This window comes from Mauremys reevesii, linkage group 3, assembly GCF_016161935.1.
Source record: "Mauremys reevesii isolate NIE-2019 linkage group 3, ASM1616193v1, whole genome shotgun sequence".
Classification (NCBI taxonomy): domain Eukaryota; kingdom Metazoa; phylum Chordata; order Testudines; family Geoemydidae; genus Mauremys; species Mauremys reevesii.
The window spans coordinates 151,513,553-151,657,731 of record NC_052625.1 but is presented as its reverse complement, the minus strand read 5'-3'; the positions used below and the strand labels follow the sequence as shown (position 1 = coordinate 151,657,731).

Here is a 144,179-nt window from a genome sequence, read left to right as displayed (position 1 = left end):
CATGCTCAGTTTCTCTGTGTTATACCAATAAAAACTAGCAGGATCTTATTAAGAGGGATAAGGCAAAGATGCCACATTTATTGTAAATAAAATAGTAAAGCAAAAGATAAAAGCAAACAACGTTGTTTTACTACTTATTTCTATTACTACTAATTTCTTATACACACACACACACATATATTCATTCACACAATCATTCATTCAGGTTCTGTATAGGTGTTATAGTTACCAGCCTAGACGTTGCTCATGCCAAGTTACTGGCCAGGTATCTTGGTCATGAGGATGGAGCCGAGTCTGTGTCAGATGCATCTGATGCTCCTGGAGGCTGGCAGCAGAACCATACACTCAAAGTCCTCAGTCTTTAGAGTCCAGTTTTATAGGAATTTATTCCTATGTCAGTCCATGAGAGTTGCTTCATTCTGCTGTTGCTAAATCAATCAGCAGGTGGCTGGCTCCATGTTATCAGATGTTTGTTTTTAATGCCTTTGAGGTGTGATGGGGTGAATTCCAGTTTGCCCTCCGGGGGTCATCTGGTTGATCCCACTTGACACCTTCTTCAGCCAACACTGAATTCTTCAGGTTGGTAACTCCCTAACCATTCATTCAATATTTAAACTAGGCACTCATTCACATACATTCTCTATCTTAATCACATCTATTTCACTGTCTCTTTACCTTTTGGGGTGTTACCAATTTATGTGAGACTCCCTTTCTTTTAACAATCAAAGATAAAGTGAGATGAAAACTTACAGAGCGTGGGGGTCTCTATTTATACACTGTAACAGCTACTGTTTTGGCTTACTTAGAGCTAATTAATGTTTAACAAGTTTTATACAAAGTATTTCTTTGAGCAGGCTTCACACAGACACAGCTGGTGGCTTGCAGTTTAGAATCACAAATTTACTTCTAACATAAACCTTTAGTTATAAGGCATCAATTAACAATAAGTCATTTTTCATATAAACCATGTCTAATATAAACCTTCTTTAATATCCCTTCATCTGTGGGACTGATTCATGTGCAATCTGGTAAGCACTAGGAGCTATGTGGGAATGCAGCATGCTCAGTGAGGACAGAATCTTCAGATATTTTAGATAATAAACTTAAGACATCTCTCCTGAGCATGTGCAAGCTGAGGTTTTTCAAAGACTATACCTTGGCAAATTTGAACACATCCTGTTCCACAGGAACAGCAAAAGGCTCATCCCTGACCCAAAGGCCATCCCCTCTGCCAAATTTAAAGTTCCTATTCCAAAGCCTGGTGGTGCTAGATAATATTTTTCTTATACAATCAAACAATATATTTTCCCTATTCCTGTTCTCAGAAAGAGCTAAAATATTTTGGCTGAAATTTTCAAAAAAAATATTCAGAACAAGGCAGACACCTAGCATGGAAAATTTCAGCCTGAATGGTTAAAGTTTTCAGCAATTGAACAAGGGGTTTCATAATGGGAAGTGTCAAGCAACCATAATAGTAGGTAGTGCTACCAGCCCTGCTTATATTATCATACTCTCCCTTGGCTCCTAGTTCACTTCACTTCTGATGTTAATTCAAGGCATTGATCCTAATGTTCAAAGATATCAAAAGATTGAAACCTTCTCTCCAGGCATGAGCCACCAGCCTAGCTACATTACTCTGGGGCAATGTAACTATTAAAGCCCAAGATGAAACACCTCTGGCAAAGATTGTCACTTATTTTTGTCACGGTCTAAATTTCTTGGTCAAGGTATAGTCAAGGTCCAGATTCCGGAGAAAATTATTATTATTATCTACATGTCAGGTATAATGGGAAATCTTCAGCAAATAGGTGGGACTTGCAACATGCTCTAAATTATTTTGGCTCACTCTAATATCTTCCGGTAGCCAATTGCACAGATAAACCACCCTTGACTGAGAACAGATTATCTCTATCCCTTAGGTCAGGGGTAGTCAATAGGTGGACTGTGGGCCAAATCTGGACTGCCAGATGTTTTTGAATGGACCCAGAAATCTTTTAATTTACTACTTCTTATTATTATTATTATTATTATTACTGCTAAGTATATATATCTATATAAGTAATAATAAGAAGAATAATGCCAAAATAATTTAGAGCATGTTGCAAGTCCACCTATTTGCTGAAGATTTCCCATTATACCTGACATGTAGATACACAATATAAACTTAAGGAAAATATAACTAAGCAAACCCCTTAAACCCAGAGAATGCAAAAGTAATGTCTTCTGTGGCAAGACATCAATATGCAGATCTAATGTACCTGATCAGCATTTAGACACTTTGATGATGGGTGCTATAGCAAAACCTTTGAGTGAAAGACAAATAAAGTAAATAGAGTAACTAGAAATGCACTTTGCTAATGTCATAGGACCAGGCTGTAATACTCTTACTAACACTGAGTAGTAACTTATACTTTATTGAGAATTGTTTAAGAACACTTTACCAGATGCCCAAAAAATCACAATCCCACTGTCAAGGAAGAAGGCCATATTGGTTAAAAAACTGACCTGGTTTAGTGGCGAAGTGACGACAGCTAGTATATATATATGAATTTATGAATTGAGGTCCGTATTAGCTGCTCCATTATCTTGCCCAGGATCGATGTCATTTACTCTTTTTAAACATTGGCACAACATTAGCTTTTCTCAAGTCTTCTTAAAATTCCCCGGTGTTCCAAGATTTATTGAAAATCAACATTAACTGTTCAGCTAGCTCCTCAGCCAATTCCTTTAAAACTCTTGGATATATATACACACGCACAAATGGAAGAAAGGGGAAATGAATAGTAAAGAATATAAATCAGAAGTTAAGGATTGTACAATGGAAGGAAATGGATACAAGGAGAAATCTATGGCCAACAGAGTTAAGGATAAAGGAGTTTTTGAAATATATTAGGAACAACAAAAAAATCCTAACAATGGTATTGGTCCATTTCTAGATGGAAATGGTAATATTATCAATAATAATGCAGAAAAGGCTAAGTGTTCAATACATCTTTCTGTTCTGTATTTTGGAAACAAAACCAGATAATGTAGTCATATCAGATGATAAGTCTTTCCATTCCACTAGTATCTCAGAAGGATGTTTTTTACACAGCAGATATTAAAGTTAAACATTTTAAAATCAATAGATCAGGATAACTTGCATCCAAGAGTTTTAAAGGAATTGGCTGAGGAGCTAGCTGAACAGTTAATGTTGATTTTCAATAAATCTTGGAACACCGGGAAATTTTAAGAAGACTTGAGAAAAGCTAATGTTGTGCCAATGTTTAAAAAGAGTAAATGACATCGATCCTGGGCAAGATAATGGAGCAGCTAATATGGACCTCAATTCATAAAGAATAAAAGGAGGGTAATATACTTAATGTACATTAATATGGGTTTATGGAAAACAGATCCTGACAAACAAACTCGATATCTTTTTTAAAATGAGATTACAAGTTTGGTTGATAAAGCTAGTAATGTTGATATAATATACTTGGACTTTTGTAAGGCCTTTGCCTTGATATCACATGATAGTTTGATTAAAAAGCTAGAAAGATATAATGTTACTATGACACACATTAAGTGGATTAAAAGCTCACTTATTGATAGTTCTCAAAGTGCAGTTGTAAATGAAGAAACATCATCAAATGGGTGTATTTTTAGTGGGATCCCACAGGAATCAGTTCTTGGCCTTACACTATTTAACATTTTTATCAAAGACCTGGAAGAAAACATAAAATCAACACTGATAAAGATTGCAGATGACACAAAAATTGGGGAAAGAGGTAAATGATGAACAGGATAGGTCACTAAAGTTAATCACATGTATGTTTGCAGAATGTGAGGCTTAGCACTGGAGACCAATACATTCTGCAGGAACATATACCTTCATTCTTTCACTCACCCAGGGTGTGAATCCTGTGTTTAGAAACTCTGCATTGAAGGTAAGCCATACTTTTGAAAATTTTGAATAAAATGAATTAATAAAATCACAAGACTAAGAAGGTCAAGATTCTCTGTTATTTAAATTATAGGTTGGTGAAGTTAAGAATGTCTAAATAGTGCAGACTAGATGTATTTTTACACGTTTCCACAAGCAGGAATTTTAGCTAATGTGCCTAACTGGCTTCATCTTTTGGTAGTTCGTGAAAAATGATATGTAGCTGGTTAAAAGTAAGTGCCAGAATCAACATTCCTTCTTTTCCTAGAAGCTGCAGTTTTAAAGATTTTTCCCATCAAAACGATTTATGCAAGGATTTATATATCCTGCAAAAATTGGCTTTGCCTATAATATTACTCTGTCTTTTTGGAAATTTTATTTTTAAATAAAACCTTTCATAGAAACAGAAAGCAAACTTTCCTTCATGAACTCTATGAAGCTCTGTTTTTATCCTGTACTTACCTTTTCCTATTAGGAGAGATTTTCTTTAGTACTATTTGCAGGCATGTCATAATTCTCATCACTAGAAAAGCTGATAATTCACACAAACAAAACTACCCAATATGTAGTGCCTATTAATCCCTTGGTCAATAAACTAGACCAAGTTAAAATAAATGTTTGTATTCACAGATCCAGGAAAGCTTATTTCAGTTATAATTGCTAATTTATTGTACTCGTTTCTCCTCTCACTTACATCAGTTTAACTTCATTGACTTAAGTGGTGTTACTCCTGATTTACATTAGTGTGAATGAGCTCAGACTCAGGCCCAATGCCTCTGTTTGTTTATTTGTCCGACGACCAAGTTCTTACATCTCTTTTGTAATATTCAAAGGGGGCATAAAGTCTAATGCACAGCGGCAGTAAGAGAAGCTGATCTTATGGAGTGGATTTTATATTCACATGTTTTTCAGGAGGAGTGAAAATAAGCACAGGCTGCTAAAAAACATCTGCAGTGGCCCTAGATTTTTCTGTGGGTGAGTGAGTGGGTCTGGGTGAGGGAGCGAGACAGACTCATATGAAGTAGGTAGTCTTTTCAATGCATAGTTCCAAAATATACCACTGTTCAAACTATGGAAAAGGGACCATAGAAAACATCTATAATGTTCCTAATATCTGCTATTTCTACTTGCAAAGAAAACAAACTGTTCTCAAACTAAAGAGCACAGAATGTAGTTTGGTTAGTCAACTTAGATGGTTCTTTTTCATTAAGATATCAAACACTTCCATTTAGTTGTGGCTACTTATAACTTGGGAGCCTTTATTAACCCTCAGTAACAGTACCACTGTGTCACTAATGTACTCCCCAGAACCACTGCCGCATCCAAGAGTTGGGAACCACTCTAAATTATGCGAAGCCATCTTCGTGGGAAGTCTCTGGCTCAATATACAGGTGATTTTTCTCTTTATACTTACCTCAAAAGTATTACTATATGCAACACAAATGTTAATATTTATTATACCCTCCCTTGTCTTAATATGGTTTTACTAAAGTCTACGGTGCAACATAGTACATCTGTTTACAGAATTCATTAGCTTCATGTCTCAGGCTCATTGGCACTGGTATTTCCATTTTGGCATGAACATATTAAGAACTGTACAAAGGAAATTTTAATTTCATATTTGATTAAATTAGCTTTTATATTAGAGTTTGGGTTTTTGTTCTTCACAGAAATAGGACACACCTCTTCCAGCTATTGTATAAGCATAATATTAGAGACAGTCTTGTTTAAAAAAGAAAAGGCAGGTCTCACACACACCAAATCTGCTCTAATAGGGCTTAGAGTATGTGAGAGCAGAAATGTCAACACATCCTGTGTTCTGTTGAAGGAATATACAAAATATGTGATCGCATAACAGGATCAGAAACAGGGTTAGCTGAACATATAGTGGAGCATGGATTTTAATGATTGTCACAGAGATTCCTTCCCTTTGACCATATAAGTAAAAAGATTTATCCTTAGCTCAGCCTATCTGTGTTACACAGTATTCAATAACAAAGAGGCAGTGTATTCCCTCCCATTGCATACAATCTTTATTTTAAGGACTCCATTTAAGAACTATGGACCTATCCAGAGCCCACAGAAATCAAGTGGAGTCTTTCCCTCAACTTGTGTCATTGGATTAGGACATATATCACCAACAACTATTAAATTAAGGTTCTGATAGAGGACTCTTTAATTGAGCAGACTAGGGCATAACAAAATTCTAGAGCTGGAAGCTGAAGCTAAACAAATTCAGATATGAAAGAAGACACAATTTTTTTATTTATGAGGGTAATTAACCATTGGAACAACTGACCTAAAGACATGGTGGATTCTCCATCACTTGAAGTCTCTACAAAGACATCCAGTCTTGATTTAAAAGATATGCTATGACTCAGCCAGAAGTTATAGGTTTGATCCAGGTATCACTGGGAGAAATTCTATGGCCTGAGTTGTGTAGGAAGTCAGACTAGATTATCATAATGGTCACTTCTGGCCTTAAAAGCTATGAAAATCATCATAAAGAGTCTTGTGATGATGAACTGTGGATGAGACTTTCCTCTGTGTCCCAGCCACTAATATCATTCTCATGATGACTTGGAGTTCCAAGTAAGTTCTTATATTAAATCCTCACAGGTTCTTGTGTTAATGTGTGTATTCCATCAGCAGAGATTGGTAAATCATCAGTAAGTCTGTGCCCTTCTGTTTCTATGTCATGTTCTATTCTGCTCTCAGCTTCTGGTAAAAAGTGTCCGGATTAGTGCATGTGGCACAACTAAGTATTTTCTATATATTGCTCAAGTTAAGGCAGTAGTGCTTTTATAATCTCAACAGGATTCTTTGCACTCTTTGGGTGCTTTTAAACAATGGCTTCTGTGAGTTAATGACAGGTTTCTGAGTAGCAGCTATGTTAGTCTGTATCCGCAAAAAGAACAGGAGTACTTGTGGCACCTTAGAGACTAACAAATGTATTTGAGCATAAGCTTTCATGGGCTACAGCCCACTTTGGATGCATGGTCATTTACTATCTCAAATTATTTACCATGCACATATTTGTGAAGTGTTTCACATCCAGTTACTATAGTAAGGTTCCATTTGGCTATAGGTTTAGGATTTTGTTCTATTTACCCTCCTCTCCCCCAGTTTGAGTCATTCCTCTGGAAGTAAAGCCAGTTAGAACACTACCATGTAATAAAGCAGAACCCAGTATATGTTGTGAGACACCAACATACAATTTAACTAATTTGTTTTGATCAAAGTAATGCAAAACAGGTGTGTTTGTGCACAGTTTCTTTAGCTCCTCCACTTTTACACAGTGTCTCATTTTTCATAACCATCCACAGTCTTCCTAGAGCAACTCATGGTTACTGAAGGATTTATGACTTGAATATGGCAAAGCATATAACCATTTCCAGGAATCTCTGTAACTTTGGTTTGTTTGAAGTACTGGTATTTCATGCAAGTGTTTACTTTAATATTATCTAGGTTAATGCCTTTTTCATTTAGTATATAGCACAGTATTTCCCAATATTTCAGATCTTGCATTTTCCTTACTTTGTTCCTTGCTTGTCATAGTCACAACTTAGTCTAATATCATGTTCCTCACTCCAGACCATGGCAGCAAAGTATAAGTTGTAGCAAAATATATTCCTGCTAACGCCCATATTACTTTCTTGTGGAACACTTCTGGTGTACTAGAGATACCACAGGAAACTATTTCCCAAGAGCATAACGAATGTCCTACCTAACAAATCCCTCATTTAAGATTATTTGCAAAAACGTACAATTAATGTGTCAAAAATACTGAGGGCTGGGTTCTGCCTCTGAAACAAAGCCCTAAACTGAGGGTAGCACAGAGCAGTACCACAATGAGGGGCTCATGGAACAACCTGGTGTATGTGAGAGGTGTATAGATTGCAATGTCTGAAAGGCATGCCCTGCCCCAGGAAGTGGGCCAACATAGGAAGTTGGAGCCATGGCCTGCTTCTTTTCTGCTACCTTTGAGTCATTATGACGCAGAAAATGAGCCTGTGTGGCAAAGGTACACTGGCATGTCTGTATATGTACAGATACCCCTCAGCAGAATTTGAAACAACAGACCAGGAAGTTACCTATGTGGTTGGGTGGAAGAACAGTCTGCAAATGCAGATGATCAGACAGATATATAACTTATCTACTGAATAGACTGCAAAAGATACTTTAAAAGAATTTGATGAGAAATCTAATAAACCGGGATGCATTATGGATACAATATAGGACATTCACATCAATGTTGGTTTGGGACCCTGCATTTAGGCATTTATTTTTAAAAATCTTGTCCTGATCCTATAGTTTCTGTGTGAACATTGCTGTCATTTCTAGTTTGTCCATCTGTAAAACCAGATCCATTTTAAATCAGTATCTCTCCATTGAAATATTCAGAGCTTCTCCATTTACACCAGTTTAGGATCTAACCCATAGTGTTCAAGCAGAATAAAACATTTTCTCCACATTCACATCCCAAGCATTTTCGTGGATTTCTATTACCAGTGAAGTCTCTATAGTTCTCCTTTCTTGCCCTTAGCAGTGGCTGTAAATTGTGTCCCTCAAAATGTATGTCTTCATTGCAGATTTAGCTTGGGCACCTGGTTTAGCCTAATTTGGATGTAAGCAGCCATATTACAAAGCCATACTCAAGTTCCTATGTCCCACTGGTGCTGCACTCAGCTGTGTGTGTCATTAGGACTTCTGGGGGCATAGTCCATGGTTCTTTTGTGCAGCAGTATGCTGAGCCACTGTCTGATTCTTCCCCAGTGAACTGTGGGAGAACTTGTCTGTCCTTCTGGGCATGTAGGGGAAATGTGGAAAGGCATTGCTCACCGCCCAGTAGGTGGGTTACCAGCCCAAGTGAAAGCAGTACCCAGGCTTTAACCCACACCCCCACCTGTGCCAGCTTGCGAAGACTGAAAGCACCATTTAATTCAGGTAAGAGACTTTGTATGTGTGTGGACTAGGGGGAGTGGAGGAATAAGGGGCAACATCCAAATAAGACTCCGGGCTATCTCTTCAGTGAAGACATACTCTAAGAGAAGAACTGTGAGAAGGCTGCAGAGGGTTAGGGAGAGCTTTTATCCAAACTCAAGGAAACTACATTCCAACACAGAAACCACAATGTTATGCCATCGCCACAGCTGTCTTGAATAAATGCTCAGTCTACAATATCCATGTGCATTTACAAGCAATGCGTCAGTAAGGTTCCTTCACACCTTTCCTTTGCCTGGTATTGGTGTGACATTATTTTTGGCAGCAATTTTTCAGCTGGGCTGAGGCTTTCAGAATTGCGTCACCCAGGGCTGGGTTAGAGGGGTGTTTTTGGTATTTTGTAATGCTGAACAAGAGGTACATATTTGGCTATATATATATATAGGCAGAAATAGAACAACATCCAAAAGATGACAAAATATATTTCATAGCAGTCTGAGATAGTTATGCAACCATCTAGGGAAATGGTAACTTCCAGTCGGTTGTAAATAAATGACCACAGTTCATTAACCGCTACATACAGTAGTGTGTACATATGTTCAATAGCCTCCTTTCTCTGTCTCCTTCTCACAGAAATCCAGACAGCCACAAAGTAACTGAAATACTTAAGAATTCTTCTGTTTGCATCATAACTGGCTGCCTAGCCCGACAGACCAACATTTTTCTACACATGCACATTTGCTGTTTAGAGGGAGAAGTTAAGTGACTTTAATGCTTGCAAATGGTTTCAAAATGGCACTTCTGATTAAGGCACCAGACCTTCTTCCCGGTACTGCTTCTGACTCACTGACTCAGTGATTTTAGGTAGGTCACTTCAGCTCTCCTTGCCTTAGTTTCCCCACTATTAAAACCAGGATAATAATGCATATCCACCATTGCATTTGAAGATCGACAGATGAAGAGTCTGTTTAATAGTTGCCAGTGTAAATAAAATTGTAAAAACACACTAAACCTTCCAGTAATTGGTGTCTGCCAGCTGGTGCCTTGCCTCTGCCTGGGACCAGCATTTCTAGATACATTTCCTTTTCTTGCTATTATGATGTAGAGTAGAGCAGGGAATACTACTGATGTATCTGTGAAAGGCAAATATATATCACAGAAGAAGATACATTAAACTTTAGAGAATGATCCTCTTTTAATGTTTGATGTACCTTGCTTTTACCAGAGGGTGCAAAACTGTTGCTAGACAAACATTTGGTTGGTATCATCTTGTGAACAATTAAATTTTAAAATACTCTGTAAAACACCTAGAAAACATCCTATCACAATTTAAACTCATTTCTTTAACTGAAAATATATATATATATATATATATATATATATATATATATATATATATATATATATATATTTAATAGGTTCTCTCAAAAAAATACTGCTTTATATTACAACCCTGGCTCAAAAGCATTATTATTAGATTTAATGTTTTTAACTATTACTGTAGTCTACTATAACATTTTTTTATAGTGGGTAGCTGTTCTATGTTAACTAAAGCAACTTCATGTAGTGTGCTAAGTTTAAAACATTTAGCTAATTTTCTATTTCAATTATACTAGTATAATCCAAGAGGAACTCTGTTGGCTTCATTTGTACCAATAGTAACTGAGATCAGAATCTACCCTGGAGTTTTAACAAATATGTAACGTACATATCTTTTAAAATAGTTTAAAATTCTTAAATGTTTCATAATCAGCATGTTACATATCTTTGTTTTATTACTATTAATTCCAAATGAAATATTTGTAACATTTAAGTGTTAGCAATAAAAGTTCATGGGTGAAATCTTGGCCCTGTTGAAACCAGTGTAAGTTTTACCATTGACTTCAACACGGTCAAGATTTCACCCATATTCTTGACATAGCTAGCTAGCTATACTCGATTGTAAGACAAAACACATAGCATTGTCATACAAGAAAAGAAATTGTGTTTATACTCTCCTAAACTAAAGCTATGGAAAACTATTTTTATTTTCTGAATTCACATGCACCACGTGTTTTGTGAATATTTACAAAATACATAAATTTGATTAATGGGAAAATTTGACCCTTTCTAAAATTCTACACTGATTTTAAAAGATTATTAAATATTTTTCTTATTTGGCACAGGCTGAAATTTCACCAGTAAATAGTAAGGTTTCAGTAACAGCAAATTTGTACAAAGCAGCCTGATGAATAGGTCATCAAAGAATGATTTTGTCAGTCATGATCACACAATAAAATTAAATGTGGCCAAAATTTTCAGAAGTATCTGCTAATTTGGGGGGCCCCGATTTGAGACTTCTTAAGGTCACAAATTCTAAAATGGAGGGCATCAAAAGTTAGTGAACATGTGAAAAGTTTTGCCTTTCTGACAAAGGAGAAAATTCAGATTGAAACCCAAAATTCCATTCTGTTGTACAGATACACGCACACAAAAATGCACACAGGTGCACAAAGTGATTCTTCCCTCTCTGCCACCCACCCCCGGTGAAAATGTATTTGTCCAGCTTTAGCTATAAGTATCCCCATTTTGCATGTGAATAAATGTTAACTGTTAGGACTCATATGTAATAATATTTTACGTGAGATGTTTTATTAATGATCTTAACCGATACTTAATTAGGAGCACATTATGTAAACAATAAATACAAATTTGGATCTCCTGTGACTAATGCATCAACACATACATATGTTATTAAGCACAAAATTTGTGACCACACATGGTCAGTGACTTCCTGAGTGATTTTTGCATGCAGCTGAGAAAAGAATTTGGCCTTGAGAGAATGCTGTATGTATCTGCAGACAGACTTTGGCCTCTAGTTCCATATGTAAGCAAAATATACTTTTGTTAACTGTACTCCTGACAGCTCCTTTCCTTTCTACCTCCCTCCTTTCTTCTCATTCCATGGATTATGGGCTCTTTCCTCAAGCCACTTCTGGCTGTGTCTTCTGGACAGAGTTCAGAGACTGGGAAAAGAACCAGCTATGCTGGTTGGTTAAAACTTTATTGTTCTATCTTTGAGTTTCATGTCCCCATTTTAGCGCCTTCAAATACATTGTAAGCATATGCACTGTGTGAATTAATGAAGTTGGGTGGGCACCCATCCAGTACTAATTTTGCCTAAGTATAATTGACCCTAACCCTTTTCCTACAATGTTGTAATAGAACTGCATCCTGTTGGCTATATGCCATGGCTTTCTTAAAAATATAAAGTCTGATTCGCAATCCCTACTAACCTTCAGTCACTAGAAGTCAGTTGTTTTTCTGCCATTACCCATATTAAACAAAATATTATGCTCATGCAGTTCAGCATTTGACAAGCATTTCTCACCTACTTTTGCTCCTTTGCAATAGCTGGAGTGTCTTGTGAAATATGTAACCATGGAGTTGAAGTAACTTTTTAATGTATTCATGTATGATATTTAAATTCCTGATCCTGCAGTGTTCCTAGTCCTAGTCCTAGTCCTAGTCCTAAATGTTGTGCTTACTACCATGAGTTGACTTCAGCGGGATTACTCAAGCTAGTAAATATTTTGCTTAGCAGTGCTTGTAGACCCTAGGTTGGTGCCTGAACTCTGATACTTGGTTGAGGACCACACAGTGCATCTTGAGGGATGTGGGAAAGTGGCTTTGGCCTCTATCGTTGGCTGTGCTGTGGCTGCCTTTCATCATGACACTGGTACAAAGCTGAACTAAAGTTGGCATAGCCAGCCATGAGCTAACCACCTTATTGTGGGAAGATCATCTGGTGCTATAGAGCCAGTATAGTGGCTCCTAAGCCCAACTGTGGCGGCTGCTGGGGACATGACCTGGCTACAGAAATGGCTCCTTAAGGAGATTAGCAAATGGCATACTTTAGCATACCTGTTAGGCTGCTCTACCAGGAGACCTGACTGGCACACAGGCTGTTCACTATGGACTCAAATCACCTTTTATCCCCTGAGGTGTAGACCTGTGCACTCGTAAGCCATGGTCAGGAACATTTAGCTCTTATTTGTGCTTCCCCAATCCTGGGCCAGCTGTGCACCAGGCCTGTCTCCCAGCTTCTCTTACTTATGTCAGCTGCCAATGGCCATCTGTTTTCTTCTTTGCATTTTGAGCAATGTTGATCTGATCCTTGAAAGATACAGAAAACTACTGTTCAAGTTGGATAACAGCTTTTCTGTACTTTAGGGTTTTCTAGAACCCCTTCCTACCATCCATTCAGAAGTGTAGCCCCTTCTGGGGCCTGCTGCCAATGATCTACCTAGGGTCATCACCTTACAGAAGCAAATGTATGCCACAGAGGATTTTAATGTTATTTGCACCTGGCTGTAAAATAAGTGGGTCTTAAATCTTCTTTTTAGAGAAGTGATTTGTCTGCTGTGTCTCTGAATTCAACTTTAACAAGAACTTGGAAAGTGAAGCATCTTTTCCCAGAAGTGTTGTCTCAGATAGTCAGCAAAGATAATATCCTAAAGAGATTAACAGTGGTGATTTATATTTATTTCCCTTTATTGCACTACTAATTATCTTTCATATTGGTAAATGATGCTGTGGGTAAAGTGACCATATGTCCTGATTTTGTAGGGACAGTCCTGATATTTGGAGCTTTTTCTTATATAGACTCCTATTACACACACACACACACACACACACACACCAGTCCCGATTTTTCACACTTGCTGTCTGGTCACCCTAGCTGTGGGTTTGAAAGGTGACAGACCTGAAGACATTAGAGACAGAAATATTCTTTTAAAAAGTTACAATATGGGCAGTAGCAACAGAAACTTCTTCTCAACACTGCACAAACATTCTCAAACTAAAACCTAGAGGTATTTATTGCCTCTAGGAGCGAGGGGGCAGTTTGGTTTCCATGCTCATTCATTCATTAGCCTAGCAATGCCCCATCACCAAGATGCCTGATTTTTGTGTGAGATATTTACATCTGACCTCAAGGAATTGGACTAAGACCACAAACTAATTTCACATAAGGTAAACAACTGATGTATGGATACTACTGATGAGGGCTGAACTGAAGCCAGTGATAGAGAGATTGTCATTCCTCTGAGTCACACAGTGCCAAAAAATCTTGCCATGAAATCTTCTTAATGTTGACCGTTTTCCTGAGATAAAAGTCTTCCATAGGACTAGTTATAGAAGAGGAGAAATAACAATAAAAAGGAGTAGTGTGGGTTCTAAACACAGAAACCAGAAACTCTGTAATAGACAGCGAAGTTAAAAAAAATCTTAGAAGTTTGGGACTGAAAAGTCAGCAACAGTGCCTTATGGGACTGTCATCACTATGGCTAGGTTTCCTTTCTCTCCCTAGCACATGTGGTCCTAATTGCCCTCTTGGCTAGACCTTTATGCTGGAATCTGCATGAACTGGCTGTAGCATTAGCAGACTTTTACTCATCCACTGCTAACAGTTTTTAACGGAAAAATCTGTATCCATTCATGCTAGAAAAATGCTTATGTTAAATCAGAATAAAATTTTAGGAGAGAAAAGGAGATACAGTAGCTTTTCCAGCTGCTAGTATCAGACGTTCTACTACTGCATTATTATATATTGTATGAAAATTGGGGACAAAATTATAACAGTGATCTGGTATCACCAGATAGTATCTAGATTTACACTCCATTATGAACATGTTGTGGAGTGAGATTATATAGCATATAATGGTGAGTTCAGAAGTTGTCCCAAATTGCCTAGCACTCATACCGGCTACATGGGCATTATCACACTGGTAATATATGTACCTATACAACACCCCTGAGAGACAGGGAAGTACTATCATCCCCATGTTAAAGAGATGAGGAACTGAGGCACAATGAGATAAAGTGACTTGTCCCAGTTCACACACAAAGTCTGTGGCAGAGCAATTAATTGAATCTGGGTCTAGAGATGGTTGGGAACTTTTTGACAAAAAATTTCTTGCCAAAATGCCAATCTGGGAAGGAAGGGCGGGAGGGAGAGACCAAAACCTGTAGGAGACCCAGCTTCAAGCTCTGCCTGTTTTGGAGCAGGGACTAAGGCTGGCTAGAAAACAAGAATTCTGTTTTGTGAACAATTTCAAACTTTCAACATTTGTTTTTGTTTTGATGCAGAATGAAAATGAAACCTCTTGATTTTTTTTCAGGCAACAAGGTGCTACCTGGGTTGCATACATCCCAGGTGAGAATCCTAACCACTGGGCTAGAAATTCTAGCTCTCTTGTTCTTGCACCTGTTAGAGCTGTTCCACCTTATATAAGCAATTCAGTATTCCAGGGCCTAGAAAGATTGACTGTCTACCTTAGTGGTGAGGACACTCACCTGAAATGTAGGAGAAACAGCTTGTAGAACCTTCTCTAAATCAGACAGAACAGGATCTTAAACCTGGACCTTCTACATCCCATATGCAGCTCTCCTAAGTCCCAGACTAGCACCTTAACCATTGGACCATACTTCCTCTCGTTGTGAGGTTAGGTGAAAAGAAGTAAATAGCAAAACTCAAAGAGGAATCTGTAGCTCAGAATTTCTATAGCTCCTTTGTCAATGTGACTAGTCCAAGGATCAGCAGTGGCCTGTAATTTACAATATTGGACAAGTGTTAATTTGGATGACAGAGCATGGGTCTTTATTGTAATTGAAATGGAGCATTTGGTACTGAGTAACTTTCACTTAGATTCAGCTGTACCTTTTTGCCATAATTGACTTTCCAAGCATCAAAAGTGGATGTAAATAGTTGAAACTATGATAGAAATCTTTACAGTACATAAAGCAGATAGACTTCCTACCTCTCTTTATGGAATTTCTGCTCTTTTGTCCATTTAATAATTCACTCTTCACCACCACCCTTTTGCACACAGCTGACTTTAAAGTGTCTCAGTTAAAAAAGGAATTCTGTTTAGACAGGAACCTTTAGGGTGGAAGAGATATTAAGTGCTCTCTTGATTTATGAATAAAAAAGCCCCTTTCCTGGAGAGCTGTGTATCTCCTAAGAAGTATCAAAGCACTATATAATCTTTACAGCAACATAGTTTACTAGACTTTTTTTAGTTATCTTAGCAATACATGCATCTGAAGAGAAACCTTCCTTATCTATACACTTTTTTGGGCTAAGGAAAAAATAAACAAATAAAAAGCCACTGCGCATACTCGGTGTGCATCTCTAATGAACATGGTGGCCCCTTTACAAGGAAAATATTTCAGCAATTTAAATTACATTCTTGAAAACACAAATTTGAAACTGACTTGCAAACGTCTGTTTAAGTTCAAGGCAGTGACATATTAGAAGGCAAAAATGTCATGAAAGTAGAACAGTTCATTTACGGAGCAGCACCATACTAGCCAACTGAGACCTCAGGAAAGAAGTGACATCAAGACTAGGAAAGGCACTCACATAATTAGCTAATCTCAACAAAGTGTAACTTTAGTGGCCTCGTAGCCATGATGGAGTCTGCTCTGCAGGCAGTTCCAGCCAAGAAAAGGCACATGCAGGAACACAGCAGGGAAACTCCCTTCCATCCCAGGGGTACCTGTTCCAGTTGCGCCAGAGTGATCATATACCAGAATAGTACAGTGAATATAGGAAAGGGAAATATTTATTCACAGAGGGATGAATGGAGAAAAAACAACAGGTGGGAAGATGGGGCAAGCGGTAAAACAGGATTACATTCAACATGAGGCCCCATAGGTCCATGGGTACCACAATACTAAAGGGCAGACGTGAAGCAATGCATTCAGAGTTCAGGAGTCCTGGGCAAAGTTCCAGTCTGGCAGTGAGTCTTGGGTGCTCCTGGTTGTCTTTGGCACCAGTAAACTTTCCCCAACAAACCCCTCCGGTGTCTCTTCTGCCGCTCTCTGCAAATCCACACAGAGCAACACTTAGCTAGCTACAGCCTCCCTCCTTATTCCCAATGCAAGGTCACAAGCCCCAGTATTCACAGCCCCATACAGCTCAGGGAAACAATGATACTGGGTCCAGCTCCGGGTTGTCTTTCTTGGGTGATTCCTCCCTGGCACAGTGCTCCTCCTGGCTCCTGTCCAGGGGCATCCCTGGTGGACTGCCCTGTCCCTCCAAGGTTTGGAGCAGGTTCTCGGCTGCTTCACTATGTGAGGGACAACTTGCTTTTGTGCATTTGTCTTGAGCTCCAGACACACACACCCCATCGCGCTCCCTTTATCCATGGCCCTGGAACAACCAAGACATTTTCCTTCTGGAACAATCAGCACTTCCTGTGCCTCAGGATTTACAAGCTTTTAAAGGGGCCATGCTCTCTATCCCCCAAGGGGGTTACAAAAGTATGGAAATCAACATAGACAGTAGCAAAACAAAACTCATAATTTTCTGCTCAAACACAATCTCAGTGCTAACATATGCAAGAGCTAGCGAGCTGTTCAAATGTTAGATAGAAAACTAGATGCCTTTGAAAATAAGTGCCTAGGAAAGATTCTTGGCATTTGATGGAGAGATCTTATCACCAACTAAGAGATCCAAGAAATTATCAATGAGCAGGTCATCTCCATTAGAATTAGAAGGAAGCACTGGACATATTTGAAGCATGTATGCCCATTGCCAAAACAGACTTCCACATGAAGATGTCAAGTGGATACCAACGGGTGTGAAGAAACCAGGGCACCCAAGAGAAACATTAAAAATAAAAAATAGCAGGGAGGACAGAACACTTGATCTCAACACCATAAAGCAGATGGAGGCAGCAGCTAATAAAAGATTCATTTCCCCCTGTGCACCAACATTGCATGAATGTTGCATCCTTTTGCACCAACCTGACACCGATATAATAATAAGTTTTCAGATTGTTTGCTGTGAAAAAAACTGTTTGTGAAACATAAGTTATAAATTTTACAATTCATAGCTACTTAATGTTTTTTGGAAAGATAAATTTAAAAAAAGAGATACCTAGGCTGAGTTCTTGTAAGCTAGCTTTCTGCCTACAGCAAAATTTTATGGCCAAATTTACTAACACTTTAATAATGGGATATATAATGGAAATGTTAAGCACAGCCCAGAAACTATGCTGAACTGACTGCCTACTTAAATTGTATACTTTAAAGTTATAAAATACAGTTATATCACAACTATTATCCAGACCAAGAAAACCGTTTATTGACTGAAACTGTTATACTTTTATACTTGAATCGCTGTAAAAAAGCAGGCAGTGATCCCACACTGCTCTAAATCACAGTATATTCACTAAATCTAGCCCCATGTATCTCCATCCCAGGAGATATCTTTATTAACTTAAGTATCAACAGCTACACGTAAACCTCATAAGCTTTCTTCCGAGCTTGGCTTCACCTATGAATTTTCTCTGAAGGACCCTCTCTGACCCTGCCCATATTTCCCTTTGCCTCAGAGAAATACTCATATTCTTTCATACTCCAGAACTAGAGCTAATAAGACTCACCTGTCCTGTATCAGAGTGACTCAGCCAAAATAGTCTGGCTTTGTTACACAGGGTTCCAAGACCAGACATCTAAGTAGAGAGCAAAAGAAAGCCGCACCCTGTGCAAGGCTCTAGAACCTGCCACACTGGTTTGGAGATGAAGGGTGTGAATTTTGGGTCTTTGTGATCTGTGCTTGACATAATGTCTGAGAAGGAGGCAAAGATGGCTGTAACTTTCTTTATCCCTCTACCCATCATAGAGCCAACCAGGGTCTAGTTTGGATTCTGGTGCAACTTAAAATAACATTAGGACTATTTTAATTTTCACCTGGCTTCAACAGGCCTAAACAGGACCATTTCAGCAGCTGGGGATTGCTGAAATGCATTAGCACTCCTGCCACATCCCCTCCCTCACCACCCACAGTCATTATGCCCTTATGCACCTGAGATGGCAAAATAAGCCAGCTTTCAATCTGCTTTGCGCTTCTGGAGTGGTGTAAGGCAGACTTAGTGGGGCAGAGGTCTGGCTTGATAAATCTCAGTTTTGAAACAATTGAAATTTGACTGGGTGGTACTAAAAATAACAGTGATAATGTTTTCTTCAGTAAAATTTCCTGTATTCCTTTGCCCTGTGAAACAGACAGACTTGTTTGGAGTACTAGGTACCCATTTGAACTCATGAGTAACAAGAGACAGAGCATGTATTTTTGAATTAATATAAAAATGTTTCCCATGTCAACAAGCACCTCAGTCACAACAATAATTAAAGATCAAACCCATTTAATGTGAAGTTTAGGCTAGTAGTAATCCAACATGTGTTCTTCATAGTGGCTTTGGTATTTCAGTTCTGCCTCAGATGCTTGATTTTTTTTCAAGTTTATATGCTGCTTTGAATGGTAAAGCCTTGTGAAGACCTTGGAGCTCAATTGTGCCTGTAAAGCATAGCCCTGCCCTGGGGGCAGCATGGAGCGGCACTGCCCCAGGAGGAAGCCAATCTGCATCAGCAAATCAGAATGCCTATATGAACTCCTGATGTGCGGGCCATTATGTAGGCAGCTCCGAGTAATGGCCCCATCCTCCCAGCCTTCCCCGGCCACTTTGGCAAAACTTAATCCTAAGAGCCATGCTTGTGCCTCTTGAGAAATAACGAGGTACCAGCCTGAACACAGGAACTGTAGCTCTGATTTGGGAAAGGACTTAAGTATGTGTAGTAAACAAGGTCTGGAGCCACACACTGAACAACGGAGATTAAAAAAAATATTGAATAATTGCTAATTAATTGAGCATCATGCCATGAATCCCGTGCACTGAATGTGGAAAACCATAATGTGATCATGTAATTAAAGACTGTCTCATAATGCATACACATAAGGGGGTTGAATTAAGATTACCTAGGTAACCTTAATTCTGGCATTTCTTACCTTTTGAGTACATGACTTTGCAACCTTAATAATGTTCTTTTAAAATAGCTTTTTGTGTGTAATTGTGTGTGTGTGTGTGTGTGTGTGTGTATACACCCCATGCATATTTACCATAAATAGGCAAAAACCTACATCTTTTAAAGTATTTTTTTAAAAAATTATAAAAGGAAATATAGGCAGCTGTTATTTTATATTATTATATAGCTCAATTGGTACCTCTGGTATTAAAATATTTATATGGATGACATAGCTCTCACATAAAGCGGTGATGCTCTCTGAAATGTGTTTTGCATACATTTCATTCATTTTGGGGTTCAACAAGGCTATTCTTAAGAAATAGCTTTATATTAAAACCATCTTTATGCACACTTAAACAGATTGAAAATATTTTAACAAAGGAGTACAATGGACCTGCTATATAGTTTATGAAGAACAAATGTTGCCAGCAGACATATTTGGCAGAAATATCCCAGCTACTCAGCTAAGGTTGAAATACCAATACCAACCACAGGTATGTGTTCATATTCTTTCAGACACATGCAGAGCAAATATTAAGAGGTTTCTTGGGTCATTCTTAGGCTGGGAGAGGAGGAAGCATGGGACTAATTGTATATAAATCTCACATTTATAAAAACAAATCAATATCAAGTCTAACTCCAGCATCATGACAAGCTGACTCAGTCAATTACTATGAAGCAATCCAGTATGCCCATGTGCTACTGTATCTTCTCAAATGGTAATGAGAAGCTGCAGCTCCATACTGCAAATCAATAATAGTGCTCCATAGTTTAGTCTAAAGTATAGTGGTCACCATTAAAATATTTAGTATTGTTTCTTTGCAAGTAGATATTTTTATAGGAAATACCAACAATACTGCATTAATATTACACATGTGGCTTGTGTTCTTAGATTCTGGGCTCTTTGAGGCATGGGCTGTCTCCTTTCTTGTATGTGGACATAGATTAGCATGCTATAGGTACAACAGGAATAATAATAATATAACCTAGATCATCTTCTCCCCCAGAGGGAGGGAATTCTGGGAGATAAAATCTTTGGAGGATACTTTTGTAGAGATGTCTTTCTGTCATCCAGTTGGAGGATGGGATTGCCTCCCGGAGAAAAGGCCATAATGGCCTGCATCCAAAATCAGCATATCCAGGGTTCAGTGAGAGGTTAGGGCCATCCGCAATTTATCCCTATTCCTCAACACTAGCTCCGGCTTCTAGTGTTCTAGCCAGCAACCTGACAATGCAGGTCCTTTGCAGTCAGGTTGTCAGTGACTCCTACTGGCCACAAGAGTTCCTGGAACCTATTTGCGGGGGAAGGGCTGTACATAAAAAATAGTGCAGCCGGAAGTAGTATTCCTTTTTCTCTTGAATCTCCACAGAACTGGAGTAGGGGGAAAGGGGGAATGGGAAGGAGGTACAGTAAATCTATCTCCACTGCCATATCTAGGCCCCAGGCCTATGAAGTCTCCACACCCTCTCCCCATGTAGACTCCTGACAACATGGAGAGGCCTCAAAATGCTCCAAACAGTGGGGTGACAATGCCACAGAGATGGGGAGATCATGCACAGAGGACAGGACTCCTCTGTGCATGTATCTCACCGGTCTTGGAAAAACAAACTGGGGCAGTAATATGAATAATTATAAATAATGATTTGCAAAGATTTTAACTTTAACCACTGTAGTGTGTATATGTGTCAGGGCTGGATATAATCTGCCCTTAGTGTGAAATAAAACTAATATCAATATATATTTCAGTCAGACAATGAAAACAAAGTCCTTGTTTCCATTTATAGTGTGAGTGGAATTGCTAACAGCCACATGATAGCTCAACTGAGGCATTTCATTCTCAGATGTGACACTGGGAATGTTCTGTATTCAAGGAAAGGTATTTCTTTTAGTTTCACTGATTATCTTAGACATGGGCAATAATGCTGCTCTGGCTTGACTGGCTTCCCAATATCGGAAGGCTAGTTCTTCTCTCAATCCTACTACATAGAAAATATATATTGTATACTTTTCCTTTTCTTTCTGAGCTGTAATTCACTTCAGTCCTCCCGGAGTGCCTAAAGCAAACTGTGCCAAAATTATGGCTTTTCCCATACAAATTAGTATGTTATTCCACAGAAGCACACAACTTCTGGTTAGGGACGCCCTATGGCAGAGCATCAGTATATTTCCACTACTATTCAATTTCAACTGGAAATTTAGTGTGCCAGGGCAGGATCTTGATCCTTCAAACAAAGGAACATTTATAAATGGTTTGTGACACTGAATATTCCAGAGTGGTAAGACTGATTTAAATGTAAACTTAGCAGTCTAACTTCCCATTGACTTTAAAAACTCCAGCATACAAACTTAAAAATCCAGCTCTTTAGAACAACGCATATTTTTAACAAAAAGACAAACCAGAATACCAATGTTTTGGTCAGATCTTTACAATAATATATTGATCCCAACGTGGTGCTATTATTTGTAATCTTTAGTAAATTGTTAGTTCAATAAGAAGTAGGTTTTGATTTTATGTTAGAGAGCAGATTTTCCTACCAGGATATGGTCTTTGGATGTTTACAGAACTCCACAGCCTCCTTTAGCAAGAGGCTCTTGTCATGTTTCAAATCCTCAAAATACTGAATAGGAGACTCAAGAGAATGAAATATATAGAATGAAACATAGTGGTTGTTTTTGTTGCTGGTTCTGTGTGTATGTAATGGAGGTGGAGACACTCTTACTGGAAGTACTGACATTTCCTTTCTTGAAAGAATACTTACATTCATGTCTGTCCCTTTGAGAAAATTGAGACATACATTTTATGGCTTTTGTTAATCAGGAAATAGTGAATAGTTACACTTACTTTGACATTTCAGGACTGTTTTGTTTCTAAATCTTTAATGTTTTATTGTGTTTGCATAGTTGGAATGTCTCAGAATTGCACCATTTTATGACATCAGGGTGCAAGTTTTTATTGAACTAAAATTCTCATTAAGGTCATAATGTCTGTAACTCTTTAGCAAATATGCAGCACCACCTTGAAAATACAATGCCTGGCTAACCTGACCTCAAGTATGTTATCAATAATTCACGTAGACCAAGCTATTAAGACTCCTCAAGGGAATATCCACCAGCCAGGGAGGTCTAGGGTCTGGGGTTGGTCCTGCTTTGAGCAGGGGGTTGGACTAGATGACCTCCTGAGGTCTCTTCCAGCTCAAATCTTCTATGATTCTATAGAGCATGCTGTATTATTGTCATTCCGCCTTCTGCACCTGGGCTTTAGCTAGATGAGATATAGTCAACTATGGCATCTCTTTGCCTACTGGAGAATCCTATATCCTGCCTGGGAAGATGAGAGAGGTTTCTGCTCCCTTTGTACTTCCTGAATGACACAAAGGTCTCAGCATAGGCAGCGAATCTGCCCCAGAGTCTAGTTGTGCTGCTTCTTCCCAGGCTTATCCACAGAGGTTCATATTTGTTTCTGATGGCCATTTAACATCTACGGTTTGTTATATTTGATGCACTCTTTTGATGTTATAACTATGAACTCTAAAATCGTTCAAGAGTGTTTTAAAGAAAACTGTACTGTGTCTTTAGAAAGTGATTTGAGATGCCTGAAGTTTTAAACTAAGATACTAGTGGCTTGATTCTGATCTCATGCCAGTATAAATCAGGAATGACTACAGTGAAATCAATTTGGTTACACTGGTGTAAAAGCTGGTGCTGTATAAATGATGTCAGGCTCAGACCTCGATAACAGAGTAACTGTAAGGGAAACATGATTATTAAAACCAACAACAAAACCTATGGACCAGAATCATTTGCATCAAAGCATTGTTCAAGTCTGAGGCCTTGTCAACACAGGGAAATTGACTGATTTAACTCTTCTGGACTACTTAGTCTGGTATAACTAATTTTCTGGAATAACTTCTTTGTGGACATAATATTCTGGATTAGAAGTGATATTAGTTCAGAATAATAACTCTTTGTTGCAATCTGAAGTAATTATTCTGGATTAAAGTCACTGTTATTCCATAAGGGAGTGCCCACACAGGGACATCAGAGTAGTTATTCCAGTCAATTTCCTCATGTAAACAAGCCCTTATACAATCCAAATTCTCCCCCCTTTCCATTAAGTGGGCCATTTTGCTTTTTTCTGGTTTTGTTTGTTCCTTCATTTGTAGGCAGGTCTTCACTCTCTCTCCTCTTTTTTTGGTCTCTCAGTTGTTTTAGATCACATCCGTATTACCAATCTTTTAATTTATTTTTAATATAGAAAGAAAAACCAAATACTTTCAATCTAAATTACTTTTATTGTCGAGTAAGAGAAGAAAATAAAACAACAGATAATAAAAGTCTCCATGAGAGACTACACTGTGAGCATTCTGTGTAACTTGATGCATCAAGTCTGCCTCAGATAAAAGGACAAACAGACAGGCAGATATCTAAGACATATAAAGCTTTGACCAAAAAAAGTCAGAAGAGTAAGAGCGCTATATACATCATGAAGGTTTCCACCTGTTACTGAACCTTCAAAAAAGGTAATTGGGTGGCGACATACAACTAATCTTGGCCTACAGAGACAAGATGCATAGACAAGCACCACAAGGTACATTAACTGTGCTTTTCTTGGAATTGTTTGATTTTGAGCAGAAGAACCAGCAAAGACTTTTCCTGTGGCCAACTTTCTCTTTAGTGAGTTTACCACCCATGGGAATGTAAAGGCACCAGCCTTATTGCCATCAGAAATTAAATCCTCCACAAAACATGAAGACTATGAGCAGCGGCAGTGCACATTTCTTCCCCCTTGTCAATATGTCTTAATCCCAGTCTGGCAGGTGTGGGAGTCTAGAGTAGTCCTAGTCATATATGTGTCAATGTAATCCTTGCCCTCTCTACTGAGAGTACCCACAAGGTTTCCATGTACAAATTGTAATTATATAGCATTTTATAAGCCATTTGTGTTTTCTTTAGGGTAGGCACTTGTCCATTGGGAACTCACTAAGACCATTTCTTCTTCTTCTTCTTCTTCTTCTTGATGACTGGGATGTGGTCAGTTGTTCCTAGTGTTTAGAACCAGAGTCAGGCCCAGCAGTCATAGCTGGAGTCAGTACCAGGAATCAGAGCCAAGGGTCAGAGCCGTAGTCAGAAGTCAGGAGCCAGAGTCAATTGTCAAGGCCAGGTTACCTGGAGTGAGGCAAGGCTGGGGTAAGGCTGTGGTCAAAAAGCAAGAGGGGCTGAGAACAAGCACATGCGAGCACTACCGTAGCCATGGGCGACTGTGTGAATAGCTGTTGAACTGCTGCTGCTGGGCTACAAAGGCAGTCTGCTGACTCACCCTCAATCAGGTGGGGTAGCCAATCAGTCACCCTACTACAGGCCAGCTGTACTCATTAGGTTGCCTGGACATGGGATCTGCTAGTGGCCCTGCTTCCAAACCAGCTCCACTGTAGGCTCTTATTCCTGATGTGTCATCTTCTTCTATTATTCATTTATTTAATTAATTAAATAATTATTGCTGTAGTGTCTAGAGGCCTCAACCCACCAAGAAGCCCCATTGTGCTGGGCACTGTCCATACATAGAGTAAATGACATTTTCTGCCCCAGACCAATTTAAAAGACAAGACATAACAGGTGGGTGAAACAAGCAAACAATCAGGATGGTGGGGAGCCAGATGGGGTAACAATAGTAATGGGATGTTTCAGTATAGCCTAGCTGTGAGCACCGTTCATTATAAGCTAATCACTAGGCGTAATCACAGTCACTGCAATGCTAATGTTTACTATTTAAATGTATGACATGTATTTTAGACTTTTTTAGTTTTGTGTAAGTAATTTACTGCTGTCATTATAGGAAGTCAGACATCACTGAGACAACATCAGCATCATGCAGTGAACATTTCCTGAGCTTTGTCTCTTGCTCTTGGGCTAGGAGTGCTTGAGAGATGCCTGGCATGGGGGAAGGAGTACTTGTTCAGAACCTCCCACTGTTCCCCTGTGATACTTTGGCTATTTTACACTTGGAGCAAGGAGTGTGATTCCCAGCTCAAGTAAGTACACCTCTGCTTGTAGCCAGTATTGTATATGTAGCAGTGGATGGGCTAGCCACACTGAGTACATACACGTGAGGTCCAGGTGGGTTTGTACTCAGGGTAGCTGGCCTGTAGCACTACTTCCCATGCTATCATGACTACACTACTCTTTTAGGAGGCTAGCTGATGAGAGCTAAGGTGAATATGTCTACCTGAACTGAGAATCAGACCCCTAACTCCAACTGTAGACATAGCCGTAAATAAGATAATAGAGGTAGGAGGGAGAATCATCAATCCTTTTTGGATGGAGCAGTGCTGCTCCTTTGAAATCATGGGACTGTGTAAGGGAGAGAAATGGGGAGTTCTAGAGAATTGTTCAGAGATGCTGAAAGGTCCAGATGGTTTATTTTAGAGAGAAGATTAGGTAAGAGAGGAGGTGATTAAAAAAATAATGAATGTTATATAGTAGGGGGATACAGATTTTGTCATAATACAGGAACAAGGAGATATACTTGGATTAAAAGCCACTTGGGGCAGAGACCACCTTTGTATTCTGTATTTTCTTCAGTAATACAAATAATAAATACTACTAATAACAATAATGCAATTGAGAGGATACCTTTAAAACAGATAAAAGACAGACCTTCTCATGCTACACTATCCTGGGGAACTCATTGCCACAAGATATCATGGAGGCCAAAAACTTAGCTGGATTCACAAAGGGACTGAATTGTATACAGATAAGAAGATCACACATATCCACAATAGTAATGTGTGTTGTTTTTTTTAAATGGAAGAGATATAAATCCTCATGCATCAGGGCATAAAACCCACACCTCTAAGTGACAAGATTAGGAAGATACTTAGGCCCAAATTTTTAAAGCTATTTAGGCATCACTGTGCTCAGTGTGAAAACCCCATACTGATTTAGGAGCCTACATCTCATTTTCAAAAGGGATTCTGGCACTTAGGAGTCTAAATTTCATCAAGAGTCTGGGCCTTAATTTATATGCAAATGATTCCATAAATGCCTATAACAGAGATTTTTGTACTTTCTTTTGAAGCACCTGATGCTGGACATTGTCCAAGACACAATACTAGACTAGGACATGAGACTAGAGGAATCATTGTTTTATTCCATTATGGCAATTCCTATGTTCCAATGTACCTAAAAAGATGCAAAAGGCATGAAGATTTAAAATGGTAGGGTTGTTTGATGGAGCTTTACCTTAGTTGTATGTTTGGGGAAAACTAAAACCATTTGAAGATATTTGTCTTAAGTTTCATAAAACAAAACAAAAGAGAAAATTATAGATGACTTGTTGCATGCATGGTCTAATCCAAGATAGTGATCTAAGAAAGGGACACAATTAGAAAAGCGTCCACCCTCCCCGCTAGCAAATACTAGGATAGCTCATCAGCTGGTGTAAATTAGCATAGCTCCATTAAGTTTAAGAAAGCTTTACTGATTTGCAGCTGACCATCTGGCCCAGTGCTTTTACCCAATATCTGGAAATCTAATTCATCTTGATCCATAGCACAGACTTTTCCAGAAATGTTAATTTTCTTGACAGTTTTCTAGCTCTTCAGTGTGACTAAAAATAGGGGGAAAGTCATGCATTTTATAAAGCTGAAGCATGATCATTGATTTGGCTTCATGATAATGTCTGCTCTTGTAATTTAAGAAAAACAAATACAGATGAATCTCTTCCCTAGGCTGCCAGCTTGAGATTTCATGAACAAACTGAAATATAAATATACCTGATTTAACCTCTCAATTGCCTGTTGTGAAGATTTATAGATACCATTTCTTGTGCTGCTGTTACAGTTGTTATTACATTGTTCTGAAATTTGTTTTTATACGCTGTCTGCATCCATGAGAGAGGGGTTAGATTTTGGAGTTTTCCCATAGTAACAGTCTGCAAAAGTCGCAGCAGAGAATCAGAGATGGAAAAACAGTTAAACACGTGCTTTGGTTTTCCACAGCCTGGGTAAACTAGACATTTTGTAAACCTTTAATTTTTCAATAAGAACTGCTTTCCCAGCAGACAGACTGTCTGTCTTCATAAAGGAAAAGAAAAAGAAAAGCTAAGTACTTTGACAATTTTAGTTTAACTTCAGCTAGAGGATGGAGTAATTTACTGAAAATCTTGTAAAACTTCTAGAGTTGATAAGGGCCAGTGTTCTTCTAATGAATGTCATCAATTTCTGTTTCTGACTGTCAGCATGCTCCTAGCAAAATTACCTCATGCTGAGAATAATAGTGTCCATTTGGGGGTGATGGTGTCCAGAAGCAACATAGTTTCAAGTCTATATGCAATTGACAAGTGAATATCAAATGCTCATTTTAAAGACTGTATTTATCATCTCTTTGCTCAGCAATCTGGAAATTCCTGTCATCATTCATCATAGTGACGTTAGTTAATCCAATTTATCCTCCACAGATCCACCAAGCTCTGATCAATTTGGTGGAGGCTTTCTTAAAGTGCTTTTTGAGGGGTTTTGGTGTGATTGTATGCATAACATGAATCCTTGGGTTGGTAATGTTGTAACAGTTGGCAGAAATTAATTGAATTGCCACATGAATTTCAGGAGGGTTTCCCGGTGATTTGAATCAAACCTTAAATGTCATGATACTCTGTGCTACATTCTGCTCATGTGAAATACTAATAGCATATTCCTAATGAATGTCAACAGGATAGTGTCTTACTATACAGAATGTGTATTACTTGAGTATTTTTCTATTGAGTCATGAATTGGAAGAGTGATGGATTTTTTTCTCTACGTTCATTTTGTTTTTCTGAAGTTAGTCACAGACTATTTCTGTTTGAACTTACTCTAGAGTTTACCAGATTTGGATTCCATGTTACTGCATCATGTTCACAGATGGGCTTTCCACTGAACACTTATTTTGAATTCCATTTATAAAGTTAGTGTTTGAGAGTTTACTAGAAGGTGCTGCTTTCCCTTACTGCCTGTCATTAATGATTAAATCATCATAATAGATCAGTGAATGTAAGTTACTATGGAGATTACGTTAATTTGCAAGAAATCAGAAGTTCTTCCTTCTTTCCTGTTTCTGCACTTCCATTTTTTGTATATTTGAGTGTTTTTATAATGATACCCTATTCTAGGCTGCCATATTGTTAATGTTGAATGGTTATTCATCTAAGCGAATATCCATCAATAATGTGCCTTGACAAATTAGAGAACTGGTCTGAAATCAACGAGATGAAATTCAATAAAAACAAGTGCAAAATACTTCACTTAGGAAGGAAATATCAAATGCACAAATACAAAATGGGGAATAACTGACTAGATGGTACTACTGCTGAAAAAGACCCGTGGATCACAAATTGAAAAGCCAGCAGTGTGATGTAGATGCAAAAAAGCATATAATTCTGGGGTGTATTAACAAGACTATTGTATGTAAGACACAGGAGGTAATTGTTCCACTCTCTGAGCACTGTAATTACAAGAGTAATTTAAATTCTGGAATAGGCTTCCAAGTGAGACTGTACTGTCATAGGAGATTTTCAAGAACAGGTTGGACAAATATTTGTCAGGGTGAACTTGGCTTATTGGGTCCTGCATTAGTGCAGGAGGCTAGACTTGATAACCTCTGAAGGTGCTTTCCAGTCCTACATTTTTCTGATTCTATGAGTCAATGAATATTGTGTGATTGTTCACCCTTGCCATGTGGTATTGCATCTGGTCCCTAATTGGCTAACTGAAGCTTTGTAAGGAGACTAATGAAATTCCAGTACGAATTTTGGGACAAATAAATATTTGTAGTAAAATTCATGAAACATCTGGGATTCACAAAACAGTGTAACTAACAGTGTAACTAACATCTGATAGTCACCTAAATAATCGCAAATAATGAAAGCTCTGACTCCATGAATCATAGTGAACAGAACTCAGCCCTTTCATTTATTAAAATATTTATACATGTTTGTTTGTTTTTTTACTCCTTTACTAACTGTATATAAAGGACTGGGACTCATCCAAGTGTGTCAATTTTAAAATCAGTGCACCTTCTATCACAATACCAGGCTTTATAAATATCACTTCTAGCCTGTATCACCATAATCTTCAATCCACCTCAATTAAATTATATGTGTATCCTCCCTATACCAATGAACATTTAATCATGAATCTATCCTGTCTATATAAGGAGTCTGTATCCAATGTTTATTGTAAATAGGTTTTACCATATAATCAACAATTTTAATGCAAATATTTGTTTGTGCCAAGTATCTAGTCTGAGGGGATGTGATATAAATATGACGTTGCATGACCTAGAGTCAGAAGTCATTCAGTCTGAATATTGACTATATGACTACATAGAGCCTATACATATTGGAGCTGACTTAGAGGCTAACAAGAAATTACTACACCGCAAACAGCTCACTTATTATATCAACAACTTAAAAACAGAAGGTCTTAAGACTCTTCTGACGGTCCACCATTCGGTAAATAAGATAAAATGAATCCTTAAGAGAGTAAGGATGAAACCACACCACTTCATTCGTGGGAAGGGATTTTTAACACCAATGCGGGTGAAGCTCATGCTGCTTGGATCATCATGCTCCATCCAATTATGGTACTCTTAATTATATAATTTCTTCTAATCATTTATGTAGTCATATTAAATGTTTATCTGTGCAAGTTCAGAAAGGTTAAGAAAAGATCTAAGCAAATCCCTTTTGACATCTCTGCCCTTAATACATGGCTATAATTATTTAGTTTAAATACTTGCCTGTTATATTATCTGTGGATCTTTATATGTACATTTTTATGTTGATACTTGCCCTTGTTATAATTCTATGCTGTACCAAGTTTTTTTGGGACCTTTGTACTTAGTTAAGTAAAAAGGCCCCAAGGAGGGGATATGTTGGGTGTGAACTGTTGTATTGTTCTCTGGTTCATTACACACAGTTTATTGTGTGGGTATCAGACCCAATGATCAGTGATTTTAAGGACACTGTGGCAATCCAAGATGGAGTCTGAAAACTGTCATCTTGTGACTCCAGCTTGTGACCTTCTGTACACTGTCAGCCTGGTCTGGATAAAACTGGACTGAATTGGTTTTCCCCGCCACTGGGCGATCCCCAAGGTTCCATCACCTCAGACTGTTTCCCGCCTTTCTAAGGACCATGCCATGTTTTCCCACCACAGATTCTATAAAAGAATTGTGATCACAGGCTGATGGAGCAGTCCATCACAGCGACTGTGTGTGCGGCACTCATGCATCAGCAAAGAACACCATTCGTTCCTGGAGTGAAAAGAAAAGAAGACGACACATTACCATCTTACCTGTCCTGCACCTGGAGAAAGTCACCATTCAGAGGGTTCCTGGTCTGCGTCTTCTGTCCTGACATCCATCGAGGGACTCTCCAGTGTTCCTCCTCCAAGGGTTTCAATTACCTCTGGAGTAGAAGTCCTGGACTTCACTGCCACCACTGAAGTGCTGGGAATTGAGTGAGAAAGCAATTAGGGTTTCTAAGTTTGGGGTCATATTTCCTGAATGCTAGGGTGGGTTTAGTTTCATTCTTGGCCTGAGCTTCACGCTTTCAGGGAAGAGCTGCTGCGTCACTGGGTTTGTTTGTTATATAGCTATTAGTAATTTACATTTACCTCTTCCCTATCTGTGTAATTCTATCCCCTAATACATTTACCTGTTTGTTTTGAACCTTATCTCTTGTCAATTATATTTATTGTGCACCACATAAGAGGAGAGGGGAGGAGATTTGCACCAGTCCACCAGTTACAGATACGGCAGAGGGCAAATCTGCTCTTGAGAAAAAGGTGCTTGTTTCTATTCCGATACCTACACCACTTTACACACTCAGAGATATCTTGGCTCCCCTTTGAAATAACATCTCTGTGTCCCTTTGGCTAGAGGTTTCTAGGACATGTCTTGTCTTTACCACAGACTCAGCTGGTTACATAGTCTTTGAGATAGATCATTCCCAGTGTGGTTGCCTGTTGAGTAGACTAAACTATCTCGGTCATCTGTCTCCAAGTCTAGCAAGCTATATCTCAGTGGAGTCTCCTCTCCCCCTGTGTGGCTGTCCTCTGGATGAGTCTCTGTCTCTCCATTTTGTGATGATCTCTGTAGGATCTCTCGGGTGTTGTACCCACTGACTTGTAAGTGCCTCTTGTTCCTTCAGATAACTTGTCCCTCTTGCATAGTCACCTCATAGGACCTGGATACCACTACACCCCCCACAAGTCCTTTAGTCCACTCATTCTGGTGTCTTTCTAGTGACTGAATCCTCACAGGAGAGCTTTTCTCCAGGGCTGGTAGATCCTTGGCTGACCTGTTGTACTCTAGTGCTGTTTTCTCTGATTGTTGGCCATCTCTTCTCGGTGATGTCCACAACCTTCTGGCAGCAACAGGCCTCCACTCATTGGTAATAGGTTTTGGTCCTTCATCCCATCAGTGCCTGCATAGGACTGTTTTGGCACCACAGTAGTGGAGTATTCCTGTGTGCCAAAAATACTAATCAAGGGCCTGAACTGGAAGAAACAGCCTTGGTCAAGCTCCCATTTGTGTGCAAATTCCTTGAATTCTTCCGAGGCAAATTGGGGTCTGTTAGTGAATACAGTGTCCAGAATGCCATATTTTACAAAGTGAGCCTTCCATTTGCCAGTCACTGTCCTGCCTCTTGTATCAGGCAGGGTATCAACATGCCAAAAATTTTAACAGTAGTCCACCATAATTAACTACTTGTTTTCATTGAAGGTATATAAATCGGCTCCCACCTTTTCCCATGGAGAGGTGAGCAGCTCATGTGGTGACAGAGTCTCTTTCTGCTGGTAGTTATCATATGACCAGCAAATTTCACACTCTTCTATCAAGGAGTGAAGTTGTTTGTTCATTCCCAACCAGTAAACACACACTCATGCTTGTCAGTGCTCAATATGAGGTGGGGACAACAGCTGTCTGTCCTTGAAATATGATTCCATACTGCACTCTCAGCTCATCTTTAATTTGAAAATATGGTTCTGCTCCTACCGGTACTTGGCTTTTGTCTTCTGGCCACCCTGCTAGTATTGCTCTCTTGACTGCCTGTAATTGGATGTCCTTTACCATAGCTTTTTTACTTTCCATAAGCTTTGCTGTTGAAACTGGGAGATAGATTTGATGTCCTGATCCTGTTTTTCCAATGCTAATGCTGGGTATATATATGCTGTGCTCAGGGTATCTGCTAACACCAGTAATTGTCCTGGACAATATCTCATCTCTACCTGTTAGTGCTATAGGTGCATCAACACAGAATCATAAAAATCGAGGGCTGGAAGGGACCTCAAGGAGTCATGTAATCCGTCCCCCTGCACTGAGGCAGGACCAAGTATTCATCCCTGACAGGAGTTTGTCCAACTTGTTCTTAAAAAACTCCAGTGATGGGGATTACATAACCTCTCTTGGAAGGCTATTCCAGAGCTTAACTATCCTGATTAATTGCAATCTCATACGAGCACCAAGAAGGGGCTTTGCCATGACTGTCTCTAGGAGTTTATGATCTGTTTGCACTATTGCTGGGTGATCCTATGTGCACTGATGGAATCACTCTATTCCAAAAACATCAGCCAGAAGCTTTTATTTCTATTTGGGCATACCCAAGTTCAGTTCTGACATGGCAGCATGGGCATAAATAACCAGCTGCTGCTGCTGCAAACAGCTATACCCATTCATTTTTCCAATGCATCACTGTGGAGTGCCAGTAGTTCTCCTGCCACTAGTTCTTCCTCTGCTCTTATACACACTTCTAAAATGATTCAGCTTGCCACATTCCTTGCAATGCTGTCCTAGTACAGGCAGAATGAGAGGCTAGCAAGGCAGGGGAAAGCTACCTCTATCTCCCCTTCGTGAACCTGGGTGTGCTGAGTGTTGCCTGGCACTTCTGAGAATCTGGCTTCATAGGGAATAACTTTCTTCATGGTCCTGTGCCTGGTCTGCTTTTAAGGTGCACAGTTCTCTCAGCAAGCATAGAGAGAATCACAATTAGACAGTGTTCTAAATTACACTATTTAATCAGTTGCTGTTGCTGCTAATTCAAAAGCCTGCAGGCTAACCAATCTTCTCCCTTTAGTAAATAGTTTTTAATCTTTTCCATACAAAAGAGCACTAGGGCTGGAGCATCATCTGTTAGTTAATTTTCTATTCTTAAATGCTACTTAACCAACCTTTATCTCCAGACACCATACTGACACAGCGGATGCAGTTTCCAGATCTGCCTTCTTTTGTCTGTTGTAGTTCTTCCTTATTGCTAGTTAAACATCCCTAAAAATCCCATAAAGTGTATCAGGTAAGGGTCTTGATCCAAAGAGCCCATCCAAACTGTGCACAAAGTTGTTGCATCTCAATACAACTGTGAATGGAGGCTACATGCAGCAAAAGTATAAGCATCAACATTGTCTTCCTTTACCTTCCAGTGGCTAGTGTTAAAAGGGGCAGGGTATAGGCAAGGGATGCACATGTTTAGGGAGACAAAGATTTAAATGCATTATTCTAGGCAAGGTCTAGCTGAGTGCCTATAAATTTACTCTTGTTACTAAGGAGGAGCAACTTGTCCCTCGTCCATTCTGATTTATATAGGCTTGGGTCCCTCTGTACTTCCTGCTTTCACTTTTTCACCTTGCAGTTACATAACATTGCACTGTCCTATGCAGTGTCAAACCCAAGGACAACACATCCTTTTAAAAGCTATGTTCTGTTTTAATATATATGAGCTAAGCAAGGGCAAACTGGTACAGATCAATAAGCACTAACTTAAACCTTTGCCCATAACTCAAACCTCGTGAGCTTTAGCACAGGTTCAGAAATACTTGGCTATCTTCTATTTTTAATTTCCACAACCTATGTACTTTCTTATATTGGCCAACACTATTAAAATCCTGCCGTTCATAGTATGTTTGACTTGGCTGGATCCAGGGAGCAACAGAAGCCTTGTATTTGAGATATTATCATAAGATTTTTCTAAACCAAAGTTTTAGATAAGCATCTGATATTTTGGAATCTTAGCCAAACTGTTTCTCAGCCTTTTGAAGATTGTGCCCATTGCTTGTTTAGACTGTAGCTATTCACACTGATCATCAAAAACAATATCACAGTGATTCTTATTAGATGGTTTTAGTTAAAACATGCAATAGATTTCAAAGGCTCTATTCTTCTCAAATGCCCCATACAGTGTAAGGAACTGTTGTCCAACCCTGTTTAATTGATCCCTGATAAATTTAGACAACAGACTGAAAGACCATCAGAACCCTAAGAAAATAGATACATCAAATAAATGACTATTCTGTACCCATGTAATACTCTAATTCCACAGGACCAACTAACAGACACAGAAACATTTCTTGACTTTCAGAGTTAATTCCTCATCAAAGACCCAGAGTAGCCATTACACATAAAGATATATAATTTCATCCATTTTAGGCTTTTATAAACTTGTGTGTTTGGCCCTGCACAAAGCTAAATTATGTTTCAGGGTACAAACACACAGCCGTCATTGAAGATCATGGGGTTTGTGCACATGTACCTGCCCCAGAATTTGGCACAGTTCTTTCAGATTGGGGGGAGGGGTGAAATGTGTATATACAAGCAGGAATGCATATTTGTTATATACCTACCCCTCACATTCCCTCCACTCTGTTTCTCTTACACACACACACACACACACACACTTTCTGTTATGCCATCAAATACATGCATGTGACCCTGACCGTTATGAGCCAATTAATTAGAGGTGGGTGTCATAGCCAACTTTTGTGGTCTTAAAGTAGACCTACTTCTTGGGCACTATCTGGTGAATAGATCTCTTAAGCTGATGAATTCTCAGTCCCCCAAAATGTTCCCCAGGGAACTCATGCCCAGAGTTGCCTACCTGACATCCATATATTTACATATTGCCCCGGTGATAGCAGATTTAGTTTCTGCTCTACCTGAGACAGAGTTTCCTACAATGTTCAAGCTGATAGCAGGGCAGGTTACATCCACATTCAACTATCTTTAAACAGGGATGGCAATATTGGTTTTAAAAATGTTCTTCAAACAATTAGAAAAGTCTGAAAATCTCTTCCAACTATTATTTTGGAAATGAGTACCTCATAGCTTCAGCGTCAGAATAGCATGAATCACGGTATAAGCAATCATGCAATTCCCACAAGTTTCCAGAATTACTGGAAATATAAACATGTAGTACCATACGCAGAAGGTCAGCTAGTTGTCAGCTTGGGTCACTCAATTTGGGTTCACTTGATTTGGATCCAATCCTATTCACACTGAGTTCAATAGAGATTTTACTGTTGACTCAGTTGTCAGTAGGATCAGGCTTTCAGTGAATTGTTAAAGCCGTTTGACTCATTCTTTGTACAACATGCTGTATATGTAACTCACTAAGGCCTCAACATTACAAATATTCCAGAAGAGTATGTGAGGTTAGCAGTTGGGCTATGCATGAGGCATAGCTATCCATATCTTAAAGGGCCAGAAAATCTTAGAACTGTAAGACATTCCAGGCTGTCTCATGATGCAAGCACACAACCAACAAATGGGAGAGCCAGTGCACATTATTTTTCGAGTGAATAAAAGCTAATCTTTTGGATGAAGTAAGAGATAGCCAATGTTTGGCAATATATCACTGGAACTCGCGATTGCTAATGCCAGCAGTTTGAGCAACCCAAAGTTAATTCCAGTTTGGGGTAATTCAGAGCTTTCCACTATATTGTTAGGATTATGTGATGTGAATTTAATTAGATAACTACCTATCCAAGAGCATACCTCACTCTGGGATATTTAATACACATTATGTAACTGTATGTAACCAGCAATGAGCAGTTACTGTTTTGTAGGAAAACAGCGTTGTTAAACACGCTGATATAAGATATTATGAATGTGGGGAGTTCTGCACTTTTAATCTGAATAACAATGAATGCCAATGTACCCCAGATTACTGATCCAATACTGCAGTAAAGTAGTAATTCTACCCTCTATCTTAATGTAGATTTACATCAATAAAGTTTATAGTTAACATGCATATTATATCTTTGTTATGTTTCTGTTATTAGATTATGATGTACCATTATTGCAGGTATCTTGTAAACCCATAAACCTGTCAAACAGCTACAGAGCCGACGGCACAGAGCCAGAGACCAAGCATCTAATAAACTTTCAAAAATAAAACTGTGTACAAGACCCAAAGCCTTTGCCTCCTTTTTCTCACCCAAAATGCTTATCAGCATTATGAGTATTATGATGAAAACAAAACCAAGTACAACAGCACAGGGGCATCTAGCACCTGCAAATGTTTAGGTAGGCTTTAATCTTGCCAGAGTCTAGGTTACCAGGACAACAATTCCCTCCCATTTAGTGATGCAGTTTCTCAATAGTCTATCTTTGCAATAGTCTCCATAGTTTCTCCACAGCTTAAGGAATATTCAGTACGAAAACATCCAGTCTGGACTTGCTCTCATCTTTTGGTCATAATGGAAGCTTGTAGTCAGAGGCTGGTAGATCCAACAGAGGAACCCCACAGAGGGCACAGTCTACATGGTTTGCTTAAAATGAGGGACAATCTGTGTAAGTCTATGCCTTTTGATACTCTCCTTTCCCCTAATACTTAATGTTATTAAAATGTTCAGAAAATGCATTTATTATATTTTGATTAGCTTCATGTTTTGTGGTTGTGGCAGGCTCATAGTGAAACTAGAATTTGGGGAAAAGATACATTCATAGAATTATAGAAATGTTGAGCTGGAGGGAACCTCAAGAAATCATTAAGTGTAGTACTCTGCTCTCAGCCAGAACCAAGTAAACCTAGACCATGCCTGATAAGTGTTTGTCCAATCTGTTTTTAAAAACCTCCAGTGATGGGGATTCTACAGTCTCCCTTGGAAGTCTATCCCAGAATTTAACTCACCTAATAGTTAGAGACTTGTTCCTAATATCTAACCTAAGTCTCACTTCCTGCAGATTAAGCCCATTACTTCTTGTCCTACCTTCAGTGGACATGGGAAACAATTGATCACAGTCCTCTTTATAACAGCCCATGACATATAGTCTTCTTCTCTCAAAACTAAACATGCTCAGTATTTTTTAGTCTTTCCTCTTGGTTTTCTAAACCTTTTATCATTTTTGTTGCTGTCCTCTGGACTTTTTCCAATTTATCAACATCTTTCCTAAAGTATGGCACCCAGAATTGGACACAGTACTCTAGCTGAGGCTTCATCAGTGCTGAGGAAAATGGGACAATAACCTACCATGTCTAACATACAACACTCCTGTTTATACACTCCAGAATGTTAGCCTTTTTTGCAACTGTTTCATATTGTTGACTCATATTCAATTTGTGATCCACTATAACCCCTAGATCTTTTTCAGCGGTACCATCACCTAGCAAATGATCCCCCATTTTGTAGTCATGCATTTAATATTTCCTTCCAAAGAGAAGTAGTTTGCACTTGTCTTTATTGAATTTCATCTTGTTGATTTCAGACCATTTCTCCAATTTGCCAAGGTCATTTTGAATTCTAATCCTGTCCTCCAAAGTGCTTGTAATTTCTCCCAGTGTGATGTCATCTGCAAATTTTATAAGCATACTCTCCATTCCAGTATCCAAGTCATTAATGAAGACATACCCAACCAGCCTCTTTATCTCTTTCACATTCAAATGTTTACGACATTTACCAAGGACTTGGCCCATATATGATTAAATCTATCATTAATATCACTGGGTTATTCCAGTCACAATAGTGTCTTGCTCAAATCTCATTCCATGACTCTAGCTACAAAAGGTGATGAGAAGACCCTCTGAGCTGCAGCTGTCTTGGAGGATAGTTTGGGGAGTATAGTTGAATGGCACTCTGAATTCTCTTTCTAAAATCCCTATGCTGTACGTGCATTATAAATCTGAGCACATCCAGAAAATGGACTCAATCAATAAGTGCAGAGGTGCATGATTTGGAAATTGTCAGATTTGGAAAAGACAGCAAAGAAGCCACCAGTTTTCCAGATCAGGTTCTAAACCTTCAATAAAGAAACATAAAAGCAGATCTATGTCGCAACCTGATACGCAGTTATGGCTCTGTATGGCCAATTGTTGGTCCACGGCCATCTTGTCCTGTTAAAAGGACAAGGCAGCCTCCATCTTGGACCAGGTTCTTGTTGCATAGGAAAGGGCAGAGACCTAATCCTGCCCAGCAACACTAAAGTGCTGTGTGTACTTTCCTGCTTTTTTTTCTGTTGGGCCGTCTAAAGGTCAGGCTAGTGCAGTGTGCAAAGACCTGATTCTGCCCAGCAACTCCGTAGTATGCATTTTCCCGCTCTTTTTGGGCCTGGTCGTCTGGAGGTCAGGCTAGTTCTGCCCAGCAACTCCAGAGTACTGTATACAGAGACCTAATTCTGCCCAGATACCCCAGTGTGCCGTGTGCAAATCCTGCCAGCGTGGGGGGCAACAGCTCGAAGCCTGGAGGGAGGGGGAACCAGGGACCAATCAGATGCTGACACGAGTGAGTGAGATCCTTGGAATAAAACTAGGTTTCCCCCCAAAATTTTTGTGGAGTGTCCGCGTGTCAGCTGAAGGGCCTGATCAACCTTTTGGCCAGGGTCTCCTCCCGGTCTAGCTCGTAGTGTGGAGTATCCGCGTGTCAGCTGAAGGACCTGATCAACCTTTCAGCCAGGGTCTCCTCCCGGTATAGCTAGCTCGTGTCGTGTCATTTGGATCCATTCTATCAGCTCGTCATGCTTCTGGTGTCTGCTCTGCTGGTCAGCTGCGCCTGGAGTGCGGTATTTGTTTTCTAATTTCTGGCAGTTTGCTTATCTAGCCTCCTATTTTTCCCCTCCCTAACCCAGTACCAAGTGTGTACACACTGTTAAGGATTAAAGTATTGAGCTCATAATTGCACAATTGCCTAGGTGTATAGTTGTTCTAAGGTTTTAGTAGATTGTTTATTGTAAACTGTTTTAAGTGTGTGAGTCACTGCTCTGTCTTTGTCCAGAGTGTTTGTGTCTGGGAGCTGTCTCCACCTGGGGATTAGCTGACCAAGGGGTTCCTGTCCCCGCGGTCTGTGTGAGTGGAATCTGCCCAACTGCAGCCACACCACACTCTGGGTTTACCCTTAGTGTGAAAGCAAGGGCGGTTGAGGCAGTGGCCTGTGGGTCTCTTTCCTGTGTTGCACCAGGCACCGCCCTGACGAACCCGATTCCCATCTTGTGTGATTGGTGTGTCTGCCTATCCAGTGTGGTGCAGTGAGCAGTATAGAATTGTACTGTTAATGATTTTTGGGTTGTTTATATTGCCTAACAACATCCCAGTTAAAAATTGCCTCTCTCCCTTGGCCCAAGTTGTAACTTTCCCCCAAATAAATGCAGCCACTTGGCTTTGCACCTTATTCTGGTCCTGCCTGATTTTCCTCTCCCAATATAAAGCTGATCGAACCGCAATCTATTTCGGACAATCTACATTCTAAAATTATCCCAGTTTCTTTAATATGCCATATGCATTCTTAGAATTTTAAAAAGTTGCACATCACAATGTCATCAAATAGTAATGGCAGTAAAAATCTCAAATATCTACAAATGTACATAGTCCTAAAGGAAGAGTTTGTTGAGTTCTGTGTGTGATCAATGTAGGAGATCTAACTTACACTTTACTTGGCTTACTGGATGTGGCACGTGGGTTTGACTGTTGTGGTGACAGCCTATTCTTTACTGTATAGCCTCACAAAGACTATGTCTGAAAGTGTGGTTTTTTGGAGTAGCAATGACCAACCGTACACTATAAAGGTCCACAAAGACTGTAAAACAATGTAAAGTATAAAATCTAGTTAAGTGTAGCGAGTAATTCAGGCTGGTAATTCAGACTGTTATATTGATCTAATACTAATGCAAAGCAAAAACGGTGGAAAAAACTTTCTGTGAATGGTAAGTAGTAATTCACGAATGCGCCATAATTCAAACCAGACATTTCCAAAAGTAGCACACTGCAAATCACATTTTTGTATAAATTCCATTGCTATCAAAGACTATCAGTAAGGTCTAGTTTTTCTGTAGGTACATTACAAATAACCAGAAGATTCAGACTTTCTTTTTTCATAGACCTGTGGAGATTTTCTTTTTTAACCTGCACTCAGGAAAATGGACAACTTTGTCAACAGACCAAAAATGTACCCACATCATTCATCACAAATTAAAGCTGAAGCTTTCATTGCCTCCTGAGTGATTGGGTTTGTCCATTAAATAGTGCTCAAATTTTAGAAGCTGATGCTTTCTGGTACATACAGGTTGTGCTCCATTGCAGCTGCTGGAGGAATTGCAGGTTTTTTCACTCAGATTTTCCAATGACAAATACAGGTGTAGAAACACATCACACACCATATCTGCCATTGCTTGCTCGACTATTAAAACTAAAATGCAAAGTTCCTTTAAAATCAGTATTTGCCATCGAGTCAAGATTTGTCCATTTATACAAACAGTGGATCTTGGCAAAAGTTGTTGGGGAAATAGGACAAAAGGTTGCCAGGACCCTGCTCCCCTTGCCGGACAGGAAGGGGTGGGGTGGGGGGATCACATGTTGCTACTATGGTAGCTGAGAAGGGCCCAGTGTCCCTGGGCAGAGCTGGGTCTGTGTGGCAGCTGCTCCCCTCTTTCCCCTGCTCACATTGAGTGTGGCAGGGAGGAGTGCTGGGTCCCTGGGTGGCCCTGCCAGAGCCAAGCTTGTTGCCACAGGACCCTCCCTCTCTCTCCTACCAGTTGCTGGGGGGAGTCCTGTGGTGCCATTGCAGCACTGGAGGGGGCCTGCGTCCCCCAGGCAGCTTTATCACAGCCAGGTATGTTGCCTCAGCCCCCACCCCTCCCCCTGTGAGAGGGAGGAGATGCTGGGGTCATGCCCTGGTTGCAACAGGAGCACATTGCTTCTTGTGTCTTGCTACACACCCTCCACACGTGGCTTCTGGTGGTGGGAGTGGAAGGGCTCATGGGGCTTTGTCCAGGATAAGAGTAGCAGGTGCCTGCTCCAGGAGCCACTCTGGGGGAGCCAGGCAAAACATCCACTCCCTTTCCTTCCTGCCCTCAGAGCCAGGCAGTAAGAGTCAGGGCATAGGTGGTAGTAGTAGGGTTGCCTTCCCACTGGCATTGGATGGACCCAGCCCTGCCCTAATGGAGAGACTGACAGTGATGGTCTTGCAGATGGGCGAGGGTTTCTTCGGGCAGCTTTTCAGGGGAATTGTGAGCTTGGGTTCACAGCCCCGTGGGGAAAGATATGTGCTCAGGCTCCACACGAATGGAGATTGGGCAAGGACCAGTGGCCTGCAACTGATGCAGAGAGAGAGTCAGAAAATGATGGGAGCATCTGGGCAGGAACCAGGATCTCAGTGGGGACAGTTCACTTTGTGGATGGTGGTGAGTCAGATAAGTGTGTTCCTCCAGGATGAGGTCTTGAACACTTTATACAGGAGATCTGTGGGATGGATTCAAAGTTTGATTTTGAACATAGTGAGGGTCCAAATCTCATTGAGGTGGACAAGAATGATGAGGAGATGAATGGCCCTGGGCCTACACCTCATTTCTATAACTCACCAAGAGCCCAAAAGGATACAATAGTAGGGTTCACCAACAGCTTGCAGATAAAGAAGAGGGGATTGCAAACCTCAGCACTCAGGGGCAAGGGTGGTGGCCCAGGTTGCACCTCCCTCTAATATCCTCTTTCACTGGATATGTGGTAACCTGAAAAAATTGTTGGCATTGGTAGCCTGTAGGTTGGGCAGCCTGCCTGACATGAGTGGCCCCACCCCCTCAGATGAGGAAGTAACATTGTCACTTTGAGATGGGACTGATATCCTGCAACAGAATACAAAGCAATTAGGGAGGAACACCCACCCCCGTAACCAGATGGCACCATTCCTAATGAAACACAGGCAGGAGACATGGAAGCCAATGCTCTTGGAGCTTATGGGGAGACCCAATTGCAGGAAGCATCTGTCTAAAGGCATTTAAGGAAAAGATTTGGAAGGGGGAATTTGTGGTTTTGTTTACTTTGCTGTTCAGGGAAGAGCAGATAGAGTATGGGTAAAAGCCCAAAACAAGAGGACAAATCCTGCAGACCTAAGGTGCCTCAAACTCTTGAGATCTGGTCTACAGCCTTTATAATTTAAGTGAGTATAATTTGTGTGAGGAAGCCTGAGAGGTGTTTTCCTTGTTCCAGTATGAAGATTTAATAGCAAGGGCTTATGCCACATACGGTGGGGTATAACATTGTTACGGTATGACTGAGAATTTAGACAGAGGTGGCAGAGGAGCCTGGTACTCTGGAGTAAAATAGACCAAGCACTTTGGCTGGAGTGTATGACTTTGTATAGCCCCACCAGGTCGTATTCACAGGCAGCAGGTTGCCAGTGCCAAAACCTCAGTTTCAAAATACAGATATAAATGTGTTCTTTCCATTTAAAATGGGAAATATTTTTGCTCCCAATGCAGGTACAAACATCGTTGTAGGAGGTGCAGGGGTTAGCATAGTATGCTTTCCTGTTTATAGGGTAAAAGGTGGCTCCAACAGGGCAGTAGGAAAGGGGATATACAAGATCCCAGTGTTTCAGGTAATGCTAAAGGGGAGGCAGGAACCATGGGAAAGGCTCCTTCTCCAATTAAGATACAGGTGTTGTGGAATGTGTTATTGGACCCTCCACCCCAGGAAAAAAGGTGCAGCTTATTTATAGAATGGATTTTTGGCAGAATTTCAAATCCCATGCAAGGGCATGAGGTATCACTCCTGGGCAGAGAATTTGAAGTCCATTAAAGGCTTTGAGCATCTGGTAAAGGGAAAGATCACCTTAGAGGTGGCAGCAGGAATAGTTGCAGGCCCCCTCACATGCCTTTCGGTTCTGCAATTGCACATATCTCCCCAGATGTGGTACCAAAAAAGGTAAAGGGGGAATGCAGGCTTATCTATCACCTGTCTTATGCTTGAAGCTCATCAACAAATGACTATACTGACCCACAGCTGTATACAGTGAGCTACTCACCATTTGATGCTGTGGTAGGCATGATGTGTGGCCCGGGGCAATGTTGGCAAAATTCAACATCAAGTCTGCATTCTGGTTGCTTCCAGAATGTCCCAGGAACTTTAACTACAGTTTACAGTTTGAAGGCCACTACTATTTTGAAAAATCCATGTCCATGAGGTGCTCCATGTCATGTGCTGCTTTTGAAAGATTCAGCTCCTTATTGGAGTGGGTGATTGTGTGTGAGACTGGCCTGTGTCATGCAGTGCACTATTTTGATGACTTCTTATTTTCAGGAAGTTTGGGGACAGACAACTGTGAGTGTATGTTTCATGCATTACAGAACCTAGCCAAATGTCTCCGGGTCCCCCTTGCCATGAATAAAAACAAAAGGCTCTGCCCAAATTTTAACATGTCTGAGCACTGAGCTGGACACAGCTTGGGATGTTTTGAGGTTACCTACAGAGAAATTGGAATTGGTCAAGGCACTGATATGGGCTCTCAAAAGGGGCAAAGAAAATTACACTGAGGGCTCTACAGGTAGTCTTGGGGCACCTAAACTGGGCAGGTGGTGGCTTCTGGCTGGACATTTTGTGCCTGTTTAGCGTCTTCCTCCTCTGGAGTGTGAAAACCCTACCACTTTGTTATAGTGACATGGGAAATGAAGGGAGACTTACAAATGTGGAGAGAATTTCTGGAAGAGTTTAATGGCATGTCAATATGGCATGTCAATTTGGACTGGCTGGTCAAAACTGAGCTGTAGGTACAATCTGATAATTCAGAAGGCATAGGTTTTGGGGTTCACTTTCAAAGAGAGTGGTGTGGTCAGAGGTGACCCAAAAACTGGGTGTGTCAGGGTATTACGAGGAATTTAACCTTCGTCAAGTTTTGTCCTATGTGGGCAGAACTCATTATTTGTGGAGAAAATTTTCAGAATAAAAGGGTCTGTTTTTGCTGTGACAGCCAATCCATGGTCCATATTGTGAAGCTAAGACTGCTTGGGTAATGAGGCTAGGCTTTGGTTTCATACTTCCTGTGGTTTAACATCCTTTTTCATGCAGTGTATGTCCCAGGAGTGGATAATGGTGTTACCAATGTTCTATCTCTATTTCAGGGCAACAGATTCTGGGAATTCACTCTTTTCGCCAGCAGGAATCCAAGCTTAACTGTGCATGGGCCATACCATAAACCAGGTGATGCAATATGTTGTGTCTTTGACCCACTGTAGGTTGACTCCCTCCACTATCTCTGGCCGGCTTATGGGCATAGCCTACTGGAGTAGGTTGGTGAGTTTCCCAGACCCACATGGACATTTTACAGTGCAGAATCTCTTAGATGGGTGGTCCACGAGGAGTGGGCACTGCAGGGACAACAGATTACCCATAACGCTGGAAATCCTAACAGGATTATTAAAAGAGCTACTGTGGGTCTACAGATGTGGGAGGGAGGCCATTTTGTTTAAGGTGACATTTGTTGTTGCCTTCTTTGACAAATTCAGAGTGAGTGAATGGCTGCAGACAGGTCCCAATGTGCATTAAATGTAACCAATGTGCAACTGTATGTAGGAGCAGTGTTCTGGCACTTTAGGTAGTCAAAAAGAGACCAGAAGGCAAAGGGGGTGTACATAGTGTTGAAGGAATGTGCAGACAAGCGCTTGTGCCCCGTAAAGGTGATAAGAGTCTTACTAAAAGTCTGGGGCCCAGAGCCAGGCCTACTGTTCATACACGGTGATGGCAGCTCCCTGACAAGGTACCAATTCAGCTTGCTACTGAGAAAAACCTTGAGCTACTCCAGTCTTGATCTGGGAAAATTTGGTATTCATTCTTTCAGGATCTGGGCAGCAACACCAGTGGCTGCAGTGGATTTTAGCCCACAGCAGGCTCAGGAAATAGGGCACTGGAAAGCCAGGTGTTTCAGGGCTTACATCCACAGCAAGGAAAAGATGACAGGGAACAGTGAAATGTGACTAACTCTAAGTGCTTGTTTGTTTCAAAATGCTACCCAGAATGCACACAATATTTGGATTTGCGGCACTCTATAGTGCATTGGGCCCACAAGAGTGGCCAGGATGGCAGCTAGATTTCATCTGGGCTTCAAGGCCAAAGCTGATGGCATCCTAGTGTTTGGCCAGCTCATGCCACTCCTTTACTCACCGATAAACAATGCAGACGCACCTCATGTCCTGGTTTTTCATCTTGGGGATAATAATGTTGGGGACTGTACAGGGGTCAATTTAAGGGACAGAATCCAGAGGGATGTTAGCTTGATTAGGCAATCATGGTCAGAGATGAGGTTAGTATGGAGCGGCAGATCCGGTCCGCATGGACCAGGCTAGAAAGAGGGCGGTCACCAAGATGTTCCTGGAGAGAGGGGATTCAGTGATACAGCATAGGGATACCCGTTTCAATTAACCTGAATTTTTCAGGGAAGATGGTGTGCATTTTTCAGATGGGAGGTGCTGACATATGGCTACAGAATGTGAGGGAATGGATTGGGCAAGAGTTGTGGCATGGTTGGTTGCAGGGAGTGACCAAGCTAGTAGCTGGCACCCCCTTTTGGCTAGTTTCCAATGCATAAAAAGGATAAAATGAACAGTTTCCAGAGGTAAAAGACCTGGGATTTGGTGATGGGCCTTGGCCTCATGGTCAGTGGGCAGTGGTCCCCAATCTTTTTTGTCTAGCGGGCACCAGACGACGAGCCACGGAGGACTGTGGCAGTGGACAAGCATCCGCCGAAATGCCGCCGACAAGTGGCAACGTCAATAGGCATTGCCGCCAAAATGCCACCAACAAGCGGCAACGTCAATAGGTGTCGCCACCGACAAGAAGCATCATCCACAGGAGTCGCTGTCGAAATGCTGCTGAAAATTGGTGGCATTTCGGCAGCGACACCTCTGGATGACGCTGCTTGTCGGCGGCATTTCGGTGGATGCCTGTCTGCTGGCCAGTATGTGGGCATAGTTAGAAGCCCCAGTGGGCGCCATGGTGCCTGCAGGCTGAGACAGGGGATAAGCTCAGACCTTGTGGCCATGGCAGGCTGAGGTCCAGCCTTCTGCATGTTCTGTCACCTTCACAGGGGGCAGGGTGCTAGGAGTCAGGGAGAGTTGTGCCCTATGGAATAGGAGAGTGCACCCCAAGTTACAGATTATATGGTAAGGAGCCTTGTAACTCCGCACTTGAACCAATTCAATGCCTGGTATTGGAGATTATAGGTGATGGGCGGGTAGGTCCCCTCTCCTGAGCTAACATTTAATAAAAGTTGTGGCTGCTGCTGAATTACATGCACATGTCTGTCCTCATTTTGCTGTTGTGACCACATCAATACACTATAATCCTAAAGCGCATTGATGTAATTTTACTGAGAATTGCACTCTTTTTAGACATAGTTTCCAAGGGCCTGTATCTTCTGGATTAACTGGCCTTTTCATATTAGGACAACATGTCTTTTGAGATAATTTTTATGCAATGTTATGTCTGCATGTTATATTACACAACCCTGTAACGTTGTGCAGACCTCCTAAATCATGACACCTCATTGACTGGAGCTGCCTGGAGGACAACAATGCTATTTCACATCAACTTTTGAGATTTTGAGACTTGTTTTTGTTCCGCACTGGAACGAAGCCAAAATCTGTTAAATGGTTTCGCAAAACAAGAATTGTGTCAATATGTCTCTGTTTGCATTGAAACCTGAGCTCTTCAAGTGAGGAAAAGAAATATGTCTGCGTGTGTCTGTAACCTGGTGGCTAAGGCACTAGCCTTGGAGGCTAGAGATTCAAGTTCCTGCTCTGTCTGATTTAACACAGCATTTTTCATCCTAGATCACTCTGAATCAGCCACATGTCAGACCAGTGCACTAACCACCAGGGTACAGAGTGCACAAGATCATTTTTCAAAAGAGGTCCCTGATTAAAGCTTCATCAAAACAGATACAGCACTGAAAAAAGTTTGATTTTAGCAACACAGCATATTTCAACTAAATGAAATTTTGTCTAAAATGTTCCAATCAGTTTAAATTGTAATTGTCGAATAATAGAATCATGGCAATGTAAGGCTGGAAGGGACCTTGAAAAATCTTCTAGTCCAACCCCCTTGCACTGAGAAAGGACCAAGTGTACCTGACAGGTGTTTGTCTAATCTGTTCTTCAAACTCTCCAATGACGGGGATTCCACAGCCTCCCATAGAAGACCATTCCGGTACTTAACGATCCTTATGGATAAAAAGTTTTTCCTAATATCTATCCTAAATCTCCCTGGCTGTAAATAAAGCCCATTACATCTTGTCTTGAATTTCACCTTCTTCATTTCAGACCAGTTATCTAATTTATCGAGGTAATTTTGAATTCTTATCCTGTCCTCCAAATTGCTAACAGCTCCTCCCAGTTTGGTATCTGCACATTTTATAAGCACACTCTCCACTCCATTATCCAAGTGCTTAATGACAATATTGAATAGTGATCATGTTAGGCCTAGAAATTCTAAAGTACAGTAACAGCTGTGTTATCCGGCCCTGTACCAACCAGAAGGTCTATAAATCACCATTTCTAATTTTCATAGAAAGTCTGGTTTATAGTCTGGTTGGTGCAGGACCAGCAGGCTCCCTACCTGGCTCCGCATGGCTTCCTGGAAGCGGCAACATGTCCCCACTGCTCTTAGGTGGAGGAATGGCCATGAGAGGTTTAGAGTGCAGGAGGGGTGTAGGGCTGAGAGTTGGGGCATGGGAGGGGTTTCTTGGCCAATGGGAGCTGTGGAGCCAGCGGTCAGACCAGGGTGGGGGCATCAGGGAGTCACCTGAGGTGAGCACCCCCCACCCCGGATCCAACACCCCACACACCTCCTGGGCCCCAACCAACTGCCCCAAGTCCCCTTCTGCACCTAAATTCCCTCCCAGAGCCCAAGCCCTGCACCTCCTTCCGTGCCCCAACTCCCAGCCCCATGCCCCCTCCTGCACCCAAACTCCTCTCTCTTAGTTAACCAGCATTTTTCACTTACTGGCACCTCCCATTCCCCCTACGTGCCAGCTAAACAAACTTTTACTGTATGTTTGGGTTTTTAAAAAATATTGTTTTGGTTTAGTTTTCGATCTCTCTTCTTTTTTTTAGTTGACATGTTGCCTACAAAAAAATTGGTATTGTATTTTTACAGACTGCAAGGTGAAGAAGGCAAAGCAAGTCATGAACTGTTGGGTGTTGCACCTCTGAATAAAGGTTGCAGAACATTAAGAACATAAGAATGGCCACACTGGGTCAGATCAGTGACCCATCTATCCCAGTATCCTGTTTTCCAAGAGTGGCCAATGCAAACAGCTGGATCTTTATTTACACATAATAATATAATATTCCATGTTCTTTGGCCAAATCAGAAATGTATGGTGAATTATTTTCTATTTCTTGCCTTTTATTTACAGTGACATAACAGCCCCTGTTGAGAAATGATTTACTCTTTGCATTAACTTATATATACAGGGTATCTAATATCTGAATAACAACAGACTCTTCATATTTCACTTACATGTCATTGATATTTATCAACATGAGTCTACGTACAAAAGACTTTTTGGAATACACAGAAAGTGTGCCTATGCCAAAGAGAGAAAAGGCAAGGAAAATGGAACTTAAAGGTGGTGTGAATTAGCTAAGAGGTTTGACTTATAAATAAAAAGCACTATTCTGATAAATCATGGACACAAATAAAATTAAATCTTACACGGCAAAGGAGCACTGCAGAAACTATTATATCTTCAGTAGGCTGAATAATAAGTAGATCACTAAACTGAAGTCCACTCCACTCACATGAAAGCCAAAGTGCTGGTGGAGTAAAAAAGGGCTGGTAAAGTGAAATCAAGCCCACCAGTGCACATCTAGTGACTGGGGAATTAAGCAACCTGGTCTTTGCTTCACAGCTAAAGCACTGTGTCTGATTTATTAGAAGATTGCAACAAGGCTGGGAGGAATGTGAGGCTGTCTTACTCTCTCAGCCTCATTGTGCTAGGTGCTGAGCAAGCACACATGAAGACACATCCCCTACCCTGAAGCATGTACAGACTGATTTAAGACAAGGCATAGCAAGTGGTCTTAACAAACACATGGAGGGAATGGGAAGGAAGGATCAGGGCAACAGTAATCAGACCACATGGCTACAACACTAGCCTAGTGCACAATTAACTGGCTTTGAGCCATTTAATTTCTTACAAGATAAACATTTTAAAAAATTACTGTTGGTCCCTGCCTATTTGTTTATATCCCACAATCCTTTGGATTAGACCATAGCACATTCATGAATGGCGAAGGGCTGCCACCAATGCCCAAGAATGTCTAATCATTGGCATGGTTATTTAAATAGCACATTTCTATTTCCAAAAAGGTTTGCTTATTATTTGAATTCTGTTCTTTGGCAAGCCTGCAGTTGAAGTAGATTTGGATTTAAAAAGTATTGATCTTCAGAATGTTACAAATATTGTGCTTGTTACAAAATGTTGGGTAAGAGCTGGTATAAAACATATATTCTAATAAAAAATGTTCCTCAGGAATGATAAAAAACTCTGAAACTATTAGCATAAGGTACCTCAGTCAATGTTGATCTGTATTTGAATTTTCATAAAATAACATGGCTTGAATGTGCCGTTGTACCCCAATGTTCCCAGATGTTAGGATCAGGTGTTCCCACTCTGTGCCTGATCCAAAGAATGAGTCTGTTGCCATTTTCAGCTAAAAGATGTTCTCCTTTACCTCAAATTGTAGGGACTTTTTGGAGGTCCCCAATTCAAGCCCTGTGCATAACCAGGATCCTCGCTGTTTTGTCAGCCAGGGCATAAAACATTTTTGCCCTCCTTCCCCAGACAGCCAGATGAACACCAAAGACAAACCAACCAAAACATAAAATAACAACTACAGCCACCCCCCACAACCAGCCAGTCAGTGGAGGGGGGGAAACGCCACCCGATCACAATGGGACAATGGTACCTTGCTTGCCCTCCCCTAGAACTGGCTCTCCTTATGACCAAGATGGTGGTTATTACACCATATTTAGGTGACTCTTTCAATGTAATTTCATCTTTATTTTGCAAAACAGAAGCTGAAGCTTACAAGGCATTGCAGACTTTAAAATATTTCAAATGCACTACCGATGTGTTGAAAACTGCCAGGCAAGGGAGACTATTAAACAGGATTAAGAGTTCATTAAAAAGCATCAGTGAAAGAGTAAAACAATTAGCAAGTGGTCTTTGACATAATACTGAATTAATGTCTGTGACTCATAAATAGTAAAAAATTCACCTTTCAAGAATCTGTTAATTAATATAAAAAATGTCAGGGACATGTTGTCATCGTCATATTATGTTAGTCTGATTCAGCAGCATGAATCTGCTCAGCTAACCAAATCATAGTCCATTAAAATCAGTGAGAGTTTTGCTATTAACTTCTTTCACATCAGGAGCTGACCCAGTATGCTCATGAGAAAATGCAAAATAAATATCTTTAGGTCCTGGTAAATGAAACTAGACCTGTAATGATAAAACCCATTCTAGAGCAGGATGTTTTTCATCACTATGAATGCTAATCTAAATATGTCATGCCCAAACCAACTTGTTTCCTGAAATGTTTTTACAATATTTCTAACAGTAGAAGGTTTACCCACAGTTAGGAATGTTCTTAAATACTTAGGATAATTGATGAAGCTTAAGGGTTACACTTTTCTGCCCAATGTATGTGGAGAATTAGTTGCAAGTAGCATTATTGTAGTGAGTTGAACCTAATTCTCATGGTCTGTATGAAAATTCTGGGTGGAAACCAAAATGTTTGCATTTATATAAATACCCACTGTATTTTGGTCTGTGATTTTCCTAGAACATAGACCACTCGTTTCCTTCTGCTTAGTTAGAACATAGAAGAGTTTAAAGATTAGATCTTTTAAACCTAGCCAAGTTGTTGTACCATGTTGCCAACCCGACCAGGCTAAGCCACATTCTAGTTTATCAATTTATTTGTTGCATAAGTCTTGGTCGGAGATGTTAAAATCTTAGAAACAGAATGGAAGAGTGTATATCTTCATGTGCCCAGAAGTCTTTCTTTCTTTCCCTAATATAGCTCTGTCACAACTTTTGTTGCATATGAATGTTAAGTACAAACTGAAAGGTCTGTTTTCATTTATTTACACAATGAGAGTCAAAATCTTCACTGTAGATAATGGGCAGAGGAGAGGTATGACACTGTCAGAATTTTACTTTGAAATTGTGCAGCATGCTCTACTCCCTGGACCTAGCCAGGTTTGCTGACCAATGTGAAGGTAGAGATGGGACCACGGCCCCACCCTCACTTCATGCCACCCATTCTGCACCACCGATGTTGATGACACCGGAATAGGAATGCCAGAATGGTGAAGGCTTCTTGACCCTCTCCACATTCCCATGTGCATGCAGGGTGTGATAGGGCATACTCCCCACACTGGCCTTCAGATGGCTGAATTAGGCCAAGTGGGCCCAATCAGCCAATTAGGCTGCAAATGGGGGAGACTTAGGCTTGAGGAATAACTAGAAGGAAGCTCACCTATGAGGGTGCAGGCGGGGCTTCCATGAAGCTAGGAGGCTAGAAATAGTGAGGAAAGGCAGTAGAGAAGAAGCCTGCAGTCCCACTTCTTGAGGTAAGGGAGAAGGAAGGGGAGAAGAAGCACAGTAGGAAGGAGTCCAGTGGTGAGAGCTGTAAGGTGGTGTAGATGAAGACCTTAACTGTTCAGTACACTACAGGACTGGAAACTGGAGTAGAGTAAAGCCTGGGTTCCCCTACAAACCACTGCAGAGTGATGTTGTTAAGGACAGTGAATACAAAGACTGCTGAAGTCACTGCTGTAGTGATGTAGTCATGCTGTGGGCGTGAGGACTGCACAACACCACTTGGACAAAAAAAACTTTGAAAAACTACCCCAGAAAGGGAACCCACTTGGTGACCTGTCCAGAGGGCTGAGTCACGAAGAGGCCACGGCAGCTCCTGGAGCAAGAGTGGGGCTGCAGACAAAGAGAGAAGGGAAGGGGCTTCTGGAAGGGGCTTCTGCCTCACAGATCTAATCCCCAGAATGGCCTGGTGGAAGTGCTGCTTAGAGGTGAGTAGAACACCCTGTCACACAGGGTCACATACAATGTCATGTTTTTTGAGATATGTCTTTGTCTTGTGGAAGGCCGTCACCATAGTAAATGTTTTCCTTCCACTTTCATTTTAGTCTAGTAGAAAATAACAAGAATGTAAAGGTTAATCCTAGATCAATGTATATTTCATATCATGTATCGTGCACAAATTGAATTTAAAGATAGACTAAGCTCATAAATCATCCATAGAAGCAAAACCATTTTGGTTATGTTCTTATTATGACTGAAGGACACATCAGATTTGCATTGCAAAAGAGAATTATGATGAACAGGTAAGGATGAAAAATTTAATTCTAAAGGCATTACCAGATATTCATTCTGATTTAGTGAATACACTATATTTCTAGCTACCAGAAATTGTTGGTGCTGTAAATGTTTAATCAACTAGACATCTGTGTAGATAAGCTGTCTCAGAAGAAGATAGGCTTTTCTTTCTAGTCATGTTGTGTTTTGGGGAAAAGAAATAGAACAGTTGTTCAGGGCAGTATTTCCAGTGTTGCCCCTTTTGACACAAGTGGCTAGTCAAATTTAAGGGCACTGGGGATGTAGAAATTGGATTCTAGTATTTTCTTTGATTCAGTTTTCTTTATTTACAAAGAATGTACAAAGTTCAGCAGTTTATTAATTTACAGCAGTGGTTCCCAAACTGGGGTTCATGAACCCCTGGGGGTTCGCGAAATGTTACAGGTGGTTCTCCGGAAAAAATTCCCTAATTGCGGACAGAGCTGTCCTTAGGGACCTTGGGCAGCATGGGGCCAGCAGCCCAGAGCCCCTGGACTTCCAAGAGCTAAGCAGATAAAAGCAAACCTATCTAGCACACTGAGGAGATTTAAACTTCAAGACTCCTTATAAGAAATGGAAAGGGAGGTGGATATTTTTTGCTATTTTTAAAATTAAATAGGCAGCTAGTCTTGTTTTTAAAATGATTATGAAGAACAAGTTTAAGCTTTGTTGTAACATGCTTTGTTTGTGTGGACTGCTCAAGATCTGAATGCTTGTGTAGGAGAAACTCTTTGAGTTGGCGTCTTAAATACCTTCATGCTGTTTCACATCTGATACTCCTTGATGAAATATACAAGCCTTGTCTTATAACAGGCTTATTCAAAGTGATTCAGGCTATGAAAGTGAGATCTTGCAAGAGTGTTGCCATTTTCATAATGTAATCAAAATACGGTAATGATAAATAATAGTTAATAATAGTGTGTAATAAGCATGTCATAAAAACAAATTGTGTATTTCCAAGATTACTGCTTTTATAATTTATACTCAGGTAAAGGAGAAAATCCCTGGAAATATTAATTTTAAGAGGGGATCTGTGAGATTTGACATTTTAGTGAAAGGGGTTCACAGGTGGTTAAAGTTTGGGAACTACTGGTTTACAGCCATAGCTTCTTTGGCCAGCAGACACAAAAGCTTTAAGAGCAAGTCTACGCTTAAAAACACTGCATCAGCACAGCTGCACCAGTGCAGCTGTGCTACTGTAGAACTTTAATGAAGATACTCTAAGACAACAGGAGAGAACTTCCGCACTGGAGTAGGTACTTAATCCACCTCCCCAAAGGCAGTAGCTATGCCGGCGGGAGAAGCTCTCCCACCAACATTGCGCTGTTTACACAGACCAATCCTAACCTCCTCCCAGCTCCATTCCTTCCTCTGGAACCATTTTTTCACTCTCTTGTGCCATCCAGATTTGTCCTTTTCTCATCTGCCTTGTCCTGCTACCAAGCATATCTCCACAGTTAATGGTAGACAGCTGTGGTCCTTCCTCTAAGAAGGTTTTTTATCCCATTCCCCCACAACACTAATGCACAGACATGCCATCGCTGGACTATTTTAAGAAAATAAATAACAATTTTTTCCAGTTAAAGAAACTAAAAAATAAAGATGTCTTTTCCCAAAAATCAAACTCAGAAAAAGGAGGACAGATAAAGCAGCAGCACACAGAGAAAACTGAAGCCAAACGTTTCCTTTGTTGGTTAATTTTGTCATCGCTGAATATAAACAGAGGTACTGGATTCCTGTCTATTTTCTCCAAAGAATATATGCATTTTTGAATACATTTGGAAGAGTCTCCAAACCAATACAACACTTCCAGCATTCCTCTTTCTTTGTGAAGGGAAGTCATGTCATTGAAAGCTCAGAAATGCCAGCTTAGAAAAGGTTAACACAAGGCACATTTTTGTAAGCCAGCAGAACATTTTCTTCATGAATACAGCACCTCCACAATTAAAGAGACTAGTGTTTGTCAGTGTTAAGAGCTAAAAGATCAGGCTTAAAACTAGAACTCCTACTGCAGCAAACTTAAGACTAATACTGACCTCGAAAAGATGTCTGATTTTTCACTTTATCCAAAGAATTTAATTGTGCAAAACCTATCCAATTTAAGATGTTTCAGTCAAGTGTTTTGGGCTGGGACCCAGGGGGAGGCTTAAATCTCAGTTCTTAAACCTATAGGATGATGACTTTAATTTCTTTCAGAAAATTCTCAGTCAGCAACATAGCTAATTCTCTATTAAATACTCTCCCATCACCCTGTAATTAATAAATAATTTTTCTGACATTTTTTATCTTTTTCCCTTCAGCTTCCCTCATCTGTTGTACATGTGGACAAACCATTTAAGCAGGTATTCTAAATGCCTGGTAAGAAATATCCTGGCAAGAATGAAATGGAGATATGTTGATATATATGTGTGCTGTTTTTAATTCTGGACTATAGTACCTTGGGATACTGTGTGTGTGTGTGTGTGTGTGTGTGTGTGTGTGTGTGTGTGTGTGTGTGTGTGTGTGTGTGTGACAGAGAGAGAGACTTTCATAGTGAGATCAGAGCATGGATAATATTCAGTCCAGATAAAACTGAGGTGATTATGTTGAGTTGCAGGAAGCAACTAAAGGATTTGGCTGAAATTATTTTGGCCCATCTGATTGAAGGATTATGTCAATCATTCGTAATTAAAGTTTGCAACTTGAGGGGCTGGCTAGATTCCCACCTGATTTTAGACAACCAGATAGATGTAGATAACTTTCCCTGTTTCGTGTCTTTCTGAATCCAGTCTGGAGGCTGTGACCTTTTCTTTCAGATGAGTACTTCACTCTTCTAAATCCCTGCCTTTGATATCTCAAAATTAGAATGGGAATGGGGCTACACTTCAAATCTATTTGGAGGGGGATTTGTGGTGCACTATCTCAAATTGCTGCACTTAGAATGTATTTTTAAGTTATATCAATGGTGTCTAGAGCATTTGAGTAGGTAACCATTTTAGCATTTCTATAAATGTAACAAATAAATGGTTTGAAACTTAGCTGCCTGAAGAATCTCCAGGTGATAATGCAGCAGTTTAAGTGATGGAGATGCTCAAATCAGGCTCCCTTGGTTTATAATGGGAACCAATGCCAGAGGATAGTCTGTGAAGACCTCTCGAATTTGGAATTAACTCCCCCTCCTTGGTTCAAAGGAGACTGCATTTGTTGATCTTCAGAACATTCTGCAAAGCTCATCTTCCATAACATGCCTTTGGGGAGGGCTGAAGTATGAGGTTTTGTTTGGGAACGTGATAGGTAGAAGGGAACATTTTTCTATGTTGTCTTCCTGACTCATTGCTTTTTGTTGGGTGGGATTTGCTGATGCTTTGTTTTGTTGTTGTTTGTATTGCTATGAATTGTAACATATCTACAGCCTCTTTTTTTATGTTTAGATCAAAATCAGCTACTCTCGGTGTCACTGAAGGAACTAAGACTGGTTGTTCTTGGTGACCACAGTGTTCATGCAGATAAAAATTACTATGGGTTGGCTTTAAAAAAACCTTCTGGTTACCAGGACAACCATACTTGTTCCCTTGTAACCCCTCCACCCCCAGTAACATAACATCTAATTCAGATCAAACTGTTGACCAAACCATGGGTCTTGTTTTGGACTAGGATATGAGGAAGAGGTGAAGATTATGCCCTTGTATGAACCAACCATTTATTCCTCCAGTTTGAGGTTGGCACACACCTCTCCTCTGGGGAAAAAGGACCTGTTTTGATAATCTCCTCTGACTTATTAATAGAATCTCATGAATTCCAAGGGGTGCTACAGAAGACCAGAATGCTGCCTTGCCAACTGATCACTCTACTGAGGGCCTGATAGAACTTTGCGATGATATTATGTCCTCACCTATTGAAACAGTAATTCCTAATATCCTCTTCCCAGTCTTCATCCTCAGGAGACCTGTTAGTGGTTAAATCGGATGACAGTGGCAGACTCTCTGTTAGAGACTGGGTTGTGGGCAGTCAGGCCTAATGGTTGACACAGGAGCCTGGAAGCGGATCTAATCCAAAGGTCAGTGCTAGAGTCAGGAACCAGTAGCCGCACCAGGTTTCAGAGCTGGGACCAGGAACTAACAGTCAATTAAAGGATCAGAACTGGGATCGGGAACCAGTAGCCATGCCACGCATCATAGCTGGAGTCAAGAACCAGGGTCAGAGAAAGAAAGCTGGAACCAGGAGCAAGCTGAAGCAACAAGAAGGAACAGAACTAGGAGCAGGGCTGGAGCAGGACAGGAACAAGGCAAGAAGCATCAGGCACAGTGAGGCTTGTAGCTGCATACATGAACACAATGAACAGGCAGAGAGCTGCTGATCTGCTGCTGGGCTAAAAGCCAGCCAGCTGCCCTTCCTGACCAGTCAGGTGGTATAGTCAATCAGATAGCCTAATGCAGGTCAGCTGTGCTTGCTGGGCTGCCAGGAGACTGAGACTATGTCTACACTACAAGAGTAGTTCGATTCAACTTAAGTCGAATTTGTGGAATCGACCTTACAAAGTCGAATTTGTGTATCCACACTAAGGACACTAATTCGACTTTGTGAGTCCACACTAACGGGGCAAGCGTCGACATTGGAAGCGGTGCACTGTGGGAAGCTATCCCACAGTTCCTGCAGTCCCCGCTGCCCATTGGAATGCTGGGTAGAGCTCCCAATGCCTGCTGGGGGAAAAAATGTGTCGAGGGTGGTTTTGGGTAACTGTCATCATTGAACCGTCAATCCCACCCTTCCTCCCTGAAAGCGCCTGCGGGCAATCTGTTCGTGCACTTTTCTGGTCAGTGACAGCGCGGACGCCACAGCACTGCGAGCATGGAGCCTGCTGCAGTTATGGCCGTTGTCAACTCCTCGCACCTTATCGTCCACCTCTTCCACAGTCAGCTGCTGAGAAATCGGGCTACTTTTCAATGGTGCTGCAAGCACTGGTGGACCATAGGGGACGTTTTACCAACATCAACGTCGGGTGGCCGGGCAAGGTTCCATGACGCGCGTGTTTTCAGGAACTCTGGTCTGTTTAGACGCCTGCAGGAAGGTAGTTTCTTCCCGGACCACAAAATAACTGTTGGGGATGTGCAGATGCCTATAGTGATCCTCGGGGACCCAGCCTACCCGCTAATGCCCTGGCTCATGAAGCCCTATACAGGGCCTTGGACACTGACAAGGAACTCTTCAACTACCGGCTGTGCAAGTGCAGAATGGTGGTGGAGTGTGCTTTCGGACGTCTCAAGGGGAGATGGCGAAGCTTACTGACTGGCTCGGATCTCAGTGAAACCAATATCCCCATTGTTATTGCAGCTTGCTGTGTGCTCCACAATCTCAGTGAGAGCAAGGGGGAGACCTTTATGGTGGGATGGGAGGTTGAGGCAAATCGCCTGGCTGCTGATTACACTCAGCCTGACACCCATGCGATTAGACGAGCCCAGCGGGAAGCGCTGTGCATCCGGGATGCTTTGAAACCTAGGTTCCTCAGCGAGCAGCGTGACCTGTGACTGTTCAGTTTCTTTACAGAGAAGCTGAACCTGCCCCTATTTCTTTACCCAGTTACTGTTGACTAGCCTCTGCAGTTACATACCCCGTTCACCCCGTTTCCCCACTTCCAACGCACGTGTAAAAATAAAATACATGTTCCATTGTTACTTAACAAAGGTTTCTTTATTAATGACTTTGCGTTAAAGGGTTGAAACTGAGACACAGACTGTGCTTGGTAGGGTGTGCGGTGATGTAAAGACCGCCTCTAAACTTGAGGAATGACAGGCTCCTGCTCGTAGGGCGGTCCGCAGTGCCGGACTGGTTGTTTCAACGGAGCCTGCCATCCCTCCTTTTTGGGACTCTGTGTGCGGGGGCTATGTGACCTTGTGGTGGAGGAGGACTGTGACAGGGCTGGTCGGTCCCGGAATGTCTCGGTCCGGCCCTGAGCGCCGCGGCAGGCTGGTGAGCCTCAGTAGTGGCCACTGTCAGTCATGGTCCCTGGGGCAGACTGCAGTATCAGCCCACTCATCACAGGCAATAGGTGGTTTGGACCTGCTGCCTTGTCCTACCCCTGGGCTGCCTCTGCAACCCCCATAGCCTGGGGCTTTCCAGGCTGGAGCTTCCTAGCTCCTCAGCCTTTCCCCAGCCCTGCTTCCTCAGGTATCTGCGCTCAAGCCCTAGCAGCCAGGCCCATCTCTCTCTGGAAGCAGAGAGAGACTCTCTCTTGCTCTGCTTCTCTCTGCTTTATAAGCCCCAGGGCTTCAGTTTGGGGCATGGCCTCCAGCTGCAGCCACTTTCCTAGTCAGCTCAGCTCTGTCAGCAGCTTTCTCCTCAGCTGGGGCTCTCCAGCGTTTGGAGCAGCCGCGCTTGCCTCTCTATTGTCTGGGTCCCCACCCATAGACTTCCTGGTCCTATGTGGGTTCCCCATCAGTTTGGGTTCCCACCTCGGCCCCCCCTGGTGTGGGTTCCTGTTCCTACAGTGGGGCCTCTCTCCCCCCCCCTTTCTCTTTTTGGGGTCTCGGTCTGGACTACCCCTTCATGGCGGCTAGTCCCAGCCTGCCACGGCCCCAGTCTTGGTTGTTTGGGCCCTAGCCCTTTCTTCTGGGCTGGCCCGGGCCTTGGAGAGCATGAGAGCACTCTCTCTTAGGTGTCCCAGTCTCATCTTCATTTTCTCCAGTCTCTGAAGTCTCAAAGTCCAGGCAATAGTCCACCGTCCTCTGGGCAACTGTCCCCCAGTTCTTGCCCAGGCCCTCACCGTCCTCTGGGCAACTGTCCCCCAGTTCTTGCCCCCCTTGTTATCACCTGGTCAGGTGCCACTGTGACATGCCTCAGTAGTGGCCACTGTCAGTCATGGTCTAGCCCCACACCCTGGGGCAGACTGCATCAGCCCCCCACTCATCACAGGCATAGGGGGTTTGGACTGCCTGCCTTGTCCCCTGCCTGGGCTGCCCTCTGCAACCCCAATACCTATTGGCCCAGCTGCAGCCACTTTCCTAGTCAGCTCAGCTCTGTCAGGCCACATTTTAAAAGGACGGATACAGATTCCTCTGCTGCGTGGCTCTGTGGTCCAGGACAAGGACCACTGCATAAGATCTGTAACCGCCCTCCCCTGCTACAAAGTCACGTACCCCCCCACCCACACAGAACCTGGAAACCACCTCCCATACCGACCAGGGTGCCTACTGACTGCACTGTGTGTGTGACCTGCTGCTGATCCTGCCCCCGTGTCTGTACCCTGGTAAAGGTGACCGTCCTATGCAATTACCAACCCCCTTCCCCACCCCCCCTTTCAAACACAGTCTTCTGTAAAAAAACATGACAGAAATAGTAATTAACAGCAAAGTATTTTTAATAATTAACTAGACAGTCAGGGGATGAAACTGGGATTGGGGCTTGGGTGAGTCAGGAAGGGAAGGACTTCTCAAAATTTAGGGTATGAGAGCTTTTGGGTACTTGAGCACTCTGCTGGGGTGCAGTGACAGTTTTCACGACCCCTGGTGCCCCTCCTTCTGGTTATTTTGGGTGAAGGGGGTATGCGACTTTGTGGCTGGGGAGGGCGGTTGCAGATACACTGCAGGGGGGCTCTGTCCTCCTGCCTGCGGTTCTGCAGAACATCCACAAGGCGCTGGAGCATGTCCGTTTGCTCCCTCATTAGTCCAAGCAGCGTTTGAGTCGCCTGCTTGTCTTCCTCACGCCATCTCTCCTCCCGTTCGCTGTGTGAGTGCTGGTACAGAGAGAGGGTCTCCCTCCACTGGCTCTGCTGGTCCGCCTCGGCTCAGGAGCAGCCCATAAGTTCAGTGAACATCTCGTCCTGTGTCTTTTTCTTTCGCCGCCTAATCTTTGCCAGCCTCTGTGAGGGGGATGCTGTGGCAGGTCTGGAGACAGTCGAAGCTGTGTGATGGGAAAAATGGAGTGAATTCCTTGCAAAGATACATTTTTGCGAACAATGAACACAGTCTAGTCTGTGTCTGTGAACAAGACCATGCACAGCACCTATCTCGTGCGCACTCCTGCTGAGGCAATCCGGAAAGTATAAACTCTGCCTCTGTTCCACCCCATCGCAGTGTCCCCCGACCCTTGGAATTCTGGGTTGAGATCCCAGTGCCTGATGGGGCAAATTTAATTGTCGTGGGTGGTTCTGGGTAAATGTCGTCAGTCATTCCTTCCTCCGGGAAAGCAACGGCAGACAATCATTTCGAGCCCGTTTTCCCTGGATTACCCTGGCAGATGCCATAGCGTGGCAACCATGGAGCCTGTTTTGCCTTTTGTCACTGTCACTGTATGTGTACTAGATGCCGCAGACAGAGGTGATTCAGCAGCGCTACACAGCAGCATTCATTTGCTTTTGCATGATAGCAGAGATGGTTATCAGCCATATTGCACCATCTACCATGCCATTGTAAATTGGCCAGGTGATGACGGTTAACGGTCCTACTGCACTATACCTTCTGCTGCTGTCATAGGTGCCCCTGGCCGAGATCAGCCGGGGGGCACAAAAGACAAAACTAGGAATGACTCCCCGAGTCAATCCCTCCTTTATGGTATCTAAAAATAGAATCAGTCCTGCCTAGAATATGGGGCAACTATACTAGGGTTGCAGTGTATCAGAGAACTAGAGAGCACAGCCGCTCTGTGTCAGATCCCGCAGGAATGACGAGCTGCATGCCATTCACAGGGGGTGCCCCTGCAACAACGCCACCTGTTGCTTCCCTCCTACCCCAGCCTTCCTGGGCTACCATTGTAGTGTCCCCCCATTTGTGTGATGAAGTAATAAAGAATGCAGGAATAAGAAACAGTGACTTGTTAGTGAAATGAAATGAGGGGAAGGCAGCCTCCAGCTGCTATGATAGTCCAGACAGGACATTAAGCAGTGTGGGGGAGAGGAGACCAGCATCCTGCTGCTATGATAGTCCAGGCAGTACAGAATCTTTTCTTTACACATGAAGGGCGGGGGCTGATGGAGCTCAGCCCCTTGTTGCTATGATGAAGACGGTTAGCAGGCCATCTACTTATGGGCTGATGACGAGGATGGATAGCAGTCCTACTGCACTACACCATCTGCCACAAGGCTGATGATGAGGATGGGAGCGCAGTCCTACTGCACTACACCATCTGCCACAAGGCTGATGATGAGGACGGGTACCAGTCGTATTGCACCATCAGCCACCCCTGCGGGGGGGGGGGGGGAGGAGGCTACAGTAGAGTGCCGCAGCATCGCATCTACCAGCAGCATTCGGTACACATAGGGTGACATTTAAAAGAGTCAAGAGATGATTTTTTTCCCTTTTCCTTCTGGGGGTGGGGGAGGGGGGTACATTGACAAGCTTTGCCCTGAACCGCCGCGGACAATGTGTTTGACCGTACAGGTATTGGGAGCTCAGCCAAGAATGCAAATGCTTTTCGGAGACTGCAGGAACTGTGGGATAGCTCAGTCCCCCCTCCCTCCCTCCATGAGCGTCCATTTGATTCTTTGGCTTTCCATTACGCTTGTCACACAGCAGAGTGCTGAGTCTCTGCTACGCCGTCTGTCTGGAGATTTTTTAAAAATACTTTGGACCAGGCATAACATTACAGTAATTCCCCTAATTAGATGCAGGAGTCGCCGAGCGAGATCGCCCTGAGGTGGGTCACTGAAGGAGATAGAGAGCGCATGCTGCGTGAAAGCCAGCACAAACCAGGGGCCTATGCTGCCATGCTTGTGGAGGCAATGCTCCCTGAATACCTCATGAAAGCCTGGCATGGAAAAGTGTGCTACCACGGAGCACCCAATAAGGCAGCTCTCCCCAGGAACCTCCTGCGGAGGCTTTTCGATTACCTCCAGGAGAGCTTCGTGGAGATCTCCCAGGAGGATTTCTGTTCTATCCCCATATATATAGACCTCCTTTTCACATAGTTCAGATTCCTGTTACATTAATGATAAAAGTTTACATGTTAAAGCACTTACCGACTGATCCTTCCCCTGATTCAGGGTCTGGGTTAACGGCCGGGGAGGATTGGTAGGGGATCTCCGTGAGGGTGATGAAGAGATCCTGGCTGTCGGGGAAACCAGCATTGTAAGCGCTGTCGCCTGCCTCATCCTCCAGAAACCCTTCCTCATCTTCCCCATCCGCGAACATTGCCGAGGAACTGGACGTCGACACTATCCCATCGTCGGAGTCCACGGTCACTGGTTGGGCAGTTGTGGCAGACCCACCGAGAATGGCATGCAGTGCCTCGTAGAAGCGGCATGTCTGGGGCTGGGCTCCGGAGCATCCGTTTGCTGCTTTGGTCTTGTGGTAGCCTTGTCTCAGGTCCTTGATTTTCACGCGGCACTGCGTTGCATCCCGGCTGTATCCTCTGTCTGTCATGGCTTTGGAGACCTTCTCGTAGGTCTTTGCATTCTGTTTTTTGGAGCACAGCTCCGAAAGCACAGACTCCTCGCCCCACACACCGATCAGATCCAAGACTTCCCGGTCAGTCCATGCTGGGGCCCTCTTTCTATTCAGAGATTGCATGGACTCCTCTCCTGGAGAGCTCTGCATCGTTGCCGGTGCTGCTGAGCTCGCCCCGATGTCCAACCAGGAAATGAGATTCAAACTGGCCAGACAGGAAAAGGAATTCAAATTTTCCCGGGGCTTTTCCTGTGTGGCTGGTCAGAACATCCAAGCTCGGACTGCTGTCCAGAGCATCAACAGAGTGGTGCACTGTGGGATAGCTCCCGGAGCTACTAAGGTCGATTTCCGTCCACACCTAGCCTAATTTGACATGGCCATGTCGAATTTAGCGCTACTCCCCTCGTCGGGGAAAAGTACAGAAATCGAACTAAAGAGCCCTCTAGGTCGAACTAATTAGCTTCCTGGTGTGGACGGGTGCACAGTTAAGTCGAATTAATGCTGCTAAATTCGACAAACTCCTAGTGTAGACCAGGCCTAACTCTGCTGCAGGCCCTGATCTATGACACTTATTCTGAGAATCAACTGAGACAGACAGAGCTTTTGCAAGCTTATACTGTGACTGTTGCACAGTCCTCAGAGTTCCAAACACCAGAGCTGTTCCATGATGTGAATCGGTGTTGCTTACATCTAGTGACAGAATTAAATACATCTTACTAGTGAGTAATTAGCAAGAGCAGAAGTGTGTTCAGTTTGATGATGACATTCAGCTCATATCTCTGTCTCATTTGACATATCTGGTGTCACTGTTGACTTTCCCAGTGTCTAACGGAAACAGGTGCAATTCAACCCAGACAAGTGGAAAAGAACAAAATGCTGTAGCATATAGTGATTACTGCTTCCTTGAATGAAGCCCTGCTCTCTCCCATAGCAAAACTGCTCTGATTCCTCTGCATCTAGCTGAAGAGGAAAAGAAAATATCAGGGATGGGAGACTTTAATGAGGATAAATTCCAAAATGTTATGGGTCTTTTTCACAAAGTATAATATTTAACAAAAAATGATTTTTGCCCCATCAGGCACTGGGATCTCAACCCAGAATTCCAAGGGGCAGGGGAGACTGCGGGAACTATGGGATAGCTACGGAATAGCTATCCACAGTGCAACGCTCCAGAAATCAATGCTAGCCTCGGACCGTGGACGCACACCACCGAATTAATGTGCTTAGTGTGGCCGTGTGCACTCGATTTTATACAATCTGTTTTGCTAAACCGGTTTATGTAAAATCGGAATAATCCCGTAGTGTAGACATACCCTCACTTAGCAGTTTCATGGTCAGATCTGTAACATTGTCTGTGAGGCTCTTCCATCTGATAGTTGATGCTTAAAACAAGACGTATATCCTTTGCAGTACTTCAAAGAGATATGCTGAATCTAAAGAAGATGATGCTGCATCTGACACAACCAGGTTGAGCGAATGGCAGCCACAAGGCATGAAGAAGGCTCTTGAATTCAGTGGAAGGATCCTTGCCAGAATGCCAATGTTTCTTCCCTTCATGTTTGTGCCATTGTCATAGCCATGGCCGTACCAGTCCTGAAGCTTTATTTTATTCTCATTCAAAACAATCATAAACAGTTCTGTTAGGCCTTTTCCAGAAGAGTCATCCACAGACTGGAAACAGATAAATGGCTCCTTTACTTGGATATAGCCATCCTTGTCGTCAACAAATCTTACTGTAAATGACATCTTTTATCTGTGAGCCACATTCTTCTTTATCATCACTCTTCTTTACGCTGCCAGGAAATTTGGACAATTCTCCATCACTTTCCTCACATTTCCATTCCTTATCTTCAGGTAAATCTACTAATTCCTTAGTAGTAGAACTTCCATCATTTATGCTTTGCTCCTCAATGTCTTCTGCACTGGGACAATCACTACTGCCTAAAGCCTGGTCTGTGTTGTTCTGTTTCATATATTTTCCCATCAAATTTGCCCTTTGCTGCAAACTAGATTGCAACTGAGCTTCTCACTTCCTGTGGTCCTGAAGGCTTCTTCGGGAGCATCTTTTATATATTATTAAAACAGACAGTATCAGGGAGAGCAAAAGTCTATGCTCTGCAGTCTTAAAAAGTTATCAAACATTACATGTTAAGCATGGCAAAAGAAGTAACAGTATTTCTGTTACATTGTTCCGTAGATAGGGGTTCAATAGATATCTCTGGTGTCTTATTAAATATGTCCTTTATTAGTCACTACTTACACTCTTCAAGTCTTAAAACACAAGTACACTTTTGCAATTACACAATAAAACAAGGTTCACAATATTGCAGCTGGGCTCTCTCTTCACTTCAGTTCATTCTTATATCTCACTGACTGACTGGTGAAACCCCACCCCTTATATACCTGCGAGGGCATGTCTGACAACATTCTAGGAGGTTCAAGGAAAATGTAGTTCTCAGAAAATCTGGAAGGTAACATGAGATTCTACAAAGATCCAGAACATTCTAGAAGGTTGGTGGAAAAGAAATCCACATACAGAATACTTGGAACATTTTACTGTAAACATTCTATTTTCCCTTTTGTCACTAACATCAAAAACAGCACCCCAAACCTGGTGCCTCCCAACCCTAACACCCCAGGCAGTTCTTTGGGTCACCTGCTTCTAAATCTGGCCCAGCTCCCAACAATCCTGGAAGCCAATGTAAGAACTCCCATTAGCTTCAGTGGTTCAGGATCAAGCCCACAGACCAGTGTCTGGTGAGGAAAACATTTGACCTTGATTTTTGCTAGTGAATTTAGTGCTTAGAAAAACTGATAAACTGATAGCTCTGAAAACCAAAGTTTAGTATCTACAGAAAGTCTCAACACAGGCAGGACTGGTATAAGATCCTCCAACTTTCACTTCCAATGTGCTTCACCCTGATCTGGAGGGACCTGATCTATATTAAAACTTTTAAGTTCTTTGAGGCACAGACTCCCGAGTGGTATGAAACACCATATATATTTACAGCTGTCATAAACAGATAGTTAAGGGTTAATGCCTCTTTTACCTGTAAAGGGTTAAGAAGTTCACCTAGCCTAGCTGACACCTGACCAGAGGAACCAATAGGGGGACAGTATGTTTCAAAAGGAAGGAGGGAAGTTCCCTTTGTCTTGGTCAGTTTCAGTTTCAGATGGAGTCAAAAAGATCAAGGAACCAGCCTCTTATCAGAGTAGTAAGTTTTAGAAAAGAATAAATAGGTTTATGTTTATTTTCTTTTGTGACTTTGTCTTTGTGCAATTAGAAGAATAATCAAATTGAGAATTCTTTTGTGTACTAAGTTTTGCCCAGGGGAACATCCTCTGTGTTTTGAATCTGTTATCTGTGAGAGTAGCTGATAAGATAATCTCTCCCAGAGGTTTTTTTCTTTTACCTTTCTTTTCTTTAATTAAAAGTCTTATTTTTAAGAACCTGATTGATTTTTCCTTGTGTTAAGATCCAAGGGGATTGGATCTGGACTCACCAGGAATTGGCGGGGGAAAGGAAGGGGGAAGGTTAAATTCTCCTTGTGTTAAGATCCAAGGGGTTGGATCGGTGTTCACCAGGAAATTGGTGAAGAAGTCTCTCAAGACTACCCAGGGAAGGGAGTTAGTACTTGGGAGTGGTGGCAGCAAAACCAGATCTAAGCTGGTTATTCATTTTAGGGATTCGCATGCAGGTCCTCATATCTGTACTGTAAAGTCCAGAGTGGGGGTGAAACCTATGACAACAGTATTCTATGAATATTAAGTAATAATGAATCAGGGCTGTCATCTTTATTTAGGCAAAACTCCCATGAGGCTCATTAATAGTAGGGGTGAGTAGACAGTTCATTATCCATGTCCAGTCAATCCTTGACCTCTCTTCTAAGACCATCAAGCAACTGTGGTAGAGGTGAAGGGAGTGGCTTGGGATGTGAACACCTCTCTGCTAGGAGCTAGACTGAGGTTATAAATTCATTTTAATTAAATCGCCAAACTACCAGCAGATGGTGAAGATTTCTGGTCACTACTAATTTAAACTGGAACTGAACCAAAAACCTAGAATTGAAAGGGTCTGTACCCATTTACTACTCCTTCATCCATCCAGTACATTTGCTTTTTGTTCCGTTTTTATTTATTTTTTCATAACACAGAATACAAAATCTTAGATAAAATTCAGTTTATTTATTGTACTCAGTTAAAAAAAATAATTGTAGAACTTTGTTTAAAAAGTTGTAATATTTTCCAGAACACTTTAGAACTTAGCCACACTTAGTGTTCTATTCCTGATATCTTTGCTTATTGTACTTGTTTAAGATGCTCGTAGATAATTTGAGAAAGGAAAAACAAATCATTTTAACAAGAGAATCTTGTTTCCAGATTCTGGTTATGTCCAGGAATAGGAACTATAAAAACATATGGCCATAAGTAGATTCCAACAATAATTAGTCTTTGTGCAGCATGTTTATGTGAAAGTCATCAGGAAATGAATAAAGTGGCAGCAGCAGTTGTCATTACTTACTCTGGCTATGTTGAAATTCTCACTAAAGTTCAATTCCAGTCTTTCTTGCAGAACCTGGTGGCTCATGCACTCTGAACTGAATGAAATCAATAGAGGGTTTCTTTTTGCATCTGGTTAGATGGTTTCTTTTACAAAATAATAAGCAAGAATAGGGGACATCCTTCCAACAGGAAACTTTTTTTTTTGTGCAGAAACCACACAGATTTACATCATGCAAGTCACAGTTGCTTTTATTTTTGGCTGAAACAAAACAAATCATTCCTCTGTGAGATCAATGGGGTCTACTTTGTGGACTAAATAAAGTAAAATAAATTACTAGATCCCCTGAAAAAGCAGCAGAAATAAAGAAATCTCCAGATACTTTATTATTATTTTTTCTTTCTTGTTTTGATATGTGGAAAGCTACTTACTGCTATGAAGCAAACAGCTGAATGAAGATATATATTCAGGTTGAGAATAGATTTTGTAAATGCTTTCCCTCCTGAAGAGTTTTTCAACACATATTGTTGCTGCTAACTCAGTCACATGCATCAGCTTGTAGAATGGAAACTTACAAAGAGGGGACTACAATTACATGCAACATTGTTTGAGTCCAGTAAAGAGCCAATATTGTGTTTTAGATGGCTTGCTTGTCTGCTTTCAGTAGGGCTTTTAGTCTCTGACATTTTGATAGATATTTTCCACCTTAACAAGCCTGAGATGTGGCCATTCCATGTGTGTGGGTTTTCCCCATTCAGCTCCTGTACCATATCTCTTTTCATTGAAGTAACTTATTCCTGTCATATGGAAAACATTCCACAGTCTAAGGCTATTTCAGAGTTGGATCAGCTATTCCTTCAGAGATTCTTTTAATAAACTATAATGTAATTAAATCCTATAAAGAGAGTGCATACTTCCTTTATGTTTCAGTGCCTGCAAAGATAGGACATTTCTACTCACAGCAACTTCTTGTTAGAATCTCTATCTCTACAGACAATTTACTATGATTGTGCATATTTAAATTAAATTAAAGGAAATTTTCATAGCTTGCCAGCCAAAACTTTTGGAGAAGGCATTAGAAGTTATTCTGGAAGATATTTTGTGGCCTGGAAATAGTTATAAATGTTTAATTACCAGATATCCAAAAAGGAAAAATAGCTAGAAAAAGTTGTCTCACATAACATATTGTCGAGAAACAAAAAATTTGGTTCATTTAGAATACTAACAATTTATGAAAGACTGGTCATTTTCCTTATGGTAGAGTGTTGTGGGTGGTGAGACATCTAGCCAAGAAATGCAAAGTTAAGGTAATGCTTCTTATAGAGCACACCCAGATGACTATAATTTTGTTTCCTTTTGTTGCCAGAACACCTTACTCCTCCAATGTGGTGATCTCTGCCTGGTGTCCGAGAAAAGGCCAATATGGAACAAAGCTAAATACCTAATGCATGGTCCATGGTTTGTTTATATTTTTCAATATTGTAGATAGACAAAGTTCCTGACCATTTATTTATCTCTATTACTAGCTCTCCCCTTTGTAATTTGATAACATTTCCTGTAGTTACTAAAGGAAAGCATTTGTTAGAAAACCCCATTCCATATTAGTTATTCCTCTTGGATTGTGATTTTGATGGTAGACGCAAGAAGAAGAGGGAGCTCAATGTGTGCAGCATGACCACGAAGAAGTAGTAGCAATTACTTGGCAAGCCCTTTGCAATCAATATCTCATAATGAACGACTTTTTGGATTATAGAGCTGCAAACCCCTCTTGGAGTTTGCCAGTCTCTGGAACTGGGCTTTTAGGGGGACCTACCAAAAGGACTACAAGGAAGATGGTTTCCAAGAGCCCTCTGACACCATTTCCCGGAATGCTTGGCGTCAGGATTGGGGAGAGAAAGAACCAGAAAACCCTGCTGAGGCCAATAGGAAAGCTTCTGCCTGGGGTGATCTGGCCGAGCAATCTACCAGGCCAATGAGAAAGCAGGGCTGCTCAGCCGCCAGTGAGAGGACCGCCTGACTTTACACAAAGAAACAGTTTTAGTTTCAGTTTCGGTTTGGAAACAGAGAGAGAGAGAACAGTCCCAGCAAAACTCCCATTCTCCCCCTAAGGGAGTTTTCGCATTGCTGAGGCTCTAGCTGCATGCATGGATCAGGCATCTTCAGCACTGCAGTGACCAGCTTCCAGAGAGTGAAAGTGTGATTCCACCCAGCACTGGCTACTGAGAGCCAACCAGGACTCCAAGAGGATACCACACCAGGAGCATCAGTGACCCCAGTTGGAGTCAGAAGAAGACCCTGTGTGATGCTTTCTTGGGATGCCTAGGGCTGTAAGCCACTGTGGTACCTCTCTCCTTCAGCAAGAGAGAACTTTGCTGGAGCTTAAGCTGTGTTCCAGCTCCTTTCCATACCAGTCTGTCTGCCTCATCAGCAAACTCTTCAAGACTCTACCAATCTAAACCTTGCCTTGCAGGCAACATTCAGTGAAAGTCTGGACATTTTAAATGGGATTGCCCACTGATTAAAACTGAAGTTGGACAGACTGATGCAGGGAATAGTGACACAATCTGTCCATCAGCAAATTCCAAGCCACTGCAGTATCTGACTACCACTGTAGGGAATAGTATCTATCTGTCTGAAAGTCCAGGGGGAGTCTCATCTGAGATCCTAGTTGATTCTGGAGCACGAGTTTCTCTGTTACCTGAAAAGCAATGGAAATAAGCCTATAGGGAGAGACCATAGAAATCAACTCCCTACTCTAGGGTGGTCAGAGGGGAAAATGACCAAAGATGGAATGTAATGGGTAATTGGCAAACCACTATGGAAACTGACAACTTTAAACTGGATGGAATTTTATTGTAACATGGGACTTTGATCAAGGGACATTGATTGGGACTGATTTTCTAATGAGATATGAAGTTAACCTTAATGTGGGGGATAAAACATGGAGTATAATGAACATTCCTATAGTTTGCCAGAATGATGCAATTGGTTTATATAGGGTAACTGTTGTGGTGATTGTAATAATCCCCTCATGGGTGGAAGGGGTATTTCCAGTCCAGGTAACAGCCATAGTAAATAATGGCAGACTAGAAAGCTTTATCTGGTGGGACACTGGGCAGGTATGATTTGCTGGTGGCATACTCCTTGGAAAAACAAAAAAAGGAGCTATATGGTTCCGGGTAGCTAATTTAGCAACAGAACCTTAGATTCTAAAGTAGTGCGATAAATTAGGGGAGTTTTCTCCTTGTTCTGGAGAAGAGGTGATTGTAAATGAAAGAAATGAGAAACTGAGTTATGATCAATGTATCAAAATGGCCTAGACAGGTGTCCATACACTCCCAATAAGATTTTCACAAGACGTTTTATGGAAACACAAATGCCACATCTTGCATTGCAGATAGGATCAAGATGGATGCAGCAGTAGAGGCCACTGCATGCTGCCACCTTGCCTATATGATATCTGAGAGGGATGAAGTAGTATGGCAGGAGATGGTGATGAAATTTGAGCAAGACAGAGTTCTTGTCTTAAAGCAAATCAAAGTGGGTCTTTTAGGTATCTGGTCAAATAGTCAAGTCTCAAACAATAGACCAGGGAAAACCACCAGGGCCTTTGTGTTAGGGCTCCAGATATTGCAAGTACTACATATGACCAGACGGGAGACCTCTTAGGCTAAAGAAACTCACAGTCAGCTATCAGTAAAGCTGTACTGGTCAGGATGGAGAACATCTGTGGAGTGATGGTGCCCAATGTGCAGTGATTTGAGTTGCCAGGATATTGATAGGTCCCACTCCAGAGTACCTCTGGTTATACCAGTGTCATGTTCTTTCAAAGGTTAGTAGTCAAAATACTGGGATGCCTGTTTGACATGAACATTGTGGTTGGATACCTGGGCTGTTGATCAATTTGTTTGATATGTTAGATGTGAGAATGTGTCTTTTCTGAAAGGGGGAGAATTACTGGCTGGGTATGCTTGTGTGGTACATCCACAGACAGCGCCAGAGGGGAACAACCTCTCACCCAGGAAGCAACATTGAGATGAAGGTCAAGTGAGAGTGTGTTGTGGTTCCTGGCTGGGGGAGATGAAGTCAACAGCAACAATTGCCTTTGTACTGTTTTCTAGGCACAAATGTGTTCTGTTGTTCCTGAGCTCATGTCAGTGTCATCATTCCAGGGTCTCTACTGCTTGTGCTAACCCACAAGGAGATCACAAGGTCAGAGAACACTACTTTGACTTTGTGAGTTCTCAGAGGCATTGCTTAACTCTACATTTCCTAGTTTTCCAGCAATCAGAATTTATAATTATGTATCTCTACGCCTCAAAGGATATAGGAAACAAAAGTCCCTGTTGTGTACCTCACCTTTAACTCCACCTTGGAAAAGGTATAAGTGAATTTTAAAGCAGTTGGGCATCTTGTATTGATGGCTCCCAAGTGCCTAAGTCACTGTTGAAAATGGGACTTAGACTCCTAAGTCACTTAAAAGCTCTAGAAATGTTTACCCCTTGTTTTGACCTATCTATGATTTAACTAAAGTAATATAAGAAGCTGTATTTCAGTTTGGTCCCACAGGTTCTCTTCCATTAATATGCACTCATTCTGGCCTAGATTCTGATTCCCTTACTCAGGCTGAGTAGTACCTTCTTCTTCAAATGATCTCATTGACACCATGGCAATAACTCATGGATTAAGGTGCTCCTCAGTATGAGTAAGGGTAGCAAAAAGTGGCCTCATGTTTGGGGACACATATAAGAATTTGGGGCTAGAGAAACAACCTTTTTGCTTAGTACAAATTTGTTGAACTTGCCTAAGATATAAAAGAAATTGGTCACATGGCTCCTCACTTTCATAATTCAAAGTGTCACATGTCAGATGATTTGATTGTTTTCTACAGACTGCTGAAAGACAGGTTACCATATGTGAACCCCCAAATCAGTGCAATTAGTCAGTTGAATTCAGAAGATTTAATATATCTATATAGTGTTTCTATTACATTTTACTATCCTTGTTGAGAGAAAAAAACAGCTGAAACAGTTCAAGATGATATTTATTTGGATCCAAAATGGATTACATACCAGATAAACAATTTGTACAGATATAAGGGTGTCAATGAAACCTATCATGATAGCAGGAATTGACCTGAACAGTAGGACAAATGTGTAACTTTAACCAGCATCTGAAATTCATTATATTTCCAAATGTGAGATTCCAACATGAGGGAAATGAAGCACTGTGTATATCTAAATATATTCAAATTACACAGCGTTACACAGATATGATCATTGTGTGTTTTTCTAACCAAAATGATATCACAGGACACAGTATCACATTTAGTCTTTATCACTATGGAGTTGCAAGAACCGCCTGAAAAATGCTCAATACTAAAATCACTTTACAGATATTTTGGCAGTGGTTGGGTATATGGGTAGGTAATAGTAATCAGAGATGTGTGCAGCTTGTGGAGATTTATAAATGTCACACATTTTTTGTGGTTGTTCAGAAAACTACTATAGTGAACCATCTATTTAGAGATGGCTCCAGACCAGAACACTGGATCAAAGCCTAACAGACATTAGGGATGGAACGACTTATTAGATCATTTAGGGCAAAATTGTTCCCTGAAGTGCATTTTCTACAGTTCTGTCCACCATATCTTTTAATGTCTCACTTTTTCTTCTCCAGTTATTACCCCATTTTCACTGGACTTCTCTCTTTGCCCTGTCCTTGCTCCTCTTTTCACAACCTCTCATAAAAGAAATGCAAATCCAATACCATTTATTTTGAATCTAGCTTTTAAGTCTACAAAGCCTGATTGAGTCTGAGATCAGGTACTATGAGTACACCCACCCCTAGCAGGAATCATGTATTACATTCCTCATTTCAGTTTCTCAGTGGTTTCTAATTTACAGATACAGACATAATCCCTAATCCTCTCTTTTTATCTTGACAGCTCATTCATTTATCACACATTAGCTAAAGCCAGATCCTTAGCTGGTATAGATCAACATGGCTTCATTGAGGTCAATACAGCTACATCAGTTGACACCAGTTGAGGACCTGGCCCCAGATCATTTTTGTCTTCTGTGCCAATTTGGCAATAACAAGTCTTTATTAGTTGTCGTTTCCTCCTCCATTCTAGTTATTCGCCTAAACTAATCTTTTAGATTTTATTTTTTTTTCTCCTCTGTTTAAAGAAACCCCACCTCCACTCCTCTGCTTTTCTCTGTAGAACATTTTCTTTTGGAACATCCTGTAACTTATTACCCAGTCTCTTCCTGTGGGATAAGCTAGGCCTCTGTAATAGTGATTATGTCATAATTTTCATTTGTCATGCATGTGTTCAATTCCACGATTGTGCTTCTTGCTCTCTTTGCATCTACGTAAAAGCACTTAATTTATTTTCCAGTTTCCTCAAAAATAATCTGGATCAGCTTCCTCGGTTTTCCTTGTTTTAATGTTGATTTCCTTTGTGTGGTATCACTGTGACATTATCATTCTTCATCCCAAGCACTCTATGTGCATGCTAGAATATATCCTCTTTCCTCTTCCCTCCCCAGTAGGTTAAATTTTGCCTCAATCTACTGAATTATTTTCTATTAATCATTCTTTTTTCTTTAGTTACCACACATATTAGGCTCATCATCTGCTCCCTTGCTCAGACATTTGCACAGCAAAGACTAATAGTGGGTCTGAGCTCATCTAAACTGTCTTCATCATCCAAGAAACAAGAACAGACTCTATATGCTGAGTGTATTATTCACTGATGAATTCTCCCCATTAAAATCTCCTGAGCATCAACCATTTAGGATTATTTTTAGTAAAGACGATGCTGTATGTGTTCATTACAAATACTGATCATCCCAGGAGAAAATGTGTCTGTCCAGGCACCATAGCTCTGATTTGATTTCTTCTTGTAATTATTTAAATCAATGTGGCATTGCTTCTTTGGATGATGTATCTACTACTCCTGCCGGTAACTGACAGCATAGCATACTGAAAGAAAACAAGAGAGTGTGAAATGAATAGATCATCTTTTGTCTTGTCACAATTCAAGTGCATCTACTTAGATGTCATTTGCATAAATGCAAATGAAACCAAACCTGCACAGCATGTGCACAGCTTTCAAGATAGCCCTGATTAGGGGATAGTAAAAAACAAATTACTTCTATTGGGGTCTTCCAACAGCAAAGCTATTTATACCCCATGTAAAGGACTTTCCGTCTACAGATTTTTCCATCCAGCAGCAGCAGTTGAACCAACTAGCCCACACGCAAGTGATGAGTGTAGAGTTTGCTAGCCCCAACTCTCTCTCTACCAGACCAGATTTCAGCCATTCTGAGATAGCAGGGGTGGCTCGTAAAACCATAACAATTTCAGAATACCTGAAGACAAACCATTATCCAACAGGAATCTTAAGGAACTAGTCATATATTATGGCCACATATTCTCCATTGCTATGGACACTGTAGTACCAAAATGCCCCCTCCTTCGCAATTGCTCCTACTGATCAATGTGCTTCTTAAACAACCTGGGGCAGTTGAACCTACAAGAAAGGAGACTTGAATGTCAGTGGTGGAAAACACAAGCAGACATGGACAAATGAAGTTATAGCACAAATAGTATAGAAAAAGAGATCCTCCTTCTCCGTTATAGTAACCACAAACAGTGCCCTAGCACTGCTCGCTGAAGAATCGTCATCTTGTTTCTCAGAAAATATTGTGCTAATTTGCGACAGACTGTCAGGATTACCGGAATTAAAATTTATGACCTTGGCCCATAAATCCTTTTCTTCCTTCACAACATTCAGACAAGAAAAAGTTCTGCAAGATATTAGCGATATCACACACACCTGATCTGTGCTTTTCCTGGCTTTTGAAAGACAGTCAGAAGCTCCTGGTCCACCTAAGAAAGAAAATATAAATGCCTCGGTAACAATGTATATAAACCCCTCACTGGACAGCAGAGGTTTAAAGAGCAGCTCTGGGCTCAGGAGGCCCTGCCTCTTCACCCTGGCTGAGAGCATGCTCCAATTGGAGGCAGAGTTTAAAAGGGAGCCAGCCGGCTCAGTTGAGGCCACAGAGGGCAGGGAGAAGGACCTGCTCTGGGAGTTTCAGTGCAGGACATATCCAAACCCAAGCCAGGAGAAGGAATGTCTGCGAGCAGCAGCTCCTATGGTTCTGAGACCAGAAGGCAACCCACAAACTGGTGCTTATGTGGATGCTTTGCAGCCTGATGCAGAAAAAAGGAAGGTCAGAAGTGACCTATGGAGGCTGACTTGAGGCCTCTCAGGGTGCAAGACTCTGGACAAGCCTCACAGGGCTCTGGGTTGGAACCCAGGGAAGCGGGAGGGCCAGGGTTTCCCTACCCCTCCTACGGCAGTAACCACCGGGCAGAGTAACTGCCAGAGACTGTAACCAGAATGTGGCAGACCATGGACCTGTTCACAGCCTCCTTCAAAACAATCAGATTGTCACTTTCATAAAATCATATAATTAGTACTTATGAAACCATCATTTGAAGCAAATACCCTTGCCACTTGCTGTCTAATGTCCCATTCCTGAGCAGAACTGATTGATTCAGTTTCCCTCATGGTGCTGCAGTCCAGAAGACTTACCATATTCATGGACAGCACCGTTGACACACCAGTCTAGAACTTTTTGTCATTCTTGTCCAACACAGACTTGTCCCAGACAATTGTCAGTCCCCGTTGGCAACTCTGTTCGCATATCTATTCAAAGGACACTATCAAAGGACTAACTACATCAGCCACATCATCAGGGGCTTGTTCATCTGCACATCTACCAATGTGATATAAGCCATCATGTGCCAGAAATGCCCCTCTGCCATGTACATTGGCCAAGCCGGACAGTCTCTATTGCAAAAGAATAAATGGACACAAATCAGATATCAAGAATTGTGACATTCAAAAACCAGTAGGAGAGCACTTCAGTCTCACTGGACACTCAGTAATAGACTTAAAAGTGGCCATTCTTCAACAAAAAACCATCAGAAACAGACTTCAACAAGAAACTGCAGAACTGGAATTAATTTGCAAACTTGACACCATCAAATTAGCCCTGAATAAAGACTGGGAGTGGCTGGGTCACTACAAAAAGTAATTTTTCCTCTGTTGATATTCACCCCTTCTTGTCAGCTGTTGGGAATGGGCCTCATCCACCCTAACTGAATTGGCCTCATTAGCACTGACCCCCCACTTGGTCAGGGAACTCCCATCTTTTCATGTGCTGTATATTTATACCTGCTTACTGTATTTTTCACATAGCCCACGAAAGCTTATGCCCAAATAAATTTGTTAATATCTAAGGTACCACAAGGACTCCTCATTGTTTTTGCTGATACAGACTAGGGTGACCAGACAGCAAATGTGAAAAATCGGGACGGGGGTGGGGAGTAATAGGAGCTATATAAGGAAAAGGACCCAAAATCGGGACTGTCCCTATAAAATCAGGACATCTGGTCCCCCTAGATACAGACTAACATGGCTACCCCTGTGAAACCTGAGTCAGGCCACTTCCTCTCACAAAATGAGTGGAAGGTCTAGTCATAATGGTCTGACACTGAAAGCCCATGACATCCACTAGGTGGCATTGGAGTCAGCCCTTCATTAGCTTCCCAACTACCTAGGAGGCCCCTGCTTTAAGTGGCTTAGCCTGTACTGAAACTGAGATGTAGCTGAAATTAAAGTGTAACTGAGGTATACGTTCTCTGACTTGTAACAGAGCCTGAATGATTCAGAAATACTTTAGTTTCACATGATTTTTTAGTTGAAATAAACAGTAGGCATTTTTAAGCTGTTTATATTTAATGTATGTATTATGCTGTTTTTAGATTATAATAGACTATAATAGATTGACTATAATAGATTGACAAGGATCTTTTTTGGTGATCTTTAGTTCAGACAAAGATACTTTAATGCTGTTATAATTTTAAAGGGAGGGAGTAGATGTTAAATGACAATTACTTAATTCCTTTAACAAGTTTTGAGTTGCTCAGTTGCAACTCCAATACTGACTCACAGAAAGAGCTGGGCAAATTATTCATTGCAAATAGGCTAAATTTGACAAATTGACTTTCTTCCTGACTGCAAACAAATCACGTTATGAAAATATCAGAATTTTCATTTATTCATCCCTTTTGCAAAATTGTTTGACAGATAGTTTCTGAGAACTTATTTCAGACGATTTCACAAAATTGTTATGTATGTATGTATCTATCTAGGTTGTTATATCATAGTATTTGAGTGCCTCTGTAATATCTGAGTACTTTTAGGTATTTATTTGGAATTTACTGTGTCAGGAGTGTGGCCAGTTCTCTCAGACACATGATATGGTTTCTGTTCCTTGACAGGATATATAAAAACTAATGCCTGAAAAAATCCCCTAGGTTCATATTTTCTCTGGAAGAGAGTGGTCTTGGAGGCAGCATTATAAGGACAGAGTGCACACAACCAAACCTATATAATTTTAGGACATATGCATTCTTTCCCTGTTCTCTTTTCCACCAAAAGGAACATTATGTTTGGCTACATATATGTAATCTCACATTGGAAAATATCTGTACTCTTGACTGAGGGAACAAAAAAAGAAATATGAGCTATATGTACTGGCTGTCTAGCAGAATTTACATTCTTTTTTTTTCACATTTCTATAAAGTACTTGTGCCTGCATGTAAATTTAGAATGTTATTCAGTCACATTTTTATCTTTTTTATTTAATTGACTCCCTGCCTACATTACAGAAGTGAAAGAGAAAAGTTTTCTAGTAAAGATTTGACCACAAGTCTATTTAAATGTAGTTATGTCACCTAATTGTAGCAGCTGAAAATAATGTAGTAATTAAGATAGTTATGATGTCATTGTGATTAGATAAGACATTCTCTTAAAAATGATATCTTTAAATGGTGCTCTATATTTTTCCACAACAAATTTACAAAGAAAAACAAAATGTATCTAGCTGCCAGAAGTTAAAGGAGAATCCCAGACCAAAAGAATTAAATAATGTTCCTTGTGCTTCATAAATCATTAGTCATAACAATTCTGGAATCAGAACTCAGCTGGCAATTTTGCTGATGATAAAGAGACAGAAACACATAGAGCTTGTTCTTCTCCAGCTATCACTACTCTCATTGACTCAGTATAATGACTTGCGAAAATTTATTTTTGTTAGAAAATTAAAATTATATTACTTTGAAAATGAAACAAAATGACACTTCTATAGTGATTTTTCTGACTAGTCTTTAATTTCAGCTTCACACTTAGACTGGAAAGCTACTGAGAAGAAATGATAGTTGCAAATTTTCATATATTGCATACTAAAATGGTTCTCTAAATGTTGTAAAAAAAATTGCATAAATGCCGATAACACATAGTTGTATGATTTTTAATTTTTTTCTTTCCAAACAAATCCAAGATTTTCAGGTCAATGATGATTTAGTGTTAGTGGTATACACTTCTGGATGTACAAAGGCATTCCCAGAACATCTGCATGTTTATGACCTCCATCATACCTTCTGTTTGCCAATTTTACATCACATGATAGTTCTCTTCATTTCTTGCAGAATCACTTGTGTGTTCCATTAATTCTGCCTCACTTTTCTTCAGTTTTATTATTTTCTTCTCGGTGGAGTGTATATGCCCTGAACAGTGGTGATTCTACTCTACAAAAATAAAAAAGGATTCTACACGCACTGTTTTCTTCTTGGCATAATATAATTGTGCACATGTACAAATCCCTCTATTACTGATTTCATCTTCTATAATGAATAGAGAGTAGGAACACATATAGTGAAAAGAGTTACTTAGATATAGTAAAATTATTTACACTATTTTGGCTTATTTTGTATGGTATGATTAAGTAACCAATAAATGTTTATTCTAGCACAGATGCTAATTGTATAAATCCAGGAGCCTTGACTAGGAAATCTCAGTTCATGTTTTGCTTAGAATTAGATGGTTTGGGCTGTTACTTGAAAAATGTTCTATATGCCATAAACTCAATATTAATAGGAATGTTTTGCTTTGAGCCATATCCAAATGAAATACTGATGACAGAATTTGGTAATAACATGACAAACTAAATTAAAATGAAGTTAGGATCTGACTTGAAACTTAAAAAAAACAAAGAAGGAAATTCAGAATGATGGCTTCTGTACTTTGTCCCCAGCTCACCTCTTTATGCACTGGAGGACTCTATAATGCTATGTACCACATGTCCCACAAATCTTAAACTTATACACGGTGAGGGGAGTTACGGACAAACTGGTTGTTTTATTTTTTCTGTTCAGTTACTTTATATAGATTTAGATCTCTTTGACATGGCTGCTTTTTATCAGAACTTTTTGTGACTTGAAAAGAAAAAGTCACATTGGAATGATTTGAACACTATATCTGAGTGACATGATGGCATTATATACATGGTATGTTTCCTATAGACTGCATTATCTACCTTTAGTTGCCCCTGCGGGATAAGTGTTCCATCTGCAATAGACTGGTCACAGATAGAAAGATAGCTCTGATAGAAGTCTTCCTTAATTTGGTGTTATGTCTGCCTATCCATGGAGGTGCTTTTGTAGTCTTTAACCCTCTTGATCACAGCATTGAGGAAGCCTCCAGGCAATCAGAGGCAGTGAGAGATCTGATCTCAGACTTGTCACCAAAAAGTTGGTAGTATTTCTAGGATGGTGGCCCTACTGTAGGATACTTGTTGCACTTTTGCGTCTTTTATTGTGGCATCACTCATGATTCAGATGGCCATCTTTTTCCTTTCAGTGCTATGCTTTACTTATGTGGGAGTAGTCAGTTTGACTTCGAGGACAGACATTTGATCAAATTCACCTCTCAGTTAAATTGGTGTGAATCCAGGGTAATTGCATTTTCACCAGTTTTATTGAAAACTAAATTTAGCCATGAACAGAGAAATGGTCACAGTTTCAAAAGAAAGGAAAAAATCTGCAGCAGAAGGATTTCTGTAATAACTAGAATAGAAGGTGAATTCCACCAGATTTTATAGCTCTGATCAGAAGAGTGAACACAACATTTTGTTTCAAGGATTTTGTGAGTGTCCAGAGCTTCTGCTTAGAGATGATCAGAAAACAGAACTTCCATCTTGCAGGCTATTCTGACGTTTCAGAATGAAAACTTTAAATCTCAAAATATTTTGTGGAATGAAATATTCTGAAATATTTTAATTTGGAAACACTGAAATTACCTTATTGAAACTTTTTGGATTGATAGTGTAATGCAATACAATACAATCTAATATAACATTGTCTGTGTGAAACAAATCAGGAAAGTCAAAATGACTTACTCAGTTTTGATTTTGTATCATTTTGAAATGTTTCTGTTGAAAATTTCATCAAAATTGACACATTACTGCAAAATGTTCTGATTTTGATGAAACAGCATTTACTGACAGAAAGGTCCTTCATCAAAAAAATTTCAGCCAGCTCTACTTTGATAATCAGATTATTTCTCCAACTCTCATAACCCCAAAACACCTTTATCAGGAGCCTGACAATATATCACATACCATAAAAGACCAAATAATGCTCACATACACACTTTATACCCCCCAGAGGAAGTGTTGACTGTAGATTAGAGCACAAGTCTGGGATCCTGGACTCCTGCACCCAGATTTCTGTGTGGCTCTGGACATTTGCATGTGCCTCATTTTACAATGTAAAATAAGTATAACATGCACTTGAGTTACCTCTCAGTTGTGTTCTCAGACTTAAATAATTAATATTTGTAAAACTGCTTTGAAATCCTCAGGTGAAGGACATTATGTTGGATAAGTGTGTGATAGGAGGATTTTTTGGCTGCAGTAATATGTTCATCCCTCTACTTAGTGTGATAATGAAAAAGGTGTATTTCTTCCCTAAGTCACTTTTGTCACTTGTGAGGGGAATCCAGGCTTTGTGTATTTAAATAGTTCAAACAGAGCAAAACAGTAATGTTTTGACATTTTGTTCCTTGAACGTGCTCTGGTATTAAGTAGTGTCAGAAAGTTTCCTGTATTAGGCAATAAAGCAAAGCATTTTTACCATAAGTGGAATGTCATGTGCTGCATTATCAGACTGAGTTCTCCCTGTTTCTCATATTTTTCCCATGTGTTTATTTAAAGGGTCTCACTGAATCACAGTTTTAATATTTTGATCCTGATTTCCTTTTAGTCTTTTATTAGATTTGGGTGGGTTGTATGTTTGAGTCATTTGTTATTGTTTGTTACTATGGACATCCTACAGTATAAAGAACAGGAGTACTTGTGGCACTTTAGAGACTAACAAATTCATTTCAGCATAAGCTTTCGTGGGCTACAGAAAGCTTATGCTGAAATAAATTCGTTAGTCTCTAAGGTGCCACAAAAACTCCTGTTCTTTTTGCGGATGCAGACTAACATGGCTGCTACTCTGAATCCTACAGTATGTGTACCTTAATGCAGAGTAGAATGCTAAATGCTTCAGTTGTTTAGATGATATTTATCAGAACAGACTTTGCAATCTAGTTAATAGTCTATCTTTTATAAGGTTTTTTTGCTTTTGAAAAGTCAGAGTGAGTATCCCAGAGGCAAAACTTTGACATTTATTATAATTCTTTGCATATGATCTGTAGCTCGACATTGAAACAGCCTTTTCCATAGATGTGTGGGATATTTGGATTACAGTCCACACTAACGTTACAATTTACACAAGCCCAAGAAATACAATTTAAATTTCTGCATATTACTGTTTAGGTGATTTCTTGATGCTGACCACATAAACAACAGTAGACAGTGCCCTGGGGCATTATGTCCCAGTCTTTGATGTTTTATAATGTAGATATTTTCTTAAAAGACAAATTGCTATTGGCTTTGTGTGTTTTCCAATAAATTCTTAGAAATAATCAGTTTAGAATAGCAATGCTTTAAACTTTGTTGATATATCTAACATTGCATTACAACGAAATCTTAAATCTAACTTGTCCTTGGTCCTACAGTGCAGTCCGGATACATATTATGGTATTGTCCCAGATTTGCAGATGTCAAAAAAAGATACAGAGGGGGCTATTTCCTTGTTTGTAGTAGCCACAGACTCAGGATATGTTTTCCTAGACTATTTTTATTCATATTATGCACATAGTTGCTTTGAAGAAGAATGGAGAAAAACAGAAGAAGTAGCATCAAAGCTCACCGCTTTCAGGCAAGACAACTCTGTTCTCAGGTTCCCAACCAGAAGGTGTCCGAATTAGCTGGGGGTTCGTTCAAGCTTGGTATTGAGTGAGGAAAAGACAGGCAGGACCAGGGTAACACTGAAAAGCCAAGTGGCTGCGTTTATTTAGGGGATAATTACAACTTGGGCTGGGGGAGTAGGCAACTTTGGCTGGGATGGTATCAAAAGTACAAACACACCCCAAAACACAGTAATAATACACTTTATACTGCTCACCACACCACACCAAATAGGCAGACACACCAATCACACAAGATGGGAATCGGGTTCGTCAGAGCGATGCCCGGTGCAACATAGAGAAAGAGACCCACGGGCCACTGCCTCAGCCACCCTTGCGTTCACACAAAGGGTAAACTCAGAGTGTGGTGCGGCTGCAGCTGGGCAGATTCCACTCACTCAGACCGCGGGGACAGGGACCCCTTGGTCAGCTAATCTCCAGGTGGAGACAGCTCCCAGATTCATTCACTCCGGACAAAGACAGAGCAGTGATTCAAACACATAAAACAGTTTGCAATTAACAAGTCAATAACAAGTATACAATTATACAAGCTAGCTAAGCAATTGTGCAATTCTGAGCTCACTAATACAATCCTGATATCCTGAGTAGATATTTGGTACCAAGTTAGGGAGGGGAACAAATAAGAGGCTAGATAAGCTAACTGTCAGATATCAAAAAGCAAATACCGCACTCCAGGCGCAGCTGACCAGCAGAACAGACACCAGAAGCATGACGAGCTGACAGGGATCGGGTCCAAACGACAACGAATCCAAACAATACGACATGAGCGCACTTTACCGGGAGGAGACCCTGGCCGAACGAGTGATCAGGTCCTTCAGCTAACACACGGATGCTCCACACAAATTTTGGGGGGGAACCTAGTTTTATAGACAGGTCTCACTCCCTCGTGTCAGTATCTGATTGGTTCCCTGGTCCCTCCTCCCTTCAGGCCTCGAGCTGTTGCCACCCCACGTCGGAAGGCTTTGCACACGGCACACTGGAGTTGACGAGGTCCAAAAAGAGCGGGAAAGTGAGTAGCTGGGCAGAATTAAGTCTCTGTATGCAGAACTCTGGAGTTGCTGGGCAGAACTAGCCTGACCTCCAGACAACCGACCAAAAAAAAACAGGTTGCCGGGCAGAATCAGGCCTTCATACACAGAACTAGCCTGACCTTTAGATGGCCCAGCAACAGAAAAAGAAAAAAAAAAAAAACACAGGAGAGCACATCTGCCTAGGTTGTGGATTCCACCTACTACAGCAGTTTTTAGCAGAGTTTTTGCCCTCTCATATACAACAAGAATCTGGTCCAAAATGGAGGCTGCCCTGTCCTTTTAGCAGGACAAGATGGCCGTGGACCGACAATTGGCCATACAGAGCCATAACTATGAATCGGATTGCGACAGAAGGTAGTTTCTCTGTGTCTAAACTCCTTCCCAAACATATTAATACACGTGCCTGGCGGCCAAGCCAAATGATGTGTGTGTCATCAGCCATTGGGTGATGGGTTATGTACCAATCCAACTGCCTAAATAGAGTTAAGGATGAATTAGGAATAGAAGATGAAATTTAACCCAATATTATGACAGTTTTATTAACAAGGAACAGCACAGATGTAAGCAAAATTTCTATTAGCTATTAAAAGCTGCTAAAGTCTATTTTTTTTCTGTATTCTGGTTAGAGGATCCCATGGCTCTATCATTCTGATTATGAGTGATGGTCACCTCTCCTCTCCTCTAGTATATATGGAGTTCTGTTTCTTTTTCCTTTTGCATGACACAACAATTTTCAGTATTTCAGATGGAAATAGTGTGAGAATATTCATCCATCCCTAATGACTATAAAGTGAACAGGAATTGTGCTGTCTCACTGAACCCAGAATTGCAGCACTCTTCCAGTAAATCAGAAATTATTGGGTGCAAGTGATAGTATGTTTAAAGCTTTCGATTTTTCAATTTGAAAAAACTGCATTGAGAAAAATAAAAACTGATGCTGCTTAATAATAGTGATCTATTCTTCTTATTCAAGTATGAGATATTCAGCTGACACAGAGTACATTTTTAGGAAAGAAGGTCCACGCTTTCATGCTAAAAATGCAACTGTATGTTTATATGTCTGGATGTGGGTACTAAGAACGTGCACACAAATTTAAGAGTATATTGTAACTTTGGGCATAAACTTCAGGAGGGCTTGGGTGGGATTTTTTTAAAGCACTCAGCACTGGCCTTTGCTCCCAATACAGTCAATAGGAGTTTTATGACTGATTTCAGTGGCCACAGAGTTAGTCCAGCTCTAAGCACTTTTGAAAACCTCACCCATTTTGCTTCATAAATTGCAAATCTCAGTTGCAAATCCTTTCTGGCCTCCCCTTTGCAGAAAAGGGGCTAGAAATTGCAGCTAGAACCAGTCACAAGTTTTTCACTAAAATGTTTATTCAACAAAAAACTGCTTTTTGATTAATGAGAATTTTCACAGAAAATTTTCACGTTGGTTGAAATTTTCAGATGTTTTGATGGAAAGCCAAAAATGTCTCTGTTTTGGGGGTTCTCCTCATTTGGAATAAAAGTGGGAAATAAAGTGAATGGCAGGGGGAACTGAAAATGTTTCTGTTTTTCCCTTGTCAGAAAACTGAAAAATTCAGCGGGTAGGAACAGAAGCAGCCAAAGCTGGGAATGCTGCTCTGGTTGGAGGGCCGGGTATAAAATGGGGCTCAGCCAGTACCACACCTGCCCTCAGTACCCCCTAGTATGCAGAACTGTGCAGGGAAGACCCCCCTCCCCCAGATTCTGGGAGCACTGGGATTCAGCTGCTGCCTCCTCTCCCCTACGGAGCATGAGGGAAAATTTCAGAAGGCAGCCAGCCAGGGTATGTCTACACTGCAGGTGTGATTCCTGACTTAGGTAGAGAGATTCATAGGAGTTGAGCTCAAGCTAGTGGGTTAAAAAGAGAAGCATGGATATTGCAGCATTGGCAGCAGCTCAGGCTAACCACCCGAACCCACCTTGGATTCAGGGGTAAGGGAGGCTTGGACTCAAGGCAGCTAGCCCGAGCTGCCATCCACATTAGTATTTTTAGCATGCTAGCTCAAACTGAGCTGGTATGAATCTGACTCTATGTGCTGGGATTCACACTTCCCAGCTGCAGTGCAGACAGACCCTCAGAGACTCCAACCATAACAGGGACCTTTGGGCCTCTGGACATTGCAGTCAAAAGCATTGAAAGTTCTCTGACTTTCCCTGCTCTTTAGTGATTGGCTGTTTGCACCAACCTTCCCTATTCCTCTTCCCTTTAGTGTCCTCTCTCCCTTCCCTTTTCTTTCCATTTAGCTGATCCCCTCCTAAGTAACACCCCGCCCCTTCTGTTTGCTGTCATCCTATTGATGACTCTGCTTGTGTGTTCTGCTCCTTCCCCAACCCTTTGTCTTGTCTTGGTAATTTCTTTGGGGCAAGGACTGTTTACTACCTTGTGTTTGTACAGTGCCTAGCACAGTGGGGTCCTGGTCCATCACTGAGGCTCCTAGGCACTACTGTGACGGTGATTTATTATTAATAACGATAATAATTAAACAAATGCTTTTACTTTGTGCAATCTTTTTTGCTGAAGATATGTAACATTTTCCAATTAACTCTAATGACAGCAGCCCCAAGCCAGTTTAGCTGTGCTCACATCTACATGTGGGGACTTGAGTTCCAGGCAGCCCATGCAGAGACGGAGGGGTAAAGTTTAATTCCCTTTACTCCTTAGTGTACTAATGACTGCATCTAGCCTTTAATCCTGAATATTTAGGCACCTAATTGTCCCACTTGTGCACAAGATTTCCTTATAAATTCACAGTAATTGCCCACACTCTTATGGTTGCACTCCTGCACATGGACCTCAGGTCTCCTTTTAAAAAATGTGGGTTTGGCTGACTCTTGCAAAAGAGCTCTGGAACATTCACCCAAACTGAGCTATTTGGTTAGCTGAAGAGCTGTGGATGCTTTATAATAGCCATGATGCATGGAGCACAAAATATTAGTAACATTTGTTCATTTCACAACACCCCCTCCACATCTGCTGTCTGAAATGGATTAAATTTTATAGAAAAATTAATGTACCAAGACTTGCATTTTTTTAAAAAAGAATTGAACTTTTCCCTTTGTGTGAAAATGGAGACACAATGTATTTTTAAAGCTAATTGTTATATTTTTATGAAGAATAATATTATAAGTGGTTTAACAGTAAATCTTTAAAAAGAAAAAAAAATAATCCAGACTCCTTATGTTTCTCAACATCCTAAAGTTCTGGGGTCACAAACAAACCATATTTCCAGTTACTGAGAGGATTAACTGTATTTATTTTTATTCCCTGTAAATTTCCCAGGTAGAAAGTATGGCTGGAATACAGTATTATTTTTTTCTAATTCGTAATCGAATTACAGTAAGATTAAAAGGTGTAAACTGTTGATTCAATGATTAATATTAAACATTTTAGACTGGGGTGTCTAATTCATTTCATATGGCTGGCCTGATCTGATACCATGTCACTTAGGCCATGGCTACATTTGCAGCTGTAGAGCGCTTTGAGTTAAACCAGCCTTTGGAGAGCGCACTACGGAAAGCGCTCCAGTCTGTCCACACTGACAGCTGCAAGCACACTGGTGTGGCCACATTTGCGGCATTTGCAGCGGCATTGGGAGTGGTGCATTATGGGCAGCTATCCAGCATTCAAGTGGCTGCAATGTGCTTTTCAAATGAGGGGGGTGGGGTAGAGTGTGTTTTTTGTATGTGGGGGGAGAGAGAGAGTGGGTTTTTGGAGTGCTGAGAGTGTGTCAGCACGCTGTCTTGTAAGTTCAGATCCCCCTAACCCCCCTGCCTCTCACTCACTCACTCAGTAAACGTTTGCTTTGCACCATTGCAGATAAGCAGCCGCTGTCCAAAACAGAGCTCTGAAAAGGCACTTCCGCATTCCTCAGTCAATTTCACAACAAAGAGAAGAGAGGCCACTTGACTTAAGGGGATTATGGGACATTTCCAGAGGTCAGTCAGAAGGCTAACTTAACTCCCTGTTTACACTGGCCCTGGGGCATCTCAGCCAATACGCAACAGCCGTTATCCCTCTCGTGGCGGTGGAGTACCAGGAGTGCTCTAGCCAGGGAGTCAGAGCGCTCTACGTGCCTTGCCAGTGTGGACGGGAAGTAAGGTAGAGTGCTCTGGGAGGCTTTATTGCGGTATAAAGTGCCAGTGTAGCCAAGCCCTTAGTATGGGCCACATTCAGAAAAAGTTACTAAAATAGAAATAGATAAAGATAAAACATGTTGGTGATTACATACATTCACTCTTTGACTTATTTGAATGTAGTGCCCCCTATCCACCTGGTTACCTCCTTTAGCGCCAATCACCTTATGGGTTGTAATGGACAGGCCTGGGTTCTTCTGGATCCCACCATCCAGTCAGCAGAGTATAACTTCTTTTTCCTCCCATATGAATTTATCTGGCTGTGCCTCCACTCCCCTTGCTCCTTCCTGGCAGGGTCACCACGTCAGCTTGGGAGGAAAATTCTAATCACCACTTACTTGCTGTATAGTTGGAGACTTCCCAGAAATAACACAAATATATACAATATATTTTAAACACAGTAATTATATTAAACAGGAGATAAATGTAACATAACAGGGTAAAACACTATTTTCAGGGTCACTGGTGCCCATCTACCCCAGTATCTGTCTACCGACAGTGGCCAATGCCAGGTGCACCAGAGGGAGTGAACCTAACAGGCAATGATCAAGTGATCTCTCTCCTGCCATCCATCTCCATCCTCTGACGAACAGAGGCTAGGGACACCATTCTTTACCCATCCTGGCTAATAGCCATTTATGGACTTAGCCACCATGAATTTATCCAGTTCCCTTTTAAACATTGTTATAGTCCTAGCCTTCACAACCTCCTCAGGTAAGGAGTATCACAAGTTGACTGTGTGCTGCGTGAGGAAGAACTTCCTTTTATTTGTTTTAAACCTGCTGCCTATTAATTTCATTTGGTGACCCCTAGTTCTTGTATTATGGGAATAAGTAAATAACTTTTCCTTGTCCACTTTCTCAACATCACTCATGATTTTATATACCTCTATCATATTCCCCCCTTAGTCTCCTCTTTTCCAAGCTGAAGAGTCCTAGCCTCTTTAATCTTTCCTCATATGGGACCCTCTCCAAACCCCTTACCAACAAAACTCTACAAACTGGGAGTGGGAAAGGCTCAAGCTGAGGGATCTTGCTTTCAGGTCCCCAGAGGCCAGTTCTCAGGAGGAACCTGGCATGCAGCTTCCCACATGGCTAGTCCTACCTTATCCCTGACTGGCTCAAGACTACTACAAAATGGTTTCTTCCCTCTCCTGAGCTCCCTTGGAAGCAGGGGCAGCTCTAGCCATTTTGCCGCTCCAAGCACGGCGGCATGCTGCGGGGGGGGCGCTCTGCCGGTCACCGGTCCCGCGGCTCCGGTGGACCTCCCGGCTCCCGCAGACGTGCCTGCGGAGGGTCTGCTGGTCCCGTGGCTCCAGTGGACCTCCCGCAGGCATGCCTGCGGATGCTCCACTGAAGCCGCGGGACCAGCGGACCCTCTGCAGGCACGTCTGAGGGAGGTCCACCGGAGCCACCTGCCGCCCTCCCGGTGACCGGCAGAGCGCCCCCCACGGTGTGCCGCCCCAAGCATGTGCTTGGCGTGCTGGGGCCTGGAGCCACCCCTGCTTGGAAGGGCATCTCATTCCCTACCAATTGCCAAGCAGGCTCTGAGTCTGCCATGGCTCCCCGTTCCTACCAGGGATGACAGTTTGCCTCTCCCTGAGCTACCAGCACTCAGAGCCCCAGGAATCTAGATAATCTCCTTGGAGGTTAAATGCAGTTTCCTTTTCTTTGACTTGCAAGGCAGGGGTATCTACTCCATAGCTGGTGGGTAAGCATTTTTCAGTGCCATTTCCTCTCACCTGGACACATACCAGTTTCTGCCAGAATAATGTGTGACACTAGCAGACCAGGTGCCAGCTCATGCTGAAGCCCCAGGCCAATTCACTTGTGTATTAGTATAGATCAAAGTGATTGTTAAATGTATAAAACTGTATTTGGTGTTTAAACTTCATGAACTACTGGGATGTTACTTGCAATATTTTCACTTATCTGTATCCTGTTGTAATGTAGTAGCAAACATTTACATTGTGTAAACCCCTGTAATTAAGTAACCCATCAAAGGAGAAAAATGCCTTGTGGAATGCAAATGAAGAACACTAACAAAAAGAACTAATTTCAAAGCAAGTGGTCGTTGTGTGTGCTGATCAGAGGTCGAAGACTCAAAATGCATTCCTCATTCTCTGTCATCAAAACGAAAAGCCTATGTGGGTAGTGACCCTGTCAGCTTGTTTTCTGTGAGAAGAAACCATAAGTATGGATTCAAGGAAAGATCCTGCATCTTTGGACTGTTTGGTCTTTTACAGGGAAATGTACCAGATGCAAAGCAGAGATCCCCAGAGACAAATAGGGAAACCTGAAAAGACTTTTTGGAAACTGGCAGTTTATTATGTCACTGCCACCATCTGGAATTACAAACTGTGATTCACCTGTGCACATATTTTACCTGTTTTAACCTCTCATTTCCTTTCCTTAGCTAATAAATTTTTAGTTAGTTTACTATAGAGCTGGCTACCAGCATTGTCTTTGGCATAAGCTGTACAATATCAATTGATCTGGGATAAATGACTGGTTTCTTGGGACTGGGAGCAACCTGATGTGGTATAGAATCCTGTGGCACCTTATAGACTAACAGACGTTTTGCAGCATGAGCTTTTGTGGGTGAATACCCACTTCTTCGGATGCAAGTAGTGGAAATTTCCAGGGGCAGGTATATATAAGCAAGCAAGAAGCAAGCTAGAGATAACGAGGTTAGATCAATCAGGGAGGCTGAGGCCCTGTTTTCACACCTCAACTGCTAGAACAGGGCCTCATCCTCCCTGATTGATCTAACCTCACTTAACACTAGCATTTAATATTTGACTTTTAATATTTAACATGTAACATTTAACATCCAATAAATGCTGGCCAAATGACTATCGGATGGGTAGGGGAAGATCTCACTCAGACCACTGGCATCCAGCTTTATTTACAGGCGAAACCCACACATTCCTTGAGAATAGATAGAAAAATCAGACTTACACTCACGCCCAGAATCCCTCTGACTCATCTAAGCGTCCTTCTGCCCTGTTTAGTTTAGCTGTGTGACCAGAGATGTTGCTGCCTGTCAGAAAAACTGCCGGAGGTATCAGTAAGATCAGCTGAGGTGATAGCGGTTGCCCTTCAGTAGCAGCTAGGGAAGCTAATGTAAAAACTGCTGTCTTCCTGGTCACACTGCAGCTGCTGAGTTCCTATGGCAGCCGTTGCCAGAGCAACCTCAGGGTTTGATTGCAGCTGCTGCTACTGCTGCTGCTTCTTACAGGTAGATCTTTTCCAGATAGCTTCTTTTCTTCACAGGTGTCTTGCAGCTTCTGTTCCCCACCGAACCCCAAATGCACTACAAGTTCAGCCTGCTGGTTATCAGCCTTATATACTGGTTCTCTCTCAGGCTCAGCTAATCAGCTTTCAGCATCCTATCTAGCTCTGCCCTCCTATGAAGTCATCTTGGATTCTAGAAGGTTCTAGAAGATTCTACTGCTGGTGCACACTAAATGTTCCTTTGTACACACTGATATAGTCCTGGTCGAAATAGGACTACAACACTTGTAGGGTCTACCCAGGGGAATTAGAGTGCAAAACACTAGAGCGTTCTACAGATGACATCCCTGTAGTGCAGACTTCAGGGTCATGCAGACATGCCAAAAGATTCATGGGAAGTCTGCTGGCCAGCTGAAACTGTTCCTTAGGCCAGATCCAATCCTTGGGAAGTATGTTGGACACCGCTGCTTTAGAGAATGCTTTCCCTTACTTTTTTTGGAGGGGGGGGCAGTGTCTTAGATTGTTGCATACATTAAATATTAGTATGTAGTGCTACTTTATTAATTTGGTTCTACAAATTAGTATTCAAGCCATGAAAAGATCAACATCATAGGAATATTTAATTAGATAACTCAGATAAATCACATATAGGAAGGTAGCATTAGGATTTTTTTCTTAAAATATATAAGATTTTAATCCCCTTGTGTAGAATTTTCAGTATGAGTCTTAAGGTCAAGTATAATGTCCACTGAACTTAATGGAAAGACTCCCATTGATTTTAATGGGCATCAGCCCAAGACCATCACCCTCAAGACATCTCTATTACACATATCTAGGTACACTATTGGGATGTCTTGATGCAGTCTACTATACTGCAGAACATGTACTATGTATTGATGATTTCTTATGAGCTTCACCTATCAATTTTGAATTACTTTGCTTTTTCATGTCTTACAGCAGAACTCAAAACATCTTTGTGGTCAAAAGAACTCAGTGTTATAGTTTAATAGCCTATAAAATAAAGATGTGTGTACTAGTGCTCAAGTCTGGGGAACTTTGATTAGTGTTTTGTAACAAATAAATGAATCACTCCATTCCAAATTCTTGTAGCACATCAAGAAAGGGAGATGAAAAACATTCACTTATTCAAGAAGTGTGAAATTCACCTCTCTCTCTCTTCACAAGGCCTATGCACTCCTTAATACTGCTTACATTTTGGTTTGAGGGAGGAAGTGGTACTTAAGTGATGCATAAATCCTTGTGGTGGCCCTCTGCACAGGCATACCCAAAGCATATGTAGAGAGAGATTACACCATCAATAGATTTGTATATGTGCCTGATCACTTCTTCAAAAGAGACCAATTCACTATTAAAAATTTTGTTGCAATATTAATTTTAATAACTTTTTCATAGTGCAATAAGTGTAGATGGGGTGAAGTCTTGACCTCACTCAAATTAATGGCAAGATGTCCATCCGAACCAGGAGCCTGGATTTCACTGATTTGTATTTTTTAAAAGGAAAAACAAACTTTTCATACATTTCTGGTTCTAAATTAATTTCACCACTCAGGAAAAAGACCTGGGTTGTTCTTTGGTCATTGTGGACTGACCAACGTGCAGGGTCAATCACAAAAGGAAACAAAATACTAGGAAATATGAAAGAAGTTGATGAAGAATATTATAATGCCATTATATAAATTAGTGATATTCTCTCACCTGGAATCTATGTTCTACTCTGGTCATCCTTCTTCAAAAGTATATAGTAGAAAGAAACTGGAAACTAATACGATTACAGACATGGAAAGACTTCTAATGAAGAGAGATCACAGAGGCGAAAAGCTTAGTATGACTAAAAAAGGGATCAAACATTTATGTGGAAATGAGAACATCTACTGTTCCATCAGATAGGATAAAAATAATGACACAGGATATAAACGTGAATGTTTCAGTCATAAGCCAACTGATGGAGGGTTAGGAAGAAATGACCTCTATACAATTATCTATTTTGGGTTTCCTGTACTTTCTCTTGAAACATCTGATACCAGCCACTGTCTGAGACAGGATACCTGACTAGATGGACCACTCTTTTGATTTGATATGGAAATTCCTATGCCCGTAAGAAGGAAAGCTCCATAATGAGTTTCCAAGCTAACACAGATAAAGCAAAACACATGACAACCATCAGAAGAGTAAGGGTGTATATACAACACTGGTGAGGTGATTGGCATAAGTAGGATTCATTAAAGAAGTAGTAAGGGTGTATATACAACACTGGTGAGGTGATTGGCATAAGTAGGGTTCATTAAAGAAGTCAGCATTAAAGAGGGGCTTAGTGGCGGAGATAGTAGGCAATTTGCAGAAAAAATAGGTGGGGTGCTTCACCAAACATAGGGCTATAATCCTGCAATTGGTTGCACATGGGCAGATCCTTGCACCAGTACAGAGTGGCACTGAAGTCAATGGGGCATCTTTTAGGTGCAAGAGTCCACACAAGACAGACCATGAGGAGAACAAGAAGGCAAAGCCAAGAATGGCTAAAAAAGACAAAGGAATCTGTAAAGAGAGATAATTGGGAGAATCCATAGGAAATTATTTGGGGAACAGGAGGAACTGATAGAGAAGTACACAGGGAAGAGATTATGCAAAATTGTCCTTAAATAACTTATATAACTTATATAACTTCACACTAAAAATATATATCTACATAGAAATGAAAGGCCATGCTCAGGTCTGCCCATTTTCTCTTGGTTAGCATGAAGTGTTTTGTTTTGCTTTTTTTCCACTCAGAATAGTATTCTGTTACAAATGCTTCGGAACATGTGGTATTTCTAATGATGTTTTAGCTCCAAAAAGTGAGCAAATTGCTATTTTTGAACTGTCACTCCAGACAAAACAACTCTGACGCCGTAATTCAATCATGAGGCATCAAAGGCTGCTTACTTATAAACAATCACTGGAACTTGATATAAGGCAACCCTCTTATAAATTAGACTGATATTATCTCAATTTGAAATCAGACCACAGTGAGATGAGCTTGAAAATAACATGAATTCCCCTAACTATGAACTTAATTCTACAACAGGATTCACTAATGCAGACCCCAGTGCCTGCGCAGAGCCCCACTGAGTGCCTGTTAGTGGATCTCAGAGAAGACTTAGCTTTAAAAATATGGCCGTTTTTTTCCAGCTACTTAAGAAATCTGAAGGAACCAAATATTTTACTTGGCTGGAAAAGAAGAGAGATGCCTATTCTAATTTTGTGCTATAAATGTGATGATGGCTGTCTGTTTTTCATGTCACTAGATTGAATGGATATTTCATGTTTTCCACTGGGTTTATTCAACCAAAGCACTGGCAAATGTAATTTTATTGTGAAGTTCAAAAATTATTAAAAGTTGATTTTAAAAACTATTCCATCAAAGGATCTCCCACTATATGATTTATCACCAAGGCCCCGTAGCTCTGTGATTAATGTATATCTTTGGTGCATTTATTTATTTATTTGTCCGTTGCCAGTTTGTGACTGTTTCAAAAGTCATTTTAAATCTTGAACAGATCATTCCATGTTTATCTCAAATTTAAGGAACATTTTTTTAAACCGCAGCTTGATCAGAACATTACCCTCCAGTGGCTTGTATTCCCTAGAAGGTAGCTATTTTTAGATGACTACTGAGTCAAAACTACAACATTCTGTCTTTCATAATGAATGCAACTCTCTCAAGAACAATTTACATTAGAAGGTTCTACATATTCCATGATCTTGGAAGAAAGTAGGGGTGGGATTTTCAAAAGTCACCTAGACAATTTGGATCCCAAATTCCCAATTTTAGTGGAAACTCAGCATCCATATTCCTTAGATAGCACTGAAAATCTGCTTCTTATGATGTAGCCAATCTATTATTCTTTTGATTGGAGCTTTTTAAAATTACTTTATTATACTAACTTGACTTAGGGGGAACAAATTATTTTAGCATTAAATGCAAATTTAAACACACTAGTTAACCTTTGAAAGACTATAAAACAAATCGCTTACTCACATGAGAAGTCCTTATTCATGTGAGTAATCCCATTGAAGTAATTGGAACTTGCATCATAAATAAGGATTGTAGGATATGGCTCTCCGGAAGGAGAAAGTTACAGTGTTCACCTGTTTAAAGTGGCTCTAATCTTATATAAATATATATTAAAATATAACAGGTATGCAAGGACACTATGAATCAAACATGTTAGTCAGAACTGTCATCACGGCCTTCTCAGTCACAGCTTTCCATGTGGCATGTTTACAACTATTGTACGATGGTCATGTATTATGGTAATGGAGGCCATATAAGTACCTTGGAAAGACATTGCTCATGTAATTACAGTATATTTAGCTGATTTGTGCCTCTGATTGCCAGAAGCTGGGAGTGAATGACAGGGGATGGATCACTCAATGATTGCCTATTCTGTTAATTCCCTCTGAAGCACCTGGCATTGGCCACTGTCAGAAGACAGGGTACTGGGCTAGACGGACCATGATCTGACTCAGTATGGCCATTCTTATGCCTTGCTGCAGTACCCACAACAAAGCCAGTGCATTCTGTCACTGTGCAACAGCTACCATGGCAAAGAAAACACTTTTAAGCAGCATTGGCAATACAAATTCTTTGAGGTTAACCTCATTACAGGAGATTGAAGTAATCCAGTATGGAGGTTACAAAGGTATGAATATCTGTGTCAAGATCTACAGCAGAGAAGAATGGACAAAAAATACTTATAAGACATAAATTACACTATCCCCATTTGACCATATAGAAACTATGGCCTGGTCTACACTACGGGGGGGTCGAACTAAGGTACGCAAGTTCAGCTACGCGAATAGTGTAGCTGAACTCGAACTACCTTAGTTCGAACTACTCACCCGTCCAGACACCGCGGGATCGAAGTCCGCGGCTCCCCCGTCGACTCCGCCACCGCCGTTCACGGTGGTGGAGTTCCAGAGTCGACGGGAGCACGTTCAGAGTTCGAACTATCGCGTCTAGATTAGACACGATAGTTCGAACTCCGAGAAGTCGAACTCTACGCATCGACCCGGCAGGCAAGTGTAGACCTACCCTATGTTTATGGTATTCAAAACAGATATTTACTTTTGATACAATAATGTAGTGCTGAAAAAAGGCACCAGAATACTGTATTTTCCATGTCATATTTTATGGGCCAGATCCTCATCAATTAACATCAGGTGATGATCCGTCCCTTTAAATTTCCAGATGTATGCTTCCAAAACCCCTAGTGGTGTTTGGGTCAGAGGGCCTTGACATAGACATTGTTAGTGTCAGGTTGTATATGTTGAACTTCAGTGCCTCAGCATTTTAGGCAGAGTGAAAGGAAACCCCCTCCAGAGCTACCCAAGCCCCAAAGGGAAGATAATACTGAGGTTGATGAAGCCTGCTTATCCTGAGTAAAAAATGCATACATGGATTAAGAACCATCGCATAGGGAACAGCCTTGTTGCGCTGGACAACATGTCTGGCCTGTTTGTGGTAAATAGTATCTTCCACCAACTGAAATGTACCCCATCTCTCTCCCATATTTAAGAGTCACTTCTCTGGTCTGGCTCATTTCTAGCTGGCAGTGTGTCATATGTATATGTGATCTTGTAGAAAGCTTAATTGAAAAACTAGGAAAGCTGCCAATAAAATCCAGTGGAGTTTACCGATAAACCCAAAGTGATACAGCAGATCTGACCTATTTAACTCAACAGGTCTAGTTTACTTTTCACACTGCTTTCAATGTTACAGTTTGAATGAACACATTTGCTGGTTCCTGTTACCCAAACCACACGTTTCAATAAACACTTAATGGAGACAAATATCTGGCCACTGATTTCATGCCTTTAATTGGCTCTTAGTTTACAATTGCTGTTCAGATAATATGCAATTCTGCTGAGTCAGTACATTTATTGGAAACACTTGAACATACCTTTCAAAACGGATACATACAAGATGGGATTATTTTCCCCTCATAGATTACAAAAAGGAAAAGGCTTCATCATTTTGCACAAAGAAGCTAACATTTCTAGGGCTGATTAAATGACATTTGAATAAAATCAGTGCTGTACTAGATGTCTTTTGATTTACCTCTGTGTTTAATTAAAATTCTTGACTTCGCCTTAGACTTCAGAGGTCATGACAGATAATTCTTTTGATTTGCTGAAAGTTTGTATAAAACTTTCCATTATAATAAAGCCTTGTTCGTTCTCTCTTTCTCGCTCTCTCTTTCTCTCTCTCAAACTCTAACACACATACTCATACACACATACTTTTTTTTCTTGGTTTGTTTTACCAATGTGTTGCTGGCAGCTCACCATTATTGGCTCACCGATAGCTTTTTAGCTGTCACCAAATGTTTTTAAACTAGTGGGATGTAGTGGAAAATCTGGATGTATTATTAATGGCAGAATCAGCTACTGAGTAGACCTGTACATCATCTATTAACCATAACTAAATTAGTTCCCTTTACACTGATACTATGTAGTTGCACAGCAAGGACAGTACATTTTGGTTGTTTTGTTGTGGTTCATATACCTTATATTTTTGACTACTGCAGGAGTCCAGCCATCACTCTGGAATACATTTAATATTATGAAACATGCCTTTCTATAAGAAGGTTTACACAACCATGATTCCATGCTACTTGTTTCAAAAGAATCTGTAAGGACTGCTGGTCAACAAATGCATTTGGGAGGAAGGGAGCATCAAAATTATTCACAAATTCAGCAAACAGTTTCAGCTGACAAAAAAAAATGAAAAAGTCAAATTTTTAATTTCAACCATTTTGAGATGTAGCATTTTGACTTTTCATTTTGAAACAATGCATTTTGAAATTTAGCTAAAATATTTTAAAATAACCAAATAAGAATAGGGTGAAAAACACCCCCAAAAGATCAGAAACTAAATGAAAAAACATAATTTAGTGTTAAACAGAATATTTTGAGTGACTCAAAACAAAATGAAAAACTGAAGAAAAAAATTCATTTGGGGCTGAACTGAGATGAATTTTTTTATTATTATATTTTGGTTTTGCCCCTGCAGCCAATTAGTTCATTTTATCATCCATTTATCATTGTGTTATTTGGTGTTATGGTCAATTCATATGCTATTTCATATATAATCAATGTATGCTAAATAGATGTAACTGTATGATTATAGACGTATAAGCTTGACATGTATTCAGGTGTGATGTGTGTATTAAGTATAAAAGTAAAGTAGGGCTGGAATGCAAGGCCTATAGACTGAGGCCTGTCAGATTTTAGCTTAACCATACTAGGCCATAGGTGTAAGAAAGCTTGACATGAATGAATGACCTAGGAATAACCCTATGTCAATATAGTCACAGGATTACTGTAAAAGATGTGCCAATAGATGATGTTGCAGAAAACTAGATTGCAATAAACCACAGTGTATTATCCAAGACCACAAGACACCTGATTATAACGTCATGAAATGTCCTACCCTGACTGCAGGATACATGTTCTGCATAGACACTAAAGAGAATAAGAGGAACTGAGAAACAACTTATGAAAAATGGAGCACCCAAATATTCCTGGGTTATGGAAATGCAAATAAGGAAAAGAGGGTTGAAACCCTCATGTAAATGCATAAAGTATTAGGTTTGGTCAGAACAACAATAAAAAAGAGGTTCCCTAGTTGGGTAAAAGTGGGAAGACCCTAAGGGTATGTCTACACTATGAAATTAAATTGATTTTATAGAAGTCAATTTTTAGAAATCGATTTTATACAGTCGATTGTGTATGTCCCCACTAAGCGCATTAAGTCGGCGGAGTGCGTCCTCACTACCATGGCTAGCATCGACTTAGGGAGCGATGCACAGTTCCTGCAGTCTTCACCACCCATTGGAATTCTGGGTTAAGCTCCCAATGCCTGATGGAGCAAAAACATTGTCGCGGGTGGTTTTGGGTACATGTTGTCAGTCGCCCCTCCCTCCATGAAAGCAACAGTTGTCAATCGTTTCGCACCATTTTTCCTGGGTTACCCATGCAGATGCCATACCACGGCAAGCACGGAGCCCACTCAGCTCACCGTCACGCACTTTAAAAGCTCACTGGTGGTGTTTGCTGACTAGGTCAGACCTCAGCGCAACCAACATTCCCAGTGTTATTGTTGCTTGCTGTGTGCTCCATAAGATCTGTGAGAGTAAGGGGGAGATGTTTATGGTGGGGTGGGAGGTTGAGGCAAATCGCCTGGCGTCCAATTTTGAGCAGCCAGACACCAGGGCGATTAGAAGAGCACAGCAAGGCGTGCTGAGCATCAGAGAGGCTTTGAAAACCAGTTTCATGACTGGCCAGGCTATGGTGTGACACTTGTGTGTATTTCTCCTTGATGCAAACCCGCCCCCTTTGTTGATTTTAATTCCCTGTAAGCCAGCCACCCTCCCCCTTCGAAATAAAGTAACTATTGTTTTGAAACCATGCATTCTTTCTTTATTAATTAAAAAAATGAGATAACGGACAAGGTAGCCCGGGTGAGGTGGGGGAGGAGGGAAGGACACGGACACATTGCTTATTGTAGCCACACTAAAAATCAAACTGTTTGAATGACAGCCTTCTGTTGCTTGGGCCATCCCCTCGAGTGGAGTGGCTGGGTGCCCGGAGCCTCTCACCCACGTTCTTGGGCGTCTGGGTGAGGAGGCTATGGAACATGCGGAAGAGGATAGGTGGTTATACAGTGGATGCAACAGGGGTCTGTGCTCTTGCTGGCTTTCCTCAACATTGCGTCCTGCCTCCAGTCTTCGCGCTCACTTAATTCTTTCCTGGCCTCTGCCACTGAATGCTTCCATGCATTAAGCTGTGCCCTATCAGTGCAGGAGGACCGCATGAGCTCGGAAAACATGTCATCGCGAGTGTGTTTTCTTCACCTTCTAATCTGCGATAACCTCAGGGACGGAGACAGGGTGACCAGATAGTCAGTCTAAAAAATCAGGATGGAGGTGGGGGGTAATAGATGCCTGTTTAAGAAAAAGCCCCCAAAATCGGGACTGTCCCTATAAAATCAGGACATCTGGTCACCCTAGACGGAGATGATAGGGGGAGTGTAGAAACGTTCTACGCTCTATGTTTCTTGGGGGACTGCATGGTTACCTGTGCTGCTGAGTGCTGCTGAGTTCGCCATGCTGACCAAACAGGAAATTAAATTCAAAAGTTCCCGGAGCTTTTCCTGTGTACCTGGCTAGTGCATCGGAGTTCAAAGTGCTGTCCAGAGCGGTCACACTGGAGCACTCTGGGATAGCTCCCAGAGGCCAGTACCTTCGATTTGTGTCTGCACTACCCCAAATTCGACCCAGCAAGGTCAATTTTAGTGCTAATCCCCACATCGGAGGAGGAGTACAGAAGTCGATTTTAAGAGCCCTTTAAGTCGACGGAACGGGATTGGCTGTGTGGACGCATTCATTTTAAAATCGACCTAATGCAGCTAAATTCGACCTAACCCCATAGTGTAGACCAGGCCTAAGAGGCAATCCCACAGGACAATCCTTCGGGGAAACCCCAGCAGGAACCATTCCTCTATCGATGATTGTCTTTTGAAAGATCTATCAGACCCTAACAATCTCTTTAAGGATGTGAGTATGACTACAGTCTTAGTCATTGTATGAGTTTTTGTAGGATTTATATCTGCATGGGTAATTGTAACCTTACTTATTGCCTTCATAAAACTTGTACTACAGATAAGACTTTGTTCTTCTGATTGTGTCTGTGGTTTCTATCCTTGGTCTTCATATGCTTCTGGGGTCTCCAAATTTGAGAAAAGCATCATAGGTGATTTTCACTGTGTTGAGCTTAATACTCTAGCAACTGGAGCTGAACCCATGGTAGTTTAATACAAAATTACTACATTCAATTTAAATAAAACAGGCTACACCCCCCAAACCAAAAAGTCAATTATTCACTCAGTTCTCTCTGTCTCTCTCTAGAGTGCTGCTGAATGTACCGCCCAAGACTTTTTCTGCATGTAGCCTCCCTGAGAGTGCAGGATATTTCTGGGATCCTCCATCCACTCCTGCAGAACTACGCTCTCCATAACCACCACTTAAACATGTCTATGACTACAAAAGCCAGGACTTAGCCCATTCCTGGCAATATCTTAAAACAAGGAAAATATGCACTCCAAATAAAACCTGTAAGGAAAGAACACTTGTTTTCTTGCAGGCAATGATTCAACCTTTTCACCTTAAATTCAGGAAAAAAAATGGTAATTTATTTAATGTTTCTTTTCTCCCTTTTGGTTGCTCAAATTACACGCTCCCTCCTTAGGTATTAAAAGTGTGCAAATCTATCAAAGTAGGCTTCAGCATGTCTATGTCTGTCACTCAGTGCCGAAATAAATGCAGTGTATCCATTAAGTGTAGCTAATGAACACCAAACCAGGAACTTAATGGTGCTGTTTCTTGAAATTGCTAACTTAATAATAAAATAATAATAATAATTAATAATCAACTGCAGCAAAATGACTTTTCTGTTTCACTCTGCTTGCTTTACTTTCTGTGGGTGCAGATTTCATTCTACTTTATTCATATTCATCATAATTTAATTTCTTTGTGAGCTGGTTGGTTGCTGCTGGATATTACGTGGCAAGCACCCATGTTAAATCAAGTTCCACATTATGTGAGTTTGCCAAAGAAAGCATACAAAGGGGATCAATAATAATCATCCTCAGGGATCAGGGCCCAACTATGCTAACCACAGTACAAACCACTAAAACAAAGACCGTTCCTTCTCCAGACAGCTGACAGGCTGTGTTTAGGACAAGATGAAGCAGGTGGATAAACAGACAAATGGAGAGCGAAGGACGGTGTGCAGGGGTGGGAAGGTACCAGTGAAGAAAGCTATGTTTGTATATGAAACCAGTCTCAGTGATCAAACTAATCACAAGTGGTCACTACTTGCACTGAAACTAATTTTACTCCTAAATTTACTACTAATTTTAATCCATGAAATAGTGTTGTTCCTCTAGACAGTAATTAGTGAGTACCTCTGTGCATTCACCCAAAATATTCTGCCCCTTACATTAAATGGCTAAAAAAGATGAAAAAAGAAATCCTAGCAATAATTTGGGGGGAATCATGTAGTGAGCCTTATGAGCAGGACACATTGTTCACGTTGCACTTGGAACCAGGCAGGCAAGCCAGAAACACCTATCTGTTCAGTTCCAGCAAGAAGTTAAGAAAAGTATCAACTATTACTTAAAAAGTCTCCAATATCTTTTCTTAGGTTGTAATAGCAAGTTGTCAACAGCTATTACATTATGTCAGAATAAAAGTAAAAGAAAGAAAAGAGTAGAACAAACCTTTAAAAAATGGACCAACTAAAGCCCCCAAGAAATTTAGTATTTGAAGGAAATGCAGCAGGCGCTAAAAAAGTGGAAGCAAGGGTTGAGCTGTACAGCACTACAAAGGTGCAGACAAAAAAAAGTGAATAATAAAAAAAAGCAAATAGTATTATTTACCATTAAATACCATTCTTGCTTCTTCACCTGCCACATAAAGAAATAATACTATTTGCTTTTTTTTTATTATTCACTTTTTTTTGTCTGCACCTTTGTAGTGCTGTACAGCTCAACCCTTGCTTCCACTTTTTTAGCGCCTGCTGCATTTCCTTCAAATACTAAATTTCTTGGGGGCTTTAGTTGGTCCATTTTCAGTTTGATTCAGCAGATAAAGAAAATATACAGTTCTTAAAGAATAAGTTTGAGGCATAATGTGTGGACCATGAAGCTATGTCATGTGTGCAGTGCAAATTTTTCACCAGAAGTCAGACAGATGGGGAAAGTATAGTGACTGATTTAAATACGTGACTGATTTAAAACTGGCAGTACAATTTTGTGAATTTGGAGAACACTCATTAAAGACCACCTTGTGTGTGGTATTGTGTCAGACTCAGTGGAAGCTAGGTTGTTGAGGGAGACTAATTTTACCTTTGAACATGTGGACATATGTCGTGCAGATGAAATTACTGCAAAACAGTTGAAAGGGCTGGGCAAACCGTAAAAACACATGCACACATTGCAACGTGTGTCCGCCTTTAGTAAGCACCGAGACATGCTGTCATGGACTGGCGGGCATCCGGCTGCTAATAAAAGCCTGTGATCAAAAGAAGTGAAAAAAGCAGAGGCAAATAAAGATTGTTATAAATGTGGACATAACCATGCTGTAAACAACTGTCCTGCATATAGGCAAGAACACTGACAACCTACTCAGGGGAAAAAATGCAAGTATGTGGTAAATGCAAATTGGACTCTGAGTATCAGAATAAGAAAGCATTGCTGGAATTTCAGGTGGAGGAATTTGACTTGCAAGTCATATTGGGCTTACAGTGCAGAGTCAGTATGGTGAAGGAAAACCAGGAATATAAAGATGTATTAGAAAGTTTAAGGTGCTTGCCAGGTAAGCATACCATAAAGATGAACTCACAAGTACCACCAGTAATAGATGTGCCTCAGAAAGTTCCAGTGGTATTAAGGGACAAAGTAGAAAAGGAAGTGCATTACACAGAATAGTTGCAAATAATATGAAAAGTGCAAGAACTTACAAAATGGGTCAATTCTATAATAACTGTAGTCAAAGAACGTTGAGGTGAAATAAGAATATGCTTGGATCCAGGAGATATGAATAAAGCAATATGAAGGAAACATTTTCAATTGCCTAGAGTAGAAGAAATCACCCTCAAATTATCAAATACTTAGTCCTGCCACGAGTACAGGGTACTGGACTAGATGACCTCTCGAGGTCCTTTCCACTCCTACAGTTGTATGATTCTAAGAAAAGCTACAGTTTTCCCTGTCTTAGATGCCAGTAGTGGATTTTGGTAAATAAAGCTGAATGACAAAAGTTCTACACTCTGTATGTTCAACACACCATTTGGCAGGTACAGTTTCACCAGACTTCCTTTTGGCATCTGTTCAGCTCCTGAAGTGTATCATAGACAGGGCCGGCTCCAGGCACCAGCCCAGCAAGCAGCTGCTTGGGGTGGCCAATGGTGAGGGGCGGCACATCCGGGTCTTCAGCGGCAATTCAGTGGCGGGTCCCTCACTCCCTCTCAGAGCGAAGGACCAGCTGCCGAATTGCCGCCGAAGACTGAAGCAGTGGCGGTAGAGCTGCAGATTGCGATCGCGATTGCGGCTTTTTTATTTATTTATTTTATTTTTTTTGCTGCTTGGGGCAGCAAAAACTCTGGAGCAGGCCCTGATCGTAGAGTGATCTAATTGGCATTTGAATGTCTGGGAGGTGTTCAGGTTACATAGATGACATACTGGTGTGGGGAAATAACAGACAAGAATATGAAGAAAGGCTCAAGAGAGTTCTATACAGGTGTTGTGAAAGGAATTAGACAGAGATAAAATATTTTGGGGGGTGATAGAGTTAATGTCTAAGCCAAATTAATTTTGAAAATAAAATTTAATGAGGCATCATGTTCAATATGTTACTAAAATTCAAACATATGACCTTTATCCACATTATCAGTTGTCTTCATCCACTAATATAGCAGTTCTGTTTTTAAACAAAAAAGGAAGTTTGGCATTATCTGTTCTGGATAAACACTTGCTGCTTATGACTTATGGTTCCGTTTGTCACAGTTAAAGGGCAAGAGATACCTTAGATCCCTTTGTAGTCCCTCTCAGGTGAAAGACTTTACTACGTTCATCAGTCTCTGGATACAACCCTGCTGTTCTACCGCTCTTAGACTGGATCCCTGGATTGAACCCCCTGTGTTTGCCAACTGTGATACGTCGACAGGCCCAACTGTCTTTGACACTTGGAAGAAGCTTCTATCTGGGAGCCTGTGACTTCCAGCTGATTAAAGTGACTCCAAACAGCCTCTTCAAAACAAACATATTGTTTATTGACCCAAAGGTACATAGCAGTCAGACAAGAAGGTTAAAACAAAAAAGCCTATAATGCATCTGATTTTATCTAAACAATATCCTTTCCTTCAAGTTTAGGTAGGTTCCACTTAACCCAAGTACCCCCACCTCTGGGCCAGGAGGGACAGACTGCCCTGCTACAGTCTCTGCCTCTACCAGTGTCTCTTTGTCGGGGTTGAACAGTTGCTGACAAATCACCCCCTTCCTTTTTTGAGGGGTTCCTTTTTACCAGTTTTGCCCAAGCTGAGAGATTAGAGATCAAAATGACTCTTTGATCACTCTTTGATATAGCAATTGTATTTTGGGTTGGAGCCTGAAAGTTGCCTCTTCAGTGCTAATAACTCAGCTATTGTCTTTTGAGTGTTTCCTGGGCTGTTACTTATCTAATCCATTGTGTTCTTTCCTGCTTGTTTTTCAACAGCCCACTATTAAACTGAACCAATACATTCACACATTACATAATAGATATGCATTCACTATCTTAATAGCTAGGTCACATATTCATAACATTATTACAGTCATCCCCATGTTCTATACACCATCAAGCTCCTTAGGCCTCAGTTCTGTGAATACTTGTGCACATGCTTAATTTTAGACAAACACATGCCTAAGTCTTTGCAAGAACATATCCTTAGATCTCAGTATGTAATTTCCATTGCCTTCAGTGGGAGCTGCAGACTAGTGCCCTCAGGCAGAATTTGGATCCATAGACTATTTCTCTTAATAGTTCTTCCAGTTTATCTAGCAACTGAAGTCAGTCTTACTGAACAGTAATGTCAGATATTGAGACTTGAGAAACCAAGGAGCCTCTTTCAACAAATATATCTGAAAAAAGAAGCTTTCTGCCAAAAAAATATACCATATTTAGCAAACAGCTGACGGAGTGCTCCACAAAGCAGAAAATATTGATCTGCACAAGCAAGAAAATCAATGTAAAAAGATATGTTTATTGGGGATATGTTTATTGGGGAATTATTGGTTATTAAGGCCTTAAAATAAAAAGCACCCCACAAAATGCAATGCACAAAATTACTGACAAGGCCTTTTTAATTATTTTTAATGATTTACAAATACGATGCTAGAACTTAGAGCAAATGTCCCATAAAAACCCATGTCTGAAGAAGATAAGAAACACTAGACATTAGTGGGGACTCTGATCCCCATAGCTCACCTGTTCAAATAAAAATTAAATGTTATGATGATACATATGTACTGAATAATGATACTAAAATATAGATATGAAGAATTGCTGAATGGTAAAAATAAGAGTTTTGTAGCTATACTTTAACAATTTATAATTATTAAAGTGAATTAGTTTGGAGGAGGTAACTCTTATGCCAAGGCCTTGGCCTAGCTTTTGCCTGGCATGAGTGTTGCCTTGCCAATTCTTCTGTACCAGAGACTTGTTTAGATAATGCTTATTGCTAACAGGACAAAAATTATATTTTGTTATTTCACTGGAAACATTAGATTAAAGGACGTTAATTGGTATAATAAATACATATATGTAATGCTAAAAGTCTCTATGCTGGGGGGAAAAAAGAACAAGATGACATGGAAACATAAGAACATGAAAATAGTATAAACAGCAAAAGTTTTGTAAATCGAAGCTTGTGCATGCATATTGTATGGGTTATGTAAGACACAATGCTTAACATTGACTCGATGAAAACGAATATGTAATATGGAAAAAAAGTATAAAAAAGCAAGTGAATAAGGCCCATATCAGAGAAATACTGCACCAGAAACTGAAGGAATGAGACTGAAGGTCCAGATCAGAGAACAGAGACTGAGGCAACCATCATGAAGTGGAGGAGGGTTTCCTGGTAACCCAGAACTTGGTAACGTAGGCCTCTATCTGTTCTGTCTTATCTGCTTATTGTCTGGCATAAATATATGTTCAGAAACTATGTGACAATACTTCTGTCTGAAAATTTACAAATAAAGGAGAAAATTGATTAAACCTAAATTGGGTGAACTTCTGACTCAGTTTCCCTCCTTCGTCCCCAACATGCTCAATTAAGCATTAGAAATATTAAAAACTGGATTCGATTTGTGGAGAAATGCATCATCTTTCCAAATAATTTTCTCATGTCCACCAATGGCTTGAGTCCATTGCAAATGAATCCCAAAGCCAAATGGCTGACATCATTCCTCTGCCGAAAACTAACAAGAATTTTGGCTTGATATAGAGTACACCAAGGAAAATGTTGACCTAGAAAACAGATTGAAATGGAATAACCTAAAACTAATAAAATTCCCCAAAGTCTTCTCAGCTTGCTAAGGCTACATTTCATAAGTGATGCAAAGATCCAAAATTAGGGACACAAGAGAAGTAAGAGAGCAGGAATCTTAAAATATGTGAGACTAATTTCTTTAGCACACAATAACATTTTCCATAATCTCAGTTTAAGAGTTGATGTAATAGAGGGAGCCCCCTGCACTTGTGGATCTCCTCCTCTCTCTCACAGAAAGGATGTCAGCTGTCTCTGAGCCAATATTCTTCTCTTCCCCTGGATCTAGCAGCAGGTCTGGCAGGTTTAATTTAAGGAGCAAGCCTACAAGGAGTAGGCAGACACACAGACTCCCCAGAAATGTGATATAGCCTACCAACACTCACCTCTTCAAGGAAAGGCTGGTGATTGGAGAAGGCCTAGTAGCATGGCTCCAAAGGAGCTGTGCTGCTGAGGGATTTTCTTTCCATTTAGCCCTATCCATGGTTTTCCCATGGGAGGGTGTAGATCAGGCTCCTAACTGAGAACCTAAGGATCTGTCCATATGATTGGGGACTGGAAAGCAAACGTAGGTCATATTCAATCTAAGCAAATGAAGTGAATATTGGATGTACTGCCAGTCAGTCTTTGCATGTGAAACAAAGTCTACTTCATTTTTACTCACAAATAGATTGTTTTGTAGTTTACTTATCTGTATAGTCCTAGTTCTCATCTGCAATAATTGTGGTATAGTGAAGTGTTACATTAAAAATTGCTAAGTAATGTTTACCACAAAATGATATCTGAGATACCAGTCAATATACAAATAGGGTGTCTTATATACCATCGTGGTGGATGCTGACTTCAGTGGAGATTAAAGCCCTGATTCAGCAAGATACTTTAAGCACATGCCTAATATTAAGCACATAAGAAGTATCAGTGAAGTCAAGGTAAAAAAGTAGCTCATAAAAGTAGTTCTTAAAGCTTCTATAAGATAAAAGCTTTTGTTATATTTTGGTTTAAAACTAGAGCCATACTGTAAAACCAGAATGTTCCATCAGACCAAAATCATTGATGTGTCTCTTAAAAGAGTCTCATAAAAATATTCCCCTTCAGAAGGTACTTGATTTTAATGAAAAAAGTCTGCATGAGTAAAGTTTCATTACTATCTTTTAAAATTTCTTCTTGTTTATTATTATTATTATTATTATTATTATTATTATTTTATTATACCAGGTCTTAGTAATTTCTTTTAAAAAAATCTATGCAAACTGAGTGTGAGTATTAGTGTAAAGGAATTTTTTGGCTTCATAGATTGATAGAAGGGACCATTATGATCATCTAGTCTGACCTCCTGTATAACACAGTCCATAGAGCTTTCCCAAAAATAAGTCCTAGAGCACTGCTTTGAGAAAAACATTCAATCTTGATTTAAATGTTGTCAGTGCCTCAGTTAATGCAATCTAAAATTGCATTTGCTTTTTTTGCAACAGTTTTTGAACACATATGGTTATATTTATTCACCTACGAAGCCTATTTTCCATCCAGTAGACACATATATTTATTTTCAGTGAAAAGAACATCTAGAAGTTAACACAGATAAATATTGGTTTAACCGTGTAAGAGTTTCTCATATTCTTTTCCAATTGTTTTCTCACTTTACCAATACCTTTTGAATTTTAAAGCATTCATTTCCATTCCTTTTGCAAATTTCATTTCCAATTCTGACAGCTTTTGTTTTATAAGAATCTTTATATTAACATCAGCTTTTGAATCTGATATACTCATTTTACATTTTTTCCTGTCTCCCTCACCCAACAGACTAGAATAAATCTCTCCAGGTTTTTGTGAAAAGTATTTTTTTTCTGTTTATAACACAGCTCTATGGCTTTTAATATTTATGTATGCTTGAGGCCATCCAGACAGTTTCTTATGGCACTGAATGTGTTTGTTTATTTACCATTCCAACCATTTCACCTCTGAAGTGTTGAATTTTCTCTATGGAAAAACATTAAAGGGAAATTGCTCAGAGGACCCTGATCATGTAAGTTAAGGTACGTCTACACTACGGGACTATTCCGAATTTGCATAAACCGGTTTTGTAAAACAGATTTTATAAAATCGAGTGTGCGTGGCCACACTAAACACATTAAATCGGTGGTGTGCGTCCACGGTCCGAGGCTAGCGTCGATTTCTGGAGCATTGCACTGTGGGTAGCTACTCCGTAGCTATCCCATAGTTCCCGCAGCCTCCCCCGCCCCTTGGCATTTCCGGGTTGAGATCCCAGTGCCTGATGGGGCAAAAATCATTTTCGCGGGTGGTTCTGGGTACAGCCTCACCCCTCCCTCCCTCCCTGACAGCGGCAGACAACCGTTTCGCGCCCTTTTTGCTTGGTGAACCGTGCAGACGCCATAGCACAGCAAGCATGGACCCTGCTCAGCTCCATACCGCAATCGTGGATGTTTTAAACACCTCGCGCACTCGTGCAGTATATGCTGAACCATGACCTACGAACCGAGGCGAGAAAGAGGCGGATACGGCAGCGGCGATGACAGTGATGAGGACGTGGACACAGAATTATCTCAAACCGCGGGCCGGCGCTTTGGAGATCCTGATGGTCATGGGGCAGATTCGAGCCATTGAACGCCGATTTTGGGCCCAGGAAACAAGCACTGACTGGTGGGACCGCATTGTGTTGCAGGTGTGGGACGATTCCCAGTGGCTGCGAAACTTTCGCATGCGTAAGGGCACTTTCATGGAACTTTGTGACTTGCTTGCCCCTGCCCTGAAACGCCATAATACCAAGATGAGAGCAGCCCTCACAGTAGAGAAGCGAGTGGCGATAGCCCTGTGGAAGCTTGCAAAGCCAGACAGCTACCGGTCAGTCGGGAATCATTTTGAGTTGGAAAATCTACTGTGGTGGCTGCTGTGATGCAATTAGCCATTGCAATCACTAAGCTTGTGCTACGAAAGGTTGTGACTCTGGGAAACGTGCAGGCCATAGTGGATGGCTTTGCTGCAATGGGATTCCCTAACTGTGGGGCGATAGATGGAACCCATATCCCTATCTTGGCACCGCAGCACCAGGGCACCCAGTACGTAAACCGGAAGGGGTACTTTTCAATGGTGCTGCAAGCACTGGTGGATCACAAGGACGTTTCACAAACATCCACGCGGGATGGCCAGGAGGGTTCATGGCCTTGCATATTCAGAAGCACTACTCTGTTTAAACGGCTGCAGCAAGGGACTTACTTCCCAGACCAGAAAATAACAGTTGGGGATGTTGAAATGCCTGTCGTTATCCTGGGGGACCCAGCCTACCCCTTGATGCCATGGCTCATGAAGCCATACACAGGCAGCCTGGACAGTGGTCAGGATCTGTTCAATTACAGGCTGAGCAAGTGCAGAATGGTGGTGGAATGTGCATTTGGCCGTTTAAAGGCTCGCTGGCGCACATTACTGACTCGCTCAGACCTCAGCCAAACCAATGTCCCCTATGTTATTGCTGCTTGCTGTATTCTCCACAATCTCTGAGAGAGTAAGGGTGAGACCTTTATGGTGGGGTGGGAGGCTGAGGCAAATCACCTGGCCGCTGATTACGCGCAGCCAGACACCAGGGAGATTAGAAGAGCACACCAGGAAGCGGTGCGCATCAGAGAAGCTTTGAAAACGAGCTTCATCAATGGCCAGGGTACAGTGTGACTGCTGTGTTTGTTGATGAACACCCAACCCCTTGATTGACTCAGTCCCTGTAAGCAACTCCCCTCCCCTTCGAGTATAGCTTACTTATGCAAATAAAGTCACTCTCATTTAAAAGCATGAATTTTTATTTTTCATTATAAAAAGAGGAGAGAAGTAAGGGTGTGCTTTGGGAGGAGGAAAGGAGGGATGGAGAAGGCCATTAAAAAAATTCAGAGTAACGGCATCCTTCTGGTTGGGCTGTCCACGGGGTGGAGTGGGCGGGTGCAGGAGCCTCCCCACGCGTTTACACGTCTGGGTGAGGACGCTAAGGAACATGGTGAGGGGAGGGTGGTTATACAGGGCTGCAGCGGCACTCTGTGATCCTGCTGCCGTTCCTGAAGCTCCACAAGACGCCGGAGCATGTCAGTTTGATCACGCAGCAGCCCCAGAGTTGCATCCCGCCACCGCTGATCTTCCTGCCGCCACTGCTGATTTTCCTGCCGGTCTTCCTGCCGCCACCTCTCATCTCGGTTGTCCCTCCTGTCCTCACGTTCATCCCTCCTGTCCTCACGTTCACTGGCCTCTTTCCTGTAATTTGAAACCACGTCCTTCCACTCATTCAGATGAGCTCTTTCATTGCGTGTAACTTCCATAATATCCAAGAACATCTCATCTCGCGTCTTCTTTTTCCTCCGCCTTATCTGTGCTAGCCTTTGGGATGGAGGAGGGACGCTTGAAAAATTTGCAGCTGCATGAGGGAGATAAATATTTAGAAAGATACATTTTACAGAACAATGGTTATACTTTTTCACAGTGAAAAGCACTATTCACCTTACATAGCACATGTGATTTCCCTACAAGGTCGCATTTTTCATCTTAATAGTGACTGCTTGCATCTCTGGGGTTACAGATCTCACAGACACAGGTCCAGGCATCAGGATTCAGCTTGCATGCGGCCATGGTAAGCCACTGTCTCAGTGATTTACCCTCCCCCAACGCATGGCTAATACCACGCTAGCTCCTGCTAATCAACAACCTTCCCCTCCCCACCCACTGCTTGTCCGGTAGCTTGGGAAGATCGCCGGTGACCAAACAGAAAAGATCATCGGCATTTCACCCTCCTCCCCGCTACGTGCAGGAAAGTGTTTTTAAGCTGCTGCATTCCACGAACCCAGTAGAAAAATGGCCACCCCCCTTACTTAAATTCCTGATTTTTAACCAGGTTATCCTGAACGATATCACTTTGCTGAGGATAACAGAACAAGATAAAGAGCGGATGCTTCTTGAATGCCAGCAGTCCCGGGACCATACGCTGCGATGCTTTGCCACGCAATGATACCTGATTACTTGCTACATGCATGGCATGGTAAAGTGTCCTACCATGGTGGGCGGAACAAGGATGCCTTGCCCAGAAACCTTCTGCAAAGGCTTCTGGAGTACCTACAGGAGCGCTTCATCGAGATGTCCCTGGAGGATTTCCTCTCAATCCCCGGACATGTTAACAAACTTTTCTAAGTAACTATACTGTCTGCGAATGCATCCCAAGTCCTCAGGGCAAATCAATCATTAAAAAAGGCTTGCTTAAAAAACACTGTTTGCTATTTGCAAAGGTACACTCACCAGAGCTCCCTTCCAGGGCGTCATTCTCTGCAATAGTTGCTTGTGAGGGCTGGGAGCAGGGTAATTCCGTCAGGGTGATAAAAAGCTCCTGGCTGCTGGGGGTCACGGAGTGCTGTGTGCTCTCTGTCTTCCTCTTCTTCTTCCTCTTCATCTTCCCCGTCTGCATAATCCTCAGACATGGCAGAGATTACAACCCCCACCTCGGAATCCACGGTCAGGGGTGGGGTACTTGTGGCGCAGCCCCCTAAAATTCCATGCAGCTCAGCATAGAAGCGGCATGTTTTTCGACCTGCCCCGGACCTTCCGTTTGCTTCTTTGGTTTTCTGGTAGGCTTGTCTGAGCTCCTTAACTTTCACTCTGCACTGCACGGAGTCCCTGCTGTGGCCTTTAGCAGTCATAGCCTTAGAAATTCTTTCAAATACTTTTTCATTTCGTCTTTTGGAACGCAGTTCTGTTAGCACTGAATCCTCTCCCCATATAGCGATCAGATCCAGTACCTCCCGAGCGGTCCATGCTGGGGCTCTTTTTCGATTCTCAGGAGACTGCATTGTTAACTGTGCTGATGAGCTGTGCGTGGTCACCTGTGATGATGAGCTCTCCACGCTGTCGAAGCAGGAAATGAATTTCAAAAGTTCGCGGGGCTTTTCCTGTCTACCTGGCCAGTGCATCCGAGTTGAGAATGCTGTCCAGAGCGGTCAGTGGTGCACTGTGGGATAGCTCCCGGAGGCCAATACCGTCGATTGCGGCCACACTAACCCTATTCCGATATGTTAATACCGATATTAGCGCTACTCCTCTCGTCGGGCAGGAGTACAGAAACCGATTTAAAGAGCCATTAAAATCGATATAAGGTGCCTCCTAGTGTGGACGGTTGTGGCGTTAAATCGGTTTTACGCTCGTAAAACCGATTTAAACGCCTAGTGTAGACCAGGCCTTAGTCACACAAAAACTAGGTTTCCATGTACAGCAGCATCTTTGATAATGTAAAGCATAATAAAATACCATCTATATTTCCAAAGCACAACTTAGATCCTTTTCACTATTATTATGCCATATGCTGGAATTCAAGGATAGCGCAATTGTATACCAGCCAGCTGCTGTGCTCTCTAAGAAATTAGTACTTCATGGCTACTCCCGAATGCCACACTTGAGGATATATTCTAAACTTAAAACGAATTATTAGTCAAGATAACATGTCAAACCAGCTGAAATGGATTTGATAATGTCTTCCGTCTGGCTGATCTGAATGTAATGGGAGATTTTGCTTCTAGCTGTTTTGAAAAACCTTGCAGCACCTTGATAGAGACTGGCAGAGAAAAACAGAAAAAGGAGTTTAAACATCATAAAATTGCACCTCTCCAGATTGGCATAACAATGGTAGTGACAATATCATAATGCTTTGGCTTGTATAAAACTGTAGTTAGTGATAATTAAATAATAGTTTATAGTTAAAAATTGAAAAAGGCGGTTTCTATAGATTCTCTATGAAAGACATCAGAATGGAGGACACAGATCAAATTGACCTCAAGGGGCGGATCAGGGGGAGGACCCATGCAAATGATGACCTCAAAGGGAGGATCTATACAGGAAGGGGAGGATCTAGGCTGGAACAGGATCTATGCTATTATATTCAATCTAATTGGCTGAGCAAATATGCTAATGAGCTGGAATTGAAAAAGCAACCAATCAGAGATGAGCTGGGAAGACTGAAAATAGTATATGAGACCAGCAGCCAGCAAGTCTGAAGATAGCAGCAGCAACAAGCCTCAAGACCATGGCACCAGCAAACTTTAAAACAGCAGCAGCAAGCCTCGCGAGCATGGCAGCAGCAGGTGAGACAGTGGCAGCAGCAGCAGCTAAGACAGCGGCAGCAGTCTGAACAAACAGATCGACAGAGCGGAAGGATCCTGTAAGATGATACAGAGGGATTTTAAGAAACTAAGTGTAAGTTTTACCTTCTGTCTATTTTTAACAGACTGTCTGGGTTTGCCTGTCAATAAAGCTGGATGCCTGCACTTGAGAGAGATCTACCCCACTCATTCTGTGACTGTTTGGCCACTGTTCACAGAATGTCATTGTTAAACTATAACATCTCTCTCTTTAGCGTATAGCATTGTAATGTTTGCTTATGCCAATGTATAGAGGCTTAGTCTGTTCCATTGTAATAAGGATAATATAGTGTAGCCGTAGTGGAGATTTTGTACATGTGCATAAAGCATGTGGCCTATCAGGGTAATCTGATTGCAGGCCACAAGACATTTTGCTGATATTGATGGTCCACAGGCATGGCCCCCTGCAGCTCCCAGTGGCCATGTTTCACTGTTCCCAGCCAATGGGAGCTACAGGAAGCGGTGGCCAACACATCCCTGAGGCCCGCCGCTTCCCGCAGCTCCCATTGCTGGGAACGGCGAACCACGACCACTGGGAGCTGCAGTGGGCCATGCCTGCGGATGGTCAACGTCAGCAAAATGTCTTTCAGCTTGCCAGTGGATTACCCTGATAGGCCGCATGCAGCCCGTAGGTTGCCCACCACTGGCATAAAGGGTCTCTATGTACCTTAAGTATTACATTGTAACTACTATATAGTCTGTCTCCTGTGTCTCCTGCATATTCTGTGTATTTTATTCTATTGCGCTGCTTTAAATATGTGATTTTAAATACAATGCAACTGCTTTACTTTATCTTATGTGTTATAGTGTATTCTTTCTTATTCTATTAAGTGTGTTGTAATTGATATTTTTTTTAATGAACAATATTTTGTTTTCGAAGAACTGCTGCTTGTATGTCAATCCTTTGAGCGGAAGGCTGTATCTGTGTCCTTCCAAGGGTTAGCAGGATTAGCCTGCCCTGGGGAGTCCTCTACGGGTTGGAGATAAGCCCTCTGGTAATACTGTGGCAATTCCTGTAGGGTGAGTCACCCCCTTTCTACCCATTTGGATTTAGCAAATTGACAACTGGTTTATGATCATAGGCAAAACCATTGTTGGAGTACCTTTCAGTCCAAAATTTGGGGTAACATGAATACAACGTGTTCCCATGCATGCTTTCTTTTTTGATAAATATGTTATCTAGTCCCATGATAAGTCATAAAAATGAACAAAAAAAGTTAATTATCCTTCAACATGCTACTGGATGGAGCAAAAGTAAAAACAAATCTTTTTTTAAAGGATGAACTGTCTTGATTCAAAAGATTTTAGAAGCATGCTAATTATAAGAGTTTGCATGTAAAATACTCTTATTTGTGGTCATTTTCCCCCTCCTAAACTGCTAATTTAAAAAGATCCATAAAAACATGATTCTTTATAATTCACGGATTGTGCAATCGTAACCCATCTCTCTCTTCTGCTTGTTAAACTAAGAGGTTATAGTCCTCTGAGTGATACCATACACCAAGTTGCCAAAATTATAGACTTAATATCACAGAGGAGACTAATCTATACGACTAGACAAGAAAAGGGATGACATTGTAACATTTTAGTACAGGAAGATTCCACGTACCCCATCTAGGTCTGTCATTTACTGTTTGTACACATTACTGTTTGGCTTTTTTCTTCTGTGTTTCTCAGACTTCTTGATTTTGTTCATTGTTGCAGCTTTCCGTGCAAGCTTGGGTCATCTGCTCCTCACGTCAGTTTTTCTCTTGATAAAAAGATTTCTCATAAAATCCCTCTGTACCTTATACTTTCCTGACTTCAATTAGCATTCTGTAGCTTCTAAGCCTCAAAATAGTTTGAAAGCATTCACTATATCTATATCCCATAATGTTATACAACAGACTACAAAAAAGCTTTTCCTGATGTACAAGTACCTATATTTAATTAGCTGCAAGGACTCTCAGGCCCAAATAGGCAAGATTTAAATATAAATATATTTTATTTCATATTATTTCATATTATATATAGCGCATGTATTACTTGGGTGTGGAGGAGTGTAGTATTTTGTTTCAGCACAGCTGTTTTTATTTGTGAGTAATCAAAATCATGATCTTTTGTGTTTCTGTCATCAGAAAATGGGACAAAAGAAAATGGGAAAAGGACAAAAGTTGTACCAGTAAGCATGGCTATCTTACGGCAATTCAATGCATGTACGTAGTGTGCCCCTCACCTGGGACTATTAGTATATCTATGCTGTCCTGCACAGCTTGTGCTGCATATTCTCCTGTGGTAACTGCACTGAGCATGATACCCAGGCCCCGTGTACATTAGCATGCTAAAGGGAAAAGTATAACAATGGTGCTGTGGTGCTAATGCAAGGGCACAGCACTGTAGCTGTTACAGAGGCTCATTTAGATAAAAGAAACAAACTACAACAGTAACTTACCAATGAAAGCAAAACTAAATAACATCTTTAAAAATAGTAGGACAAATATTGTGACTCCATTGACTTTACTCTTGATTTCCACTGGAAACAGAATTTGGCCAAGCATCCTCCCAACCTTCCTGGTAAACTAATGGAATAAAGCTTCCTTCCTTTCTGTTCAAACTGATGCTATACCCTCCCACAGCGCTACTGTTAATCCTCAGCTTCTGCTGAGCTCATATGCAGGAGCTGAAAAAGCCTGAGATACCAGGACTCAACAAAGTACCTTAGTGAACTGGTAGGGGAGGAGTACTCTGGATGCCTTGATCACATAGAGCCCAGTCAAATGCCCATTGAAGTAATTGGGGAAGTTTCATGACAGTCTATGGATCAGGCCCATAAGGAATGTCAGCATCATAGCACCTTGAACCTGGATGGAAGCTTAACTTCTTTTCTGATAAATTGATCACTGCTGCTCCACAAACACCAAAGGGCCCACAGCTGTAGTAGCCTGCAGATAGCAAAAGCCCGATGAAGCAAAGGGCAAAAATCACTGCAGATTTGACCCATGATATCAAAAGAATTGAAGACTTTCAGCAAAGAAAAATCTCCAACATACATACATTTAATCTATAACCATGTTGTGGTTCAAAAGATTCAGATTTTCCTAGCCCAAGATCAGCAGTCCCATAGTGAATGCTTTGAGAATGCACACTGCCCTGCTTCAAATTGAAGAGCTCTCAGTTAAAAAACAGTAAGACATAAAGAGAAAGAATCTGCTGAGACTGAGAAAAAGACCACCCGCAAAAAATAAAGTACAAGTGTTTTGTATTTCTCTCTCCTTTCTCCTTCTCTAGTTACCTGAAAATCTGCCTTTTTCCTTTGCTGCTTGGAGTTGTCTATTGTTCTTTTTGTGATTTTATCTCAGAGTTGTCGCAATCCGATGCATAGTTATGGCTCTGTATGGCCAATTGTCGGTCCACGGCCATCTTGTCCTGTTAAAAGGACAAGGCAGCCTCCATCTTGGACCAGGTTCTTGTTGCACAGAAAAGGGCAGAGATGCTATCCTGCCCAGCAACACTGGTTGTGTATGCTTTTCTGTTTTGTTTTCTGGGTCATCTAAGGGTCGGGCTAGTGCCATGTGCAAAGACCTGATCCTGCCCAGCAACTTGTGGTGTCGTGTGCAACATTTTGGTGCTGTGTGCATTTTTCCCGCTCTTTTTGGGCCCGGTCATCTGGAGGTCAGGCTAGTTCTGCCCAGCAACTCCAGAGTACTGTATACAGAGACCTAATTCTGCCCAGATACCCCAGTGTGCCGTGTGCAAATCCTTCCAACGTGGGGTGGCAACAGCTCGAAACCTGGAGGGAGGGGGAACCAGGGAGCCAATCAGATGCTGACACTAGGGAGTGAGACCCTTTCGATAAAACTAGGTTTCCCCCCAGAAAATCTTGTCTTGACCATCGTCTTTTTTGGTGGAGTGTCCGCGTGTTAGCTAAAGGGCCTAATCAACCTTTTGGCCAGGGACTCCTCCCGGTATAGCTAGCTCGTAGTGTGGAGTATCCGCGTGTCAGCTGAAGGGCCCGATCAACCTTTCAGCCAGGGTCTCCTCCCGATATAGCTAGCTTGTGTCGTGTCGTTTTGGATTTGTTATCTTGTGGATTTATCTTTTGGATCTATTTTTTGGTTTTTGGATTTCTCGCTTTGGACTTGGTCCCAGTCGCCTCATCATGCTCCTGGTGTCTGTTCTGCTGGTCAGCTGCGTGCGTCCTGGAGTGCGGTATTTACTTTTTGATTTCTGACAGTTAGTTTGGCTAGCCACTTATTTTTTCCCCTCCCTAACTTAATACCAAGTGCTGCTCAGGATTGTAAATTTGCATATTTGCCTAGCTAGGATGTATAATTGTTCCAGTTGTTATTAAACTGTTAAATGCAGAATTGTTGTTGTGAATGAATCACTGCTCTGTCTGTGTCTAGTGTGTGTGGTTAAACTCGGGAGCTGTCTCTACTTAGAGAATAGCTGACCAAGGGGGTCCAGTCCCCGCGGTCTGAGTGAGTGGAATCTGCCCAGCTGCAGCCGCACCACACTCTGGGTTTACCCTCTGTGTGAAAGCAAGGGTGGCTGAGGCAGTGGCCTGTGGGTCTCTTTTCTGTGTTTGCACCGGGCATCGCCCTGACGAACCTGATTCCTATCTGTGTGATTGGTGTGTCTGAATATCTAGTGTGGTGTGGCGAGCAGTTTACAGTACATTGTTATTGGTTTAAATTTGTTTGCATTGTTTACCTGAGTCCCAGTTGGAAATTGCCTCCTTCCCCGGCCCAAGTTGTAACCTGTCCCTAAATAAACGCAGCCACTTGGCTTTTCAGTGTTACCCTGGTCCTGCCTGTCTTTTCCTCACTCAATACCAAGCTTGAACGAACCCCCAGCTAATTTGGACATGGCGTCACGAACAGGATTGAGTGAGGAAAATCCTTCCCGGTTGTCTGTACAGTCTGTCTGTCCGTGGCGTACCAGGGTCACTGACAAGACCCCAGAGGACGAACTTAATTATTTTCAATACCACGTTCTCCTTAATAGGGGGCAGCCAGAGGCAATTGGGTGGACTTGTATTAGTGGAGGTGGTCACTCAAGCCGCACTTATGCCGCTAGTTTAACTATTGGTGCTGCAGGCTGTCTCCTGACATGCCACATGGGTCTGCGGTTAACCCCCACAGAGGACAGTGACCAGCCGATTTGCCTCAAGGCAGGGGAGGCTGGTGCTGGGACTGATCCTGTCCACCTGGGGAAAGGTGCCCGCAAGGTCCTAAAAGCAGCCGGGGGCACTTGTCCATCAACTATCCCTCCCCCAAGACTCCCAAGCGGAGGTCCTGCACATGAATTGGTAGTCCACTGTACCCCCCTGAAGTGAACCACAGCTTCAGATGTTAATAAAGCCTTGCTTCAGGTTTTTGCTGCTTGGGGCATTCCCTCTGAGGTGCAAACAGATGGAGCTCCTCCATTTACCAGTCAGAGTTTTGAGACCTTGGTTACTAAGTGGGGTGTTCAACTCCATGTTCACCTCCCTTATCAGCCAGATATAGATCCAGAGCCTCCCCCATCTGGAAACCAGTTTTCTCCCCACAGGAGCTAGTGTGGTTGTCTGCCCCAGTAGGTACGGATCAGGGGGACACATGCTCCTTGGGGTCAAACTAGTTTCCCTTTGGGCTCAATTGGCTTATAGTAAACTCCAAGGCCCCCATGTACAGCTCATTCCCTGGTTATTCTTTATGGGTATTATGTTTAAGTTGTATAGTTGTTCCAGTTTAGCTGAGCTCAGTGCATTTAATCCCTGAATTGTATCTGACGGGGACACAGCCCCCCCCCCCTTTCGCGCTGGTATTCTCTGTCAGCGGTGTGACATGTTTTCAGTACGCAAACCCACTATGTAGACCTGGCGGTTTGTCAAAACCCTCTGGGCTGTTAACACTACTGCCCTTTTTTCCATTCGTAATTCCTTGGAGTGGAAGCCATAGTGTGCAAGGAAGCTCCTAGGTCGAATTGGAATCTAATTCGTAATTCCTCAAAGTGGAAGCCATAGTGTGCGAGGAAGCTCTGAGGTTGAATTAAAATTTTTCTGCCCCCACCCCCCTGTCAGAGGTGTAGTAAACCAGACATTTAAGTCCACCTTAGTTACCCTTCATCATAACTGGCTTAGCCGGAGATTCTAACAGGACCTGCCCTAGGGCTCGTCCTATTCTTCCTTTTTAGTTTCAGGTTGACAATTCCCTTACTAGCTCGTTTCAAGGGACAATGTTGTCTTCGCCTGCGTCCTGGGTGGAACAACATCTCTGCCATCACCCAGCAGTTGTCGTCCCTGGCTGTCCGCATCCGTGAGGACCGTGAATCCTGGGACTGGTGGCAAACTACTTTGTCAGGCTGGGGACTTGGACAATGGGCACAATCCTTCAAATATTGGCTAATTGCAGCAGCAGTTGTTATTGTTGTTTTCTGCTTAAGCCTTGCATGTACTAAAGCTTTGATTAATAGAGCTGTGTCTGCACTCCCTGTTCAAGCTGTGTATTCTGCCTTCGAGGCAGCTGACGACCAGTCAGACTCTGAGCTTTCTGTTTGAATTCGGTTTTTTCCCTTATATTCCCTAGGTTCGTTCCCTCCTAGGTGTAAGCTGACCCTCCCGTGATGGACCGCCAATCGGCCACGGGGGCATGTCGCAATCCGATGCATAGTTATGGCTCTGTATGGCCAATTGTCGGTCCACGGCCATCTTGTCCTGTTAAAAGGACAAGGCAGCCTCCATCTTGGACCAGGTTCTTGTTGCACAGAAAAGGGCAGAGATGCTATCCTGCCCAGCAACACTGGTTGTGTATGCTTTTCTGTTTTGTTTTCTGGGTCATCTAAGGGTCGGGCTAGTGCCATGTGCAAAGACCTGATCCTGCCCAGCAACTTGTGGTGTCGTGTGCAACATTTTGGTGCTGTGTGCATTTTTCCCGCTCTTTTTGGGCCCGGTCATCTGGAGGTCAGGCTAGTTCTGCCCAGCAACTCCAGAGTACTGTATACAGAGACCTAATTCTGCCCAGATACCCCAGTGTGCCGTGTGCAAATCCTTCCAACGTGGGGTGGCAACAGCTCGAAACCTGGAGGGAGGGGGAACCAGGGAGCCAATCAGATTGCTGACACTAGGGAGTGAGACCCTTTCTATAAAAGTAGGTTTCCCCCCAGAAAATCTGGTCTTGACCATCGTCTTTTTTGGTGGAGTGTCCGCATGTCAGCTGAAGGGCCTGATCAACCTTTTGGCCAGGGTCTCCTCTCGGTATAGCTAGCTCGTAGTGTGGAGTATCCGCGTGTCAGCTGAAGGGCCCGATCAACCTTTCAGCCAGGGTCTCCTCCCGATATAGCTAGCTCGTGTCGTGTCGTTTTGGATTTGTTATCTTGTGGATTTATCTTTTGGATCTATTTTTTGGTTTTTGGATTCTCGCTTTGGACTTGGTCCCAGTCGCCTCATCATGCTCCTGGTGTCTGTTCTGCTGGTCAGCTGCTCCTGGAGTGCGGTATTTACTTTTTGATTTCTGACAGTTAGTTTGGCTAGCCACTTATTTTTTCCCCTCCCTAACTTAATACCAAGTGCTGCTCAGGATTGTAAATTTGCATATTTGCCTAGCTAGGATGTATAATTGTTCCAGTTGTTATTAAATTGTTAAATGCAGAATTGTTGTTGTGAATGAATCACTGCTCTGTCTGTGTCTAGTGTGTGTGGTTAAACTCGGGAGCTGTCTCTACTTAGAGAATAGCTGACCAAGGGGGTCCAGTCCCCGCGGTCTGAGTGAGTGGAATCTGCCCAGCTGCAGCCGCACCACACTCTGGGTTTACCCTCTGTGTGAAAGCAAGGGTGGCTGAGGCAGTGGCCTGTGGGTCTCTTTTCTGTGTTTGCACCGGGCATCGCCCTGACGAACCTGATTCCTATCTGTGTGATTGGTGTGTCTGAATATCTAGTGTGGTGTGGCGAGCAGTTTACAGTACATTGTTATTGGTTTAAATTTGTTTGCATTGTTTACCTGAGTCCCAGTTGGAAATTGCCTCCTTCCCCAGCCCAAGTTGTAACCTGTCCCTAAATAAACGCAGCCACTTGGCTTTTCAGTGTTACCCTGGTCCTGCCTGGCTTTTTCTCACTCAATACCAAGCTTGAACGAACCCCCAGCTAATTCGGACAAGAGTCTTCTAAACAATTCATCAACTTCCATTGTGAACTGTCATAGGCCTTGCTCACTTGAGACAGATAGGTTTAACCTAATATGTGATTTTAAACCATTTTAGTTAAACCAGTGTAATCATGTGTGGACAGTCATATCATTTTAAGAGTATCTTGTCTCAGGTTAGCTAAAGTTGATTAGGAACAGGTTTAAACTAAACTATAATAAGCTGTTCTGAAATGGATAGTGGAGGAGTTTGCACCAGTTTAATGAAATCATTTTTAAAAACAATGTAAGTAAAACCACTGCAGCTTTATCAAACAAACAAGGCCATACAACTGTATTACTTAAATACACTTGTGAGAAAAAAAAATTAGGAAATAAGGAATGAAGAAAAAATCTTGGGCCCCATTCACCACTCTGTTAAACTAGTTTTATGCCATTGTGACCTTATTGTTTTCAATGACGTCACAACATCATAAAATCGGTACCCAAAGTGCTGATTTGGGACTCTTCTTCCAAGTTCAGAGTGCAAAGCAGAGTCCTCAATATTATTTAAGCACTCTGTCATTAGGGTGAACATTGAAAATGGTACAGAATTTAGAGCAAGTTGCTCTAGAAATTTAAAGCAACACCGCCAAGGATTGAGAAGCGTCACTAGCTGATGACCTGAATGACAATAAAAAATGATGAGATGTAGAGGTTTTCTGAAGTGTCCAGCAAAGTAGCCAGCACAGTATCTACTTGAAGAACCTGAAGCCAATGTAAATTTTATTAAATAGGAATGATATGATTCATGGACTCTGAGTATTCAGACAGCAGCTAGCTATACCTTTTTGCAAATGGTTGGAGCTATTTAGCATAACAGTCAACTGAGAATTACAGTAATCCAATCTATTCAAAATAGAGGTATGCCAGGTAATGGCAATGGGATATAGGCAAATAGATTTTAAAGTAATTTGGGGGAAGTAGTGGGAATTAATAAATAAACTCTTTTTTAGATTTTACAAGCAAATCATACATGAAAAATATCCCTCTGGCTTCTGGAGACTGTACTCCAAAAGATGTCAAAGTAAAATGAAGAAGGAATTCATGAGGCTAAAAATTATATGTATGTATTTCCTGCAATTTATATGAGTATCCTGCAGCCATACCACTCAAGCTGTGTCCTGTCATATCTTACAGGTTCAGAAGGGTTGGGTCCGGTAAGCACTTGAATGGAGCCCTCTAAGGAAAACTAAGAGCACATTCTGCCTCTGAATCAGAACTGAACAAATGCCCTTCAGGATATAATAGGGCTTTGTGTTCAGTTGCTGACTTCTGGAAGAGATGTAAATCCATGGATGAGGTCTAATTTGTGTCACTATTTTCTACTTACCTCGATAGCTCCTAAGTTTCATCTGGAAACAGTATTCTCTTTTACTTCCTACCCTTAGCTGTTGGAGTGTTGGAATGATCTGTTAAATAGCTGTAGTGGTTCTTCTTCGAGTGATTGCTCCAATGCATTCCAGTTAGGTGTGCGCGCCGCGCGTGCACGGCTTCTCGGAACTTTTTTCCCTAGCAACCCCGGCGGGCCGGCTGGCGCCCCCTGGAGTGGCGCCACTATGGCGCTAAATATATACCTCAGCCGGCCCGTCCGCTCCTCAGTTCCTTCTTACCGCCCGTGACGGCAGTTGGAACTGTGGAGTGCTTGATAGCTCTTCACGTCCCTAGCTTTCTCTAGTTCATTGTTGTACATAGTTAGCATAGTTAGTTTTAGTTGTTCAGTTAGCAATAGTTAGTGTTAGATAGATAGGCTAAAAAAGGGGTTCCCCTTTTTGCCTTAGCCGGCGGCTCATGCCCAAAGCACCGGGCTTTAAGCCCTGCACGGTGTGCCAGAAACCGATGCCCGTAGGAGACCCGCACGACGCGTGTCTCCGCTGCTTGGGTGAAGGGCACCGGACGGACAAGTGCCAGATCTATTTAAAATTCAAGCCGCGGACCCGCAAGGATCGAGATAGCCGCTTGAAACAGATCCTCATGGAGGCGTCCCTCCAACCACCGGCACGCCGCGCGCCTCGCGCCTCCCGTGCAGGACATACCGCCGGCACCGACTGCGGCACCACCGGCGAAGAAAGCGGTTGCGAAGACTCGGCACCGCTCGCTCTCGCCCGCCAGGAAACAACGAGTGGCGAAGGCTCTGGCTCAGGCTCGCGTTCAGGACTCTGCCAAGGCGACTCCGCAGCCTGCAGCCCCTGTGGTGCCTCTGCACAAACAGTGCACTGCACCTGTGACTCCGGCGCCGCAAGGGCCGTCGAGTCCGGCGCCGTCTCGCTCCCCGGTGCCGTCCGTGGTCGAGCCTCGGCTGCCGTCGACGCCGGAGACATTTACCTCCGCGCGAGAGCTGATACAGCTCGTAGAGGCTCCAGGCCTCCGGCCCCTGGCACCGCCGGCGCGGGCTGTCGTCTCCAGAGGCAAACCGGCGGCAATGGTCCGGCCACCCTCCCTGGAATCAAGGCGTGGACATCGGTCACGGTCCCGGTCTCGTTCCCGCACCGTCGACAGCTTGCCGTCCCGCCGATCGCGTTCCCGGCACCGCACTCCATCGTGGCACCGATCGCAGTCAGCCCGTCGGTCGAAGTCCCGGTACCGCTCCGCTTCGCGGTACCGGTCGCACTCCCGACGTCGCACCAGATCGAGGTCGCCACCAGCTCGGCATCGACGGTCTCAGTCCCGGCACCGTTCCCGGCGCCGCGACTCCCGCGGACGCTCCAGGCGTCGCAGTTTGCGCTCTCAGTCGAGCTCCTGGCACCGGTCGAGCTCCCGGCACCGCGAAGACCATGGTCGGTCTCGGCATCGGAGATCTTACTCCCGGTCGAACTCCCGGCACCGGACCAGCCCCCGGCACCGGTCGAGTTCCCGGCACCGGTCGAGCTCCCGGCACCGTGGAGACAGTCGAGCGAGGTCGCCTTCCCGGCGCCGACGGGAAGAGCGTCCCTCGGCGGTATGCCTTGGACCTTCCTTGGCACCTCCCTGGCCTTCCCGCCCTGAGTCGCTCGCTTCCGGCGCAGAAGCCTATGGACTCCCGCCCCTGACGCCACCACCCCAGCCTAGCGGGGCCCAGCAGTGGGGTTTTTGGGTCCCATGGGCACAATACGAGTCGGACGCTGTGCCTGTTCCGCCGAGGCCTCCAGGGGCCCATCGCACTGTCCCAGAGGCGTCGATATCTCGACCACCGCCATCCCCACCACCAGCCGTTCTGGTGGCGCCAGACGGCCCCTCCGAACCCCCAGCTCACCACGCAGTGGACCCCTCTTCGGCTGAGGTCGTTCAGGAGTTATCCTCCTCATCCTCTCCCGATGAGGCAGTGGCCGGCACGGCATCAAGGGATCCGCCCCCCGTTGATGCGAAGGCGCATCAGGACCTACTCCACCGTATGGCGACGGCCATGGACCTCCCTGTCGAGGAGGTAAAGGAGGACGAGGACCCCATCACGAACGTGGTGGGGTTGGACTTGCCAGTCCGGGTTGCGTTACCTTTTGTACGCACGGTCCAGAGGAACGCTACCACCATTTGGCAAACGCCCGCTTCTGTGCCCCCCACAGCCAGGGGCGTGGAAAGAAAGTACTCAGTCCCTCCCACAGGATATGAGTACTTGTATGTGCATCCAACTCCGGACTCCCTGGTGGTACAGTCCGTTAACGATAGGGAGCATAACGGCCAGCCGGCCGCCGCCCCAAAGGCGAAAGAGGCACGGCGGATGGACCTTCTAGGCCGAAAGGTCTATTCTGCAGGGGGCCCGCAGATGAGGATCGGTAACCAACAGGTCCTCCTGGCCAGATACGTGTTCGACATACTCACGTCCCTGGCCAAGTTCACTGACCTTCTGCCGTCCACATCCCGCCAGGACTTCACCACAATGTTGGAAGAAGGGAGAAGATCCTCTCGCTCCTCCATTACAGCCGGCCTCGACGTGGCGGACTCAGGGGCGCGGACCTTAGCGACAGGGGTCACTATGCGGCGCCTCGCCTGGCTCCAATCTTCCACCCTGCCTCCAGAAGTCCAGTTTACTCTCCAGGACTTGCCCTTTGACACCAAGGGGTTGTTTTCGGAGAAGACGGATTCGCGGATCCAGTCACTAAAGGACGGCCGGGTGGCGATCCGTACACTCGGGATGCATACGCCGGTGACGCAGCGCAGGCCATTCCGCCCGCAGCCCTCCCGCTATCAGTCGCGGTACCGACCCTACCCGGCTCGGCGACCGGCCCAAAATCGCCGTCGCCCATCGGGCAACCGCCGAAACCAGGGCCAGGCCGCTTCCAAAGCCCCTCAGGCAGCGAAGCAACCCTTTTGATGGGACGCACGAGGGCTGCACATCACTCTCCCCTCCGGATCCTCCCTGTTTATTTCACAACCACCTCTCCCGTTTTTTCTTGGCATGGTCCCGAGTAACATCGGACAGCTGGGTGCTCAGCACGGTCCACTCGGGATACCGTCTTCAGTTTGTTTCGCCCCCTCCTTCCCACCCACCTTCCCTGTCCCTCTTCAGGGACCCCTCTCATGAGCAAGTCCTCATACAAGAGGTCCAGACTCTGTTGAGCGTGGGTGCCATAGAGGAGGTGCCTCCCTCCAGGCGGGGCAGGGGATTTTACTCCAGGTATTTCCTCATCCCCAAGGCGAAAGGCGGACTTCGTCCTATCCTGGACCTTCGCAGGCTGAACAGGTACCTACTCAAGCCCAAGTTCCGCATGGTCACCTTGGGGACCATCATTCCCTCCCTGGATCCGGGAGACTGGTTTGCGGCCCTCGACATGAAGGACGCCTACTTCCATGTCGCTATCTACCCCCCTCATCGGCGCTACCTTCGGTTTGTGGTCAACGACGCCCACTACCAGTTCGCCGTGTTGCCATTCGGCCTTTCGACCGCCCCCAGAGTATTCACCAAATGCATGGCGGTCGTCGCCGCAGCCCTGCGACGGAACCACATACATGTTTACCCGTATCTGGACGACTGGCTGATCCGCGGTCTGTCCAGGCAACTCGTGGAGAGTCAGATTGTAGAGGTCCTGGCCCTCTTTCGGCGTCTCGGTCTTCTCGTCAATACCGAGAAGTCAACGTTGATTCCGACGCAGCAAGTCGAATTCATTGGGGCGGTCCTCGACTCCACGGTGGCCAGAGCCTGTCTCCCTCGCGCTCGACACCAGACGATGGTCTCCATCATCCGGGACCTCGTCAATTTCCCAACTACGACGGTGCGGACATGCCTCCGCCTCCTGGGCCACATGACTTCGTGTACGTACGTCACCGCGTACGCACGACTTCACCTCCGTCCGTTTCAGTCCTGGCTCGCGACGGTGTACCGCCCGCATCGCGACGCCATCGACATGGTGGTCACCGTCAACAGGACGGCTCTCGGCTCCCTCCGCTGGTGGCTCGACCCGGAGGTCGTGTGCGCCGGAGTCCCGTTCCACCCTCCTCGGCCATCGGCAACGTTGACCACGGACGCCTCTGCGCTCGGATGGGGGGCTCACCTCGGAGACCTGCACACTCAAGGCCTCTGGTCAGCGAGCGAACTCACGCTCCACATCAATGTCCGCGAGCTCCGAGCGATCCGCTTTGCATGTCACACCTTTCGGACCAACCTGCAAGGCCGCTGTGTGACAGTGTTCACGGACAACACAACAGCAATGTTCTACGTGAACAAGCAGGGCGGAGCCCGCTCGTCCCCCCTCTGCAAGGAGGCGATCCTCCTGTGGGACTTCTGCGTGACCCACTCCATTCACCTGGAAGCGTCCTTTCTTCCGGGAGTGCAGAACACGCTGGCGGACCATCTCAGCAGGTGGTTTCTCTCCCACGAGTGGTCCCTCCGTCCGACGCGTTGCACACGATCTTCCAGAGGTGGGGGTTTCCCCGGGTCGACCTCTTCGCCTCCAAGGCGAACAGGAAGTGTCTCCAGTTCTGCTCGTTCCGGGGGCACTCGCCGGGCTCTCTGTCGGACGCTTTCCTGTATCCGTGGCAGACTCACCTCCTCTATGCCTTCCCCCCATTTCCGCTCGTGCACAGAGTGCTCCAGAAGCTTCGGAGGGATCGAGCCACCATGATACTCGTGGCTCCAGCCTGGCCAAGGCAGCATTGGTACACCCTGCTGCTCGAGCTCTCCGTTCGGGAGCCCATCACCCTCCCATTGTGGCCGGACCTCATCACGCAGGACTTCGGCAAACTCCACCATCCGAACCTGCAGTCCCTCCATCTTACAGCCTGGTACCTGCGTGGTTGACCCACGCAGAGAGGGACTGTTCGGCGGCCGTGCAACAAGTCCTGCTTGAAAGCAGAAAGCCTTCCACTCGTACCACCTACATGGCGAAATGGAAGAGGTTCGCGCTCTGGTGTGACCAGCAAGGGCTCAACCCCTTTGTGGTACCTGTCCCTACCATCCTAGACTACCTATGGTACCTTAAGGAGCAGGGTCTGGCGGTTTCCTCCTTGCGGGTCCACCTCGCATCGGTGTCCGCCTTTCGTCCGTCAGCCGAGGGTCGAACCATCTTCTCCAATCCGATGGTCTCCCGCTTCCTGAAGGGCCTCGACCGCTTATACCCGCCAGTGTGTCGCCCTGCCCAGACCTGGGACTTGAACCTCGTCCTGGCCAGGCTCATGTGTCCACCATTCGAGCCTATGGCCACGTGTTCTCTCCTCTACCTCTCCTATAAGACGGCCTTCCTGGTTGCCATAACATCGGCAAGGCGAGTCTCGGAGCTCCGAGCGTTGACGGTGGGCCCCCCCTACACCGTCTTTCACGCGGATAAGGTGCAGCTTCGTCCTCACCCGGCCTTCCTACCAAAGGTGGTCTCGGCCTTCCACCTTAATCAGGACATCTTTCTCCCGGTCTTCTTCCCGAAGCCCCATGCTTCGCCCCGGGAACAACAGCTCCACACCCTCGACGTCCGTAGGGCGCTGGCGTTTTACATCGACCGGACAAGGTCCTTTCGGCGTTCCACCCAGCTCTTCATCGCAGTCGCTGATCGCATGAAAGGCGAGCCGGTCTCTACCCAGCGCATTTCCTCCTGGGTGACTCAATGCATCAGGTCATGCTACGAGCTGGCTCACGTGACACCATGCCGACTCACCGCTCATTCTACGAGAGCGCACGCCTCGTCAGCCGCCTTCCTGAGCCATGTCCCCATCCAGGACATCTGCAGAGCGGCCACCTGGTCTTCGGTCCACACCTTCGCCTCCCACTACGCGTTGGTGCAGCAGTCTAGAGACGACGCAGCCTTCGGCTCTGCGGTATTACACTCCGCCACGTCTCACTCCGACCCCACCGCTTAGGTAAGGCTTGGGAATCACCTAACTGGAATGCATTGGAGCAATCACTCGAAGAAGAAAAGACAGTTACTCACCTGTAGTAACTGGTGTTCTTCGAGATGTGTTGCTCCAATCCATTCCAGACCCGCCCTCCTTCCCCACTGTCGGAGTAGCCGGCAAGAAGGAACTGAGGAGCGGACGGGCCGGCTGAGGTATATATTTAGCGCCATAGCGGCGCCACTCCAGGGGGCGCCAGCCGACCCGCCGGGGTTGCTAGGGAAAAAAGTTCCGAGAAGCCGTGCACGCGCGGCGCGCACACCTAACTGGAATGGATTGGAGCAACACATCTCGAAGAACACCAGTTACTACAGGTGAGTAACCGTCTTTTCTGCTGCTCTAAAAAGGTATCAGTCATTTTTTTCTTTAACATACTGTATGTGAGACTCATATGTGATCAGTAGTCATGACAACAACTTTCCACAGCAGGGCTAACAGCTGCAAGAGTTAGATGCTGAATGAAGGCTTATGTGTCCCAATGTTCAAAGTAACAGTACGAGATACTGAGAATTAGAACATATTCTTGGAAGCAATCTTCCATCCCCACGAGTGAATATAGCCCTAATTTTGCCCCTGGATCCAGGCTCAGCCATGACACCCCAGTTGTGGCCCTTATTTTGCATGCTGATGTGTATAGCTGGGGGAATGCAGGAGATGCTCAGCACTAGATGGAGTCAACAAAATTGTAACAAAACATTTTTTGTCTGAATGTGCCAATTCGTTGATATTTAATTTTTTTCTCAGAGACAGTTTGATTTGGACAAAGTTCCAGTGGAAATCAGGTTGATTTCTGACAGAACCCAGCCTTCCAGGTAGGTTTTTGAAGCCTGCATGAGTTTCTGACAGCTCATCTACCTGGCTCCTCAGCTGCCTGGGCTTGGCAGTTCATGGCTCTAGGGCATCCTGCCAGGTCCATTCCCCATAGCTGAGCATTTCATAAGTTTGGTTTTCATTTCAAATTGGAATGAAACCAAATTTCATAATATTGAAATCCTCTGTGCAATGGAATTGCCTCTCTCCTCAGAGCCCAACTCAGCACTCTGTAGGATTTGGACTCAATAGCACATATAGTATATTTGGGTTCTGCTGTTTACTACCAGAGTTTGGTTAGAGTCAGAGAAGAAATGTGTTGGTATTAATAAAGACAAACCTGTCTGCAAAAATAGGCCGGAAATCTTGTTCAAATAGGAACTCTGATGGTATTTCTCATTCTTTGGCTTCTGTTCTGGCCAGACACACAGCAAATGCAACCTTCTTGTGGTACTTGTATTTCAGCTCATCTGCTTTTGTGGGAAGTCTAGAGGCACATAAAAATAAAAAAAAATATTAAAAGAACATTAACCAATTTTTTTTCAAGTCTCAGAGGATCAATTAGAGTTTCAGTAAAGGTTCAAGGCTATTATTATTTTTGGCCTAACTGGTTCACCCATCCTTAGCTAATACTAACTGTTACATGAAGTCTCTGCTAAATAAATAAATAAATACAGAACAAGGACCTCAAAGCACTTTTCAATGTAACTTAATCTTCACAAACCCCTGGTTGGTAGGTAAGTATTGCTGCCTTTATAGACAGGGAAACTAAAGCAGGAAAGTTGAGCAACTTTCCCAAGGGCAGAGATAGAGTAAATAGCAGACCTGGGATTAAAGCTCTGATGTTTCATTATACCAACTCTCAGTCCTCCCCATCCTGATTCTAAGTTACTAATCCTTCCAGCCTCAGTAATTACGCAGTGCCTCTCCCATGATGCTGTCTTGTTCCCTTTTCATTTCCTGATTGCACTTTTTCTACTGATTACCGCAACATAAAGAAATTATGTGGAGCAACAAAAATCCACTGAATATCTAGGCACCGAATCTGCAAACTGTTTGCGGTAGGCAGACACTTATGTCTGCACAGAGCCCCATACAGTTGTATTGTTCTTTTTTAGTGTTCTGCAGAACACTAGTGTACGAGAAAGAGGATTTTTTTATTGAAGAGCCTCACCTCTGCCCTTTCCAAGTAATGATACACACAGCTTTATCATCAACCACTTTTAACAACCAGTACCAATACTTCTACAATGGGAAAAACCTCAGCAAATGCTAACAATTTTTAATAAGTCTTTGCTGTGCCCTCTTACACCTTAGGGTCTGCATTGCTTTGTTTAATCTTTTCTTTTATTTCTTCCATGTGCCTCTCTGGTTCAGACACTGTGGAGTTGGGCCCTGTTTCCTTGTCCTCCGTTCCATCTGTGATGTGCTGAAGGTGCTTCCTATTCTGTCTAAAATTCAACTTTCATTAGGTACCCCTTCATGTGACCTAAGAGTTACCTCACGAGAGGCCACTGCTTTTTGTATCCATGTTTTACCATCATACAAGCATACCATCTGATGTGGTAGCAAAAGCATCAGTTCCTGTGACCTCTTATCGTAATAATGTCTTTGTTTACATTTGTCATTTATCCTATAATTATTCATGTCACTATTATGTTTATCATCTGCTAGTACAAAATTAGGTAATCTTGTTTTTAACTCCCTGTTAAATAAAAGCTTTGCTGATGAAAACCCATGTTTCAGAGGAGCTGCCAATGAAGCCAGATAAGTGTCTGTGTTAGACTCCTCTATCTTCTCTTGAAAAACATTGGAACTCATAACCATCAAATTGTGGCCCATTGTCTCACATGACCACTTCTGGTATGCCATTCCCGGCAAAGATAGATTTGATAGTCAGAACAACATGTTTTGCAGTAGAGGTCTCAAATCTTGTTATTTCTGGAAAGTGAGAATAATAATCCAGAACCAATATATATATTTTTGCCAGCATAAGTAAACTGATCCATGCCTACTTTGGACCAGGGTGCCAACATTTCTTCAGTTATCATCATAAGCTGTTTTGTTTGGCTAGCTCTATATTTTTGGCACTTTTCACATACCTCAATGTTTTTTTTTCTATATCTATATTCAGTTGTGGCTAATACAAAACATTTCTAGCCCTTCTTTTGCATTTTTCAATTCCGATGTGACCTTCATGTATCCTGTGTAACATATTCTGATGTAACATTTTGGGGAACTACAAGTCTGGTGCCCCTGAACTATATTGTCTCTATTACTGACAGTTTTCCTTCAAAGTGGTAATAAGGACTGGGCATGTTCCATACAAGCCACCCTGCATTAATGCTTGTTTCAGTTTTTGTAAAGTTACATCTTGTGCTGTGGTGTCAGCAACTACAGTCCACATTTTATCTGAAACTGGACACATTTTCTTAACAGGTTCACATGCACACTGTCTGACTCTATTCTTGATTCTATTATTACTCTGTCATAAACTCTAGTCAGAGTGACTGCCATCATTAAATGTTTCCCAGGCTTGTATTCTAATTTTAGATCATATAGCTGCAATTGAAAGAATAATCTCTGTAATCTAGGAGGAGTGTCTGCTAATCCTTTTTATGCTATTGCCACCAGTGGCTTGTGATCTGTTTCTGCTAACACTGGTCACCCATACAGGAAAACATGGGATTTCTTGCATCCATGTCAGGGTGGATTTGATTTAAATCAAGTCGATTTAAATCATTAGTCAGGAAGACTCGATTTAATCATGGATTTCTACATAAAAGTGCATTCTTGTTGGTTGTTGTAACCTTAATACATATTCTTCACAACTCAGAGATAGATGTAGGTTTCATTTTTCGAAGGTACACACTATACATTTTTAAAGTGATTTACTTTGAAAACTTTTCAATTAGTTTTACAGCTATATCAGAAAATGAATGATTGGTTATTTCATTTACCAAACATAACTGAAGCAGATATTTATGAAGTCATTGGGAAGAGAACTATCTCCAATTCAACAAGTTAATCATTAATATTTGGAGGATTTTCTTGCCACGCTGTATTAGGAGGAGAACATCACCAGACAGACATTTAAATTGTTTTATTTAACTAAAACAACAACATTATGTATTCTGGATTTTTTTTCTTCAACAGCAAACATACAACATTTTAACAAAACAAGCATATGATTTTTTGCATTTAAACATTCAAGTTTTTTAAAATTAGGTTTGTTTTTGTTAATTATTTTTAACTAAAATAGTTAATTTTAAAAAAAAATTAAATCGACTATGTCAGCCAGCTCAACATGAGAAACTTTAAATATTGGCTTCTACAGCAAACTCAGTCGTCTTCACCTTTATTTTTCTGTTTGTTAATAATCTGGAAAAGAAAAACAAGCTTTCCTGCTTTTTCAGATCCCAAACGATTTCTCAGTTTGGAATGAATTAGTCCAAAGGAAGAAAATATTCTTTCTACACTGGCAGAAGAAGCTACTTACTGCTTAAGTGACTTCTACCAGTTCACTGGTGTGACTTTCTTTAAAACGTCATCAGCAAACATATATTTCTTGAATGGTTCACTCTTAGCTCTGAAGTTTATTATAGTTGGCATTATGGAGGGATGATTGCTGGATGTCCCTCTTCTTCAGCAGTTAAGGTTTGACCCTGGTACAGAGTATGAGAATATTTGCAAGAAAATGAGCTGGAGATAGAGCTTGTCCCATTCTTTTTTTAATGCTTGTAATTGAACTCTGTCATTGCATATTTCTCTTTTTAAGATCTCACTCAGTTCCTTCCAAATTCCAAAAGTGTCAGCAATAAAACAGCTATTTCCCTGCATTTTGTTCAAGACTACAGAAATAGGCTTTAGGGTACTCAGCATGACATAAGTGTGAAGGCCATCTTGCTCAGCATATCTCAGCATTTCTCTTAAGCCCAATGTTGAGAACTTTGGCTGTGATAGTGGCATCTATTTTTTCACGATTTTGTTCACAAACTGTCATCAGATTAGGTCAGTTCTTGATATAGTGCTCAAAACAGTCCACTACTGAGTTTCATCACACATCTTGTGGGAGAGTTAGCTTGGTTCCTCCCACTTTTTTCAGAGCAGCTGCTGCAAAGTGGTTGTTACTGAAGTATTTTTCAATTTCAACAATATTCGCCTTTATTTCTGGAACACTCAAGTCTTTGGGCAGGTAGGAGGTGCATCAATGAGCTCCGCAACTGTATGTTATTAGCTTGAGACTCTCTTCACTCTCTTCTAAGTAATTTCTTCTCATCTTGGATTGGATTCTTCTCATCATTGTCTGTGACCAAGCTGCATACTGGACATTTGAATTTTTTTCACAGTTTGTTATAGCTTTTACTGCTACTTCTTGTAAGTATTCTGCTGTGTGTGCATTTCCTGAGGTATCAATTGTTTCTGTAAGAAATACATTCCTTTCTTCTGTTGTCACACAAGCACATACAACAGGATCATTGTGGACACTGCTCCACCCATCAAGACTCAGGTTAACAATTTTACCCTCTAGACCTTTTGCACAATTTCTCTTTCATAGACTTTATCCAGCAATTTGCTATTAACAAGCATGTCATCTCTGTCTCAAGCAACCAATGTATCTAGTTTCCCTTTTAGTTGTTTTTTTTTGGGGGGGGGGGGGTGCGGTGCTAGAGCCAGAGGAACATTCCTAGGAGCACATATCTTGGACTTACTGGGCTCTGACAGCTCATTTTTACACTCTGTAGTCAGTTTCCAAATCCCTGAAAGACATACTGAAATTTATCTTCAATTTTATTTGCTCCTGCCCTTCTATGGCACATACTCTCTGAATAAGGCCTAATATCTGACATGTCTTAAACCCTAGTATAGGTATATGCTTCCAAGGCATAATCACAAAACTTAATCTTTTCACTGTTATCTTTTACCTTTACCTCCAGCTCAAATTCACCAACAGTAGGAATCAGCTCCCCACTGCAAAGTTTAAGCTTTACCTGGTTGCTGTGAATGCTGGGGTTTTTTTGTTTTGTTTTTTTGTGTTTTTTTTTCCCAATTTTTTTTATAGAGTCTGGTAGAACATTGGCTTGTGCCTTATGTCCACTTTAAAAGTCACAGGAATTCCAATTATTTCCAGCATAATAGTCCAGTCGTTTGAAGGTGTTACTTCTTGCAAAATTCCTCTGAAAAGGTTTTCTTCACTCTTGCTTGCACTGTGTGATTCGCCTCTCTGTGCAACAAATGTACAGTTTGTTTCTTTCTGGACCCATGCTCCTCTTGTTTGCAAACTTTTGCTTGATTTAACTTCTTGCACTTGTTGCAACATAATCCTAAGGTCTGACACTGCTGCAGTCTATGGCTGTTACCATAGGCACCGACTCCATGGGTGAACCAATAAAATTAGTGGGTGCTTAGCACCCACCAGCTGCCAGCTCTCTCCCTCCCCCCGCATCACCTCCTGCCTGCCGGTGGCCTCGCCAATCAACTCTTCCCACTCCCTCCCTCCCTCCCAGCACCTCCCGCCTGCCACATGCAGGAGACACTGGGAAGGAGTGGGAGGAGGTGTGCTCAGGAGAGGGAGCAGAACTGGGTGGGAAGAGGCAGGACCGTGGTAGGGACTTGAGGGAAGGGGTGGGAGTGGGGCTTGGGGCAGAGCAGGGGTTGGGGGGTTGGGAATAGGGGGTTGGAGGGGACGGGGTGGCTCTGCGTTTTTTGCAGCACCAAGCAGGGCAGTCAGGCAGTCCGCTGGGGCCATGGATTCAGTGACGTTTCTGCAGGCAATCTGCCGGTCCCGTGCCTTCGGCATACCTTCCGCTGAATTGCCGCCAAGGCCATGGGACTGGCGGACCTCCCGCAGGCATGCCGCTGAACGTTGCCTGACTGCCGCCCTCACTGCAACCAGCACACCACCCCCCACAGCATGCGCTTGCGCCTGAAGCTGCTCCTGGGTGGGGGTGAGGCCTGGGACAGAGCTGGGGGGTTGATAGGGTTGCCAATTTTCTAATTGCACTTAACTGAACACCATAGCCCCACCCCTTATCTGAGGCCCCACCCCTGCAGCTCCGCCCCCTTCTCACTGCAGTCCTTGGTGGCTCACTCTCCCCCACCCTCACCACTCATGTTCACTGGGCTGGGGGAGGGTCATGGGAGAGGGTGAGGGCTCTAACTGGGGAAGCAGGCTCAGGGGTGGGGACAGAAATGAGGGGTTCAGAGTGCAGGAGGGGTCTCCAACTGGTGGTGTGGCTGTGGATGAGGAGTTTGGGGTACAGGAGGGGTCTCCAGGCTAGGGGGTTGGGCCAAGGGATTTGGAGTGTAGAAGGGGGCTGCAGGTTGAGGGATTCAGAGTGCAGGTTGAGGCACAGGGATGGGATGTGATATGGGCTCTGGGGTGGACCCAGGTGAGGGGTTCAGAGTGTGGGAGCAGGGGGTTGAGGATGAGGGTTGGGGCACAGGCTTACCTCGGATGGCGCCTGGTCAGTGGCCAGCAGAGCTAAGGCAGGCTCCCTGCATATACATCTCTTTATGCTGTCTTCTGTAGACTCTTTCTGATTGTATTTCTCAGATTTCTCCCTGGGATTTCTGTTCTGTCTCTTCTCCTTTTTCTGAGGATTTCTTTTCCTGTTCACAATTTCAGTGCCTTGCTTTCCCTCCAACAGCTTCAGGATGGTCTGGGTAGTCTCTGTTACTTGGCAGATGCTGATTGCCTTCTCTAGCTTGAGATTAATATCCTCTAGCAATCTTTTTCTGGGATGCTCTTGATATCTCTCAACTGTTTGTTTTTTTTTTGGAGTGTAGTACTCCTCAAATTTTCAGAGCACTGTTGTAATACTAACAGACCCCAGTTGTCAGCAGGCAGAATCAAACCTGGGACTTCCAGAGCTTAGTGCATGAGCAGCTACTGCATGAGCTAGCAGCCATATGGCTCTTAGCTAAAGCTGTAGAGCAAACTCATTAATCTCTCTCTCTCTAAGTGATCTTGCTGCCACTGGATGGGACAGAACACCACACCAAGGAGGTATGTGGGTTACACTGTCTCATCATCAGCCTGCTTTGCTTGGCTCAGCTGCAGACTATTATAGACATCCAATGCCTCATCCCTCACTGTATTGGCTTCTCAGTGGCTCCGCTCACCTACAAGTAAAGTCTGAACTGCTGCTCAAACCTCCTCCAGTTGTCTGCCACCTGATGGGAGAGTTTCAGCTCCACTGGAGCCCTTGGTTGTTCCATTTTCTTGTTCTCAGTGTTCACTCCATCTGATACAGCCACTTACGTTCAGCTTTTTCTGGTACCATGTCTTGTTCTTTTTAGAGTTCTGATGAAGGAGTTCAAAGCCAGAGTATGAGAAAGATGATACATTATGGAAATTAATACCCAGCCTGTTGGGTCAGGATCATTTTCCAGATGACAGTGGTTCCTGCAAAAAGTAATTTGGTGGCAGACCTGGCTAACAAGCAGGACTGCCCCAATTTTCTTATTTGTGCAGTTCCACTGGAAACAAATTAGAAGAAGGCTCCGAGAAATGATTCAACATCAGGTTTCTTATCTTAATCCCACAAAGCAGACCTTGATTTTCTTCCTAAATTGAGTACATATTTAGAAATCATACTTTTCAGTATTTTTTTATTAAACTGATTAGGAAATTCTAAAAGCTAGGAGTTCACCTTATCTCTTTACTTTTGTGGGATGTCTGCTAGGGATCCCCAAATATTGATGTCATTAATGTACAAGTATGTATAAAAGTGTCATATAATAATACTTAGCTCTTTTTCCCCACAGCACTTTACAAAGGAGACTGATACCTTTATCCCCTTTTTTATTTATTGGGAAATGACTTTCCTTAGGGTACTTGCTAGGCTAGTGGTAGAACTAGGAATAGCACCCAGGTCTTCTAAATCTCAGGCCAATGCTTTAGCCACTTGGCTATGTGCACCATGTCTATAGGTAACCATCTGTTGGAAATACACATCAGATACTTAACAAACGGTGAACCAAGGGAAGGGATATGCATTTTAAGTCATCTCCTCTAGCTCAGTTTCCAACCAAATCTTTCTTCCATTTTTCCTTCTTATTGTTTACTCTCCTTTCTTCATTTTGTTTTTCCTATCCTGTGATACCACAGACAATTGAAAAAAAAGATGCAGTGCTCAAAGAATTGTTGCTTGAAAATGTCACCATAAATTCTAACTAATTTTGCCATTAATTACTAATTCATTCATTCATTTGCATACTATTGATAGTACACTCTAAGCTTTGCAGACTGGTACAATGACAAAGTTCCAGCTCTGATAAACATGAAAACATCCATGAAAACAGAAATTTCAGGAATACCAACATAGTTTCTAAAAATGTGGAGTTTTTGGAAGTGTGTTGTCATTTCCTAAAATAGGAAGTGATATTAACTGGAATGATTAGGCTGCACTTCTGATTAACTGCAAGGGTTCCAACAGTTCAGAGAGTTTGCTTCAGATACAATTAGTGTGTTGTCTTGTCACAAGACTATAGTGATTGGATCTGTGGATTCCTGTTTCCATTCCCAACTTTGCTATTGTCTCATTGTGTGCACTTGTCAAGCCACTGGACTCTCTGTGTCTCAGTTTTAGTTCCTGAATGAGTACTAGTTACCTGCATCATAGGAGGGCTGCAATTCAAATGTGCAAAGCATTTTGAAATCCCAAGATAAAAAGTGCTTGAACAACAGGTGTTATGTTACTATTATGTTGTTATCCTAGGAAAGGTGCGATGTGCATTTTTATAGTAACTGGTGAACCAAGAGAGCCAGAAAAGTATTCAGCCTTTTTTGTGCATTCTGTTTTAAAGGAGATTGTACTTAAACTGTGTCACAACTTCTCTGGGTGTTCAATTCATTTGAAAATTCAATCTAATTTGGACATTTGTCAGTTTGGTTTAGTAACTTCCCAGTGCCATTCCACTGTACTGGAACACATCTGAAGCTCCAACCCAGAATAATTTTTTAATTTTTAATCCTGCAAAGCACATTTTCCACCAGGAAATCTCCATTCTAAGAATCTATCATGAATGGTTTATTTCCATTAGTTTTTCTAATCCTTTCTCATCCTTTTCTTCAATGATGTGTGTGAATGATGGCTCTATGTTGTTTAATGCTGATATAAAACAATCATATTGTTCACAGTCTGTATAATGTTATGTAAAAGTAAAAAAAATATTTTTTTCAACAGCAGAAGCCATATTTATTCTATTTTTGTATTAGAATTAAAAGGCCATGTGATTTTATTTGAGACCTCTTTTCCAGAAAGTCTTTTATATTTCACTGGTAAACATTAACTAGAAGGATACTAGAAATATTCCTCTGTTGATAAACAACTGAAAATGGCCAAAGATGTATTTACAAAGCCAAATAAAAACAAATTGGAAAAGACCTTCCATTTTCTAAAAAGCTTTAGTCTCACAAAGTTTGACTATAAAGAGCTTAGAGTCCTCACTTTCCTCCCCGCAAGAAATGGGCAAGAAAAAAATGAGTTCATACTTAGTGAAATTATTTATTTTCCACTCTAAGCACAAGAGAAATGTAATCATACATTTACAAACAACTAATACAGGTTTAGCAAGTGTCTGAGAAAAGAAACTTGGATGACTTAATGATTGTGTTTCTTCTACGACACAATATTTGAAGGCCAGCTGGGACTCCTGGTGGGGGATTATTAGTACCTCCATTGGGGAGGATAAGGTTAGCCCTAACTTGTTTTAATCAGGCAGTATTAGGCCATTATTCAAAACACAATCTTCTGACACAGACAGCATTATCAATTGTCTCCCTGTTTATAATCTCATAGTCTTGGAAAAGGTGTTTGAGATGGTCGTGTTGAGGCAATGCTAGCAATTTGTGGTAGGTTGGTTTGGCTTCAGGCATGACCTTGGGGAAGGTACGGACATTTTACCAGCTACATTAGTCACTGATTTCCTGATGGTGATGAGTAAAGATACTGATTCTTTTAGATATATCTCTATTACTGTTGAACAACAGGTTTTGCTGGTATTTCTGCAGCCCATAGAAGGGTTTAATGGAGTAAACTTAGTGGCTTCTCTCTTTTTTTTTCTGAGAGGTTCCAGAAGGCAATACTAGGAAATGTATTGTCTGCTCCAAAGTCTTTTTGCACTAGGCACTCTGGGGTTCCTTCGCCTCATTCCTCCTGTTCAGATTATATATGAGTCTGCTAAAAGATTTAGGAGGGAGGTAAAAGCTGACACCCATCTCTATATCTCCATCCATTCTGAGCCACCTGGAACAGCTGAACAACTCACCCAGGGTTTGAATGGGATTGAAGCTTTGGTGAGGACAAGTAGGTCGAGGTTCTGTCTAGGGAAGATAAAGGTGACACTTGTACATTGGGTAATATAATTAGAAGAAAAGGAGAAGACTATGTAAGCCTCTTTGGTGGAGGATACACACCTCTGTTTTCCAGTTCGGGAGTCTTGTTAGAATTCTAACTGCTTTTGAACTGCTTCTTTTCATCTTACACCTGGCAAAAAGCATGCAGAATCTGCTACAATCACCCATGCTTTGATACCTGTAGTGATGCACCCTACCTGGCACTACCCCCAAAAGATCAGTTGGAAACTGCATTCTGTACCAATGTAAGTTTCCAGTTGACCTTAGGGTGAATAGGCAGAGTCCTGATTCTACCTTCTCAAAGAGCCAAGCAACATAGTTGAGCTTGCACAGGGAAGTGTTGCAATTTGCTGCTGTTATAAGCCAAGCAGGTTATACCCCTGGCAAGCCGGTTAAGGATTTGGTCCACTTTTAATACTCTTCTCATTTATACAAAAAAAAATAATTCTCCAATAGACAGTATGTGACCCAAAATGTATACTCTTGATGTCTGAATTCTGCACACCCTGGAAAAAGTCTTTTCATTCAGTGTTGTCATAACCAATACATTTCTGCCTAATTTACCTTGTGTCTTTATTTTGGATCCTTCTACTGCTCTCCCTCTAAAACAGGCCAATTACAACAAACTATGGAAGATGAAATACTTTAAATGTTTTTTTCAAGTTTTGATTACTGTTATTCACTTGGAACATTCTCTGCCCAGTCTATTTCTTAACATTTAAGTTAGTGAACCAGAGAGAAAATGGAATCTGAAAACATTCTGACCAAAATATAAGTTTAATGAAGTCGATGGTTCACCTAAAGTGGCCTGAAGAACCATACTGAATCATTTTGGATACAACCACATTGCAGTATCATTTATGACATCAGTATTTCTATTTTCTATTACATATGCAGATGAAAGAAAAATAATAGATGCAATAGGGGTGTGAGATATGAGTGGTGGGTAATGAGAATGTGAGTAAGAATAGGTAGATAAACGAAGAATACAGTGAAAACTGTTTAGGTCCTCTATTTTGTGTTTTCTCATAAAATGAGAATGGGATGACTTGAAATAATGTCAGGTAAAGAATATAAAAGGAATATGTCTAGTAAAGGAAATAAAAGGCAATAGATCACATAGATATCCCATAGAACATACTGTTGCGGGAGATCTTACTCATATATGTTAGCTGAATGTTTTACATATTCCCAATTGATGTACCAATAGTACCAATATTTCTTTTTCATCTTCTTTTACTGCACCAGGTATTAGGCACTGAAGAAGGAAAATTAAGTATTTCATGGGCCAATGGTCTTATTTCAGAATTTCCTAAGTTTTATAGGTGTGGTAGTTTGATATTCTCTAGTTTTATTCATGGAGTTTTGAATAATTTAATAAGTGATAAAAACAAAATATAAACTATATAATACATTCTCTAGAAAATCCACTATTAAAGAAGCAATTTAATCAAATACTGTACAGACTAAATAGTTCAGGAAACAACTATTGTAAATTCCCTATTGAGAATGTCCTCAAATTTATTACACACTCAGAGGAATAATAAATAACATATTAAACTTATTTAAAGGTACCAGAAAGTTAAAGTCATTTACCTACTTTCTGGAAATGAGATCAAACAAACACACAAACAAAAATAGAAGATATTAAAGATAAGCACAGGATCAGACAATTCATATAACTGAACTTTCCAACAATTCTTCATATAAATTTCACTGTATACTATTCTTGTCCCTCACTTTATTATTATATTTCGTGAGCAAATACAAATCACTTATTACTATCAAAGCTGTAATAGACTAGCTCTTTTGATCTTTAACAGGAATTTTAACAGAAAACAGAACAGTAGTGTCCATATCTGGAACCTTAAAATAATTTTTGATTAAAGTAACTTTTTCCTCCAACCTTGTATACAGTTGCTGTTGTTAGTTCAGGAATAGTTATGATATAGAGACAATCCTGGGTTGATACTTTTAAATCTGGGGATAAAATTTTCAAAAAGTGCTGCAGTAACTTAGAAGGCTATGGCGCATTTTGAAAAGTGACTTCAGCACTTAGAAGCCTAAGTGCCACTGAAAATTAAACCATAGATCTGAAATTCCCAGTTTTTGACTTCATATTCACATTCCTGCCACCTGGCTGTGTAGAAATATCTGAAAAAGTATTACATGTCTTCTCTATTCAGATGATAAGTTCCATAACTTCTTACTTTTTATAAACATATAGAAATTGCTGCATTATCTGTGCTTTACAACAGTTCTGGCTTGACTTTGACAATATATTGCGGTAGGGATTTGCTAACAGTATATCAAACAATTTATTACAGAAACATAAAAATATACCATATAAAACCAAAACAGTAATACAACATATGAAAACGTATCTGAAGAAATGGGTAGTTGGCAATTCAAGCAAAAGCAAGAGGATGTAGAAATAAACCTCTCTTTTGCCAGTGACTCTGTACTTCTTCCACAATTAAATGTTGAGGAACATCATTAACTGCTTTAATGCATTTACTCAGTGATCTTACAAAGAAGCTAGAGTCTTACAAGAAAAAATGAAAACAGGTGGTAATCATT

At 42.1% G+C, this 144,179-nt stretch overlaps 3 long non-coding RNA genes across 3 annotated transcripts; 2 read left to right on the top strand and 1 right to left on the bottom strand.

Annotated features, from left to right (window-relative positions):
* Positions 1-43,918: 43,918 nt before the first annotated feature.
* Positions 43,919-49,039, top strand: LOC120402151. Its single transcript, XR_005597020.1, has 3 exons — positions 43,919-44,052; positions 44,850-44,928; positions 48,880-49,039. It is a non-coding gene; the product is annotated as an uncharacterized LOC120402151 (long non-coding RNA).
* A 17,088-nt stretch (positions 49,040-66,127) lies between these two features.
* Positions 66,128-101,832, top strand: LOC120400289. The gene is made up of 3 exons (XR_005595684.1): positions 66,128-66,264; positions 69,375-69,466; positions 101,646-101,832. It is a non-coding gene; the product is annotated as an uncharacterized LOC120400289 (long non-coding RNA).
* On the bottom strand, positions 73,083-91,841 carry LOC120400288. The gene is made up of 4 exons (XR_005595683.1): positions 91,402-91,841; positions 75,855-75,907; positions 75,388-75,548; positions 73,083-74,998 (listed from the first exon to the last, which is right to left on the bottom strand). It is a non-coding gene; the product is annotated as an uncharacterized LOC120400288 (long non-coding RNA).
* Positions 101,833-144,179: the final 42,347 nt, after the last annotated feature.